Below are 139,394 nucleotides of genomic sequence, written 5' to 3' on the forward strand. Positions count from 1 at the left end.
CTTTCCTGGGGATTGTGCTGGATGCAGAAATGTTCACCAGACATGATCTCCCTGCCCTGGTGATTCTCAGGATCCCCAGACCTTTGGTCATGCCATTTCCCTCTGCCAAGAGCATCATTTTCACCCCTTTCTGCTTATTTAAGCTGCTAACCATTCTTCCAGACGCAACTTAAACCCCACCTCCTTCTGCTAACCTGCCCATCACCCCACTTACTCTGCAGCACTCTGCCCCTCCCCTCAACTCCTACACCAGTCACGTTCTCACAAATTACTTGGCAATTAGTTATATCCTGCTTGACTGGCCTCTCTCCTGTCGTGTTCCAAAGGGCTATTTAAAACTCATTATTAAAAGATTTATGCTTTTTGTGTTACATCCTTAAACAGGCACATAGAAACAGCACATTGCATGATGCAGCCTCAAAGTCAAGCCTCAGTTATCTTACAAGACTTAAGTTCAACCAACTTTAGACCTAGAAAAATGGCAATTTCCTATGTTTTGATCAGATAGTTCTACTATGAAAAGTGATCTGTTGGCTCTGGAGGTCTCCGGGGGAGAACACTCACCACCTGTCCTCACAAGGTCCCGCCCGCTGACCGTTCTGCTCTGGCCTGAAACTCCCAGCACGCAGTGACATAGACCTCCCTCAAACAGTGCTGGTAGATATTAGGGGAGAGGATTGTTTCTGGAACATCAGCTTCTTTCAACCTCCTGACCAAGTCCTTCCCTCTTATCCTGCACTAGGAATATTTCTAAAGATCCAGCAGAAAGACAAGAGAAAACCAAAAAGGAGAGAAAGTAGTATTTGCTGAGCATCTGCTGTGTGCCAGCGTTGCGTGTACACATGGGCATTTACTCCTCCACGAGGACCTTAAAAGGTGAGTGTCCTCGGTTTTCCGGAGAGGGAAACAGGCTCAGAGACCGGAAGAGCCAAGCTCAAGGTCACTCATCAGCAAGCGCTAGTGTCCCCTTGTCCGTGACATCCACGCCGCCCGTGTAACGGGCGTTCTCCGGGAGTATTTTCTGGGTTGCATCTCGCCGACCCCTCACTACCATCCTGCTAGGTGGATAGGGTTTCCGTGTCGCCGATGCAGAGCCAGGCCCCCCAAGACCTTGAGCCTCGCCTCTCCCATCACGCAGGGAAGGGCGGGCAGGGCAGAGAGCTTCTTCCACGGGGCACACCAGTCGTCCTGCTCAGCCTGGCGGACTTGGCACGGCTGAGCTGGCAACATGATGCTCCTGCCGGGCGGCTGAGTAATCAGAAGCAGCGCGGCCTGAGCTTTAACCACCATCATTTTAAAGATTATTATTCCCAGTTATTTCAGCTAATTAAGCCTTGAGCGCCAGCCAGCTCGGCTTTCAGCTCAGAGAGGGAATGCAGGAGCTTCATGTCGGCTTCCGCTCCAGCTTTTGTCTTGGCGGGGGGCGGCGGGGAGGTGGGGGGGGACGCAGAAGCAGAGCTCATAGCTGGTGGCTTGTAAGGACCAGGGGATCCAGGGATCAGGGAGGGGCGCTCAACCTCCACCGGCATCTCTCATCAGGGAAATGAGGTCTGGTCCCTGCCGCCAAAAATCCCCTGACCTTTGTCATCTCTCAGGAGTGGACAGTCTGTCCTCTGCAGGTCCAGCAGGGAAGAGTCAGGACTGGCTTGAAGTCTGGGGTGAAAGCCAGGAGCAGTGAGCTGGAGTCCCAGAAACCTGACTTAGTAGCTTTGAGAATTTGGAGAATCCCCTTTTTCTCATTTGCATGCTGTCTGAAATTTAGCTTCAGTGCATAAATCAGGAGACAGTATAGCCTAGTGCTGTGCCCATGCAGTACAGTAGCCATGAACCACATGTAGCTATTCTAATTTTAATTAGCTAAAATTAAATTAGATTTAAATTTTAGTCCCTCCGTCACACTAGCTACATTTAAGGGCTCAGCGGGGATACTGTGGTGGACAGGGCAGCTCTAGGACATCTCCATCATCACAGAAAGTTCTACTGGACAGCACTGCCCTCCGATTAAAGGTATAAGCACCCACGTTTGACTCACGGATGCAGACCCCAGCACCACCACTTACTGGTAATCTCGGGCAAGTTACTTAATCTTCTTTATGCTCAAGTTTTCTCGCCTATAAAACGGGGAATTATAGGGCCCAGCTCATAGAGTCGTTCTAAAGACTAAATGAGAAATATATGTGAGACACTTAGAAGAATGCCAAATAATGGTAAGCACTTGAATATTAGCTCTTATTATGTCTGTGGGAGCGTATGTTCCCACTGATGTGAGGCTTTCATTTTACAAAGCTATTTTACAATTGTCTCCTGATTTGCATTTCACAATAGCTCTATGAGGCCAGCAGGGGCGTGAGAAGCCAGCTGAGCCATTTTACAGACAGGTAAACCGAGACCCCCGAGATTACCCAACCTCTAGAATGGCTGGCAAAACTAGGACTTGCACTAAGTTAATAATTCAACAACTAACCTCTGTGGATTCTTTCATGTCCGATGTCCTGAAAGATCATGAAATGTCCTATTTCAGCCTTAGCCTAACCTCATAATGAGGTTAAGAACATTCCTCCCAATTTAAGAGGAAGGATCTAAGAGGGGAGCAGTCCTAATGTTCTCTGGCACACACACAGCATTTACTGAGTCTTAATGTTCTCTGGCACACACACAGCATTTACTCTGTGCCAGGCACTGTCCTAAACACAAATCTAATCTCCACGACAACCCAGTGGAGTAGGGACACTGAGTATTCTCATTTTAATAATGAGGAAGGTGAAGTACAGAGAGGGTAATTAACTTTCACAAAGTCACACAGCCAGGAAGTGGTGGAGTCAGGACATGAACACTCAAGCAGTCTGATTCCAGCCTGGTTAGAGATCTTACACTTCACTCACCAGCATCCCAGCACAGGTGAAGGCAGCAGGAGAAGGACAAAGCCCCTTTGTTCCCAGGGCCTCTTTTTCTCTCCTGCTCTTTCTCTATCGTCTGCGTCCAAGGAGAGGAGAGTGAAGGCGCCTCTTCTGGCCTCAAGGGGCTGCCTGTGGGACGTGGGAGGTGAAGCAGCCAGGAGTCCTCTCTCAGGCGTGTGGCAATGACCCGTGGCCCAGGTGCCTTTCTAAGCCTGTCACTGTCACCCTGTATTAGTCTGCTCAGGTTGCCATAACCAGTTCCACAGACTGGGTGGCTTAAACTACAGAAATGTATTTTCTCAGTTTGGGAAGTTCAAAGTCCAAGATCAAGGCGTCCACAAGGTTAGTTCCTTCTTAGCGCTGTGAGAGAAGGATCTATTTCAGGCCTCTCTCCCTGGCATGTAGCTGCCCATCTTCTTCCTGTGTCTTCACATGGCCTTCCCTCTGCGCATATAACACCCTAATTTCCTCTTCTTATTATGACATCAGCCGTATTGCATTAGGGTCCACCCTAATGACCTCATTTTAACTTGATTACTTCCTTAAAGACTCTATCTCCAAATACCATCACATTCTGAGGTCCTGAGGGTTAGGACTTTAACATAGGAATTCAGGAGTGAGGGGACACAGTTCAGCCCAGAACATGCCCTATCTCTGTCCACACTGCCTGACCCAGGTCTTGGCCACCTGGAGGAGCCAATGAGAGCAGGGTTCTCGGGACAGAGCTGTGGGGAGCAGGTGAATAAGGAGGAGGGTTCCCAGAAGGAAAGCCAACATTCTGGGAACCAAATGACAGCCCAAATCACACTTCAGCTGGGATGATCGGGATGGGACCTGAGGGGAAGGAAAACGTTATTTACTGACTACCTTCTTTCTGCCGGGCCCTTTAACACATCATGTCCTTCAATCTCCTCAACAAGCCTGCAAAGTGGGTATTGTTATCCCATTTTATAGATGAGGAAAACAATACTCAAGGTGATTAAAAAAACATAGTGGGTGAGAAAGCCATGGAGTTAAGCATCATGGGTCCTAACTTCTCAGTAAAACAGCCAAATAATTTGTTCTGTTTGTTTGGTTGCCTTGCTCCTTCCCACTCTGGAACGTGCGCAGATGTGTTCCCTTCAGCCAAGGATGCTTCCCCATGTTCTCAGTTCCTTTGTCCTCGTTAATTCCTGCTCCTCCTTCAACTACTAGCTCAAGCATTTCCTCTTCGGAGAGGCCTCCCCTAAATCCCAAAGTCCTTTGAAGGTTATTCGTTCTCATAGCACCATGATCCTTCTGCCCTATGGGTTATTCTGAGAAGTCTGATCCCCCTGTTTCCACTAGACTATCAGCTCCTTGAGGTCAGGGACCATACCTGTTTGTAAATATCTGTTTGTATATTCCCAGCACCTAGCACAGTATATGACACATAGCAGATGCTCAATCAATACCTACTGACATGAATGAATATTACCTCCTCTAAACAGCCTTAATTGACATTCCTGTCCCTCTGAGATCCAGGCTTCCTTTCTCTAATTAGTTCCTATGACAGTTAGTTTTTACTTTATCTCAGCACATCTTACACTGAGGTATTCTAGTTATGTTTGTCACTCTCTCTAGACCATGACTCTTTGAAGATAAGGTCCAGGTCCTTTTTGATGCCAGGAGCCCAGCTCATAAGCTGCTGCAGAGTAAGTAATCCATTGTGAATTGAGAGGAAAGGGGGAGAGTGGAAATGCATCCTGGTGGTGAGATTTCCCCCATCTAATAGTGTTCAGAGAGACAGATACGGTTTTCAGAGAACCACTGTATCAATCCGGACTCTCAAATCACTGAAAAATTCAGCCGTCCTTCAGATATGGTTGGATCCAGGGGTTCACACACAATGGCATCAGGATGGGGCCTCTGTCTTCTCAACACTATATTTTGCTGGGTTAGCCTTAGGGAGACTTTCTCCCTGTACTTACTAGCTTCTAAAAGTTCCAGGCCCGTATCCTCCCAGCTGTGAGTCCAGTGAAAAGAGAGATTCTATTCCCCAGAAGTTCAAACAAAAGTGCAGAAATCAAATCCCACTTGACCAATTGGGTCACTTATCTACCCCTGAACCAACCACAGTGGCCTGGAAGAACTGATGCTGTGATTGGTCAGGCCCAGGTCACTTGCCCAGCTCTGGAGCCGGAGTTGGAATCAGCGTTGCTGAACCTATGGGTTTAGAGCTGACTAAGTAACCAGGAGACAGGGCGATAGATGCCGGGCAAAAAAGACCCACCATGTTCACTCTGACCAGTGTTTACAGCTCAGTTCACCGGTGCTCCTAACACTCCTATGAGGCTGCCGGTAATGCTGCTGCAAACGGTGGTCCTTCCCGCCCTCCTTGGTTCCGAGATGTAACTTCAGGGAAGCACCACCCGGCTTCCCACCATCCTGCTCTCCTCACACCAGCCCAGAAACCTGGTGGACTGCAAGCCAGAGACCCCTGGACCGTAGTGCCCTGGGATGCAGAGTCCCCCCCACCCCTCCCCACCAAGCTCTTCACACGGGGGAGGACTCGCCCCAACGAGAGGCACTTAACCTTGATGCCGGCTTCCTGTTGCCGCCCTTCCTACCGAGACGTCATTGGCCTTGGCTCCCTTCCTGACATTTCTATTTTTTTCTGTCTCCTGTTAAGGAGGCAGCAGAACTGTAAAAAGTTTTTTCCAGTAACCCCAGTATTTCCGCCTTTATCTCTCTATTGGTTAGAGACATCCTCGCAAGATCCAGAGAATGATTTTTTTTGGTTTTGTTTAGATTGTTGCAAGGATGGATGGATGGATGGATGGATGGAATGCAGGCTGGATGAATCAGTTTTAGGTGCCTTCAGAACACTCTATCTCCATGTCTTGTCCTATTTACCGTCTTAGGCTCCAGATTCCTGGAAGCATAGAAAACACTTTTCTTTGTCCTGATATCAGTTCACATTCCTCCCTTGTCATAACAATGATTGAGATTTACCATGGCTGATTTTTATCAGGCACTGAGTTAAGCACTCATTCAATCTTCACCATATCTCCATGGGCTGGTCTAGGTGCTGTTATTGTCTGAAATTTATGGTTAAGGAAACCAAGACGTAGTAGTAATTTGTCCAAGGCACACAGCCAGTCAATGGCAGAGCCAAGACTCAACACATGTGACTTTAGCTATGCTGTAGGGCCCTATGTGCAAGGAAACTCAGCTCCATCCACACCAGTTTTTTCATTCTCCCTTTAACATGGTATATCTTATTCATGATGCTCTGCCTGGAGTAGGGCCTTCCCTCCTCCCCTCTATGTACACTGATAGCAGAAAATATATTTGTTGGGGCCATGCTAGGCTACATCGCTGAACAAACAACAGTCTCAGTAATTTATCACGACAAAGATTTATTTCTTATAGATGGCTTCCAACAGGGGAAAAAGAGATGGAAGGGGAACATGGGCTCTTAACTGCCTCAGCCTGGAAAGAATACGTGTCATTTCTGCTTGCATTTCATTGGCCCCAACCAAGGAATATGTGGACATTTGTTGAACACATCCTGTCTCTGCCACAAAGAACCACACAGCTCCTCCCAAGGGGCAAGCAAAAAAAAAAGGTAAAGACTCAGCCAGCTCAGCCAACCAGTGCGGATGGGAGTAGGGGGATGAAGGCAAAAAGACCAAGATTCTGGCTGGTGGTTGGGAAGTGGGGAGCGATGGGTAGGATTCAGGGATTAACCGAGTACCACAAGCTCCACACTCCAATGCTTGGGCGGGGCCCCGTTTCTATTGTCACAAATATTGCTCCAAAGAAGTGAGCCAATGCTGAACTTCTTGGCTAAGACTTGGAACTCTTGTTATCTAGGTTTGGGGCTGCTAATTACAGGATCTGACCTGAGTTAAGGGAACAATGTAATAAGAATAACAATTCCTGACTTTTCAAACTTTAGAGTTTACAAATCATTCTCACAGCCATAATCTCATTTGACCCTCCCAATAACCCCATGACGTAGGCATGTTATCTCCATTGTATGGTAAGGAAGTTTAGAGAAAGGGGATATAAGGGACCAAAATCACACAAAACCTGAGTGTACTAGAGTAGTTCTCGGTGCCAGTTTTCTGAACCCATGCTCAGAGAATCTTCTACAGCTCGGATGCCTCCCGTGCAAATTTCTATGGAAATTGACAACGTGAAAATGAACGTCAGCAGGATTTGCATTCAAGAAACTGGGCACTCTGGGTATTAGAGAAGGAGGAATTTAAACGTGCAGGTATTGAAGGCAGGCAGACTGGGTTTGAATTCCCGTTCTGCCACCTGTGATCTGGGTGAGGGTTGGTAAGTTCATCTATCTGGGCTCACTTCCCTCATTTGGAAAACAAGAATGAACTGTGCCTAGCCCATAAGGTTATGATGGAGACTTAATGAGACAACGAATATAAAATGCTTAGCACAAGGCCTGGCTCAACGTGAGAGCTTAATAAATACTCGATGATGCTGCTGAGATCCTTCTTAGAAACAAAATGATGCCCTTATCCCTTCCTCCCTCCCTAGAGCATGAAGGTGCCTCACTACATTACCCTCTTGGCTTCAGCCACAGAACAATCTGACACCTAACCAGCCTTATAGGCAGCAGTCTGCAAGAATGGAATGTTCTTTTTTATTATTTTGTTTTTGTTTACACCACTTTTTTGAGGTATAATTGGTGCACAAAATATTGTACATATTTAGTGTGTAAATATGAGTTTGAAGGTAAGTATATACCCATGAGACCATCACCATAATCAATGCTATGCCATCAATATATATCCATCGAAAGTTTTCCTCCTGTCCTCATTATTGTGTGTGTGTCTGAGATAAGCACATTTAATACAAGATCTACCCTCTTAGCAAATGTTTAAGTATACAATACAGTATTATAAGCTATAGGCACAATGCCATACAGTAGTCCTTAGTATTTATTAATCTTGTATAAGCTAAACTTTCTACCTCTTGATTAATACCTCCTCATTTCTCCCTCCCCAAAAGCTCCTGTCAACCACCATTCTACTCTCTGCTACTATGAGTTTGACTATTTTAGATTCTTTATATAAATGATACCATGTAGTATTGCCATTTTGTGACTGGCTTGTTTCACTGAGCAGTCTGTCCTCCAGGTTCATCCATGTTGTTGCAAATGGCAGGAATTCCTTCTTTTTCACAGCTGAATAATATTCCATTGTATGTGTATACCACATTTTCTTTATCCATTCACCCATCGATGGACATTTAAGTTGCTTCCGTGTCTTGGCCGTTGTGAACAAAGCTGCAGTGAACGAGGGAATGCAGATATCTCTTCAAGACCCTGACTTCAATTCCTTTGGCTATATATCCAGAAGTGGGATTGCTGAATCATAGAGTAGTTCTATTTTTAATTTTTGGAGGAATCTCCATGCTGTTTGTCTCAGGATCAGCAGTGGCCATTGCCACCAATCCCTGGGTCTTTATCTCAGTTTTGCTGCCACCCAGGGGCCATTTCATGCCATGCCAGGGTTACTCTCAAAGCGTTCCTTTTAGGACAGTGGTTCTCAAAAAGAAGGTGAGGAATGGAGGAAAGACAAAAGCACATCTGACTCTCTTGGGGGAAGGTGAGGCTTGTGAGTGTTGAAAGATTCCCACAGGTACTTCTGACATGTACCTCTACTCTACTCCACTAGAGACCCACTGATTTAGGTGGAGCTCAAGAAAAGAGAAATGAGGGAAAAGGAGAACCAGGAGGACCCTGTCTGTTTTTGCCAGCACCAGGAAAGTATGTTGCTTCCAAGAAGTGTCAGCTCTGCCTCCAGAATGAGGCAATGTTTTGTTTCTGACGCAGTTCTCCAGCCAGTAAACACTCGATCGGGGAAGTTATGAAATGGCCTTTCCTAAAGAGTCTTAAAAATCAGCCAGGAGTGGGGCTTCCCTGGTGGCACAGTGGTTAAGAGTCTGCCTGCCAATGCAGGGGACACGGGTTCGAGCCCTGGTCTGGGAAGATCCCACATGCCGCGGAGCAGCTAAGCCCGTGAGCCACAACTACTGAGCCTGCGCATCTGGAGCTTGTGCTCTGCAACAAGAGAGGCCGCGACAGTGAGAGGCCCGCACACCGCGATGAAGAGTGGCCCCCGCTAGCCGCAACTGGAGAAAGCCCTCACACAGAAACGAAGACCCAACACAGCCAAAAATTAATTAATTAATTAATTAATTAATTAATTTAAAAAAAAAATCAGCCTGGAGGGGCTTCCCTGGTGGCGCAGTGGTTAAGAATCTGCCTGCCAATGCAGGGGACATGGGTTCAAGCCCTGGTCCAGGAAGATCCCACATGCCGCAGAGCAACTAAGCCCGTGTGCCACAACTACTGAGCCTGAGCTCTAGAGCCCATGAGCCACAACTACTGAGCCCACGTGCCACAACTACTGAAGCCCACACGCCTAGAGCCCAGGCTCCGCAACAAGAGAAGCCACCACAATGAGAAGCCCGCACACCACAATGAAGAGTAGCCCCCGCTTGCCACAACTACAGAAAGCCCGCGCACAGCAACAAAGACCCAACGCAGCCAAGAATAAATAAATTAAATAAATAAATAAATTTAAAAAAAATAAAAGATTAAAAAAAAAAAAAATCAACCAGGGTAAGGGACTTGTATGGAGAGTGTATAGAGAACTCCTACAACTCAATAAGAAAAGACAAATCGGAAAAGGGTCCAAATAGATATTTCTCCAAAGAAAATATACAAAAGACCAATATGCACATGAAAAGGTGATCAGCATCATTAGCCATCACGGAAAAGCAAAGCAAAACCACAAAGATACACCACTTCACACCCATGAGGATGGCTAGAATCAAAAAGTCAGATGTTGGGCTTCCCTGGAGGCGCAGTGGTTAAGAATCCTCCTGCCAGTGCAGGGGACACGGGTTCGATCCCTGGTCCGGGAAGCTCTCACATGCCTCAGAGCAACTAAGCCCATGCGCCACAACTACTGAGCCTGCGCTCTAGAGCCCGCGAGCCACAACTACTGAGCCCAAGTGCTGCAGCTACTGAAGCCTGCGTGTCTACAGCCCGTGCTTCGCAACAAGAGAAGCCACCGCCATGAGAAGCCTGCGCACCACAACAAAGACCCAACACAGCCATAAATAAATAAATAAATAAAAATTAAAAAAAAAAAAAGACAGATGTTGGTGGAGAAATCAGGTCCTTCCTACACTGCTGGTCGAATGTAAAATGGTGCAACTGCTTGGAAAACAGTCTGGCAGTTTCCCAAAAGGTTAACCCTAGAGTTACCACATAGCCAGCTATTCCACTCCTCGGTATGTACCTAACAGAAATGAAAACATATGTCCACACAGAAACATGTACACAAATGTTTACAAAATCATTATTCAGAACAACAATTAAAAAGGGAAAATAACCCAAGCCTATCAAATAAAATGGAGTATAGCCATACAAGGAATATTATTTGGCAATAAAAAGGAAAGGTACCCGCTATAGCATGGACGAACCTTGAAAACATGCTAAGGAAAAGAAGCCAGACACAAAAGACCACATGTCGTATGATTCTGTTTATATGCAATGTCTAGAATAGGCACATCTATAGAGGCAGAAAGTAGATTAGTGGTCGCCTAGGGCTGGGGGCCAGGGGAGGGTAGAAGGTTATGGCTAAGGGGTGCAATGTGTCTTTATGGGGTGACAAAAATGTTCTAAAATTGCTTAATGGTTGCACAACTCTGTGAATATCGTAAATGCCACTGAATTGTACACTTTAAATGGGTGATCTGTATGATACGTGAATTATATCTCAATAAAGTTGTTAAAAAAATATATAAATCAGACTCTTCCTTGTACACCTGCTTGAGTTAAGGGCAGTTTCCAAGCACCTGCATTCAGTCTAGATCACAGGAAAAACAGAAAAAAACAGGGCCTTCTGGGAGGCAGGGCAGTTGTACTGCAGTGCAACCTTCTGGACCCTTCAGTGAACCCTTCAGTGGCTGCAGCCTGGCATGGCCAGCCTCACTGGGGCTGGAGGGGACGCTGCAGTGGGCTGCCACCATGCCTCAGGAGAGCAGACCAGTTCTACCAGCCTTGGATGCAGCCGTGAGCCTGGGCGGGGCATGAAGCTCTGCAAGGTCATGCATGGGCTCCAGACCTACAGGCACTTGCTCTGAAGACAAAGACACAGAGTGAAAGGAGCATGAGCTTTGGCCGCAGCCAGACCTGACCTGGCACCACGTCTCTTCCACCTATTAGCTCCATGACCTCAGGCCTTTTCTTCACTTGAAAAAATTCTATAATAATGCCTATCACATCAGCTCCCCTCCCCCCATTCCATTTTGTTTTGTTTCGTGTGTCTAACACTTATGGAAGGCTTACTATGTACCAAGCAAAAACTGTCCGTGCACTATTATTTCTTTCAGTCTTCACTGCAGCCCTGGACAAAGCAAGGACTATTTATTATTATGCCCTTTTTACAAAATTGGGGGCTGCATCTCAGAGAGGTCAATTTCTCCATTGTCACACAGCTAGTAAGTAGCAGAGCAACTGTGCCAAATCTATCACTTTAAGTGCCATAGTCTACTCCATCCCCACAGCCAGGATGACATTTCGTAATGTAGGTAAAAAGCTTGACCCAGAGCTGCACCCTCAGAAAAGAGTTCCAAGAGCCAGGGTGCCAAAGTCCTGCTCCCTGAGCAGTGGCTCCATCCAGAGGCCACAGAGAGGACCCCTGGCCGTAGAAGAGGAATGATGATGCTTTCGATACACACATCTCTTGAGCACTATGGGCCTGGGACTTGTCATGTGATTTCCTTGCAGTGGCCGGAGATTGTCTATAGCCCCAAATATTCCATGCACTCCCCTCTCTGGGAGAGTCTGATAGGAAGGTAAAGATGTGTGGGAGGAATCACACCCTTACCAGGAGAAGCCTTTGGCTTCTGGGGTCGGGGAGGCAGAGAATTAATTGACAACTGGCCTAAAACCGAGATGAGCAGGTCTGAAGAACGGACCAGACGATGAGGCCAAGGCAGGGCTGTGAAGCAGCTGGTGGGCTCAGGAAAGCAGATTTTCTTGCCATTTCCCACCCAACGAGAAAGCTAAACTCAGCCTTCCTGAATCTACTTCTCACTGTGTGTTCCAGTTATTATTGCGGTAATAAATTATCAAAACTTGGCTGCTTTTAAAACAGCCAATTTATTATGTGCCTGTATTCCGTGGGTCAGGGATTTGGTAAATGGGTCAGTCGGGGGGGGAAGCTAAGGCAGGGAATGATTGACACCTGGGGGCTGGAACCCTCTGGGGCCTATTCACTCACATGCCGGGTGCCTGGGCTGGGTAGACTCAGAAATAGAGCACCTGCCATGGCCTCCCCATGAGGCTAGGCTTCCTCACAACATGGCGGCCTCAGGTAGTGAGACTTCTTACGTGGCTACCCAGCACTCCAACCACCAGTGTTCCAGCAAATAAGGCAGAAGCTGAACCACCTTTTACGCCTCGGCCTAGGAAGTCCAGCATCATTCTTCACACTCTATTGGTCAAAGCAGTCACAACCCCACCCAGATTCAAAGGCAGGGACATCTTGCCACGAGAAATGTCAAGGAATTTGGGGGCCAAGCTCAGGGGCGTATGTGGAAGAGACTGTCTGAGGAGGGTCTGCCCTGTTTCCTGCAGAACTCAGAGGGAGAATATCTCAGGTATAATAATGAGTGTCGAAAGAAGCCGGACGCGAAAGAGTGCATCCTGTGTGATTGCATTTATGTGACATTCAAGGACAAAACTAATCTGTGGTCAGAATAGTGGTTCCTGGGGGGTGGGGTGCAAGGGATACAAAGGAGGGAGTTTTCTGGGCTCTGTACGTTCTATATCTTGATCTGAGTGGTGGTTACACACACGTATTCATATGTAAAAATCCATCAAAGCTCTATGCTTAAAATTCATAAACTGGACACACCAGGTCAATAAATGATTTTTTTTTTTTTAATTATCCAGCAGAAATACCCATCCTCCATCCCTGCCCCAGCCAGCTTTCCATGCCTCCTCATCCTGGTTGGTGGATGGAGCAGAAAGGCTCTCCCCAAAGGCAGGGGCCTGTTCCATGCCCTCAGCTGGCCCTTCTGCCCCCATTTCCTTCTCAGTTTCAGGATCCTAAAGTCAGTGGCAGAAGGGCCAGGCCCTCTGTTTTACGGAAGAGGAAGCAGGAAGCAGCGAGATGGAGGGATTTGAATGTGACAACGTGGGACCTCATACCTCCTCCATCGACCACGCCCCCGCCCCCGGGATGGTGAAAGCCCTAAAGGCAGAACTCCACCCCTCTTCCTCTCTGTTGAGAGCATGACCTGAACTCTCGGTTGCCCATCAGACTCTGCTTAGTGAGGTCTTTGTACAACCATGCCCACCCAGATGGGATTTTCTGGAAAGCGGGAAGGTTTCCTACTTGACGAGTTTCTGCGACCCACCCAGCTGGGCGGGGCCCCCACAGAGCCCGGGCAGAGGGACAATGCTGGCCCCTCCTTGAGGAGTGGCCCCAATGACCAGCCCTGAGGGCTGTAGGCCTGAGAGCTCTCACCTCTCCCAGAATCTCCAGAGCGCTTTCACTTTCCAACTACAGAACAGGCGTCTGCACCTTTAAGTCCTATAACGTGAAGCTTAACTCTGTCAAGGCCTCTCCTGATTCTGCTCTGTCCACCCTCACCCCCATCAGCCTCATTTCTCCCCTGTTCCACGGGCAACTCCTGTTCTCGCAACCTGAATTGTGCCCCCTCCAGCCCCCAGAGTCACATGTTCAAGACCTTCAACACCTCAGACTGTGACTGCATTTGGAGATAAGGGTCTTTAAAGAGGTCACTAAGTGAAAATGAGGTCATGTGGATGGGCCCTAATCCAATACGACTGGTGTCTTTATAAAGAAGAGGAGATTAGGACACAGACACACACAGAGGGAAGCCCATGTGAAGACACAGGGAGATGGTTGCTGCCTACAAGCCAAGGAGGGAGACCTCCGTGGAAACCACCCTTGCCAGCGCCTTGGACTTCCAGCTTCCAGAACAGTGAAAAAATAAATTCCTGTTGTTTAAGCTGCCCAGCCTGTGGTATTTTGTTACAGCAGCCAGAGCAGACTAAGACAACTCCCATCCAAATTGCTCTGCACTGGCTCACACTGTACGTATGTCACCATTATTATCTCTATGACACCATATTTTGGTTTATCTCCTGTAGTTGTCTTCCTTGCCAGAATTTGACCCTGATACGATGGCTGTACCTGACTCATCTCCACTTCCCCAGCATGAGGAACAGGTGGCTCGATAAAATGTCTGTTGGATTGCATTGCACGGAGGAGCTTGCTGAGTGTCTCAGCATAGCCCCAGCAGCGTCCCGGGCCCTCAGACCCCATGGCTTCCCCTTCCTTGCCTTTGCCCTGCTCCCTGCACAAACACTAACAAAGACTTTAAGGTCAGAAGACTTAGCTTTGCCTTAGAGATTGTATATTCTAAACCAAAGCCCCAGGGAGGGCAATGCTTAACCCAAAGATATGGGTTGCTAGTGATGAAAAGGCTGGCTTCCAGGGGCTGGAAACTAGCAGACTTGGGGGGCAGGAAGGGCCTTTCCCATCTTCCCAGCACCCCAAAGCTTGAGTCAATGGCTCCTTCTCATGCTGGGTGAAACCAACCCCGATTTGTCTGTGAATCTGAGAAAGTGTGTGTGTGTGTGTGTGTGTGTGTGTGTGTGTGTGTGGTGGGAAGGGGGGTGGTTATGTGTGTATCTTGGGATGGAAAAGACCCCAAACTCACCTGTGTGGTGAAGCAGGGATAGAAGCTTCTGGAGCCCCGGAGAGAGCACAGCGCTTGAAGTTCAGACACACCTGGGGTTTGAAGTCTAGCTCCTGTGCTGCCACCAGATTAAATGAGCCAAACACTTAGATGAGAGGGCCCAGCATAGCTCCTGGCCTTTGGTGGGTGCCCTTCATCCCAGATGTTAACCTTCTCCTGATGTCTGTCTTGCCCTGGTGCCGAGCCCGGAGCACAGAAAGCATCCTGTTTGGGGCCAGGCCGGCAGGGGTTAACAGGAGAAAGGCAGGTTGCTTCTCGAAAACAAAGGGCCGGGTCAATAGATGTGCAGCAGCAGCCATTCATGAGGGCAAAGTCTCCATGGGGAGCTGCCAGCCGGTTTCTCTGAAGCATCTAGAACAGAGCAATCCCGGAAAGCCAGGTTGAGGCTTGAAAGGCCCCAAGGTATGTCTGTCCTGTGGTCGATATCCTCGGAACACAGGGCTCCTGTCTCTCCACCCCCGGAACCCCTCGGGATCAGACTCGAATCACACAGTGTAAGAGCTGGAAGGGACCCCGGGCACCCACCGGCTCCCTCCTTAACCTGGGGTCCTTGTTAAGAATTCAGCCATCTTGGGCTTCCCTGGTGGCGCAGTGGTGGAGAATCTGCCTGCCAGTGCAGGGGACACGGGTTCGAGCCCTGGTCTGGGAAGATCCCACATGACACGGAGCAGCTGGGCCCGTGAGCCACAATTTACTGAGCCTGCGCGTCTGGAGCCTGTGCTCCGCAACAAGAGAGGCCGCGATAGTGAGAGGCCCACGCGCCGCGATGAAGAGTGGCCCCCGCCTGCCGCAACTAGAGAAAGCCCTCGCACAGAAACGAAGACCCAACACAGCCATAAATAAATAAATAAAACCCAAAAGTTAAAAAAAAAAAAAAAAAAACTCAATTTAAAAGAAAAAAAAAAAAAAGAATTCAGCCATCTGTGAACTTGGAGTGAGGGAATAAATGTTCGCTAAGTGTTCAGCAGTGCTAACGGAAATTGAGTGTTTCTTTCTCTTATGAACACAGGCATCCAGCCCCAGCAGAGTTAGGAGGACCTAAGACTTTGTCACTAAGAATAATGACAAGTATCTTCATAGCTCATTACAGTCATGGCAGAATTCTCAAAACATTATTCATACAACTACCTCAAAATTGTAGTAGTGACTGGACCTACCACTAGATCTTGTTTAATGCATTAATAAATAAATGTATGTATTACTATGGCACAAATTCGTTTTTCAATATTTTGATAACTGTATATTGATATAATTAGTTTCCTTTGTCATCCTATGTCTTTAACTGTACCGGACCACCTAAAGTGTCCAGTGGCACAAAAAAGGTTAAAAACTCCCACTCTTGTTTAACGCGCACTGTGGATGGGGAAACCAAGGCCCGGAGCAAGCAATGCTTTTCATGGATGGATGGAAGAATGGATGGATGGATGAATGAAGGATGGATAGTTGGATGGATGGATGGATGTGAAAATGAGAACACAGCATAGTAATAACAATAACAACCCTTGTTGATTTCCTACCCTGAGCCAAGCACTGTTTAAGTAATTTAATCCTCATTGTTTAAGTAATTTAATCCTCTGAGGAAGATAATGTTACTCTCCCAATGAACAGTTAAGAAAACTGAGGCTTAGAGACAGGAAGTGACTTACCCAAGGCCGCACAGCTAGTAAATGGAAGAACTACGATCCAAACCCCTGAGCCTGTACTCTTCCCTACGATTGCTCTTCACCAGTCCAGTTAAGCATGGTTTAGGGCTGAGCTCTGGGGTCACAGACCAAGGTTTGAATTCCAACTCTGTCACTTGCCCACTGTGTGACTCTGGGCAACTTACTTCACTTCCACGAATCGCAGTTTTTTCACCCACAACATGAAGAGAGCAAAAGTATCTCTACCACCAGGTGGTACGTGGACTAACAAGGCACGGAAGACACTTAGCACAGCGCCTGGCACATCGTAAATGCTCGAAAACTACATTTTAATTGATGAAACCAAAGCACAGACTCATTTTAAATGGCAATATGTGCTTACATGCTAAGATCTCCAGAAAATAAGAAAATAAAAACTGTCTAGGCTAGAACCCAGATCCCAGCTCCTGGTTAAGACCAACAGGTCAGGAATTAACAAGTGCCCACTGGAATTTTGCTTTCATTTTAGGAAATGAGGGGGAAAAGTTTGAGATTGGAAACAAATATATAAAAACGCCAGAGTTAGTACTTCCTGCCAAAGAGTACAGTATGGAAAGTGGGGAAAGAGTAACTTCACAGTGGAGAAATCTGACAAACACTACCTTGGCCAGCTGATCAAGGTTAAAATTAAGAGCGATAAGTCATTTGGATATCATGTACCTTTGATATGGTATCATGAGAATGATGCTTTACTTCCACCTCCCAAAAACCTATAACCACTGTCTAATCAGGAGAAAAACATCAGACAAACTCAAATTAAAGGACATTCTACAAGTACTCCTGAAAACTGTCAGGGTCATCAAAATAAGGAAAGTCTCAGAAACTGTCACAGCCAAACGGAGCCTAAAGAAACATGACAACTAAAGGTAATGTGGGATCCTGGAACAGAAAAGGGGTATTAGGTAAAAACTAAGGAATGTGAATAAAGTCTGGACTTTAATAAAAATGTATCAATACCATTTAGTTTGTTGTAACCAAAGTACCATACCAATGTAAGATATTAACATTAAGGAAAACTGGATGTGGGTTGAGGGGAACTCTCTGTACTATTTTTGCAATTTTTCTGTTAATCTAAATCTATTCTAAAATAGAAAGTAAACTTTTAAAAAATGGTATATCTGGGTGGTGAAGTTACAGGCAATTTCTTTTCTTAATTGTACTTCTCTGTATTTTCTAAGTGGTCTACAATGAATATGTTTTGCTTTTGTCATCAGAAAAAAATTCAACAAGTTTTGTCTTTAAAAAAATGAATGAATGAAAAAAAAAAAATGAATGAATGGGTGTTCGGCCCTTTGGAGACAGAGTGCTATATAAATGAAAGAATAATTAGAGTTGTTCCTTGGGCAGCAATTAAAACCTACTTGAGGGCTTCCCTGGTGGCGCCGTGGTTGAGAATCCGCCTGCCAATGCAGGGGACATGGGTTCGAGCCCTGGTCCGGGAAGATCCCACATGCCACGGAGCAACTAAGTCCGTGCGCTACAACTACTGAGCCTGTGCTCTAGACCCTGCGAGCCACAACTCCTGAGCCCACGTGCCACAACTACTGAAGCCCGCACGCCTACAGCCCGAGTTCTGCAACAAGAGAAACCACTGCAATGAGAAGCCCGAGCACCACAATGAAGAGTAGCCCCCGCTCGCCGCAACTACAGAAAGCCGCACGCAGCAACAAAGACCCAAGGCAGCCAAAAATAAATAATAAATAAATAAATTTATTAAAAAAAAAAAAAACCTACTTGCTCATTCTGCACCCAGGAGGCTCCAGCCACGAGGCCTGGCACTCTCCCCAGGGTAGAGCGGTGTGCCTCTGAAACCTGCCAGCATGTTTCCTGTCTGTGATGGGCTCTCTCTGGCAGGGGAGGGGCGGGGAGTCAGGGCAGCTGCTCAGTGGCCAAAGACTTATCCCAGGTGAACCTACACTTCAGGCTCAGAGAGACCCCAGAGGCAAGTCATCCCCAGGAAAATCCCGTCCACCAGCTTCCAGGCCAAGTGTCAGCCTGCTCTGAGCCTAGGAGTCGAGAGATCCAAAAAAGGTCCTCTGTTCCCACCATATAAATAAACAAAAGAAAGAAGACAAAACTAGCCAGGACCACTTGCTCTGTCCCAGGTATGTTCATTTGCCACCATTTAGACCTCAAACGGTTCTGTAGAGGAGATCCCCTATTTTACACCTCTTCTAAAGCTGAGGGTCAGAGAGTGTCCCTGAGGGTCAGAAGCCGCAGATAAACTCTGACCTGCTCACCCCTCCACCGGAACCGCCTGTCTCTAGCCCTCTCGGGGATGGGCTGTGCCCATGGCAGATGGCTGGACCACATTTGGGGGACAGGATGCTGGAGGAAGGACAATGGGCAGCAACAGTGGGTAGAAGACTTCCCACAACACCCACCACTACCACCCAAATAGCAAAAGGCTTCCGTGGGCAACCGCCAGCTTGTTCTCAGTCTGTCACAGCCTCAGAAGTCTCAGAAACTGTCACAGCCAGCTTATGCCAGGATCCCATAGGATCCTGCCCTCTCTCCATTGGATACTGCAGAGACTCCAGGGCCCCTGCAGATGGCTGAGCCACAACAGGGAAGGAGCCTGGGTTCTGAATGACTATGAGGTGCAGAGTGTCCCTACCACTAATCCACCCCAGACAGGGCCATGAATGGAAAATAAACCTTTGTGTGTTAAGCTACGGAGATTTGGGGGTTGTGTGAATCGGCAGTCAGCCTACTGTAACCAATACACCCTCCTCAGTGGGTGCTAGGTGCCCAGCGAGTGCCAGGGTTCTCAGGCTTAACCCCAACCCAAACACCAATTCCAGCCTTGGATCGTAGGGAATGTGGGACTGCCTCCTGGACTCCATTCCTGTTCAGTTCCCAAAGGCTTCCTCCGTTACCTGGTAGTGCCGAATTCACACGTGGACAGGCTCTGGGTGAGGGCCTCGGAAGCAAGGCATCGGGAAGAGACCGTGTTGAGACGTTTCTAATTATAACAGGATTGGGACCAGATCCTCTGAGAGTCATCAACAAAAATCCCGGGAAGGGACAGTTCAGCTTTCTGACATGTAGGAAAGGATTTGATTCCTTTATAAACACATGGACTTGTTGCCTTTAAAGTGGTGCCCTCAAGGGCTGTACACTTATTCTAGAGCTCATTCAACTCTTCAGAAATCGCCTTCAGAGCCACCTTTGACCAAAATTGATCAGCCCGCTTGACTGCCCAAAGAATTCCCCAATACAGACATCCAAGTGACTTTCAGCCATTTCCAAAATCCAAAGCCACGTTCCAAAGACCAAGACCTGCCCCTCTGAGGCCACTCCCAAGAACCCCAGGCACAGTCTAAGAAATGGCTACATGCTAAGAAGATCACACTTTCCCAGGTGTTGTCAAACACTTTACAGGCAGTTCAAAGCTCACGTATGTTGCCCTCTTCTCTCCCTGACTCCCAGCAAGGTCCCCGAACCAGTCCTCAGACAGAGGGAGAGTGTGCTGTCCCCACCCACCAGACCTGGCTCTGGCCTTCTCTGGAAGCAGGGCCCCATCTCTTCCCCCTCCCAGCAGAGCCCGGGCACTGGGACCGGCCCAGGCTCCATTTTCCCCACTAATGAGTCTTAAGTGTTTGGCTTGGGCTCCTGCCAGCCCTACTCCTATGGGTAGGAGGGAGGTGCGGTGGGAGAGAAGGAACCGGACGAAGCTTATGCCAGCTCGGCCCCGCTGGCTCCCGGGAGGGCCGGCGCAGGGGCTGTGTGGCACAGACCCACCCAGGGGCACAGCCAGGCACACACTTGAGGGCCCCTGTCTTCCCCCTCCACTTCGGGGTGCCTCCCAAAATGCAGGTTCCTAGGCACACCTTCTAGATTGGAGTCCGGGGATGGGCCCGGGAATGTGCATTTTTAGTAAGCACCCCAGGAGATCGTGATGCAGGGTGAAAGGCTAACAACCGCTGCTCTAGTCAATGATGGGAATTCCAGCCTCATTTGCCCATTTTTCTGAAGAGTCCACAGCTTTGGTCAAATTCTCAAATTAGGTCACTAGCCCCCATACTCCCTAAAAAAAAAAAAACAAAACCCAAAAGGCTAAGAAGCTCTGGTGAGGGGCTTCCCTGGTGGCGCAGTGGTTGAGAATCTGCCTGCCAATGCAGGGGACACGGGTTCGAGCCCTGGTCTGGGAAGATCCCACATGCCGCGGAGCAACTAGGCCCGTGAGCCACAACTACTGAGCCTGCGCGTCTGGAGCCTGTGCTCCGCAACAAGAGAGGCCGCGATAGTGAGAGGCCCGCGCACCGCGATGAAGAGTGGCCCCCACTTGCCGCAACTGGAGAAAGCCCTCGCACAGAAACGAAGACCCACCACAGCCATAAATAAATAAATAAATAAAATAATGTTCTTTAAAATAAAAAAAAAGAAGCTCTGGTGAATGGATGATTTCTAAATTCAGCTATAGCTACAATTTAAGTGACTCTGTTTGGCCCCCATTAAGGTGAGCCCACAGGAGACTCTCCATTTCCCAAACCTCAGGGAAAGATGATGCCAGCCCTGAAGGAGGCTGGCAAGTCTGGGGAACCCAGGATGACAGAGGACTAGGCTGAGGGACAGTAGGATGCCAACGGTCAGGGGTTTAGGGGAGAAAGGCCAGAGCTTGGGGGACATTCTAGACCGCATGGGTTCAAAGGACCCTTAGGGATCACAGAAACCAACACAACGCTCCCCACCCCCGCTGTAAGAAGGGTGAATTTTTACCAATATCTGGTCCTCTCTCTCTCTCTCTCTGGCCACACATCTAAACTACATTTCTCAGTTTCCCTTGCAGTTAGCAGGGGGCATGAGTTGAATTTCGGCCGGTGGACTGCGGGTCTCCCATAGGCTCCTGCCCTCTCCCCACTGGCTGATGCAGAGACTCCAGGGCCCCTGCAGATGGCTGAGCCACAACAGGGAAGGAGCCTGGGATCTGAATGACCGTGAGGTGCAGAGTGTCCCTACCACTAATCCACCCCAGACGGGGCCATGAATGGAAAATAAACCTTTGTGTGTTAAGCTACGGAGATTTGGGGGTTGTGTGAATCGGCAGTCAGCCTACTGTAACCAATACGCCCTCCTCAGTGGGTGCTAGGTGCCCAGCGAGTGCCAGGGAAGTGACGGGTTCAATGTCAGAGCAAGCTGCTGGTCGGCCAGGGCTAGAACCAGCATTTTCCCAGGTACAGCCTCAGACAGGGGACGCGGCACCATGACCACACACCACAACCTGGGCAGCACAAATTCCCAAAAAAACTTTATTGTTTCAAGTGGCAAAATGGTATCAGTTTCTGTGGGGCGCCTGGCAGGGCGGAGGGAGACCGGGGGTGGGGCTGGGCTCCGCCCGTTACAAAAATCAAAGGCTTTTATAAAAAATGCTATAAACTGGTATCAAAAGAAAACCCAGGGGAGGCTGGAGGAGGAAGCAGAGAGGGAGGCGGGAAGACAGCGAAGGAGGGAGGGACCTAAACCTTTGACCGCTAACAACTGGTTGGGAGGGAGGTGTGAGGGGAGTTGGGACGGTGATACAAAGTGCATAACTGTGCCTCCCCAGACGGCCCCCGGAGGTGGAGGGGGCAGAGGCTGCAGCCTGGGGCATTGGGGGCTCAGCAGTCTCCTTGCCGGGGACCCCACAGGGACAGGCACTGCCTGAGACTGCCAGATGGGAAGGACCTGCAACAGGAGGAAAGAGAAGAGGTCAGGCAGAGACGTGGGAGTAGAGGAGGCGCTTCGGCATCTCTCCCCCACCTCTCCACACCCCCTCCACCGCGCACCCGCCTCCCCACACCGCAGCCTGGCTCCCCCAGCGGAGCCTGGCGCGATGGAGACCCTGCTGGGCACCTGGAGCCTAGTGAATGCACCCCAGGGTCCCAGATTGGAAGGGCGGGCAGACCACGCTCAGGCCACCTAAAGGGCACGGGGGACCCTCCTTGAGCCCAAGAAGGAAGGTGGGGATGGACGTCCCCAAGCCAAGGGACCCGCCAGGTCTCTGGAACTTGGCCTCAGCTGCCTGCTTCCAGCCTCACAGAGAAAGAGGGATGGAGAGCTCAGGTCTAGAAGAGGGTCTGGGGCCTCCTGAGTCCTCCAGGGCAGGCCCTCTTCAGCCCTGAACCCACTCCCAACCCCAGACAGGCCCAAGCCCAGCTCCTGCCCTCACCTCAGTGACTTCTCAGACCTTCTTCTTCTTCAACTTCAGGGCTTGCAGCCAGTTGGGCGATGATCCTTCTGACCTTGAAGGCAGAGGGCGAAGGTCAGAAGGGAGTGGTAGGGACAGAAACGCCCCTCCCACCGGGAGAGGTGGTCTCGGGCTTGGTTAGAGACCAGCACTCTGGCACCAACTGAACAGAGCAGACTTGGGTCATGCCAACCATCTCAAAGCCTCAGTTTTCCTCTCTTGTAAAGCAGGGTCTTCCTTTTAAGGCCAACGCAGTGAGGCCAGTGAATGCCCGGCGCTTAGGTCACCTACCCTGAGGATTTCTCTGGCTTGGGAGGTAACGCGAGGGGCTTCCCCAGCCCCGGGACCTTGCAGGACTTGGAGCGATGGATCACGGGCTCCTTCTGACTCGACTTGCTCTCTGTCGTTTCCCCCTCATCAGCCGAGCGGTTCCGGGAGCGCAGCTTGGCCTGAGAGACAAGCCAGGTGCAGACAGATGTCAGAGGGGCAGGGAAGAGCAGCCACAGAAGGCTAGGCCTCCTCCCCAGAGTACGCCGTCCCCAGAATCAGGCTCAGACCCCCTCCACCTCTCACCCCAGTGGATGCGAAGTCGCTTAGAGATGAGCTTGCCCCGAGAGCTGAGCCATGCCTGGCACACAGCAGGCCCTCAAAGAGACACTGCTGAAATGAATGCAGACTAACTGGGCTGGACAAAGCCAGCAGTGGCTTCCCGTCCCCGCGCCTCTGTTCCCTCTGTCTCCAATGTCTCCCCGCCTCACACCCTGCACAGCCCACTCCTCCACGCACCTCGAAGCTACAATCACGTGTTCACAGGAGGCCTTCCCCAATCTACCCTCCCATCCTGCACCCACTGTCTCTCCCTCCCTCTGAGCAGGCCCACCTCTTACCTCTACCCCCCCCGCCCAGTGACACCTAAACTTCTCCCTTCACCAGGGCTAATGATGGCACGGCTCATGTCCCGCACTACCCTGGGAAGTTGTGGGACACAAACACGCCTTGTTCTTCCTTCCATCCCACTTAGCGCGCAGCACAGGGAGAGCAGAGTGAGAGGAAGAACAGGAGGAAGGGGATCGGGAATGAGAAGATGGATGGAGGGAAGGCAGGCTGGATGCAAGGTGGTCAGATGGCCCCGTTATCAGACGGTACCTTCAGGGCTGATGGGCTCAGGCCAGGAAAGAGGTTGACTTTCAGCCCCTTGGTCACCCGTGTCCGGCGGTTCTGAGGCTCCTCCACCACTTCCTCGTCTGAAGATGGTACACGCGAAGCCCGCGGCTCTGCAAAGGCCCAGAGAAGAGCTCAGCACAGGCGGCAACCCCAGACCTCCCCGCCCCTGCACCGCCCTCAGACACGGACACGGATGTCATCACACGATACCCCGGCCCTACCTGTAGAGTCCTGGAACAGCCTTGCGTCCGACTCTGCCACCTCCGACAGGCCCAGCGTGCCCCCAGGCCGGATGGCCGGGGCCCGGTGCCCACGCTTGCGCCCCAGGTTGGCACGGCTCCGATACATGGCACTGTCAAGGATCTCGGTGTCCTGCTCGGGACAAGGGTAACACCACTGCCACCGTCTTCGTGGTCCTGATCCATCCCAGGGGAGCCCCTAACAGCCTCGGGCTGGAGTTTCCTGCTTTCTGCCTCCGGGACTGAGACTGCTCAGGGCCCACACAGATGAGAGAGGCCTAAGGGACGAGTACCCCCCCCATACCCCCGACAACATCCCACCCACTGCCCTGGGCTCCCCTCCACTGACCTCGATGAAGGAGAAATCCTGACTGGTGGAGCTGGCGGGAGGGCCCTGGGGGGGCCACTGGGGGGTCGGCGTCCGGTCCTGCTCGCTCCGCCCAGTCCCTGCAGGGCCCCAGGTGCCGTCCACCTCTTCTGTCTGGCTGGCTTCACCATCGGGCTGGGGCCTCCAGGAGGGAAGAGGGTCCCGGCCAGGGTCCAGGGGCTCCCCCTGGTCAGCGCCTGCTGTGGCCCCTTCCTCCTCTGACAGCTCCCTGAGGCCCGAGGTTGCCGACTCCCTCCGGGCCCCGGCCCTGGAGCTGCTGGCAGCCAGCATCTCCTCCAGCAGGCCCTGGGAGCCGGAGGGCGGGAAGCGGGCCAGGCATCCGCCAGGGCTGCAAAGGACCAGAGGCCAAGGTCACGTGGGACCACATCTCCCTCCCCGAAGGGCGCTTTCCCCAACCTCTCCCTCTCCCTCGTCCATGCTTCTCCCTCCCGACAGGCGCCTCATACAACACAGCACAGAGGGCAGCACCTGGGCCAGCCTGGCGGGTTCAAATCCCAGGTCCACCACTTACTGAGACTTTGGATGAGTGCCTTCACCTATAAAAGCCTCGGGGTCTCCTAACTACAGAATCACTGGGGGACTGGAGTGAGACTCTAAAGCCCCCAGCACAGTGCAGAGCCCTCGGTATGTGCCCTATCAATAACGGTTACTATTACCACGACCGTCGCTGTTGTTGATGTTGTCAGTGTGTCCCTCCCAAGGGCACCAGCTTGGGTGGTCACTCTCCTTGGGATAAGCCAGGCAGCGGTCCATCTGCCCAGCCTGCCTCTTCGGCCCCCACCCTCCGGGTCGTCCCTCCCCGTGCCCCAGTCTCACTGAGCACCCGACCCTCACAGATGGCTATGTGTCCGACTGTGTATCTGGACAAGCTGTTCCCGCCTGGAAGGCTCCCCCACTGCCTCTCTGCTCACTCTCCCTGCAGTTCAATTCCTCTTCTGAAGCCGGCCGGCTCCCCTCCCCCAGCCAGCGCTCTCCCCAGCCCTGCAAGCCCTGGCTTCTACCTGCCCCAGCCCTGCAAGCCCTGGCTTCTACCTGCCCCAGCCTCTGCCTCAGAGCCCGTGGTTCCTTGTCCCCACTGCCCATCTGTGAGCAACTCAAGGGCAAAGACGGGCCCCCTGCCACCTTTGTGCTCCCAGCCCTCGGCCCAGGGCCTGGCCAGGAGCGGGACGGAGCAAATATTTGCCGAGGGAATGAGAGGCTGGGTCACCTTGCACCTCGACACAGCGTCTGCGTCTCCTGCCCGCAGCTCCCTGAAAGCATGACAAGAACACACCAGGCACAGCACACCACTCTCACTAGCTCACGTTCCTCACACGAGGAGCCTGTGTTGCCCAGCTGCCCCCCTGAAACACACAGATACACCTGAACACTCTCACGGCACATCTCCTGCAGGGAAGTGTGCACTATTCATTGGTCACTCCTTCCACACACACCTCGAACCCACCACACCACAAGCACAGCAGAGCCACACCCGACACACACACACACCGTGCACACAGGCATGGGAAAGGCGGGCAGGACAGCACCCCGGAGCCAGGCCACGAGTCCCAGATTGGAGGGGAAGAGCGTGAAGCAGGTGAGTCAGTACCAGGCCAGAAGGGGACAGGGCAGGAGAGAGCGCGTGTCCGTCTGTCCTTCCACAAGCTGCTGACAGATGGAAATTAAAGCAGTCTTGGGAGGGAGGGAGGGAGGGAGGAGGCGGAGGTAGCAGCAGAAGTGCAGCAAGGCAGCGGAATCAGGAGCAGCCCTGGAGGGGGGGGCCAAAGCCAGCTTACCCCGCTGCTTAAAATCAGGGAGGCCAGGGAGGGAGGGGGCAGCGGCAGCACCCCACCCAGCCTGAGGAGGCCCTGCCCACAGCCTCTCCCGGGGTGAGGCAGTGAGGAGGCTGAGGGCAGGCCCCGAGAGCTAAGGGGACGTGAGACAGCGGACGGGTGGATGGGAAGATCCACCTCCAGAGCGAGACCTGGCCCGGAGCCACGTGGGCAGAGGGCAGAGGGCAGAGGAGGAGCTCGGTGGGCTCTGGGGGGGACCACGGGGTGGGGGAGGGGAGCATTCATCCCTGCCCGCTCACCCTCCTCCCATCCCGGGAGAAGCTTTCCTTCTCCTTGTTCTGGGAGCACCCAGAACACCTATAACCTGAGCCGCTCGCTGGCAGGGAGCAGGGCAGGAACCCATCCCGAGCACTGGCCCCTCCGGCACACATATGGGCTGCACCCCTTGCCTGTGGCCTTGGCAAAGTTACTGATCCACTCTGAGCCTCAGTTTCTTCATCTGTAAAATGGGGATAATATAAGTACCTATACTTTGCCGGGTCTGTTGGCAGAAATATACGCCCAGCACGTAGTTGGCCCTTGACGAATTTTTAGGGTAATCATCCTCGTGCTCAACACAGGTTCCCGGCCTGAGCACTTGTCTCATACCATCTCTATCCCTCGCCCACCTGGACTTAGAGGCTCCTGAGGGCCGGGACTCTGTCCAACCCCACGCCCACAGCCACTCCAGGTGTAAACACGGGGATCGGCATGTAGTAGATGCACAAAAAATCAGTTTCCTTGTGTTCAAGGCTCCAAGACCGAAAATGGGAGAGGTGAGGACTGAAGCTGGAATGATGTGTCTAAAGGGGCGGCAGCTGACCTTGACCCCAGAGAGACAGGAGGAGCACCCAGAGAGACGGTTACAGGGCTGGGGCCCAAGGGAACATGAAGGAGCCCACATTCACAAGCTGTGGGGCCTTGAGAAAGTCACACTGCCTCTCTGGGCCTGCTTCCCCCCCCACGGAATGAAGGAGCTGGCCTCAGTATCCCTGCGGGTCCTCTCACATTCTGTGAAGACCCCCCCCCGCCGCCAAATGGCTGGGAGGCTTCTGCCTCGCTGCGGCCTGGGGGAAGGGGCAGGAGATGACCAGGAGGCCAGAGAGAGGAGAGGGCAGTGCAACAGCTCTCAGGAGACCCAGGAGCGCCACTCCCACCAGGACGAGGTGACCTAGACACAGAGGGGAGGGGCCTGATCTCTCCCCGACGCCGCTCTTGTCCCAGTTATATGGACAGTGGTACAGCCAATGACCACCAGCAGGGGAACCTTCGCCCCACACGGGATGATAACCAAAGTGTCTTCCAAGGCCTCAGTTTCGGGACAGCCCCTCACGTCCATCCACACTTGCAAAACAGATACAGATACTGGCGGTGAGCATTCGGTCAGTGACGACCGCGTGCCAGGCAGGTTTCTATCACTTCCTGTGTATGAACTCCTAGCCCAACTCCAGAAAGAGACATTGCTGACTCAGTGACCTTAAGCGGGTCACACCACTCCCCGACCTGCTAACCGGAGATGATAAAATCCCTTTCCCGCTTCACAGGGTAGGTGTGAAGATCAATGCTGTGGGTGTCGGGGGTCGATTACTCCCAATTACAGACAAGACACAGGAGGCCTGAGCAGAGACGGGACTTGCCCAAGGTCACAGGGGTGGTGGCAGAATCAGGACCCAAACCTGGCACACAGGCCCAAAGCCAGCTGGCTCTGAGCTGTCCTCAAGGACTTCTCGTTACCAGGAGAACCTTCAAAATTTCCTCTAAAGAGCAACTTTCCAGAGGGTAGAATTTCCCTAAGTCAGATGCTCAGAACACCAGCCCCTTGGATATTAGTCAAATAAGCTTGAGAAACATCACATTAGAGAAAGATATACAGGTTTCCTTACTCCTGTGCTTCAGTGCTAATATCCATACTCCTTAAGTCTCCTGTACGCCCACTGAGTACACAGTGGCGTTTTCCAACCACACAACATGGCCGGAAAAACCCAAGCATTTTCAAGGTGTGATGGGGACCGGAGCTCAGAGAGCTGAGCGCTGAGGACTCCCAGCTTCTCTGCCGATACCCTTCCCCTTCCCCAACCCAGTCCCCCAGCCGGCCTCTCCCTCCATCCTAAACAAGGGGAGATATTCTCGCTTTCCCCCTCCCAAGGCCCACCCCAATCTTCGGGGAAAGGTGGAGGGCTGTGGGTCCCCCTGCGTGGTAGTCTAAGAGCCTTGAACGCAGTAAAGACGCAGAAGTGAGAAAGAGACATTGCTGGCTCGGTGACCTTAAGCGGGTCACACCACTCCCCGACCTGCTAACAGGAGATGATAAGATCCCTTTCCCGCTTCACAGGGTAGGTGTGAAGATCAGTGAGGTGCAGTGTGCAGCTGAGCATGGGGCACTGTGGAGTTCTGAGAAGTTCTGAGAGTCCCGGGAAGCGGAATCCGGGGCAACCATGGGGAGCCTACACTCTCCTCCCACCAGGAATGTTACAGCTCAGAGAGGTCCAGCAACTTGTGCAGGATCCCCGGAGCCTGTGGACTCCTGGTCCCGGGCACTCAAGCCCTTCCTGCAGGCTTCACCTCTGCCCACACTCCTCCATCTCCCCCTCAGCAGCCTGAGCCCCCAGGATACTCCCCGGGGCATCGTCCTGGCCCCAGGCTCTGTCCACCTTCCCCTCTCCCTCCTCCTCAACCCCAAATGCCTCTCCTGACCCCCCCCCAACACCCCACCGATTCCCTCTAGACACTTCCTGGGCCCTCCTGCCCCCCTCCCACTACCATCAGCCCCTTCCACTTCTAACACAGATCCCATCCAACACCCCCCTCCCTTCTTCCCTTCACGCCAGATGAGAAGCTCCAGGGTTGGAAAAGGTCAAACCTGCTACTCAGTCAAGAGAATTAAACCCAACCTCAGTGGATGGAAATGTTAGGGAAATAGAAACAATGCCTTTTTAGCACCCTTACCAGGTGCAACATCACCTCAGTTGGTTTTAGAACAGAAAAATCTCAGGGACAGACTGTGGTTGGCTCGGAAAACTATCGATTTGTTTTTTTTTTTTGGAAAGTTATTTTTCAGAAACTCTGTGCATGGAGGCCAAAGTCATGGGGCCAGGAGCCAGGTCCCAATGCCCTTCAGGTTCTTTTTCTTTTTTTTTTAAACCAGGGTTTATTCTCTGTTGTTGTTGTTTTATTTTTTATTTTATTTATTTATTTATTCATTGGCCATGCCACGAGGCCTGTAGGATCTTAGTTCCCTGACCAGGGATTGAACCCCGGGCCCGCAGCAGTGAAAGTGCAGAGTCCTAACCACTGGACCGCCAGGGAATTCCCGCCTTTCAGGTTCTTAAACTGATGCCCTCCTGGGCCTTAAGACAAGGCAGGCAAGAAGCACAGAGATCCTACCCGCTGCAAGAAGCAACGAGTGCCACTGACGTGGAGCGCTCAGGCCAGGACGATGCAGAGTCCTCCGCCCCAAGCCTGTGAAAGCATCCGTGTTCCCTGGTCCTGGAGCACCTGCGGCTTCAGGACCGAGAGGCCTTGGGAACAGCCACCAGAAACCAACCAAAGACAGGACATATCCTCCAGCATACTCACAATCACCAAGGAAGCCTAAAGCACGGGTTGCAAAAGTCACACCTCAACCATCACATTCATCGTTCAAAAAAGGAACTCACCTGTATGTATGTCAGAGTTCAGTTTAAAAAATAAAGCAAAAATTCACAGTCCAAACCACCTCAATTTTCCAAACACTACAAGTTCTTGGGGGAAGGCAGTTTCTATCCCCCTTACAAAGGATGCACTTTTCGGACAGCCATCACTCCTTCCCTCCCCACCCTGGGATGGCGCTCCCTTACCTGACTCCAAAGCCGGGGGATTCCCCTGCCTCTGATCCGGGTTCCTCGGGGCAGACGGCCACGGAAGGCAGGGGAGCGTCTCCGCCCTGGGTCTCTGGCCCACTTGTCTTGCCAACTCCCAGCTCCCTGGCCTCCGAGGGGTCTCTGGCCTCCAGGCCAGGGGACAAGACGCCGTCGTTCCTCAGGCCTGGTTCGGGGGGCTGGCTGACCTCCCCTACCCCATGTTCCCTGGCCTCACTCCGGGCCCCCAAGAGCTCCACGTTCCGGAGCCCCGAGTCCTGGGTCCAGTCCGTCTGCCCCACTCCACACCCCCGTGGCCCCCGGGAACTCTCAGACTCCAGGTCGCAGGGCATCTCCAAATTCCTCAGGCCCAGATTGTCGCCCCAGTCCACTTGGCCCGCCCCGAGCTCCCTGTTTCTCAGCCCTGGGTCAGGTGTCCAGTCTGCCTGACCCACGCCGCGCTCCCTTGATTTAAGGAACTCTCCTGCCTCCACACCTGACCAGTCGGTCTGCCCCACACCACTCTCTCTGGCCTGGCTGTGGTCTCCTGCCTCCCCCACTGCCGCCAAATCTCTGCCCCTCAACCCGACCTCAGAAGTCCAGTCCTTCTCCCCGACTCCGATGCCCCTGGGCTCCACAGACCCTCCAGTCTCCAGACGGCCGGCCAGCTCCACGTCTCTCAAGCCCAGGTTGTCTGCCCAGCGCACCTGCCCCATGGCATCCTCCCTGGCTTCACTCAAGCCCCCGGAACGCACACAGCTGGACACTTCCAAGTTCCTAAGGCCCAGCTGGTCCCTCCAGTAAATGGTCCCGGCCAAGGTCTCCCCGGGAGGCACAAAGTGGCCGCCTCCTATCTTGCCAGAAGGGCTCAGGCCAGCACCGCTCGCTCTGTCGTTGCCAATGATGCCAAACTGATGGCTCCTCTCGGCTGCCTCCACGCGGAAGTCGCCGCTCCAGTCCCGCTGCCCTGGGCTGAAGGCCACCGCCTCTGGCTGGGGGACAACGCCGAGGCTGAAGTCACCGGCCCAGCCTCGCTGCCCCCCCTCCCTGTCTTCCTGGTCGGCATCACCGGGGCTCTGGCCCCCTGCCTGCTGTCTTCCCTGCAGCCCTCCAACCTCCTGGCTGGCACCACCTCCTTGCCAGCTGCTCTGGTCTCTCTGTCCCAGTGCCCCATCCTGTGACTGGGGGCTGCTGGGGCTGAACAAGCCCCCGGACTCAGTCTCTTCAGGCCAGCTTACATCCCTGCTGGCCTCGCCCAGGCTCTCTCTGCCACTCAGAATCTTCTTCTCAAACTCCTCGTCCTGTTGTTGGGCTTCCTCGGGGCTGAAGCCGGCACTCAGGGCTCTCACTCCGAAGCCTCTGTCCCGGGAGCCGAGGGCCGTGGAGCTGCCACCGCGGCTGTAGTCTCTCATCCAGGCGCTCTTCCCGAAATCCTGGCCCGGCTGCTCTGCACCCCGGCTGCTGCAGGTGCTCAGGGAAGCATCGCTCTTCCCGAACTCCTGGTCCTGCTCACCTGCGTCCCGGCTGCTGCACCTGCCGAGCTGGTCCTTCCTCTCCAATTCCTGGCTCTGCTCATCTTCACGCCGGCCGGCGTAAGCACCCAGAGACTCCCTCTTCCCAAATTCCCAGTCCTGAAGGCTTGCATCCTGACTGCTGTAAGTACCCAGAGAATCTCCCTTCCCGAATTCCTGGTCCTGGATTTCTACATCCTGGCTGGAGGAAGAGCCCTGGGAATCCCTCTTTCTGAACTCCCAGTCCCGAACATCCCCCTCTTGGCTCTGCGGAGTGCCAAGCTGGGCTGGCTTTCCAATCACCCGGTCCTGGGCCGCGAGGCCCCCTGGGGCCGACACTCCACTCCCATCTTGGCTGCCGACCTCCATCCCCTCCTGGCCGATGCCACACCTGCCGGCCCACTCCCTGGAGCTCCCCTCCCCCACTCCGTGCCCGCACTTGTTGGTCCAGTCCCTCTCTCCAAGGCCTGGGTCCCCTCTAGGGCTCGCACCCCCAAGGCCATAGTCCTGAGAAGTGTCTTGGGACCAACTGGAAGGACTAAAACTGCTGGGATGTGTGTCTGCTACAATCCCAAATTCACTCTGCAGATCTTTCTGGGCCCAGCCAAGGAGTCCCTGGGAATCAGGAAAAAAGAGAGAAACAATCAGGGTGAGAATCAGTCCAGAATGAGAGAGTCAGCACTGCCTAGTGCCCAAGAGCCCCACTTTGGCTACAGAAAGCCTGGGTCTGGATCCCAGCTGTGTGACCTTGGGCAAATCACTTAACCACTCTGGGCCTCAGGGTCCTCATCCTTAAATGGGGTAATTCCTACTACGTGGGGTGGTACAAGAGGATTAAACAAAATCATTTAAGCCAAGTACTCAGCATAGCGCCTGGCGCACCATGGACACTCAATCGATGATCCCATGGTCATGTTTACAGCCCTTGGGCAACACTTGGCAAACCGCCAGGAGAGAGGCTGCCTGGCAGAATGGTCTTCACATGGGTATGGGGCTATACTTTCAGCAAGGAGAGATCAAGAACTCTAAGCCCCTCCACGATCTCCTTTCCAAGGCAAAATCCCAACGCCACCCAACACCCTTCTAGCCCCCGGGAGTTCCCAGCCCCTTCCTCCCTAAGGAAAGCACCCTCCTGTCTAGGCCTCCCCGGGAAGACCTCTCAGTCCTCGCCCACCTGCCCGCCTGCCCGCCTGCCCGCCTGCCCGCCTGGGAGGCAGAAGGGACAGCCTCCTCCTGCACAGGGGAAAAGACCCAGCCGGGGCTCCCGGCACCCCACCCCACACTCCCTGACTCACTCCTGCGGGTGGGGGAGCCCTGGGCTCAGGGCTGCGGAGCCAGCCAGCCTCATCCCGCAGCGCTGCGTTGGCCAGCAGCCTCTCCAAGATAGACATGCTGGGCTCCCCGTCCCCAGGTCGGGCCATGGCCCCTGCCTCCTGCCCCCTGCCCGCCCCAGGCTACTGGGTGCGGAGGGTGCCAGGACAGGGCTGGGCCGCTCCCCTCGCCCGGACCTGTCCGAGTGCTCCGGCTCTGGCTCTCGCTGGCCCTGGCCCCGCTCCCTCCAGAGCAGCTGCAGCTCCGGCAGCCCCGCCCAGAAGCCAGTTGAGTCACCCACATCCTGGGACAGACACACCTACTTCAGGAGCCAGCCTGGTCTTAACTCCTTCCTGCTCCTCCTCCTCCCCCCACCTCTGCCCCCAGAGGCCCCCAGGCTCCGCCCTCCTTCCAGCCCCACCCCTACCAGCCCAGGCTGGGCTTGAAAAATACATTTCAAAAGCCACCTGGACCCCAGCCCTGAGATTCTGGGGCAGCCTGGTAGGAGAAAGGGCACTGGCCCTGGAACTGGCGCTCTGGCCCTGGCCCAGCCACCAACTTGCTGGGTAACCTTTGCACAAGGCTCTGCCTCCTCGGGGCCTCAGCTGCCTGTCTACAGAGGCAAGTCTGAGCTTAATAGTAATAACGTTCATAAAAGGCAACACTCACCAAGCACTCGTGATGAGCCAGGCACTATTCTTAGTACTTTACAGGTACTAAGGTAACCGGCACACTACAAGGTAGAGCTCATCACTGTTCTCCCCATTTTACAGATGCAGAAACCAAGGCACAGGCAGAAAAGTCACTTGCTCAAGGTCACACGTGGGCAAAGAGCAGGGCCAAGACACGAACCCAGGCAGTCGGGGTCCAGAGCCCATAGCTCTAACTGGCTATGCTGGTGCCCTTCATAATGCCACCCATAATAATGTACTGAACACTGTTTGCCAAGCATTGCACCCAGCGCTTTCCATGTCTATCTTACCCACAGTACAAGCCTAAGAGGCAAACGTTATCATTGTGAAAGGACTCTGAAGCTTAGAGGTTAGGGTATGTTCCCAAGACCAGTCAGCTGGTGGATGCTGGAGCCAGATAAGAACTCACACTAAACCCTAAGCACCGTCCCATACCCTCTGCTCTGCCAGCTCTGCCAGACGGTACAGCTCTGAGGGGCACGTCCTAGGTGCCCTTGATCATGGCTGGATCCCAAGCTCTGATCACATAAAATCCATGTTGACAGAACAAAGCCCTCCGGAAGTCCTGGCCTCCATCCCAAGCCCCGCCCCGTGCCCTGTCCTCACCTCAGAGCAGGCACTTGGGGTCTGTGTGTCCTTCAGCTCAGATCCAGCTCCCCGCCTTGCACCTCCAGCACTGGGGGGTGGTGAAGCCAGGAGGTCATCCAGCCAGTGGGAGCTGCTCTCAGGGCCTGCAGGCTCGGGGGACGCCCTACATGGGTCTTGAACCTCTGTCCTGGGTTGGGTGGTCTCAGCCTGGGCCAGGGTCACGGCCTCCTGCTCGGCAGGCAGTGCCTGCCCAGGGTCCGGGATGGCGGCAAAGAAGACACAGGGCTGGTCACGGGGTGCTGGCTGCTGCTGCCCCAGGACCGGCTCCAGGATGGGCAGGGTGGCCTCCCTGGTGGGCAGAGGAAGCAGGGATCCCTGTCCGGGCAGGGGCTCCCGTTCCTCGTACCTCTCCTCTGCCTGCAGCAAGACTGGTCCAGGCGGGTCCCCTGCTGTTGGCAGGGGCTCGAGGGGGACAGCTGGGGACTGAGGATGGCTCTCCCCATCGCCCTTTTGGGTTGGGGAGGTGCCCGGACCATCCGCCTGCACCCAGGAACCAGGCCTTCCTGGGCCCTCTGGAGCTGGCGGGGCCCCTCGCGCCTGCTGGGACACTCCTTCCTCCCTGCCAGCTGCAGCCCAGTCTCCAGCCTCTGCGGCCTCCGCGGCCTCCGCGGCTTCAGTGATGGGGGAGGGGGGCGGGGAGTCCAGCCGCCACACCCCTAGACCCGAAGGCCGCGTGGGGAAGGTCCATTCAAAGGACTGTGACAGGCTCCAGTTGGACTGTGTCTCACTCCCAAAGGGATGATCCAGGGCCGAATGGCTCCCCTGGGTTTGGGGCAGGGCAGCCAGCGAGCCCCCCAGCTTCTCCTGGTCTTCGCCGGGCGGCCGGAGCCCACCTTCAGAAAATCGGCGCTGAGCCAGGCTGACGGGACGCAGGTCCTCACCCTCTGTGGCCGCCACCTCCCCAGATGGCAACGTCCAAGGGAGGTCTAGCAACTCACCCCCCTCCGTCAGGGGTTGGGGCAAGGCGGCTGGGGGCTGCTCCGGGCTGCGGCGCCCCGAGAGCTCCTGGAGTGGAGGGCTGCTGGGTCTGGGGGCCTCCGGGGCTCCCAGAGAGGGGAGCCCCGGAGTAGGGGGGTGGCAGGAGCCCTCATCAGGAGGGGCCGCAGCTGGGGATGCCGGAGTCTTGGGGAGGCAGGGAGAAGCGCCGGAAGCTGCAGGGCTCTGGGCTTCTGGAAGCTGTGAGTGGCGGGGAGAGCTCTCATCGGGTGAGGAAAGACGGGGAGACTCGGGGGCCGAGCTCGAGGCTTCAACGGGGAGGCCTGGGCTGGCGGAGCCTCCATTCTCCAAGGTGGAGCCTGGACTGGAGGGGACCCGGGGCTTGGAAACCTGCAAGAGAAAGGTCAAGAGCCATCACTCACCACTCAGCTGGGTGGGGGGCCCGCTGCCACCCCCACAGGGACCTCAGGTCAGCGGCCGCCTCGCATTCTCACACTCCACGGAGGAAGCCCGGGAGCAGAGGGAAAGCCACCCAGGATGGCCGCAAGAGGCTCCCACAGGACTTCGAGTGTCTTAAACGTCTCGGGGTCCACAGACCCCTCCTTTTGGCCCTCTCCCCACAAAATGCACGTCGCCTTATTCACACGGTATCACTCACACCACTTCAGGTGGTTCAAACCCTCCCGCCCACACCCACCCACCCCAAAGCGCACCTAAGGCTCTTCTAAAGGGTCCACGGTTCATGGGTCAAGAACACTGGCTTTACAAAGGGAAAAGGAAAACTGGGACTCTGGCTGTCTGTGTGTGCGGAGGTTCGGCCTCAGAGCAGGACTCCAGGCCCCACGCAGCTCCAGACCAGCTCCCAAGAGCAGCTCCTACCTCCCAGGGGTGGCGTGGAGCTCTGCACCCTGCTCTGTGTGTCACAGTCTCGCCTCAAGGAGGCAGGCAGGCCGGCCTCAGCGTTCAGGTGAAAGGCCCAGGGCACGGGAAAGCACCTGGCCCAGAGCTACCCCTGGCCCGGCCCTTGTAAGCTGTGTGCCCTCCTGCACAGAAGTCACTCCGAGCCTCAGCTTCCCCATCTGTACCCTGGGGCTGGTGGCAACCATGTCCGTCTCACGGTTAGGTGAGGATTAACTAAGATTTGTGCACATGGCCTTTCAGGATAGGACTTAGAGGAAGAATGGATGCTGTGGGACACTGGGGCCACCAAACACCTGGCACTCCTTTACCCCTCCACTCAGCCTGTCCCCAGACGGCAAAGTGAGTCTCGCTCTACCTGACCTCTGCCCACCCCCAGAGATCACGATTCCCCTGCCGCCCTCTCGCCAATGGGGCTATTTCTGCCACATCATCACCCACTGGGTCTGGGCAGGGGGAGGCATCCTGCTTCCTTCTCAAGGCCAACTTCCATTCCCTCCACCCTCCGTCCCCTCTACAAATCTCTGGTTAATTTAAAGCTCATGCCCTTGAACTACACCAGCCAGAACCCCTCCTGTTAGAGCCCCCTACAGACCCCTCCTTCCCTCAAAAGCAGAGCTCCTGGACCACTGCCACCCTCCCCAGCGCTACCCCTGTTATAACGCATAGTGATTCCAACAGTCACACCGTCAACCCACCCAGCATCCTGGCTCCGGTCCTTGCCCTCCTCTTCCCCGATTACTTTGTGACCCACCTGTCCCCAGGATCCTACCCTAGACCTTGTCCTTACCTGTAACGACTGCTCCTCCACAACCTCATTTTCACGTGTCCCACTCACCCATTCCCACCCACATCTGTCCACCTCCCTCTTTCCATCCCCCACCCCGCTTAATCCCTCAGCCCCTCTGAGAAGCACAGCCACTAACCCTCCTTCCTTCTCACCGTCCGACTCCCTCCCTTCCTCTCTTTATCACCACTGATGTCACTTTTTTACACAGCTCCCTCCCTCACCCTACTGCTTAACCTGTTTAAATACACGGCTCTCCCCACCTCAAGGCTGCACCCGGGCAGCTGTGCTGGACGTGGCTGGAGAAAAGCACACAACCAGGACGGCTGGGCCCCCTGCGGCTCATCCCCCCTGCCCTCAGAGGGCACCCCTGCGGCCCAGCAATCCCACTGCACACACCCCCCACCCCCCAGGCAACGCTTTCCCATCTGGTCTCCTCAAAACTCCATAGTTCCTCCCGGGCTCTCTCAGCTGACGGCCTCGCCCCCCTTCCCTGAGAACGCAGGGGCCGTGGACGTAGGACACCCACACCAGCACCCACAGCCCCGCCGCCTGCACAGGAGCCCAAGCACCCTGCTCCCTGCCGTGGTCGTGAACTGTCCTTGCTCAGAGCTAAGGCCAACTCCTCCTCTCTCTGTCCTGCATCACTGATTTTTCCTACTCTACTGGATCACTTCCATCAGCACACAAACTGCTCTCGTTTCTTCTGGCTTAAAAAAAACAAAACACACAGTGCTGTTGACTCCTCCTCTCTCCCTGGCTACCACCCCTTTTCCTTAAACACAGGGCTCTGCATTCAGTATCTATCACCACAGCTTCTCTCACCCATCCTCTGCTGAAGCCCCTCCAAATGGGCTTCTCCCCTCGCCCGCCATCCCACCGCTCTGGTCAAGGTCACCCATGACGCCCTGCAGCTAGCTCCCACTTCTCAGCGCTCATCTTCCTTGCCCCATGGGGAGCGTCTGACCACTAATCCGCCCTCCTCCCGTCTCCCGCTCCCCCTACCCCCCCAGTCCTGGAAGCTACTAACTTCATTTGGCTTCCAGAGCACTCCACGCTGGCTGGATTTTCTACCTCACCGCTGCTCCTTCCCGCTTCTTCCGAGCTCCTCTGCTAGGCCTCCTCCTCTTCCCTCCTCCGCCTCACCCACTCCCTCGGTGATCTCAGTTGTCTTTACTACCATCTCTACACTGACAAGGCCCTGCAGCTCCAGACTCAAATATCCCACTGTCCCCTCGACGTTTCCACTTGCATGTCTACAAGGCATCTCCAACTCAACAAATCCAGAAGCAAGCTCCTTTGATCTCCCCCGATCCTGCTTCACCCTAAGAAGTCCCCTTTTCCGTAAAGGGTAACCTTCTGATCACTCACCTCAGAAGCCCTGGAGTCACCCTTGATTCTGTTCTCTCCTCACATCAATCTATCTGCAAATCCCGTCCACGCCACCTTCAGATCCTAGACAGAGGTCACCACTGCTCGCCGTCTCCACCACGGGCTATACCTCCAGAGTCCATGACCCCATCATTTCTCACCTGGGTTATCCCAACAGCCCCCTAACTAGTCCCTGCTGCTGCCCTGGGCTCCCTGCAACCAAGAGGGCAGGGTGACTCTTTACAACTAAAACAGCAGAGGTCACGCCTCTCCTCCAGCCCCTCAACGGCATAATCCCCTCACGCAAGCAAAGGTCCTCCTAGGGGCCTGCAAGGCTATCACCTCTGGGTCCTCCCTATCGCCCAACTCCTCCTCTCTCACTGCGATCCAGACATCCAGGCTTCCTTGCCGGGAAGGTACCAAGTTCTTCATACTTACAGTTCCCTCTGCCAAAAATGCTATTCCCCAACATCCACATAGCTCACTCCATCCCCCTCTTCGTAGCGAGGCCTTCCCCTGTTACCCTCACCCCAGAACCCTTCCAGGTGTCCCCAGCACCTGTCTGACACACTACACATCTGCTGGCTCGCAGGGATGTCTGTGTTGGCATCTGCCTCCCCGCATTGGAAGGTGAGCTCCCTGAGAGCAGGGGCGGTCTTTGTTTCGTTCTCTGCTGTTTCCCCAGTACCCAGGTCACAGTAGTTGCTCAATAAATACTTTTGGACAGACAAATGAATGGAGTCAGGTCTCCCTCATGGGGCAGATAGGACAGCCTCTGGCTAGCAAGGGCTCTGTGAATAAGAAGGACCACCCTTCACATCACTTACTCAGAAATTCAGGCCGTCTGCCCTCTGAGCACACTGTCAGGAGAGGGGATGTAGCAGGAAACCCCCAAGAAAGGACTCTTCCTCTCTTCTGAACCCTGAGAAGGCAATCCAGCCAGGGAGAGCCGACGACTCAGACCCTTCAGATCCTGCCTCAGCTCCTGGGTACGTTACTTAACCTTTCAAGCCCAGGTGTCCTCACCTCTCATATGGGACCAAAGGGGCCTGCCAGCTAGAGTTATCAGTCAACATTCCTGGGATGTGCCCAGCACACAGTAGGTAATCAAGGACTGTTGTTCTGGACACTGTAAGAGCCTCAGGGCCTGAGCCACACTTAGCCAGGGTGGCCTGGAAGTGGAGAAATCTGAGTCCCAGGGCCAGCCCTTGGGCCAGTCACCTCCTCCACGGCCTCCGCTCCCCCACCTAAACTACAAGGAGGTGGAAGAGATGATCTCAGATGACCCTTCCAGCTCTAAAATAGCACGGTTCTGATTCGCAACCGGAGGGTAACTCACGTCGGTAGGTGGCTCAGAGCTGGCCAGCTGAGCCAGGTCCCCGTTGAAGGCCAGGTCCGAAAGGGGGTTCCTGTGAGGGAGAAAGAGGGGAAATGGAGGCCTAGAATGGAAAGGCCTGTCACAGGGTAGATAAGGGAGAGCTGATCACGGGTCTGCCTAAGCGACTGCAACTGCATCCAGTGTTAACTGCCTCCCACCTCCCACGGGCATTTCCTACTGGGGGACAGAGACGCTATGCAGTTTCCACAAAGTGCCCCAGAGACAGTGCCTGTTCCCCACCTGCACACCGAGGGTTAAGTTCCCCCAACTCCTTTGGGAAGAGGATGCAGCTTGCCCAGACCCCTCCATGGCCCCCAAAAAGATACCCGCCCCCCTTCCCTTAAGGGGTTAATGTTCTCCTGCCACCAGGGAGAATGCAGCTGGTCCTGCTGCCCTGCCAATACTTCTTGAGGAATTGCAGGGGGAGGGAAAGGGGGAAGAGGGAAGAGTGATTTTCCAAGGTTGAAGTTGTTCATTTTAAGCCTGGCTTGGAGCAAAGGAGGGGAAGGTGAAGGGCGGAACCCAGCCTGGACAGGGGGTGACCTCCTGGGAGCCCAGGCCTGGGACAAAAGAGTTGATAGGAGGCCCCGCCTTCCAGGCACTTTAAGGTGAGAGAGGGGAAAGGCTGGAGGGCAGGGCAGCGCAGGGTAGGGCAAGGGTCTTACCTTCCAGCTCAGCTCAGACCACAGCGGCCCTGCCCTCCACAGCAGCAGGAGTGGGAAGGGGCCTGTGGGCCCAGCAGAGCTGCCAGGGGTCCAGCTGCCAAGTGCCTCAAGCAGCTCTCCCTGCCCTGAGGATGGCCTCCATGCAGCTGACAGCCCTCAGCCTCTTCCAGTGCCCAGGGGCACCTCCTGGTCAGCCTTCTTTTATATACTGGCACCAACTCTAGGCAAGTATACCATACGCAACAGTCTCCAACCTAGCTGTACTTCCTGTGCGTTGACACTAGCTGGCCTGGCATCAAGGTGTGTTCGTGTCTTTCCTCTCCCATCAGACTCCTCCTTACAGCCAGACCGTGCCCTCCTCAAACTGACACACTCACACACACACACACACAAGCACCTGGCACACGGCTGCACCCACAGCACGAGCTAGCAGTTAAAGTTAAAAGCACACACTGGAATCAAACAGACCCGAATTCAAACCCCAGCTCTGTCTCTCTCACTTGCTAAGGGACCAGGGGAAGTCACTTTTGAGCCTCAGTTTCCTCATCTCTAAAATGGGTTTAATATTCCCTTCACAAAACAGCATGGCTGTGGATTAAGTGAGGCAGAGATTGGCTCTCAGTATAAAAAAAACCCTGAAAATAAACTTCCATACCGTACATTTGAACTCTACTATAAACATACATCAACTCTGTATAGAGAACTATCATTGTAAAAAGAACACAGTAGCACTGTCTGCTGGGGGAATGTTTTGTGACTCAGACCTAACCTAAAAGCGAAGATCACAATCCCAGATGCAACTACCCACTTTGTCCTCCAGGCTGCAACCAAACATACAGCCTCCCACCCCCTCACCTCTCCTCGGGGGTCTTGCTGGGCTCTTCAGGGAACTCTGTGGGAGACTTTGCCGGCCCCTCCTGGGCCCATTCCCTGGAGAGGGTCCCACCATCCTCATCCCTGGGACCTGTGGCCACACCATAGGTCCTGGGGCCATATCTTGAGCTGCCATCATGGTTAAAGGTGAGGCGGGAGCCCCAGAGGCGGTCAGGGCTGGCCGGGACCTCCTTCCTCGGCTGTTCCATCTTGGCCAGGATCTCTTCCACTGTGGTGGCTGCAAAGCGCTCCGAGGCTGGACGGAAGGGCGCGGGCGCCTTCCGCACACCCGTCGGGGCGGCACATCGAGCTGGAGGTGTCAAGGGGGCTACCTCTTCTTTCCCAGGCTCCTCTTTCACAGTCTCTCGGGTGGCTTCTCCTCCAGTAGGGGTCTCAGCCATAGGCCTTGGTGCAAACGGAAGGGGACGCTTGCTGCCACCATAGGGCTGCGGTCCCGCCAGCATGTTCATCTTGCGGGCAGAAGGCAGCTCGGCCAGAGGACCCCGGGGAGGCCGAGGCCCAACAGGCACCAGCAGGCTGGGCTTGGCAGGCAGGGCTGGCTTGGCGGGCAGGGCTCGGGGTTTGGGCTTGACAGGGGGTTTGGCCCGAGCGTCACCTACCAAAAGGAAAGGGTTGGTTGGGGGGATGTCAGAAGAACAGCAAGCAGAACTTCATCTCCCACCGTACAAACTCAGAATGTTCACATCCTTCTAGGTACAAGTCAAATGTCACCTCTTCCACGAAGCCTTCCTTGATTTTCCATACACATGCCAGAAACATCTTCCATCTCCAAATTCCCAAAATGTCTAGTCAATCCCCCTTATAAGCTAAAGCTATTTAAGGGTCCAGCTGGCAGCTATTTCTCCCTGTACCCACTTTGCACCTAGTGCACGTTCTTAACAAATGAATGAATAAATGAGCAAATGAGCTAATAAATGAGTACCTGCCTACCCATATCAAGTAGTCAGCCCATCATCTCCCCAATGTAGTCCTCTCCTCTTACATGATACTCTGCTATACTACCATTCACAGTAAACTTGTTATCCCAGCTCAGCTTCCCTACTCTGCCACCCTGCTGCCCCCTCCCCCAGGGCACACCCAGGCCACCTCCCCACTGTCATCCGGTGTGTGATCAGGAATGCAAACTTACTATTGACCTAAGCCAAAAAGAAGTAAATCTGGTATAGGAGGAGGAAAAAAAAAAAAAAAGACCAGAAACCCATCTTCTATGTAAGGCGTTTCAATACCAAATAAAAGACCTTGAATTACTCATGGCCACGGCCCTTTTAATAGAATCCTTCATCGCCCACTCATTTGGCTCAGGGCAAGAAAGGCGTCTAGACAGGGAGCCAGGAGGCCTGGGTTCAAATCCATAGGTGCATGCCATTTCCCCCCTAGGCCTCAGTTTCCTCCTCTGTCAAACATGTGGTTTGATCCACGCCATCTCAAGGTTAGTCTGCTCTCCTCTGCTGGAGAGCTATGATCTCAAACAGTTCTGAAGGGTCTCAGTGGGAGCTAAGAACCTTTCAGACTCATCCTGCCCGTCCTCAGTACTCCTCCCTCCCTCCCTCCCACTGCACAGAGTCATCGTTCGCCCAACGGCTCCAAGACAGAATGGGGGTTCAAGCCTCCGCCCCTCCCACCCTCCTCCCAGCCACCCCGCTGCCCCACCCTGCACCCATAGGTACCTGGCTCAGAGCCAGCAGATACCAACTCCTCCTCCGGCTCCCGGGGCGGTAGGGAAGCCATGGCTGTGCCTTCCCTGAGAGCAGATACTTTCATCACATGCGGCGGACCTGCGTGAGAAGTGGGAAGCAGAGGGGTGAGCTGGGGTGGCTGAAGACCCAGGAAAAGAGAGAAAGCAAAAGGGTTGGGCGCTGGCAGTAGGCTCGGTGGCGAGGGACGTCTCCTACTTTTGGCAGAAGCAGAGTTCGGGACAGGAAGAGGGAACTTGGGGGGGGGGGCTGGGGGAGGTCAAGGGAGGTCCCCAGCCGCCACACCCTCCACACTTCCCAAATCACTCTCCAACTCTTGTCTCCTAACCCTAAAGTCCTGGAGCTTCAGGGAGCCACGCACTGCTCCCTCCCGTGGCCATTTCTCCGTGGCACCCCACTTACCTCTCCCAAGGCACCCCCCGGGGTCCGGTGGCCCCACTCGAGGTATCTACTCAGGGGCAGAGTAAGAGGTCCGCAAAGTCTGAAGTCTCTCTGTGAATCACCTCATGGGAGACGGGAAAAACCCGCTCCCTCCTCCCCAACCTGGGGCTCCGCCCCACCGCCTGCCTGCCTGCCTGTCTGCCTGCCTGCCTGCCTCCCCCTTCCTGCTCACCCTCCTTCTCTCCCTCCCTCCTGCAGCTGGGAGTGGTTCCCTCTCCCCCCGCTTCCCCCCTCCTCCTTCCACATCCCTGCCCCACTCCCGCCTCCTTCAGAGCTGTCTCATCCAAACACGGAAAAATAAGGAATAAAAAGTAAACATCTGGAATACATTTTTTTCTTTAATTTCTCAATCGCTTTGGCTTCAGCTTGGAATTTGATGAGGTAAAGTCAGGGCCTAGTCCTGTTGCCATAGCAATGGCCTCCCACTGGATTTCCAGAGCCTCGCCAAGAGGAAGGAGGAGCCGGCCCAGGCCTGGGCTGGGAGAATGGGACAGGGCTTGAGAACATCCGGGGGGCGGGGTGGCTTGGGGGAAAACTCCCTAGGGTTCCCTTTCTTGGACAGTCACAGTGGGACAGCCTCAGCCTATGAATGTATGTGGGCATCACTCACCAGCCTAGACTTGACCTGAGGGGTTTTGAGGGGAGCTGAAGTAGAAATGTTAAACCTAATGACACAGCCCTATGGTAGAAGCCAAACGGGTGCCCCTCCTCTAAGCTTGTAACAGAAGCTTCAAGTCTGCTACACCAGATTCAAATGCTGGATGGATCTACCACTTTCTAGCTCTGTGACCTTAAGCACATTGCTGATTTCTCTAAGCCTCAGCTTCCCTATGTGAAAAACACAGTTACTGAGACTGTTAAGAGGCTTACATGAGGGACTTCCCTGGAAGTCCAGTGGTTAAGACTCCACGCTTTCACTGCACACTGCAGGGGGCACAGGTTCTATCCCTGGTCAGGGAACTAAGATCCCACATGCCATGCAGCGCAGCAAAAAAAAAAAAAAGAGAGAGGCTTACATGAGAGGATGCACACAGCTGCTGACCACAATGCCTAGCACCTAATAAGTGTCCAATGAATGTTGGCCATTATTAGTATGATTCCATTTAGTGTCACCAATAAGCTAACACATTGGTGACCACCTCCTCCTTTCCCCAAACCACAGGCTTCCGTTGTTCCAGACCACTCCGTCTCTCCTGCAGGCCCCAGTCATGTCACCTGCTCTTCAGACACTTCACCACCTCCTCAGTTCCCACCCTGGCTCCTGAAGCACCATCCCACCCTCAAGACCCCCCCAGGTTGACGGAGCCCTGCCCCTCTTGTTCCAAAGGAAGAGGGGTATTTCCTATCACCTAGTGTGTCCACAGTCAGTGAGGATGACCCAAACTTCTCCAACCTGCAAGGGGCACTGCCTTCCTCAAAGTCACCCACTCCAGCTGTTCTGGCAAGACAGCACCAAATCCGAAGGGACCTCAGGTGTCCAACCATTGCAAAACCCACCCACCTCTCACTTTTACCCTGCCCCAGCTTGTTTGAAAGATGGGAGGGAATATGAAGGAGGTAGAGAGATACCCATGATTGTCAATCCCTTGGTCAGCCAACTACCACACAGGATGCTCACTGTGGGTGGGTGGGTGAGTAACTGTGCACAGCCGGTCCAAGTGTGCATGGAGGAGGGGCACATGACGGGAAAAAATAAAATTAAAAAAACACAAGATTGTTTCCTTGTCCCTGAACATTATTACCAGGGACATGGTGTGGGTGGTTAGAAATGGAGAGGAACTGGTCCAGAACCGAAAAACCCTTCACCTGGGGGCCTGGTGGACACCTCAGCAGTGTGAGGAGCTGCAGCAAAGAAGCTGCAGCTCGCCTTCCCCAAGAGGAGGGGGTCGCAGCAGTTCAGAGGCCCCAGCCAGGAAACCCAGGGGAACAAGGCCAGAGCCCAAAGCTGTAAAATCTCAGTGGCTCTGAGCATTCCCAATCCGTAAGAGTCAGGAGGAGACTAGCTGACCCCTGGGAGCACAGGCCGCCAGAAGGGCAGGGGAGAGGCCAGGCAGCTCCAGCCCCGGGGCAGAGGCCCAGAGAAGCATCGCCGCAGGCGGGGTCAGCCCTATAGACCTGGGATCTCCGGCCGGATCTGGGGCCAGAGAGGTCGGAAGGGACAGCCTGTAAACTGCTGGAGGAGGGAGGGCCAACGGGAAGACGGAACAGCCCGGGGCGAGGGGCCGTCTGGTGGGGCCCAGTGGGGAGCTCTGGACACAGAGGGACGGCAGCAGCCTGAGAGGAGGAGAACAGGGTAGAAGAGGAGGAGGAGGGGGCGGCGGCGGCAGAAGCAGAGAACCTGTGCGCGGGATGTGGAGCAGCCGGCGAACAGACGAGGGACTGGGGACAAGGACCGGGTGGGGGCGGACTGGGGTGCTTGGGGGCGTGCCGAGGGAGCCGGGGGAGGGGGCTAGCGCAGGCCCGGGGGTAGGGAAAGGCGGGGGGTCCCTCCAGCAGCTCCGCCCGCCCCCGGCTCCTCCTCAAGCCCTCTCCCCCTCCCCCCTTTCTTCTGGCTCGGTCAGCACGAGCTCCAGACCGTGCACCCACCGCCCCCGCGCACACGCGGCAGGTCCCCTGTGTCCCCCGCCTACCCCGCGCCCCCGGCCCCTGCAAACTTTCCTGGTGACCCCCCCCTCCCTCCAATCTCAACCGAGGTCCCGACTGAAAAGCGCCCACTCCTTCCATGCCTCTCCCCCGCCCCCAATGCCGGACCCCGCCCCCTCCTTCGCCCTCCCGCCCGCCCCCGCACACTCACGCGCTCCCCCAGGATCCGGCTCCGCTCTGCTCGGGCTCGGCACCCCGATGCCAGTCTCAGCCGCCGCTACCGCCGCCGCTACCGCCGTCACCGCGGGACCAAGCCAGTAAGAGCTGTGGCGGGGCCCCGCCCCTAGCTCCGCCCAGGTCCACGCCCCCAAAGCGCCTCATGAATATCCATGAACCGGTAAAAACCGGGAGTGGATAGACCGTGCAGAATCCGCCGGGTCGTACGCAAATAGGCGCAGCCCAGGTACTCAATTATTAATGAGTCTTGCAAATGAGGGGCCTGCCACAGGCTGAGACCCCGGCGAAACTGACGCAACTTAGCGGCTGAGGAGCGCTTGGGCAAAATGGCCACCGAGACGACTGCCTAGAGAGGAGACTGCCTTAGGACGGCCCAATTCTCAGGCCCAGCCGCCTGTACTGATTGCAGCACCATAGAGTCACGGCTAGAGAAAAGGTAACCATTGGCGGACTAGAGAGGCTTCCTGTGCAAACACCTAAGAGCCTACGCAACGTGGCCACTCCACGTGTATAAATTCAGGTTTAGAGCCACCGCAGGGATGACTGGAAGCTCTGTTTTCCTCGCTAATCCTCATTTATCTCCTGTTATGCTCCCTTCCCATATATAAATTCCTCCCAACCTAAAAATGCGGCATACCCCTTTCCTCCCATAAGAAAAGCTTCACACATACTCCACACCTTTCCTGCATCTCCATCTCCATCAGACTTACACCACTCCCCCCCCCCCCACACACACACACACCACTCATCCTCCCCAATTCTCCGGGCTCAGGTTTCCATTACCCCTGCTGCAGGGAAGCTGGTCAATCCTGATTCCATTATCTAAAGACTCGGAAGACCCTTGACTCATAGGTGATTAAGGATGGAGCTGGAGCTGCCCCCTCAGCTTGGCTAATGGAGTGCAACTGTGAGAGAGACTCCCTAATCAGATCAGCTCTCATTTCTAGACTCTCAGGTGGCCCATCCCAGCAGAAGAGAGTGAAAAACGATGCTTGTCCAGCCGGGAACAGAACAGGATGTACCTGGAGACTTGCTTCCCAGCTGAAGGGTCAGAAGAGTGCAGTAAACACAAAAGTGGCAGCAATACAACAGGGCTAGAGAGAAGGCATAACGACATGGTTTCCAAAGTCGGTTCCCTTTATTAAATGTTGATTTTTCACAGACCAGAAATACAAAATAAAAGTAGAAATAGGCCCCGGTTAGGAGCTACAGACCTGACCTCACATGACCCCTGCTTGCAGCAACTTGACCAGGACAAGCAGCAGCTATATCCCAAAGGCAGGGAAAGCAGGACAAGGATTTGGATCCTGCACTGCCCTGCCTCCCACCCAACCTCTCCCCTAATTATAAAGAGCCATCCTTGTGAAGCAGCAGAGTAAGACGCCTCCCCTGCTGCCCCACCAGGGAAGTGCATACTAGCAGGAGAGCTTGTTCAGATGGCACGGAATCCAAGGACTACATTTCATACGAGGAGAAACTGGTACCAAAACACGGGGCGGGGAGACTGGGGGTGTGACAGGGTAAGCCCAAGAAGAGAGAATTTTCCTCCTCTCTACTCATCAGATCCTGACGCCGAGTCTTCGGAGCTGGGGGGAGTACTGGCTAGTTCCTCTTCTTCAGAGTCCTGAAAACCAAAGGTCTCTTAAAGGGAAAGGTGTAGAGTCCAGGTGCGCCCCCCAGCCACTTTTCAGCGAAGAGTCCCCAACTCCCAACCCCCTCCCTAGACTCCAGCACTAGCCTTCAGAACCACAGAATTCCACCTCTCATTTCTCTTAAGGGCCAACCACAACCCTTGGTCCAGAAACACCTGCCCCACCAACTCAGATGCCCCTCGCCCTCCCAGGCTCCAGAGCCCCCAGACTCCTGCCGCACCTCACTCCGCCTTCTCTTCTTTTTGCTCTTATTCTCTCCCGAAGAGCTCTCATCGCTGGACACAAACTCTTTGCTCTTGAAGCTCTCACTCAGCTGCCTGGACGAAGACTTGGATGATGAGCCCCTAGAGGGTGTTGATTTCTTCTCCATCTTGACCTTTACTTTCTTCTTCTTCTTTGACTTATCCCTAGATTAGCAAGAGGGGAAAGGGGCTGGGCCCTCAAGTTCCCACCCATGGTCAAGGCCAAATCTCTCCAGGCTTTAACAGGGCCTTTCCCAATCCCAGCTCACTCTAAATGTGCCCAGCCAGCCACCTCCGCCCCAAGTGCCCCAAGGGAGCACATCATACATGAATAACCGGAAGAATCAGGGGCTACAGCCTGAAGCAGCCCTATATGCAAAATTTACTTAAAACCTCTTACTTTATCTTTAAAACTCCATGTGAATTATGCTCCATAATAGTAAGTATTTTTAATTTCCCCATACCTTCAAATAAAATTGACCCTCTTAGGAAAATGAGCCGTATTTATCCAAGTGACTTTGGAAATTCTCTAGCACATTACCCGTACTCGGGCAGCTGCCTACCCAGATCTGAGACGCACTGCCCACCACAGTCAGAAGCATATCTATTATCTTTAACACCCCAATCCTCAACCTGGAATTGCAAAAATATCTGCCAAGAAAGCAGTAACTGGGCCATTTTGCTCCCAATACTCACCTTTTAGAAGACTCACCCCGGCCCCCTTCATACTCTTTCATGGCTTTTTCATATTCCCTCCTGGCATCCTCAGCCTTGCGATCCCACTCCTGTCTCTCACACACACACACACACACACACACACACAGAGTAAAACCAGAGGGAAAAATGAGGGCTCTTCCCTGACATAGGCAAAACCAATACAGCAAAGTCCCACCACCCCCTCATGTCTGCTGCTACTTACCTCTTTCTTCTCTTTGGACATTCCCTTCCAGATCTCGCCTGCCTTTTTGGAAAGATCCGTGATACTGATGCCAGGATGGTCTGACTTGATCTTCTCTCGGCTGGCGTTGAGCCACAGCATGTAGGCAGACATGGGCCTTTTGGGGGCGTTAGGGTCTTTGCCTTTCTTTACCTACGTAAGAACCCAAATGCCTTCGGCCATCTATTTCCACAAACCCCCCCATTCTCCCAAAGAACTTATCTGGACAATTTCTTAGGGGGATAAAATGGAGAGAAAACTAAGTAGCGTCAGGCCAGACTGAGAGCTCCCCAAGGGCAAAGACCATGTCTTCCTCCCCTCTGCACCCCAGGGTCAAGCTCACTAGGGGCCCCTTTCCTTGGGCTCCTGGCACAGAAGAAGCCTGCCCCCAATTCACATCTCCCAGAAGCTGATTATCTCAAGGGCCAGAGTGAAAAATTTCCAAGATATTCATTCCTCAAGGCCATCATCGCTGACTGTAAAACCCAGCCCCGGAGGACCGGTCAGCAGGCCCTACTGGTGGAGGACAGGAGAAGGTAAAGAGAACGGCTTCCCCAGCGCCCTCCCACCGAGCAGAGTCTCCACCTCCACGGGCTTCTTGCGACTCTTGCGATCCTTGGCCATCTTGGCCTTTTTCAGCTGCTTCCGTTTCTTCTCTTCCCGGTCACTGTCACCCTCGTTACTGGAGGAGCTGGCAGAGGCGTTGCTGTCAAACCTGTCAAGGAGAGTGGGGCTTAGACTCGGGGAGAGAGGACAGCACCCCGCAACCTCAGGACAGGAGGAAAATGAGCCCCAAGATGCCTGCCCGGGAAGGAGAGAGGGAGGAGGACCATGGCCTCCCCCCACCAGGCCCCAACCCTGCTTCCTCCCCTTTGCTGAGGTGGCTTCAACCACACCCTCTCCAGACCCAGCCATGGCGATGGGTTACTTGCTGAATCAGTCAGTGAGAAACAAATGAACCAATGCGCTTCAGTGGCTCTCCTTGGTCATGGCCTACGTAACCCAGGTCCTACACCGTCCCCACATTCCTGGGGACAAAACCACTGTCTTGTCTTGCCCAGAACATGCCCCAAGTCCATTTCACCACTTCCTTGGATCTAATTGTTTTAATCTGCCCTATAGTCTTTTCCGATGAAGAGATAATTAGTTACTATATAAAAAGTGGGGAAAACCAACTTCAGTCCAACCCAGTACCTACCCAAACAACAAACACTCCTACCTGTTACACTTGGAACTCCTCAGAAGGTGGAGCTGCTTTACACCTGAATGGTGCTGAGCCGTTTTCAAAGCATTTTCACACGCATTTGCTCACTGACCTCGTAAGTATGCGGCAAACAGAACTAGTGAACTCTAGCAGATTTTTTTTTTTTTTTTTTTGCTGCCCAACGTTCATTCCCAATTCTTCTGGATTAAGAGAGTTCCAATTTCCTGCTGGGAACCACCTTGCCCCATTCAGGAGGGGCTCACCCCAACCACAGGCTCTAAGGGCGGGTAAATGGCTTAGTTCTGGCCCATCAGAGCACATCCTGGTAACTCAGACTCAGGAAGGGGCAGTAACCACACTGTTTACCACTGCTCTGAGAAAACTGGCACTTCTGGGTGTTAAACCAGTAGGATTAAGCCTGTCCAAAGCTTCTCAGGGTCATTTAACACCGCATGGGGCAAACCTATCTAAAAATAAGGAAATCAGAAGAAATAAAAAGATTCCCCACAGCTTATAAGCACCTGGGTCCAAGTGCCTGAAGCCGATTCTATCACCAGACTCTCCAGTTACATGAGCTTATAAAATTCCCTCTTACGCTAAAGTCAGTCTGAGTCGTATCTCTGACATCAGCGATCAAGAGTCCTGATGGGGCTTCCCTGGTGGCGCAGTGGTTGAGAATCCGCCTGCCAATGCAGGGGACACGGGTTCAAGCCCTGGTCTGGGAAGATCCCACATGCCGCGGAGCGACTAGGCCCGTGTGCCACAGTTACTGAGCCTGCGCGTCTGGAGCCTGTGCTCCGCAACAAGAGAGGCCGCGATAGTGAGAGGCCCGCGCACCGCGATGAAGAGTGGCCCCCACTTGCTACAACTAGAGAAAGCCCTCGCACAGAAACTAAGACCCAACACAGCCATAAATAAATAAATAAATAAATAAAAATTAAAAAAAAAAAAAAAAAAAAAAAAAAAAAGGTTACTGCCTAGTTTAAAAAAAAAAAAAAAAAAAAAAAAAAAGAGTCCTGATGGATACGGCACGGGGAGAATAGTGCCATCTCACAGGTGAGCACGCCACGATGCAACGCCTGACCCAGTGACCCCCAGCTGGGAAGCTGGCAAGCACTGATCCTTACTCCCATTCTCCCTCCACTGTCATTTGCTGGCTTCACAATGTGCCTTGCACTTACAAAGCATCTTGACAACTTCCAAAACATTTCCATGTTATCACTTCGCGGGAGGTCACTTCTCCACCCTCGGTCAGTAGGTAACGCTGGCACATGGGAACGTCCAGAAATATTCTGGTCCCCTAAGTTTACAGGCCGCCACCTCACCCCCACGAGGTGGACCCAAAAACTCACTCCTCTGCCACATCTTCCTCCTCTTCACCTGGGTTGAATGACTCATCTGAAAAAGAGCACAGGATGCATCAACTCTGCCCCCCCCCCCCGTGGAAATCCCAGACGCCCAGCGCCCGCCCCACGGAAGAGCCGCCCCGCCCCCAGGCACGGCACTGCCGAGGTGAGCCCACCGGTTTCCTCTCCTGAGTCGCCACTGCTGTCGTTGGCATTCTCCTCCCGGATCTTGCCCTCCTCCTTCATCCGTTCCAAGTAGGCATCGTGCTGGTCTTCGTCGGAGTCGGCGTATTCATCATAGCTGGGGTTCATGCCCTAGTCGGGGCAGAGGTGAGAGTGAGGGCCAAGCCACCCTGGCGCCTGCAGACTCAAAAGCGCTCCCCATGCCTGTGAGTAGATCAGAGCAGCGCCCAGAAGACCCTGGGGCTGGATGGTCCACACGCAGCCCACGTGCAGGGCCTTTGCCCCGGACTTCCTGCTGACGGGGTTAGTCCAAGCCCCTCCCTCTCCCAGCCCCACTGGGGGCTCCTGAGGGGCTGCAGAGACTGCTCTAAGGTCATGCTGAGGAAACCTGCACCAGGAGGGGGAAGGGGTCACACGCACCTCTTTTTTCTATAAGAGTAAGAAGAGAAAAGAGAGTGAAAAAGAAGCCAGACAAACCCCTGCCCCTTCGCCCCACAGAAAGAACAGGAGAGAGGCTCGTCCTTTCCACACACGCAGGTACCTCTTTCAGTCCTCGGTTTTTGATGTTGAGTTTTTTTGCGTTGACAAAATCAAACAGCTTTCCATACTCCTCCCTGTGAGGAGAGACGCACCACATTACTAGACAGGCAGGGCCAACACAGGGGTGGACCCCATGTTGTCCTGACACCCACGGGCCAGGACAGACTGTGGGGCTTGGAGCTCTTGACCGCACTATCCAACCCAACAGCTCAGAGGCTCCCGGAAGATGGCAGGAAGAAAGAGTCAGGCACTAGCCTTAAAGGAAACCTACGTGGTCTCAAGAGTTCTGGGAAATAAAAGGTGGGGAGGGAGGTGCACCTATTTACCAATACGCACAGAGCAAGGGGAGGATGCAGGGAGAGGGGATGTGTTCATCTTTTTACTGGTCCGTATCTCATACTTCTCAGGGTTGTTATGAGGATTAAGTGTGAAGATGTCTGTAAAGCGTTTAGCCCGCGGCAAGCACTCAATAAACATTAGCTGCCGTGTTCTCGGGCACAAAGCTCATTCCAGGAAAGAGGGAGATAGCATTTCCATCATGGGGGGAGTGGAGGAGAGGAAGGGCTAGTACCAAACACATAGAGCTTTCGTAATACGGAGAACGACTTTTTTTTCAAGTACAGAAAGAAAGCAATGGAGAGGCTGCCAAAGCCTGAGCACTCCGAAGAGGAGGACCAAATTCCAGGAAGCAAAAGAAAAATTCTGCTCAAGGCCTGAAGAGTCAGGGAAGAGTCCCAACCCTGGAGAGTACCCCAGGCCATGCCAGCCTTCCCGGTCGAGGCTGGGTCAGGACCAGGATGCCCAGGAAGTGGCGGGCAGAGACTCTCACCTCTCAATGCTACTGAAGGTATACTGAGTGCCCTGCTTGGTCTCAATTTCAAAGTCAAAGGAACGCGTGGTGGTGGTACCGCGGGCAAAGTTGACGAAGGAGATCTCATCGAAGCGGATGTGCACGGGTGGCTTGTGGACGTAGATGAAGCCCCGCTCCAGTGGGTACAGCAGTCCCGAGCTGGCCTTGTAGGAGCAGGTGATGCACTGGGCCCCCGAGTGCCTGGTGGAAGGTGCAGGGAGCTCAGTCAGTGCCGCCTCAGCAGCAGGCGGCACAGTGTGTGCTCAAGCCCTCAAGTGAGTAAACCTCACTAAGCTGCTATGATGGGGGCAACTGACACCATCAAGCTACAACCCAACCAGGCCTCCAAAGAGCCGCATTCCCATCCCAGGACAGGTTTACCACGGAGACACGGCATAGCCCATCCCCAGCAGGCCACGGGCCCAGGCCTGCACTCTCACCCTTGGAAGTTGCCTGGCACGGTGATCTTGCGGTTCACCAGTGCTTTCATGACCCGGCTGACCATCTCATAGAGGGATCCCGACATGTTCTTGGTGAGCCGCCCCTCAAAGCGCTTCTCCACCTCTTCCCTGCAAACAGGAAGACGTGGTCACGAGCACTGCTGCCTGCTGCTGGCACACCTGCCTCCTGCCTGGGCCAGGGACACACTCACTCGTTCATGTTGAGAGTCAAGGAGATGTCCTCGTCCTTCGAGAAGAGGAGGATCAGGAAGTGGTAGCGGGTCTGGCCCTGCTTGATGGGGGGATCCAGGCTGATCTGGGAAGGAAGAGCCGACCGAGTTCAGCACCAGTCAGTGCTCCACAAGAACGTGCTGACGAACTCAACACTGGTGAGATACGTCTACTAAAGACTCGGGCAAAACCCAGGGCAATGCACCCCCAGCGGTTTCTGCTTACCACAAAAAACATCTGGCGCTGGTCCTTGTGGGGCAGCAGAAAGAGACGCAGCACTGTGGTGTAGGGGATCTTGTAGTCAAAGGTCTTGCCGTGCAGGTGCAGAAAGGTGGGGTAGATACGAATGTCGTAACGGCCTCGGGGGGTCAGACACTGCAGCTCCCGGAAGATGCAGATGGCGTCTCCGGTGGCCTGGATCACATCCGCCTTCGACAGCACATTCTGGGCAAAGGCCTGCAAAAGCACACACTGGTAATCAAGCAGCAGAGACCCCGCCCCTGGGCTATCTGGGGCCTGCTCCACACCACCTGCTCCCAAGGCAACTGGGGAAGGCCTCACCTCAACGGGGTCCACGCCATCCTCCTGGGTGGGAGGCACATAGAAGCGCACCTCCATGAGAGAGACCTCTGCATCATCATTCTGGTGGAATTCCAGTGTCACCTCATTCTTGCCTGTGGTGCACTGGGACACGTTGCTGAGAGGTATCTCGAAGACCGGCTGGTCGCCAATGTCGAAGGAAAGTAGCTGCCCTGTGGGGAAAAGGCGTATCGAGCCACAAGCTCTTCCCTTGGCTCTGCGTAAACTACGTTCCCACCAGACTATACGTTCCCTAAGGACAGGGCACTGAGGCTATTTTGTTAATACTGTACCCCAGGGACCAGGCACAGTGCCTGATACACCGTTGGTCCTCGATTTAAGTACATGATAAATTACAAACTGACAGGAAATCAGAAACAGTGGCAGTAAGAGAGTAAAACAAGCTAAAGACTGAAACCCTTCATCCTTCCTTCTCCCCCCAGACCTCAATCTTCCGCAGGACTCACCACCAAACTTCACTGTTCCCCAGTTCCAACCCTTCACACAGAGGTCCTTCTCCATGAGCTCCAGGCGATAGTGAGTTTTGAAGAAATCAGAGAGTTTCTCAAACTCCTGTGGGTAGAGGGGAGAGAACAAGCCCAGTAAACCCCAGTGGCCTTAACACAAACTTGAACGTTCTGGGATTATCTATTTCTGAGAAACTGACCCAATATACCTTTTATCAGAAATCCATACTGACTTAAAGTCTCAGCTATAAAGTTGTTTAAAAAGCTTTTGAAAAAGGTTGTTTCTGGGGACCGGCTCTCAGGCTGGGGGAGGAGTAAAGGACTGACATTCCTGGCTATGCACCTCACAATGGTTTTCTGACTTTGTACAGGTATTGCTTTACTGAAAGTGGAAATGAAGATGAAGTGAAGTCTTTAACTCAAGCAGTTCAAAATGAAAAAGCAAAACCCAAACTAAAGCATCAGGTAAGACCCTGAACCTGGATAGAGGCAATAGGCAGAAACCACCAAAAAAATCAAAACAGTAGAAGAACTTCCGGAGTCAAGGCACAAAGAAACTCCCAAGACTGACACCCAAAGCTGAACACTGAATGCTTAATAGCTTCAATGGTCCTGCACTAAGGAGCCCAAACTAGCATTTACATGGTTATCAGAAAAAGGAGCCCCACTTCTCTCTAGAAGGTTAAAAATCAACAAGACGGCACAGTATAAAGGGGCTATGACAACAGGACACCTCACCGACTCCCGGAAGCCGTCGTACTTGTAGACGTGTCCGTTCTTCGTGAGCAGTTTAAGTCCGTGGCCCAGAGCTACTCGGCGCCAGATACCTTCCGTCACCTCCCCAGCCTGGATGTTGTCCACTTTGCCCGTCTTACTATTCTTGAAGATGATGCCCTGGCGGCTCAACCTCAGCCGACCATCATTCTGTTGGAAAAACAGGTCCAAATGCACGGGAACAGCACACAGTGCAGACCAGGGTCAGTCCCACCCAGCACCCCTTCTGGGCTGGCCAGATAGCAACGCAGGAGCAACAGCTAAAGGGGTGAGAGCCAGTAAGAGACAAGTAGCCAGAAAATGTGGATTCTAATCCTGGCCCTGGCATCCAGAACCCTTGCAGGCCCTCAGTTTAGGGATGCAGGGCTGAGCAGCAGGTGTGGTCCCTTCCAATTGTAACATTGTATAATTTTTGTACTCTCTCAGTATTGCTTCTTGTTGAGGTAACACTGACTCCTTTTCCAAAGTCGCTACGTTGATGATATTGCTACATCATCAAGACAAGCTCTTGTTAGTAAACAAAACGTCTACTCCGCCTCCCTCCCTCCACCTGTATTAAAAACCCAAACCCTTCTTACCATGGAGCCTTTCACCTCCTGATACACGTCGTTGAACTCCAGTGTTTCTGCCATGCTGACCTGCCGCTGTTGGCCTCAACTGGGAGCTGGGCCCCAACTCCTGGGTAGGTGTGCAGATACACGACAGATTGGGAATCTGAATTCGAGAGGGACATAAATAAGTACAAAGGACAACACCTCATTCTGCCTACGGATGGAGCCAAGGGGCAACCCTTGCTGTGCCTGGGATGTCTCAAGATCGCCTCTGCCTGGGAACCTACAGGCCGACTCTGCCGAACTCCAGGGGCCAGGCCCAGCCCGGGCTGAAGAACCAGGCCTGCCTGAAGTAGCGCTTACATCCCAACCAGACACCCGCTCTGGGCACTCCACCGGGCGCCATGGCAACAAGCAGCGGAGCCCCAGGGCCTGCCCGGGAGGCCGCACCTCGCCCGCGCCCCAACCCAGCTCAGAGTGCAGGGTTTTCCCTCCCGGAGCCCCCACCGCGACGCGGTCCCGGACCCACAGTTCTCCCCTCCCCCTAAAATGGATTCGCCCGCTGCCCGTGGATTCCAACGCGGAATGGTCCATCACGCGCATCCCGCGGGGGAGCAGAGCCCGCGCCCTCCTGGGGAACGGGGACGGCGACCACCCACCTTCTCAAGCTGTCGCCTCGCGACGGCCCGGGTGCGGGCAGTGGGCGCGCTGGGGGACGCGGAGCGGGGGTGGGGACGCGGGGGATGGGGGGGACGCTGGGGAGGCTTTTCCCGCGTGCGCGGCCCAGCGTCCCGCCACCGGAAGCCCAGCACAGACCATAGAGCAGACGAGCTGGCTAGAGAGATGCGAGCCCGGCCCGCCTTAGCGGCGGTCACATAGAGCGTCGTCGGCGCTGGAGGACCTGAGGGAAGAGGGGTGCGCTGAAGTCCCACCCGCTTGGCATCCGACCAGAAAGTGGGAGCGCGTCGGGCTCTTTAAAAATTACAGACACTTCAGGGGATGACTAGGTTTTAAAGAGAAATTGTGTAGTTGTATTTTATCAGACTTTCCACAAATGCGTGTGTACGTGTTGGAATGATGTGTGTCCTCTCCTACACAATCGTGGTTTCGTGGAGTAGAAAGGAGTCTGTGGGACCAGAAGGAAAATATTTCATGAGTTGTGGAGAGAAATGACCCCTCCCACTGCCTTCTGTGAGAATGCGGCTGTTGGTGTCTCTGTGACTGTACTGCCCTCCCCTGTCACATGGGATTGGATCCATTTTGAAATGAGTTCACTGCACCCAAAAACTTAACATCAGTAACTGCAAGTTGTGAGTCGCCTGGAAGGGGCTGGCCAGCGGAAGTATCAAGTTCAAGTGCTGGTGTCAGATTCACCATTGATCTGAAATCACATCAGCCTGGGATTGCAGAAGCCAGGCCCCCCCTTATATAGTCCTAGGGTGCATCTTGCAAAATCAGAGGAGGCCAGACCTGGAAGACATGTTTGGGTTCGTCTGCTCCAACCTCCTTTTGCAGATGGGAAAGCTGAGGCCCTAAGAGGAGTGGCCCAGGGTCTCAGTGGGCAACAAAGCTGAAGACTAAGAATCCAAATCTACTTACCCCAGTCTAGCTCTCCTCTGTCTTCCTCACCGTGACCCTACATTCAGAATGAGTGATAATATGTGTCGTGTATGAAGACATCAGGACAGAATATTTAAACTCAAGATTTCTCTGACAATCTGACCTACTGTTACACCAGCTTGCTAACTCGATCCTGGGACAAGAGACGTGAATGCTCTGTTGCTCCCTGAACTCATAACTTTAACCTCTGGGTAATGGCTGTTACCGCACTATCTAGCAACATAAATTCAACTAGATTCAATAAATATGTATTGAGCTCTGACGCAGTGATAAGATTTGAGGAAACTAGTAAACAAGATGGAAACAGCGCCAGCCTTCCAGGACCATGTAATCTAACAAATGATTCAGATAAGTAAACTGACAGTAAAACAAAACCCAAAAAAAACCCCAGTATGATAATGCAGTGTTAGAGGTAGAGCTTCAGCCACTGCCAACATGAGCAGGAAATGGGAACCATAGGACTCTTTAATCACACCTTCCCAGGAGACCAAGAGACCCCCTCCCCGTGACCCATGCTATTAGTGGCAACTCGAGAAAGGAAGGGATGGCTGTAGAATCGAGCAGCTTTAGGAAGACGCTCGGGAATGAAGGGGATACTCAGCTCAAGCAGGCTGTTAGGTGGCTGGGGGGTGGGATATTGCAAGGGGCTTTCAGGAGAGCATGAAGCAGCTGGTGAGCCGGGCTGAAGATGCAGCATAAGAGAACGGAACAGAAACGGTAGACAGAGTGCAGATAAAACATGAGTCCCAGAGGGCCCTAGCCAGATGCATCCCGGGCAATCAGGAGCCTGGGATTGGAGACCCCACCCCTGCCATGACATCACGGGGGAGTGGGGTGGAGACGAACAAAAAGGGGGTCCCCCACCCTGGCCCTGGACTCTTGGCAGCCCAGAGTGTCAAGAGCAGAGAAAGGCTGAGAGCACTGGGCTAGGGTTGCCCGACTTAAAGGGACAGGCTCCCCATTCCTCCCAAGACCCTCTAAGCTGCCCCCTCCAGGCCTCCATCTCTTGTCTCCCCATCCCTATGACCTCTCCTTCTTGAGGCCACCATCGGCTCTCTTCTGAGGGGTCCTTCTCTCAGCATGAACTGCATCTCAGATTTCTTCACCTACGAGACCACCAAGTCGGTGGTTGTGAAGAGCTGGACCATTGGGATCATCAACCGCGCCGTTCAGCTTCTGATCATCTCCTACTTCGTGGGGTGAGTCTGTGGCCCTCAGGTCCAAGAAGGAGGCCTTCCCGGCGTCCTGTCCTCCCCGTCCTCTGCTCGGTGTTGCTGCCCAGCTGCCTGAGCTTCTCCCCTCTCGGGGCCCACAGTCTCTTCCGTGGGGCCACGTCCCAGAAACTGGCTTCTGCTGCCGCCATCGGGCATCTGATCCCCAGATGCGTTCTTTTTCCCAGTAAATCCTCCGGAGTTGGGCAGTGGCCTCTAGGCACACACCCCAAGGAGGGGAGCCCTTGCCCCTGCACCACCCTCCACCAGGAGAGGTCCCAAGTGACCAGCTCCCCTCCCCTCTCTCATCTCCCCCCGCCCCAAGCCAGAAAACAGACAGACCCCCCCCCACACACACACATCTTCCCATTCCCCTCAGTCAACTCTTCGGGGGTCTCAGAAAGACAGGGGAGCCAGGGAAGGGGAAGGGAAGGCGCTGAGACAAGGGAGATGGTGACGGGTTGACCAGGTGGATGTCAGAGGGGGAAGGAGAGAACGGACCCGCTGTGGAATGAGGAACACCTGTCTGGCAGGGGGAGATGCTGAGAGAACGTGGAAGGGGAGAAGCCCTCTCTCTCGGAGGGCAGGACAAAGCGGGGCATTGGGTGAAGGCCTCTGTCCCTGGGGAGGGGTGGGGAGAAACACAGGTGCAAATGCCACTCAAGGGGAGAGTTACTGCGGAGAGAAGTGGCTTTTCTGAACATGATGTAAGGAGTCCCCTCAAGAATCCAGAAACGCTCCCCTTTGTCAGGAAGCATAAATTCCCTACCTCTACCTGACCTTGTACCCTAGAACCCATCCTGGGAGTTGCTTAAGAGCCATCAAGGTCCAAACACCCCCTCTCGGCCCCCACCTCTTGGAAGCAACACACCACACACACACACACACACACACACAGAGAGAGAGAGAGAGAGATGCACAGAGGTTCATGGAGCAGACAATGGCCGGGGGAAAACACAGGTTCTGTCCTTCTTGTGGTCATTTGCATTAGGAAAGCTGGGCAGAAACCTCGGGGATTTTCTTTGCTGGCATGCGGGTCTCTAGGCTCATGCTGTTCCCTGAGACAACAACAGTTCTGTGTGTGTGAGACAGGAAGCCACTGATGACCGTCAGGAGTTAACGCAAGGAAATCAAAGGAGACCTGTGTGCATGTGGGCGGGCGCTGGGAGAGTGAACCCGCTGGCCTGCGAGGCCGGGTAGCACGTGAGGGTGTGCCTGGAAAGGTGGACAGACGTGGATTAAGGGATTTTTTTTGCTCCACATGCTGGGGGAGAGGCAGTGGGCTCCGTTCACGTGGATGTCGTAGGCAAGGCTAGACAACCGGTGCTCCTCTCGGAGACATTAGAGGAGGGATTCAAGCTTTGGGGTAGGATTAAACGGCGTTAAATGAAGTTCCCTTCCAACTTTGTGGTTTCACAAGATGTGATGTTTGCAGATGTTCCCCAGCTGCATGTCCAGCGCCTGGGGCAAAGCTGCTTCTTCAAGGCTCCCTGTTCCCATGTATATGTGAGGCTGTGTTGTTTATAGCCGCAAAATGGTACGTTGGTCCAGGTGAGCGCAAAAGCTGCCTCAGCACATTCCGGCCTGGCCTGGCTCTGTGGGCTCCAGGCAGGAGACTGATGGAGGGTAGACACAGCAGGCTCCGCCCCCCCCCCCCCCCCCCGCCCCCGCCACTGCCCTTGTCTCTCCCTCATCCTGATCCAGTCTGATGCTCCATCCTCAGTGCTGGAGCCCAGCCTGCTGGGGCGGGCGTGAGAGGCTCTTTGGCGTCTGGATATCCCACCCCATCGATCTCCCGGCCTGACAGCTCCCCGCAGAGCAGTGCCTGGCAGTTACGTCAGTGCGCTCTTTGGCCCGGCCCCTGGCCTGAGCCCCATCTTTGTGCACATGAGCCCATGCACTCTTAGGGCTGCACGAACCCATTGTCATGAATGTAGCAAAAAACGTATCAGACGTCTCTTCATGACAGGCATTAGGCACCGAGGGGAGAGCAGTGGGCGAAAGCAGGAAGGGTCATCACCCTTCCTGTACGCGCTGGAGGTCACAGTGCTAGAGACGGATATTAATCAAATCATCTCCACAAGCAAATGTAAAATTCCAGCTGTGGCTTAGGGTTGAAGAAGGGCCGCACAGAGCTAGGAGGGCCACTAGTGCAGAGGTGTTGGAATTTGACCCGGTCGGGGAAGTAAGGGAAGGCTTTCTGGAGACGTAACATTGAAGCCGAGAGCTGAAGGATGAGTAGAAGCAACCCAGGTGAAGGAAGGGAAGGAAGGGGGTTCAAGGCAGGGAAACCCAGCTCTGCAAAGAGAAAGAGCCTGGCAAATGCGGGGAAGACAAGGTCTTTGTGGCTGGAGCAGAGAGAGCAAAGGCGAGGATGGTGTAAGATGGGAGTGCCGTCACAGGCAGAGGCCAGACCTCAGACACCCTCAGATCTTTCGTTTTTACAGAAGAGTAATGGACGTGGATGGGAAGCTCCTGATGCGTTTTAACCTGTGTGTGTGTGTGTGTGTGTGTGTGTGTGTGTGTGTGTGTGTGTGTGTGTGAGAGAGAGAGAGAGAGAGAGAGAGATGGGAAGATTGCTCTGGCTGATACACCAAGGATTGGAGTGGGTAGAAGTGGATACAGGAAAACCTGTTAAGGGTCCATGCAGTCCTGAGAAGAGAGATGATCATGGCTTAGACTCAAGAGAATCTGAAAGGATTTTTAGTGCTTTGATGTTAATGCTTAACTTGAATCTCTTCTGTATGAGCCCAGCCAGGTAGACCAGATGCACAGCTTTACCTAGGACGTATGTGACATGAGCCAACCATTTCACACAGCAACACACCACCTACTCGACTACACACACACACACGAGAGGCCAGGACTTACAGGTGTTTCTCACGTTCTCTTTTCAGGCCCAGGTCGTAATGCCCAGTCTCCTCTGGGGGTGGGACTTCCTAAGAGGCCACCCCCTTCCTGTATCCTGTGGGCCCCTGAGGTGGAGGAAGAAGACCCCTGGGGCCTGAGTCCCCAGAAGCAGCGGGGCAGCGCTTGGCCTGAGGTTGGTTTCCAGGGAAGCCAGCTTCCTGGAAACCAGCAGGGAGGGCATTCCCGGCCCTTTGATGCTCCATCCGAGGGAAGGGCCTGTGGAGGTTGAGGGCGCCCCTGACCGTCCCAACCCTGCTCTTCCCGCCCTGTTCCTCCCCCTACGAGGCCCATCTGCACAGCCACGCACTTTGATTCATGATATTCAGCCTCGTGTAAAATCTTACGTAGCTCAACGTGCAAAGCAGTTAAAAGGGGGAGCCCCTCTAGTTTAAAGAGGGGGGCGTGGAATCCCGCCTTCTCGGCCCCCACCCCTCCTCTCAGCCCAAGGTAGCCCCTGAGCCACCTGGATGGCACACCAGGTGCCTTATGGTGGGAAGAAGTGTTGAAACCCCTCCTGCAGGTCAGGAGAGAGGAGTGGTTTTCATTCTTGTGTCCCCTGCCCCCTCACCGCAGCCCCGTGAAGGGGAGACCTGGTTAGAAGCCTGGCTCTGACACCGACAGGAGCAGAGCTTGGACACGTCACTTTACCTCTCTACGTCTCAGTCCCCATATCTGGAAAATGGGTGTGGGAATGCCCCCTCCGAGAGTCCTGGGAAGGGGAGGTGACATAAGCCAGTGCCTGCCTGGGACGGGTGACTCAGGAAGATGGTGACAGTTGTTATTTCTCAGATTTCCACGCATGTCCCCCTTTCGCTCGGCCCAGCTCACACCTTCCTGAGAGACCCCTCTGCTCCCCGCACACACACGCGCACACACACCCTCCCCGGCCTCCTCCCTGACTCCCGGGGCGGGCTGGACAGCAGGGTGCTGGGACGCTGCTCTGGCCTCCTTCCTGCACATCCCACCTGCCAAGGAGTTGCCACCCGCCTTCCGCTCTATAAATAATGAACCAGGAACACGAGAGAAAAACAAGTCAGAGCAGCAGAGTAAATGCCAAGAACTGAAGGCTCAGTCCTGCCCCATCTCCTCAGCCCTGGCCTCTGGAGACAGACTCAGTCCCTCTCTTCTGGAAATGAAGTATCCCCTTATCCTGAGCTGCCCTGATGATGTCCTCGGGCCCCCGGGGCCACTGAAACTCTTCCGCTTGTTATTTAACTCGGAGAGAGAATTCTGACGTGGCCTCACCTCCCGACTGGGCCCAAGAAGGAGCCATGAGGGTGGAGGAGGAGGAGGAAAGAGGCTGGTTAATTGTCCCTCGAGCCCTGGGCTCTTCCTCCTGAGACTCTCCTGAGCTAGGAGGTGCTGTCCCTGGTGATGGGGCAGGGCCAGCAGGACGAGAACCAGGGGCCAGTTCAGGGGGCCAGCTGTGGCCAGGCCCTGCGTGGAACACAGCTGGGGACCCCCCGGGGTGGCCGTGAGCCGCTCTGCAGCCGTCTGCCGGGGTTGGAACCCGCACGCCAGCTTGGCGAGTTAGCACACTGCTATGTGCCTTGGTTCCTTCGTTTGTAGCATGAGGATAATAACACAGGTGACTCGTTGGGTTGTGAGTAAGGATTCAAAGAATCCTCAACACGTACAGCACTCCGCGTGCTGTGTTGATTATACGGTGATAAACTACCATCTGAACTCTGCTTCTCAGAGTTCTGAATGTGACCAGACTTTAAGGACAGGGGAGGGGCCCCAGGAGACCATTTCACTGATCAACGCTCGGAGGAGTGTCCGTTCCGTGGCCAGGCACACGGAGGTTCCAGAAGGGTGTGTGGCACCTGTGGCTCCCACCCCGGTGAGGGCGCAGCAGCGGCAAAGGTGCTCCCGCTGCAACCTCCCTCCCTTCACTCCAAGGGCCCCAGCCCGGGAGCTGGTGGCGCTCTTTTGGATGACTTCACCATTTTCCGTAATAGCGATGCTCCCTTCCCCTCTGCCAGGACGTTAGACGGCAGGTGGGATGTTTATGGGAGCCACACTCCCTTCGGAGACCTTGATGAAACCCCTCCCAGTTAAAAAACAGAAGAAAAGTGCTAGGGAAGTAAAGCACGGCAGACTTCCACGGAGGCGTGGCGTTCCCGGGAGCGTTTTACAAGCAGGCGAATAACTCTTAACGGTGCATTACTCAGAATGCTGCCTGGGATAAGGCAGCAACCGTAAAACAGGTGACAGGTTAGGAGCCCTCTGCCAGGCTGGCTGTGACCAGCCTTTCTCTCCCACTCGAGACAGCATTCAGAATTCAGGGGCCTGAGGGAAGCCCCATTGGGGTGATGACTCCGAACCCTCTCTCTGAAAACGGAACGAGGAGCCGCTTGCAAACGTCAGCCTGTGTTCCCATCAACAGGACCCCACAAGTGACCGTGACCCCGGCACGACCCGGGAGCTGCTCCCCTCTGCATCTGCCAACATCAGGGGGCCCCAGAGGTCAGAAAACTCCTGGGCTTGATGTCCTAACCCCTCCTCATAAACTCCTTGGGTCAGCCTGCGAGCTGCCCTCACCGCTTCCCAGCCTGGGAGCCCCCCCCAGCTTTGTCTCCTCTGTGCCACGGTCTCCGTTTCTGCCACTCAACTTCGTCCGCTGGAGTTCTGCAGCCAGATACCACCCTGGTTAGCATCAGAAAATGACCCTAACCCCCCATTTCCAGAAGTGCGCTCCTAGATTCCCTGAGATGTCACCAGTGTTTCCCCAAAGCTGAGCATACGCAGCACTTTCCAAACACATTTGAAGAGGTTTTCTCGTCTGCACAGCGGGGACAGTGAATGTGCCTCCCCACGTGCTGTCAGGAGCAAGTATTGAGGCCCCGCGTGGTTCTGAGGCCGAGAGTGGCTTGAGCCTCTAGGGCTGTGATGGGTGATTTCACGTGGAAAGGTGGGCACCTCGCGGAAACGCAGAGGGAAACAAGTGATGTGTCGGCAGGCCCTTCTTGCTGCTGGGGGAGGCTTGGAGGGAAGAAGGGAAGGGGCCCCTCCCTGATCCACGTGGTCCCGCGCTGGCTTGAAGCTGCAGGGAGAAGCCAGTACAGGTAAATGCCCACTGGGAGGCAGCAGAATCCAACGAATAAGATTAGAGGCCCCTCCTCCCTTCCCACCCGACTCCCTTTACCTGCCAGGTGAAGGCTTGGCAAGGCCCCTCCTTTCCTCCTCTGCCCCTTCTCAACAGACCCTTGCACAGACGGAGCCTCTGCGAAGCGCCCAGCTCCCAGGGCCTTCACTGACTTGTTTGCTGAACACCTACTATGTGCCAGCACCTAGGATACAGCCATGAACAAAGCCTGGGATGCACAGAGTCAGAGGCCTATGATCCTCTCCCTTCTCTGTCCAGATGCCAGCCAAAGAGGGAAAGACAGTGTGTTCTCAACAGGGGTGAAAATTGGTTCTTGGAGAATAAAAAAAAAAAAAATCTCACTCTTTTAATGTATAAAGCACAAAAACACAAACAGTACATAAATGATATCTACGGTATTAAAATTTCCAGGGGGGTACAATTAGGGAAAAAGTCTAAAAGGGCTCTTTAAGGAGGAAGTGAGGGGAAAGGTAGAGAAACATGAGTTTAAGCCAACCCAGGGCTCACTCGCAGGGCCCATGCCCCCTGCCAGGCACCCCATGTCCTCTTGATGTTGACAGGAAGGGGACCTCTCCCAGCCTCTGTGTGAAGGGTCTAGCCCCTCCTCTGTTGCTCTCCGCCCCTGCTCTCCTGCCCAGGTGGGTTTTCTTGCACGAGAAGGCGTACCAGGTGCGGGACACAGCCATTGAGTCCTCGGTGGTGACCAAGGTGAAGGGCTTTGGACACTATGCCAACCGGGTCATGGACGTGTCTGATTATGTGACCCCACCCCAGGTAGGGTCCCCCTACCTGCCCCGGGGCGCTGTGGGTGCCCAGACACTGGGCAGGTTGAAGGGGAGAGGGCAAGACAAGGAGAGTGCCAGTGGGTTTCCCAGACCAGGTTCTGTGGCATCGGTGATCCAGAGAACCCCTTCCCCAGCGTCTGGGAGGTGTTGGGGGCTTGGGCCTGCCTTCCCACTAGGCAGCACTAGGTATTGGGGAAGCTGGCTTTCTCTGTAGGCCTGGCTCAACTTGTCCTGAAATCAAGGACAACCCACAGAGGGAGCAAGAAGGGCCGGGTGGGTGGGTGGGTGGGTGGAAAGAGCCTGGCTTGGACCCCGCCTCTGCCTTTTATTAGCCCCGTGACCTTGGCCAGATCTCTTAGTCCAAGCCTCGGTTTCCTCGTCTGTACAGTGGGGATAACAGAATTAGCACTGTTGCATTTTTCCTCTCCCTTCTCCTCCTCCCAAGGGCACCTCCGTCTTTGTCATAATCACAAAGATGATTGTAACTGAAAACCAGATGCAAGGATTCTGCCCAGAGGTGAGGGGAGGACAGCATGGTCTTGGGGTGGGAGTGAGGGTGTGAGCAGAGGCCCAGGGCCCAGCCTTGGAGCTGTGTCCGGGGACCTCCACCCTCCAGAGGCTGCCGATGGGCGGGCCCCGCCCCCCCAGGAGCCAGTGCGGGTCCTGCACGCACCTGTCTCCCCGCAGAGCGAGGAGAAGTTCCGCTGTGTGTCAGACAGCCAGTGCGGGCCCGAGCGCTTCCCAGGGGTGGGTGAGTGCAGCCCCTTCCCCACCCCTCACTGCCCTGCACTGTCAGCGGGGCCCTGGAGGCAGCACGTCCCCCCCAGGGGAGAGGCCACCCTAAGGGAGGGGGTGGGAGTTGGCCTGTTCCATGTCACGCTGCCAGCACTGATGGATGCCCGCTGTGGGCCGGCCCAGCGGGGCTGCCCCCAGAGTTCCCAGGCCAGGGATGGTGCTGCAGACAGGTGTGCCATGAGGTGGCAAGTGCTGTCACGGAGGTACTGTGGGACCCCGGGGCGGGGGGTGGGGGGGGTGGCGGGGAGGGAGAGAGATTGGTTCCTGGCGGGTGACCCCAAATGGCTTCCTAGAGATGGGCCCTAAAGGATGGGTAGGATTTGGCAGGATTGAGAAGCTTTGAAAAGGGCATTCTAGGCAGAAGCAACAGAAGCAGCAAAGGCTCAGAGGCAAGAAAGAGCAAGTGGTGAAGGGGTCTTCAGGGAGACCGGGACTTGGAACGTGTGAGGGGAGGGCTGTCACCTCCCTCTGGCTTGTCTAGGGCTCAGGAGGTGAGGAGGGGAGAGCCCTGCAGGGCTAACGGACGGACGCCCAGTCCCTGGCCCTGCCTGTCCTCTCCCTCCACCTGCGGGGTCCCTGTGTGCGTTGGCAGGGGCGCGTCCCTGGTGGAGGGGTGGGGGGAGGAAGGGGTGAAGGGCCAGGCGTGCACCTAGCAGTTCTGGCTCCACCCCCGCAGGGATCCTCACGGGCCGCTGCGTGAACTACAGCTCTGAGCTCCGGACCTGTGAGATCCAGGGCTGGTGCCCCACCGAGGTGGACACGGTGGAGATGTAAGGACCCGAGGAGGGCAGGCGGGAAGGGGACCCACCCCAGCTCTGCTCTGCCAGCAGGGGGCGCTCTGCATCTCTGGGCACCCCCAGTACTGTCCACTCCCAGGGCGGGCAGTGCCCACTGGGAGATGCTCCCAGGAAGGTGGTCCCTGGGGTGAAAGCTCCTCCTGTTTCCCCTCTTCTTCCCAAGGCGCTAAAATCTCCTGCTCTCGCCCACAGGCCTGTCATGATGGAAGCTGAGAACTTCACTATTTTCATCAAGAACAGCATCCGTTTCCCCCTCTTCAACTTTGAGAAGTGAGTTCAAGCTCCCTCCCTCAAACCTAGAAGCAATGCTGCCACCCCACCCTCCCCCTCCCTTTCCCAGGAGGGGAGACACCCCTTCCTCCCCATCCCCCAGCTTCCCGGGGCTCCTATTCCCAACCTCCCCAAGGTGGACTCTGGGGCCAGTTTCTCTGCCAGCCTCCTGCCCTGGGGCTCGGGACCCACGGGGGCTTTTGCTCAGAGCAGGGGAGGGACAAGCTGAACCTGGGCCTGGAACTCGGACGCCTCCAAAGGCGGGGCCCGTGGCGCCCCTACCATCTCTCTTCTCCCCACCTCAAGCCCAGTGTGGGTGTCCCTTTTCTCTTCGTTCAGCCCCTCTTCAGTGACTTCCCCATTTGGCGACTCCTGGGTGGGTGTCGGCCACATGCAAAGCACAAGGCGGGCACAACAGAGGAGCCACGGGCAAAGACTCCTGCCCTCTGGGTGCCCCGGCACACAGAACCTTCTACGGGAGGGAGGGGTAATCACCAGAAAGATGTAGGGGCAGAGGGAAGGGAGAAGGCGAGTGTCCAAGAGAGCGGCGGCCCCGAGGCTCCGGACGGCTAGAGGAAAATCCGAGCGTGACTGTCCTCGCGTTAACCCTGGACCTTGCCCTCTCCTCCCCAGGGGAAACCTCCTTCCCAGCCTGACTGCCGCCGACCTGAAGACATGCCGCTTCCACCCCGACAAGGCCCCCTTCTGCCCCATCTTGCGGGTGGGAGATGTGGTCAAGTTCGCGGGGCAGGATTTTGCCAAATTGGCCAGCACGGTGAGGAACGAGCCACTCTTCCCTTCCCCGGCCTGGGGGCCCTCGGGCAGGGGGAGCGGCGACTGGGGAAGAGGAGCTGCCTGTGGCAGCGCCACCTGGTGGGGGCATCCCAGGCCTGCGACCGGCTTTGTGCCTGTCCTACCCACACCTGCCCTGAGTGGTCTTGCCTCCCGCCCAGCCTCAGTTTCCCATTCCTGTCTTCATGCTTCACCTGCAGGCAGAGGTCTCAGATCTCCGAGGAGGTCTACACTGTGGGAAAGTGGATCTGTGGCCACTTTCCTGGGTTGTAGCTAAGGGACTAAAGGCACCAAAAACAGGATTTAGAGGCTCAAGGGCTGTCACCCTGAACTACAGAACTTCTTTACTAAGCAACGTGTGACAGACCGCTCTTCTTTCTCCCGACCTCTGTCCTCCACCTGGAGAATGAAAAGAAATCACTTGTCCATTTGTCATGACATGCACCCCCCCGCACCGGGACCCACTCCACTCCGACCGAGGACCGGGAGTCGGGGGCTGTGGGAGGACTCACATCTGCCCCCTTTCTCCATCCAGGGAGGAGTTCTGGGCATTAAGATCGGCTGGGTGTGCGACCTGGACAAGGCTTGGGACCAGTGCATCCCCAAATATTCCTTCACCCGGCTCGACAGCGTTTCTGAGAAGAGCAGCGTCTCCCCAGGCTACAACTTCAGGTAACCCCCGTCCCCTGGGACTTCGGGAGAAGGAGGCAGGGCCGTCCTAGAGAACGACACTTCAGGCAGCAACGCATCCTGGGCAGAGACGGTCCCACTTCCCCCGCCCCCCTCAGGTTTCAGCTCAAAATTAGGAAGGACTTTCCAGCAGTCGGCCACTCGGAGACGGACAGGCCATCCTGTGAGTTCCCCGTCACAGGGAGGGACCTGCAGAGGAGTCATGCTCCCAGTCGGCAGTTAGACTACAAGACCAGGGTCTCCTGAAATGCTGGGTTCTGTGATTCTGAGCCCATTCTTAGCTCCGGCTCTGAAGCTGTAGGTAGTCCCATTCGTCTCCTGTCCCTGAATTTTCTGAGGTTTCTCACTTCACAAAGCAAGAGCGATAGTTGGTATCATTTTACAAGGCGGAAATTTTGCATTTCTCTCCATAACCAGGAGATTTCATCTGAGTCACAAATAACAATTACAGTGGCCGTTAGTTTGTCAGTGCCTTTCCAAACAAGAACTCATGCCAGTCTTTAAATATCATCTCATGGCCTTGAGACATAAGGGATCCCTCTCCCCATTTTGAAGAAAGGGAAAGAGAAGAACTTGGGGTAAACTACTGGGAAACAGCTGAAAGCCCTTGAAAAGCCCTTGACCTTCTCCCATCCTCATTTCCTTATCTATGAAATGGTGATGGTATCCTTATCTTGAGGAGCCTATCAGCCAGTGTGCGAAAAGCTTCAGCTCTCGGGAGTTTTTTTCCCTTAATTTTTTAAGATCCTGAAGTTTCTGGCAGGGCCCTGATTAAGTACACAGTGTTATATACACTAAACAGGCTAAATTAGGTAAATAGGCAGGTATCAGGAAAAAATATGTATAAGAATATATTTCAGTTATATATTCAAATTTCCTTTGTTATAGTGGTATTATCCAATATAATGGTATCCATAAGCCAAAAAAGAAAATCATTTCACCTTTTTTCCCACCTTTATTTGTAGTTTAAAAAAATAATTATCTGCCCCATTAAGCTTTATATTTAATAGTTTAAAATATATGTGTATTCTCTGGAAAGAAGAATTTTTTAAAATTGAAAGTGCCTTCATAATCAACTCTAAACTTAAAAAAAAAATCCATAGGAAACAACACATATTTTAAAGTAGGTTAAAAATACTGTTCGGCTCCCTGGCAGAAACTGGCATATTTATTCAGTCAGTACATCACACTGAAATCAATACAAAGGATATTTGTATGGTGGCTTAAAATAGTAACAAATTAATAAAATCCTCGTGATCTAAAATGCAAGTTTTCATCTTCATAACTTCTCTCTGGCCACTGGGAATTCTTCAGTCTTCCAAATAACTCATTTGGCAGGAGAGCTTATGAAGAATATAGCTAGTTTGAAGACCCCGACTCTTGGTCTCATACAGCTTTAGAACAAAGTCTTTCATTTAAAGAAGAATTGGTTTGGAGTTCCTTATTTCCAATGTGTAGGGGCTTGGCTGACACGCGCACACACACACACACACACACACACACACTGCCCCCACCCTCTACCCTCTATCACCCCTAGGCACAGCAGGAGAGCAGGAGATGGATTTGGTCCTAAATAAGCTTGGGTTAAATTTGGAGAGACAGGGACTTTCCTGGCGGTCCAGTGGTTAAGACTCCGCGCTTCCACTGCAGGGGGCACAGGTTCGATCCCTGGTCGGGGAACTAAGATCCCACATGCCGCGCAGCGCGGCCAAAAAAAAAAAAAAGACAGAGAAAATTTGGGGAGACAGGTCAGAGGGTCCCTAAGGACCCTGCAAGCTCAATTCCCGGGGGCCTAAAGGAAACCATCTGAGAGGTGTGGGCCCTGGATGACTAACCCCCTCACCAAAAACCTGCAGGCCGGAGTGTGAAGAGGCAAAGCTGTTGCATTTGACCCTATGGTTGAAGAGTGTCCAGAGGGCCCGAGGAGTAGCCTGGGCATGGGGGAATCTCTGTGGCCATGGCAAGCAGGGGGCTCTACCCAAGCTTCCTCAAATCCCTCCCCTGGGTGCCCACCCACTACCTCATGTTGCCTTCAAGCTGCTGGCACCACACGGACACCCAAGACTAAGTTAAGATCCCCCGCTGGGGAGGCTCCAGGCCACCCATCCGAATCCTCGGTTAAGAGGAAAAGGGTCACGGCCAGGTTCAGCGCAGCCGCGGTGCGGTTCCTGTGACGCGGTAGAATGTGTCTGCTCTGTAGAATCCCACAAGGCTCCTTGCTAGAGGCCCGAGACTGGCCGCCCCACGTACTAAGTGTCCCGTGTGCTTTGGCTCAAGGTTCCTCACCCCCTGCCAGGGAGGAGCTTCCGTCCCCCCACTTCACAGATGAGAAGATGGAGGCTTGCGAGCTAAGTAATTCTCTCAAGGTCACAGAGCCAGCAAGCATGGGTGCCTGAACGCAAACCTATTTTCTTGGCTGTTTTCCACCCCATAGGAAGGCTACGGTCATTCGCCTTTGTTAATCCTCAGAAAAACACGGGCAGTGGGGTTGATACTTTCATCCCCAGTTAAAGAGGAAGAATCTGAGGTCCCGGGAGGCTAAAAGACTAGCAGCTGCCGGAGGCACCATTCCTTGCCCGGCCTTTTGTCTCCCAAACAAATTCATCTGCCTTTCCCTCTCCAACCGAGGCCAGATTTTTTTTTTGCAACGTTCTGCGGTTGCCATTTGCTCTGGAGGGAATGGAATCATTCAGCCAAGATTCAGCCTTGTTTTAATCTGAAAACTCCGACATCCAGAGGCAGCTAGAGACTCGCATTTCCATCACTAATTACGTCTGCAGCTCCTTTCCAAATGCCGCCCCCACCCCTGAGGATCTTGAGGATCTTTGCCTGCAGAATCAGAGACTCTCAGAATTTATAGCTGTTAAAGACCCCTTGAAGATACGTAGACTAAGGCGGTCATTTAGCAGATAAGGAAGCAGACCCTCCGAAGGGGGAAATGATGAGCCCAAGGTCACGGGTGCATCTTAGAGTCGCCTTAGAGGTCATTTGCTCCCAAGTCCTACATCATTCTCGGCGATGCAGCCCCAGAAAAGGTCTGTCCATCATTGACGGCTCTGATTATTGGAGAGGTGACCTCGTATTGAACTAAAACATGTCTCCTTTCAACTCCCACCCAAAGCACCTGGTGCCGTCCATCTAAATTAACCTTTATTTGTACGATCTCCTGAAGGTTTCCATCTGTCCCTACCTGAAATTTGGTGGAAAGATTTTATTTTTACTCCTAGGTCTATTCTGCATGGCTCAAGATTCCAGGGGCCACTTTAACTTGATATTTTTATGAAGCCTCTTTCCAAGTACCTTGAGGGTGTGCAGTCGGTGGATTCGTCCACATTAGTCCCAGACAAAGTGCAGCATTTCTAAAAATAAGAACTGGCAAGAATCGCGAATTCCGTGGTGCACAGGGTGACGGGCCCCAGAGGCAGGGTTCCTGCATAGCTGGTGCACCCTCAGCTCACCAGAGCAGGACTTTAACCAGAGCACTGCATTCCCCAAAGTGCTGGGAGCAGGCAGTGTTGCTGAAGGAGTACTGAGTGTGCATTTGCCCGTGAGTGGGGTGTGTGTGTGTTTGTGAATGAGTATATGTGAGTGAGTGTGGACATGTGGGTGTGAGTGTGTGCCTCAGTTGTGTGAGTTGGTGTGTGTGAGTGTGTCAGTGAATACATGTGCATCTGTGTGAGCGTCTATTAAAATACTGTATCAGGGGACTTCCCTGGCAGTCCAGTGGTTAAGGCTCTGCACTTCCAATGCAGGGGACGCGGGTTCGATTCCTCTTTGGGGAACTAAGGTTCCCACGTGCCTCGCGGCCAAAAAAAAAAAAAAAAATACTGTATCAGTCAGGGTCCCAGCAGGGAACAGATGGCACATGCAAACTGGGTAATTTGAAGAGAGTTGAATAAAGAGACTGTTTCAAAGGATATAGGGAAACCACAAAGGATAGCGCAGTGTCTGGGGGCAGTAACAGGACGTTGGTGACTGTCCAAGTGTGGGGTAGGGAGGAGCATGGTCAGAGGAGGTACCCAGCACAAGTCTTGACAACTCTCCTTTGTGATATCACAGCCCTGCCGTAACTATTGGAGGTCTCTGAGCCTTTCATGCCCCCTGGTGAAAGCACTGATTGCCCAGGAAAAATGCACATATTCATACACGTGAGCAATTTTGCAGGCAACTTTGTTTTTATAAAGGATACTTTATTTCTACAAATAAGATTAAATCCATTCTCTGAATAATACATCCAAGCCAAACAGAGTAATGACATGAAAACTCTCTTCCCTCCCCCAGTCCTACTCCTTTTGCAGGAAGTTAACCACTTGGGCAGTTTGTCCATCTTTTTTCTCTGCATTTATATTCATGCAGCGTAAAATTCCAGAACTCTGAAGGCCTTTAAAAGCTTATCCCTGGACCTCAGATTAAGAGCCCCTAGAGTTAAGTTTGCAAAGCCCTTTCACACCGATTTTCGACAGGATTTATAGCTCATTGTCTACCCCTCACCCCCAAGGTAGGCTCAGAAAGATTTTGAGACTTGCCCAAGGTTACACAGCCTAATGAAGAGGAACACTGGTCCTCAAAGCCAGGGACCTGATCTATCGCCATTGCTTCTAGCACACCTTCCACCAACACATTGCTTGCAAAAGAGAAAAAAAGAAAAGAAAAGCAGCTATAAGGGATATACCACCCCCCTACCCTCCCCCCGGCCCATCCTGATTGCTGGAATGATAGGAGAGAAGCAAAATGGTGCATTTAGCAATGTCTGATTTCTTGTTCCTCCCCTGAGAGTTCCTAAGACAGCTTTGCTACTAAAAGGCAACGCAGTTTTGGATTTCCTCTCTCGGTGTCTGGGACAAAAAACACCCGTTCAGCTGCTAGATGTTCCTCGTGCTGTAGGTGTTTCTAGTGATCGTTTCGTGTTGGAAATGTACCCACAGCAGCTTTCATGAAGCTCTGAAATTTGGCGTGTGTTCCGCTTCCATGTTGCAACATGCAGATCAGCAAGATCTTAGGCCAATTGACAGAGACAGAATCGAACTGCACCCTTGGCTTTGATCATTCTCTCTCCAATCTGGATTGTTCTCCTTTCAAAAGCCATAAAGTATGTGTTAAATGCAGCCATTCCCATCATTTCCACAGAAACATGTGAAGGCCCTCTTGGATGGGGCGTACTTGCTTGAATTCTCCCTGATCCATTTTCCCCTTCACTTTCTTTAGCTTAGGGCGAGAGGCGAGGCAATTAGAGCAATCCTGAATTTATTCAGCCCTTGGTAATTTCCATGTCTACCCTATCTTCACAACAACCAGCCTTATGGGTGGAAGATATTAGCTAACACTCACTGAGCACTTACCTGTGAGCCTGGGACTTAGCAAGTGCTCTTTGTGGATTATCCCATTGACTCTAAAGAGGGAGAATTTTATAGCTGGAAATCTGAGGCTCAGAGGTTGCATTTATCTGCCCAAAACGACACAGCAAATGGTGCTAGAGCTGGAATCCAAACCCTGGCAGGCTAGCTCCAGAGCATGTGCTCACAGCCACAGGTATCCTGGCAGGACCGGTATGTTTCCTCCATTTTACAGATGAAGAAACTGAGGCCAAAAAAAAAGATTACTCCCAGGATAAGACAGCTAGTAACCAGGCTCTCAGGTATATCTTCTAGCTCTGTGTCCATTGAGCCTTCCCTGCCTCATTAAAGACAGATTAATAGTAATATGTTAAATTTTTAAAAAAAAGATCAAACACACCATATTTTAAATGTCTGCCTTTGAGGTGGATTAGATTCCTAGAACATGAGTAAATCCATATAGCTTGGGACCCTTCTCTAAGGGGAAGAGTCCCGCCTGCTGGAAGGATGTTGCCTCAACCCCATGCAATGAGTCTGCCAGGAGATATTTTCCCATCAGTATAAAATCAACTGTAAAAGTATATTTCAGCTGGCAAAATTACTTCCCACCAGGCAAAAGCTTTGCTGAGAACACCACCTCCCTCACTTAGACGCCCAGATTCCAGGCCCAAGTTTTCCCTCGCAGGCCCAACCCAGATCCCGCAAGTTTGTTGCTGTTTTTCCTGCTGTTGTAACAGTTACGGTGTCCCTGCTTTGGGAAGGAATTTCCACCACTTCTTGGGAGATGGATCGTTCCTAAACAGATGTCTGAGAGCTTCCAAGGGATTTGAATGTGGTGATAAAAACCCTTCTCCATTCAGCTTATTGACTGCCGACTACAAATGTCAGCTCAGCATGGGGAAGCACTGCTAAGGGTTGGAGCTGTCCAAAGCTGAATTGGGCTGCTCCCACAGGTAATGGCTCCCTCTCACTGGAGGTACGCAGGCAGCGGCAGGGAACCTCTCGTGGCTAAAGTGGGGGAGGGCTTTGAGGATTTCTTTTAACATCTAATTATATCATGTGCTGGGCTTTGTGGCTGACCCAGAGATGAACAGGACCAGTTCCTATGATCAAGGAATTTTTAATCTAGTGGAGATGGTAAGCCTGAACCCAAATAACAAAAATGTTTATACAAAAAACGTTTGATGCTGGGGCGAGCCAAGAATAATTAAGATGAGGCAGAGGTGAAACACCAGTGTCCAGGCTGTGGGTCAGGAGACACAGGCTACAGTTCAGGCCTCGCCACAAAAACTCAGTGTGATTTTTTTGACAAGTCTCATTCCCTCCATGGGCCTTAGTTTCCTCCTCTGTAAAATGGGTGGGTTGGTTAAAGGTGATCATCTCCAAGCTCTAAAAGTCTGAATCAGTGCCTGTGGGCATCTGGGGAAGGGCTTTGGAAACTTGGGCTGCTGAAGCATGCACTCTTATTTATAGACCTGTGATATATATCACAGTGGAATGTAGCTTCCACACTGCCCTGCAGCAATACCTCTGACAAGTGACTTATTATGGTAATTGACATTTGTAACTTACTCATTCTTTATCTGTTGCTGCTTGAGGCAAGAGGTAGCGCGCGCGCGCGCGCACACACACACACACACACACACACACACACACACACACACACACACACACACACACAAGCTTCTCAGTACTGTCAGGCCTCAGAAGTGGGGAGCTTCCTGTCTGGTCACAGGACAGGTATCTCAGTGAGGGGCCTGGTGGGAAAGCAGGCTCAGCTGGGGTTTGTGAAGAAACTCACACACAGGGCCTAACAACGTGGGAGCTGTTTCCACCCCTAGTCCCCCAGCCAGTGGAAAGGATGGGAGTCTGGCGGAGAGCTGGGGTCCCTGGCAGGAGCAGCCCCGGAGCGACACAGCCTCAGGCAGAACCACAGCGAAGCAGGGAAGCAGCAGGTGGAATAAATACCCCGCCTCTCTCCTTCCTACCCTCTGATCCCCGGCCGGTGCTGGCCAGCGCTTCCCATTAACCAACTCACCACCCCCCCCCCCCAGAAACCCGAGGCAAAGAGGGGCAGGAATGTGGCCTGCAGAGGTCAGCCTTCAGGGGCCCACGATCAGAGACTGGGTGTTGGGATCGTGGAGAGTAGTCAGCACAGCAGGTGATCGTCCCCACTTCATTCAAACACCCGGGCTCAGGGGGCCTCCCAACCCCCATGGCCATCCCTGCCAGTGCACCCCACCCCCCGCCCCCAGGCTTCCTTCCCTTTCCCAGCTCAGCACTTCTTCCGTCAGCCATATAGCACTTGTTATTGCAGCTATTCTTATCCAGACTCCTTGAAGTTACATAGGAGCCACCGCTTTAATAACTGCCCAGGTGTCTGGGCGGCGTCTGGGCTCTGATCTCTCCCCAGATAGTTCTGGCATCATCACAGTCAGAGCCACACTCTTCTTTCCTCCACAGCTGCGGTGTTTTCTCAGGCACCAGCTGAACAAGCTCCCTGCCTGCCGCTGAGGCTGCAGTGAACTCTCTTTTCTGGATCTTCTCTCAGGGAAGCAGCAGTGGGTGAGCAGGCAGCTTTGGATTCAAGAGGCCTGAGTTCAGATCCCAGCTGTGCCCCTGCAGGCCCAGTAGCCTGAGGAGAGCTGCGATGCTTCCCTCCAGCCTGGAGAGTCTGGACAGCGTTGCCTCATGGTGATAGATAATATTCACAGAAAGCTGCGAGCCGGGGGCTGTGCTCAGCCTTCACCTCCAGCAGCTCATGGAATCCTCTCTAGTAAGCCTGCAGCTGTTGCTATATTTCCATCTCACACCTGGGGAAACTGAGATTCAGAGAAATAAAGCACTGTGCCCCAGCTTATGTAGCTCATTCAAGTGGCAAAGCCAGGATTCCAGCCCAGGACTGTCTTCGTTTCAGAGCCCCTAAGCCAGCAACTATGCCGTGGAGCTGTTGTTATGAGGCCTCAGTGAAATAATGGGTGTGGAAGTCTCCAGCCTAGCGCTTAGCTGGAGTAAGCGCTGCACGTATATTATCTCCCTACTCTTTTCCCCATTTCCCCTCCACAGGGGCTATTCCCACCAAGAGCGCCTACTTTCCCACCCAGCCAGCTGCCAGATCTAAATGTTTCTGCTGGGGAGAGAAAGAGCCTTTGTTACCACCTCGTACTAGCTCTACATGAAGAAGGGGGAGGAATGCAGAAGCCCGAGTCACTAGGAGGAAACCTGGAGGCTGACATCACTAAACTCCATCTGTGAGATGTCGAGAATCTCCGAAATCCATTTATCCCTCCAGCAAGCGTTTACCCCACTCCTTGCTGCACTGGGTAGGCCCTTGGGCAAAGAGAGACAGTGAGATCTAGCTTGTAGTCAATAGTCCCAATTATTAACTACAGTCTGGTGTGGCAGGTACTGGAGTAGAGGCCTGGATCCCAGCAGAGACAGGAAAGGTAGCCTAGGGGGATTTTACAGCCTCAGTGCTACACTGGTAAGCCGGCTCTCCGGAGGAAAAGAAAACAGCACTGATCTGTAGTGCTTGCCGATTCCGTAGTGGAAATACTCCACCATGGTCAATTTCAAGCTAAAGCATGAAGTCCCTGAACGTGGAAGTGGGAAGAGAGACACACACTGGCTGTGGCAGCCAGGGCCAGGTGTACCAGCCACGGCCACTGCCATCTGGCTCTGTCCTCCACCCACCACGGCTCTCTCTGAGCTTCTTCAGAACACCACGTCCTTTCCCTTGACAGGGCTTGCAGATCCCTCAGCCAGGAAAGCTGCCCCCGCTCTGTCCTTCTTACCTTTCCGCTCTCCATCCTTCAAGTCTCAGCTTTCACGTCACTTCCACCAAAGCCTTCCTTGACCCGCCAGCCTCCATCCAGTGTCTTGACTACCTGTGCTCTAGAATGGCGCTCTTCTCCTTCCTAGCCCTTATGTCCGATTTTACCTATTTATGGGTTACTTCCAGTTTTACCTATTTATGGGATTGCACGGTTCATTCGTATTTCTCTTCCTCGCATGAGAGCAGAGCTTGCCAACGGGTCAGCAGTGCCTAGCACCACGCCTGGCGTAGGGTGGGGTGCTCTAAAGATCTGCTGAATGTAGAAAAACATGAGAGGCCACGGAGCTGGGCCCTAATGGATGAATAGGAGTTTGCACGGTGGAAGAGGGGAGGAGAGGGGAACAGAATGGGCAAAGGCACAGAAGTCTGTCTGAGTGTGTTCGGGGACTACGGGAAGCAGGTAGGGTGGTGTGTGTGCAGTGAGAAGGGTTCCGCCGATGAGGCTGGGAAGGTGGGCCCAGCCAGGCTGGGGGGAGGGTGGTGTTCCAGGCCAAGGTGTTGGATGGAGGTATCATTCTCACCAACTCTACTTCCCAGACAAGAAGACCAAAGCCAGAGAGGTAGAAATCGGAGGATTTGGGAGAAATCAGGGCCCAGGCCTGGGGTAGCTCAGCCCTTTTATGTATTTATTTATTTGGCCACGCTGTGTGGCTTATGGGATCTTAGTTCCCCAACCAGGGATCGAACCCAGGCCCACGGCAGTGAAAGCACCGAGTCTTAACCACTGGACCACCAGGGAATTCCAAGCCCTTCCCCCCCACCCCTTTTTTTCCGCCTGTTGCAAGAGAGTTTATTGACGATAAGGAGAGAACAGAGGGAACACCTCAAGAGAGAGGTGAGCCAGGCCAAGGAAGGCCCCTTCCCCTTTTTAGATGAGGAGGCTGGGGTCCTTCTTCGTACACTTCATGACTCTCCTATGCTTTCTGTTCTACTCCCACCGGATGACTCTGGGTCATTTTGCAAATGCAAAAGGGGCTCCCAGCTGGGGAGAACTTGAAAGAAATTAGCCAGGACCTAACAGAAACCAGGCAACAACAACAAAAAACAGTCTAGGATACTGGCTAAGAGTGTGGGCTCTAGAACTGGACTGCCCTGCTTTGAATCCCATCTCCACTCACTGACTATTGGTGGTGTGACCTTAGACAAGTGGCATAACGTCTCTGATCCTGATTCTTCATCTGTAAAATGGGAATTGCAGCAGTACTGGATTTCATGGGGTGGTTGTGTGTATGAAATGAGTTAGTAGGTGTAGAGCACTTAGCACAGTGCCTCGCACACAGTAAGCACTCAATGTACGTTGGCCATTATTGTTACTAATGTTATTATCTCCAGGAGGCCAGAGAATGTAATGGTTCAGACAAGTCTAGATACTATTATTTCACTTTACCTTGATCTCAGGATAAGAAAGGAAAGGGGCATGCCTTGAGCACATACTATATCTGGGCACGTACTATATCTCATCTCATCCTTCCTGTAGCTCTTTTTACTCTCATTTATCAGTCGAGATAAAAAGCTCAGAGAGGTTGAGTGACTTGCCAGGGGTCAAAAGGCTAGTTAAAGACAGCCATAGAACCACACGTAGATCTCCTGGACTTTCTTAGAAGGTTTATTCCTAGGGATGTGGTATCCTTACCCTCTCTCTGTCTAATCTTGAATTACTCCCAATTTTAACTCATTCTTTGTCCTTTAGCAAATACTTCTTCTCCCTGAGCCTCAGTCTTCTCAGCGATAACATTATAAGTTTGTAATGGTCAGCGTAAATATTGCTAACTGCTGTAACAAACAGCCCCTCCCATCTCAGTGGCTCAGCACAAAGGTTTGTGTCTTGCTCATGGCACAGTGCCCTGTGAGTCAGGGTGGGTGGGGAGCTCCGTGCAGTCATTCAGGGATCTGAGCTCCTGCCACCTATGGATCAATCTCCTCTAGGGCCTGAGTTCTCCCCTGGCTCTTGAGCACCTGGCCATGAGGAAAGGGAGGATGAGGAAGGCACACAACTCTAACACACGTCAGCCCAGAGGTAACAGACCTCACTTCCATTCCCAGTCCATTGACAAGAACTAGTCACAGGGCCCAGGCTAGATGCGAGGCGGCTGGGAAATATGGTCCAGCCGGGCGCCAGGACAGAAGATAACCCAGACCCTGGAGAATGCCAAGCCCATCTCTGCCACAGGGTTGGGCCAGATTCTGTGATCTCCACTGGCCACACTGAGTGCAGAAGTCAGGATGTCTGGGTCGTTCCCCTGTCTGCAGCGGGGGCCTCCCCCCACCCACCAAGAGCTGTCCCTCCTCCTGCCCTCCCGGGTAGAGAACCAGTCCCTGCCAAACCTCCTCCAAGGGTGTGTGGGTGGTGAGATATGATCTTATCATGCTTATTGCCTCTTGGAAGGCAGGTGCTGGAGGAAAACCAAGTCTGCTTTGGTTTTTCTCCCTGTTCCCTTCACATTCCTTCCCAAGATAAATTTAGCCAGCCCTGCTTTGAACGGCAGTGCCCAGGATGCTGACTTTTTATTCGAGTCCGTGTCAGAGCATTTTCCACGGCTGCAGCCTCAGGCCGGGGATGTAGCCCTCAGGATCACAGTCCCAGGCTCTGCCCGGCCCTTAACATCTGTGACCCACCTCTCATCCTTGCCTGGTCCCCATCTCTTAGTTGCCACATGTCTCAGACAAGGGCCCTGAATTCTCCCATGATGTGAGACAGAACACAGACTACAGAAGGGCTTTGAGATCCAGCACGAGGGCTGCCTGTGTCCTTAACGACCACTTAGAGCTCAGAGGCAGGACGGTTCTGGGTTAAGAGCACAGATTTTGGAGTTGTAAGGGTGGATCAAAATTCCAATTCAGGCAAGTGACCTTCTTATCTGTCTCCCCATCTACAAAATGGGCCAATGGTGCCTTCTTCATGAGATTACCTGAGCGGCTTAGCTCAAGAGACGTGCATATTTTTCTGGTGCTGTGTAAAAGTGGGTGTGGAGATGGCAATGGTTCATACTTAGCCTCAGGCCAACCTGAAAAAGCCACAGTGAGGACTTCCTGAAGCCTTCTGCCCATCCCAGATACCTCTTTTGCAAACTTCTTTGGGAGAATTATCTTCTGGGGCCTCTTCATCTTTACAGAAACGATTTTCTTTCTGGTGTCTGTCCTATTCTTCTCCTTCTGGTGCAACTTGAGTTCACTGCATTTTGCCTTGGTCTGTGAAGCTCTCTGCCGCAGCCACACAGGCCATACTTACCATATTTTTAAGGATGGTGTAGCCGCTGCCCGCTTTCCTTGTCCTCTTTTGTTCTTTTCTTTTTTCTTTTTTTTGCCGTGCCGCACACCTTGCGGGATCTTAGTTCCCTGACCAGGGATTGAACCCGGGCCACGGCAGTGAAAGCACCAAGTCCTAACCACTGGACCGCCAGGGAAGTCCCCCACCAAGACTTTGTTCTTAGGGTTAAGCAGTTGCCCTTCCTCCGGCATCCTTCCCAGGGCCGCTCTCGGTTTTCCTCTGGTCTCACTTTCAGGAAGATCACCCTGCCTCCCCGGCCTCTCCCTCCAGCCGCTGAGCCCACAGGACATACATTCCCAGCCCAGGCTCCCCAGAAACTACTTTCTCACTGAATAGTTTACAGCCTTTTTAAGGCCTTAGTCAGGTAACAGGTGCTTTACTTGGGCACACGGCTACAGCCCTGCCCAGGCACAGGCAAGACAGAAGATGGGCCGCCCTCCTCCTGCACTCCTTCCTGACCCACATAAACCTCCCCAGGCCTGAGCTTCCCGCTCTGTAAAATGGATATGGTAAAGGTCAGTGTCCTGGCGGGAAACAGTCAGTGGTCTCAAAAGGGACGACTGTGTGCAAAGGTGCAGGCAGTTTGAAGGAAGCTAGGAGCCTGGGGAAGGACCAGAGCGGCCACCACAGGAAAGCTGCTACCAGCTAAGCTGGCAAGGCAAGGGGAGGGAGCAGTCACAGAACTGGAAAGGGGTGCGCCCTGCAGGCTCTGGGCCTCAGGAGGGAAGTCAGCTTTGTTAGAGGCCCAGCAGAGGAACTGGGAGACGAAACACCCTCCCCCTTCTTCCCTCCCACCGTCTGGTTTCCTGTGGGTGCCTCCCACTGGCTGAACCCAGCTGGAACCAGAGGGCAGGGAGGAAGCAGTCTTTGCAGACCAGGCTGCCAGGCCCCGCAGAGAAGGGCAGAGACTGGGTGTGGAGGGGCAGGCAAAATGTCCAACGTGGGAATCAGGAGAGCACCTGCCTCGAAGGGCTGGTCTCAGGGGTCACCCTTCTCGCTAACAGACCTGCAAAGGGGGCCTGAGCACCCCCATTTTATAGACGTGGGAAGTCAAACCCTGAGGGCTAAGTCCCATAAAAGGCCCCACACCGCCAGCAAGTGGTGCAGCCAGGATTTAAACTCATTTCTGCCTGACCCCAAAGTTCCCTGGCAGCCAGAGCAGACAGTGGCCGGTACTTACAATTTAAGGAGGCTCTTCCCCAGCACAAATGACCTTCCTCCCCTGCCTGTGAGCTCTCCATTATTTATCCCCTTGGGCTCAGCACTTCATTCTCCCTGCTGGACAGTTTCAAAGGCAAACATCCCTGGGAGGGGCGTCACGTCAATCACGGAACACTTCCAGGGAAGGAGTTTCTCAGGCGCCCTCTTTGTGCTAGGAGAGGCCTGGGACTGGCCTGGGAATCTCTGGGGAGTGGAAACACTGAAAGGGAGGCACCGAATAAGACCAATGTCGACGCCACACAGTTACAGAGGTTTCTGAGTTCGTTCTCGACCATCCTCTCCCTTAATCCTCACCATTTTCCCGGGATGCTGGCATCAGGAGCCTGTGTTACAGCTTTGGGACAGTAGCCCAAAGAGATTGCACTTTGCTAATGTTAGAGTTTCGCCCGTGGTGGGCAGAGCCACGTAAGGGGAAACACACTGGCTTTAGAAGCCAAAAGCCAAATGCAATTTGAATCCTTACTGACTGTAAGGCGGGTCCCTTCACCCCACAGGCATCTTCCAAATGGGGGTATGAACACCCACTTCACTGTGTTTGGTGAGAATTAAATGCAATCATTCTTATCAGTCTCCAGCACGGTTCCTGGCAGCCAGCAGCCCAGGCAGAGAAGGTACAGAGGACAAATTCTTGAACTGGGGCAAATCCAGCACCAGGTCTCAGCCAGTTGGGTAACCCTGGACCAGTCACTTAACCCCTGGAGCCTCATTTGAAAAACAGAGCATTCACATCCCTATCCCACAGGTTTGTGAGATGAGGTGTCTAAAGGCACTTTTTAAAACTGCTCTGTAAAGTGCTCTAGAAATCAACGTATCTTTTCAGCAGTATCAACACCAGTGAGCATTTCCTGGGTGCTTACTTTGTTCCAGACACTATTCTAAACCCCTGACACATGCGGTTTCATTCAGTTTTCATGGCAACCCTTTGAAGCAGGACTTCTGTATTATTCCCACTCACAAATGAGGAAATCGAGTGTCAGAGAGGTTAAGTAACTGGCCCGAGTTGCACAGCTGATAAGTGGCAGAACCAGGCTTTGAACCCAAGTAGGCTGAGAAGCCTGTGGAGAGGGGAGCCCCTGCCGGGCCCTGGGATACCCAAATAAAGAGAACTGAAGAAGCTTGGAGTCCAGCTGGGCTCCAACTTTCATACACATCAGAATCATTTAGGGAAATTATTTAAAAGACAGAGTCCTGGGCTCCACCCACAGAGATGCTGATTCCATGGGTTCAGGGTGGGGCCTGGAAATCTGCCTTATGAACAAACCCCCAAGGTGATGCCTGTGCAGGGGTTCAGCTCACCACACAGGGAGGGCCACGGCAGGTGTCCCACCAAACCATCAGTAAGGGTTGCTCGGTAGGTGAGGGTCATAGGGCTCTAGAGGACGCTGAATTTTCAGGCAAGAGAGACAGGAGCCCACAGTGGGACCCACCTTCCCCTCTGGCCTCCAGGTTTGCCAAGTACTACAAGACGGAGAACGGCAGTGAGTACCGCACGCTTCTGAAGGCTTTCGGCATCCGCTTCGATGTGCTGGTGTATGGGAATGTGAGTCCTTGGGCCAGGCAGACACGGGGGATAGGGGAGGAAACCCGGACCCATCCTGGGCCCTAAAGAGGCTCCTCTGGGGGCAGGGTCCTGCCACTGACCAGCTCTGAGACCCTCGCTGGTCACATGTCCACAGCAGGTGAGGCCTGCTGGCTCCACGGTCTCCCCGGCTGGGAGTCCAAGCTCCACGTCAGGCCTCGCCCCGGCCCTGCTGGAGCTGTGCCCACTCACCTGGGTCTTTGCGCACACAGGCTGGCAAGTTTGACATCATTCCCACCATCATCAGCTCCGTGGCAGCCTTCACCTCTGTGGGAGTGGTGAGTGCAGCCCCTCTGCGTTCAATCCGGAGGCCACTCAGGGTGTGGCCCCAGCTGGCAGGGTTTGGGCAAGCAGTGACCCTCTCCTTCCCAGACCATGAGCCCAACGTCTTGCCCTCACCTCCCTGCTGGGCTAGCCCTTGCGTGAACATCTCCAGTCCTGGAGAGCTCACTCCCTCCACGGCAGCCCCCCACCTGCTACAAAGTCCCCGTGCGCCACTGTGAAGGGGGGGGAAGGAGACTCCAGGGTTCCCAGACCTGAGAGCCCGGTCGAGGAACAGAGCCCAGCTGGCAAGGTGGGGACAGAGCCCCATCCCCAGGGACTTGTACCCCCGCGGTCCCTCTGCTTCTCCCACCAAGTCCTCCCTCTGCACTCTGGTCTGGGCTCACCCCAGGAGCTGGGGAGGTGGGTTCTGGAGATATTCTGCAAAGCCCCTCGATGTTTTCCTAAGAGGAAACATCAGCCAGGTGTCTCTGGAGGACTCACCCTGACCCCGAGGGCAGTCCTGCCCACGGCCCGTGCTTCCCACCACCCTGCTCCCACCCTGCAGCCCCTCTGAGCCGCCCTGCTCTCCTCCTCCAGGGGACTGTCCTCTGCGACATCATCCTGCTCAACTTCCTCAAGGGGGCCGACCAGTACAAAGCCAAGAAGTTTGAGGAGGTGCGTCGGGGAGGGTGGGGTGCGCCCACGAGAGGCAGAGGAACAGGGCAGGGAGGGGAGCTGGACCCCGGACTCTCAGGGGCCCACCTTCTGGGGGCTTCTGAAGGGGAGTTCACTGGGCCTCAATGCGTACTGGGGACCCGACAAGAGGGGGTCTGGCCAAGAGCGGGCTCTGTGCTCATCGCTGTCAACGTCTCCATCCACTCATTGTCCCCTCTTTGCTTCGGGGAGGGACAAATCCTGCTACTGGTTGGCTCAGGTCTGTTTGCCCTTGAGGTGCATGGGAAGAGTCGGGGTCACAGACTCGCTCTGGCTCCCCTATGACCGGGCTGTGAGCCCCAGAGGCTGAGTCTGTCCCACGGGGGCCACAGGAGGACCCTGCCCACAGGCAGAGCACGGTCATGCCAGCCCTTCTGCCTGCAGGTGAACGAGACCACGCTGAAGGTCACGGCCTCGGCCAACCCCGTGTACCCCAGCGACCAGACCACAGAGGAAAAGCAGTCCACGGACTCAGGCGCCTACTCCATTGGCCACTAGGGCCTCTTCTGTGGGCCCCCCTCTCACCCTTGGGCTCCAGGCCTCCCAACAGAGGGTCCCACCTGGGCAAGGGGAGATGGGAGAGGGGAGAGGCTCTCATTTTTGCTGCTCACCCCTTGAGACCACAGCCGGGACAGGGTGTCTGGCCCTCCCACTGCTCTACAGACAGGTCCTGTTCCCACTAAGACCTCAGTCTCACCTTCACCCCTCGCCTCACCCCTCTGTGCTTCCCAGAACCCCCAGGGCAGTGGTACCTGAGTCATCCCCTTCCAAAGAGTAGAGCTAATAATAGGAATAACTAGTGGCCACAAGGGCCTACCAAATGCCAGGCACTTTCACACACATTATCTCATTTAATCCTTAGAATAATCCTACGAGGTAGATATTAGCTTCCCTATTTTGAAGATACACTGAGGCTCAGAGAGACTGAGTCGTTTGCCCCAGGCCACACAGCCAGGAAGCGAGAGAGCTGGGATTTGAACCCACGTCTGACTAACTCCATCGCCCACACCCCACAAGGAGAGAATGAACCCCCGGGGGGCGTCTGCCCTGCTGCTTCAGCCTCCTCCACCTTGACCATGATTAGTTTCAGCTTAGTCAAGAGTAAGCCCCATGCTGTCCCCAGGAATGCAGGCAGGCCCCATTTTAGGGGAGATCGGTAGGACTGGGGTGCGGGGTCTCTCTCTGACTTGGGTGGGTCCCAAATTCAGAAGGAAATAGGAGGCGTAACTGTCAGTAAATTTTTCCTTCCCTCACCCCAAGCGAGAGAAGAGGCCATTCTCATTTTCTCTGGGACCTCCACGTGCTCATACATATTCCAGGCCCCTCACTCCAGGAGCCCATTTAGGCTCCCCCAGAGCGGGACGGGATTCCCCAACCTGGTGCCCTGTTCCAGGAGATCAGCAAGTCTCCTCCAACACATTGACGGAAAGGTCCGGTGAGACCCAACGCCCGGCAAGCAGCCGGTCAACAGGCCAGTCCCCGTGGGGCCCTAAGGAGGTGGTCCGTCCTCTAATGTCAGAAACTAAAGGGGCTTTAGGAACCATCTTGTCTGATTCTCTTGCGTACAGATGAGCAAACTGAGGCCAGAGAGGGAAAATGACTCGTCCAGTGTCACGCAGTTAGTGGCACAAAGAGAACCAGGTGCCCCGCCACTCAGGGAAGGAGGAAGGAACAGGCAGCTGGGAAGGCCGCTGCGAGCACGCCAAGCCCACCCCGTCTTCCTTTGCCCCGACGCCCCCTCCCCTTCTGGGCTCTTCCACAGTGGAGGCCCAGAAATCTCACCAGGGCAGAGATCAGGAGCAGATCCAGGTTTTATGAAGGCTGAAGCATACGCAATGTGGGTCATCTTTTAGGATTAGAAGAGGCTCAGGCAGATGAGTGGCCCTGGAGTGTAAGTTTCACTAGCTTCATGGTAAATCCCTGGGAAAGGTTGGCTCGCAGGCCTGATCATGAGGTCTTAGCAGAGATGAGCTTAACTGTACATGGCGGGCTGGCCCCTCTACAGAAGGTGCAGGCACCTTGGGGGGTAGTTCGGGAAGGCCCAAGCCCTCTGATCCCCCACCCCAGGGAGAGAAGGGGTGAGATTCTGCCACATGAGGCCCATCACCCCTTTCCCCACTCTGCCTTCACCCCCAGCCCCATCCTCAAGAGGATGGGGTAACACCTCCCCATGGGTGGCCTAGGGAATCAGGCAGCATCTGGAGATCTGACCAGCAGAGACATCAGTGAAGACAGTGCTGAGCTCTCCCACCAGGAGCCCCGGTGAATCCAGCTCTCAGGACGATGGGCTGAGGCTGGGGTCACAGGGATGCTCTCTGAGGAGGAGACAGAGGCAGCTCTGTCCTGGAGGGACCCTCTCCTCCAGCCCCTCCCTTTCCTCCAGGCTGGGGTGGTCCTCCTACAGGTGCATCAGCCCGTCCTGAGATTGCCAGCCCCTCCTGAGCCTGAACTCCTGTGTGTGTGGGCCTGATGTTGTCTTCCCCACGGCTGAACTAGGTTATGGCTCCCTGTGCAAGACTTAGGGCTGATCTCAGTAGTAATACCAGTAACTAACTCACCTCCGCTGCATCACGTGTACTCAGCACAATCACCAACATAATCACGTGACCCCTCACACCAACCCTGGTTAGCTTGCTATGGTTTGTCGTTAATCCTAGAAATAGAAAAAGAAATTTGCAATACGTGGATATTTGACCTGAAACCCACGCTCATTCCTAACAGCTCAGCATCAAAGCTAACATCTAGTGATAACTCACCATCGCCAAGCAATGAGTTAAATGTGTGACAGGCATTGTCTCATTCAACCAGCATTTTATAGAAGAAACTGAGGCTGAATAAGGTTTTAAAACTGAAGTGGTAGAGCTGGGACTTGAACCCAGACCGTTATGACTCCAGAGTCTGGGATCTTGACTTCTGTGCCATATCTGCCTGAGAAAAACTACGAGATTTGTTGGCAACTTCTTTTCTATATGTGTTAGGCTAAAGCAGATTTTGGTGCAGTAACAAGTTAATTGTGAAATCTCAGGATTTAATACAACAAAGTAGGTCAGTCAGCCACTTCCACCTGTCAGCTATGCCATCTGAGATACATGGACCCCCAGATCACTGTGGCAAGGAAAGTGAGAACTGGAGGGTCATGGATGATCATAGGGGATCATATAAAGGCCAGGTGTGGCCTTTATATCACATCCAACCACATTGCACTGGCCAGACTCGGTATCATGTTGCAGAGCCCAGGTTTACTGCAAGGAATACTGGGGAATATAGTCTTCCTAGGTCCCCAGGAAGAGAAAACTGTGAGCACAGCACTCTCTGCTTCATTATCTCCTTTTTAATAGCTTTTCTTCTCCACAACCCCCGACCCATGCACACGAACAGTTACACACATTTTTCCCTTCTGTGTTCCTTCTCACAAAACCTTGTTCTCGGCAAGTTACCAATCAATCTTCCAGAGGTATTAATAGGCAACACACTCAGGAGTTTCTTGTCCTAAGAATATTTGCTTTTTAATCAAGGGCTTCAAGTCTGAAAGGCCTTAAACAGCCAAAGGAATGAATATATAATGGTTGAAGCTGAGGCCCACTAACAGACAGTACTGGATATTTGAAGGACATCTTTTCTTCCCTGGCCTGCCTCAAGCAAGCTTCAGTCTGGAAGGGTCTGAGCACCACCCCACCTCACCCCTTTCTCTTCCCTCCCTCTACCTCTGATCTTGGCTGGCAGTATATTTGGTTACTGGGATTAGCTAGAGCCCATTCCCCACCAGGGAGATAAGTGGAGGCTGATAAGAGGGGGCTTGCCATTCAGCAAGTCCCAGAAATACCAGTCCCAGAGCTACCTGTGCAAAGCTCATCCTTCCCACCCCCCACTGCTTCTGCTTCTTTTAGAAGTACAGCATCACTATTAGCTTGTTGCAGTACACAGTGCAGGGACTTGGGTAGGGGCCTGACCTCAAGGCAGCTCCCCTTCCATGCCCTTGGGGAGACTGACATGCTGTGATTAGGAGCTTCCTGACCCAATCTCTATCCAAGGCAGATGGACAGACCCCTCTACTGAGGACAGGCCTCTTCACCTAGAGGCAGTCCCCGGAGCCCAGCACTGGTGAGGTTCATAGCAATGTCAAGGCCCCGATCCTGTTGCCAGAGGCCTGCTCATGTTCAAGGGACTCAACCCTGCCGCTTCGTCACCAGCCACTTCCCCTGGGGTTCTCCGATCCTGTCCAACTCCAGCATCTTTAGAAACAAAGCACATCTGGCAAAACTGGATTTTCTGTTCCAAAAACTCCACATCTGGTGGGAATGTAAATTGATACAACCACTATGGAAAACAGTATGGAGGTTCCTTAAAAAACTAAACATAGAACTACCATACGACCCAGCAATCCCACTACTGGGCATATACCCTAAGAAAACCATAATCCAAAAAGAGTCATGTACCACAATGTTCACTGCAGCTCTATTTACAATAGCCAGGACGTGGAAGCAACCTAAGTGTCCATCGACAGACGAATGGATAAAGAAGATGTGGCACATATATACCATGGGATATTACTCGGCCATAAAAAGAAACGAAATTGAGTTATTTGTAGTGAGGTGGATGGACCTAGAGTCTGTCATACAGAGTGAAGTCAGAGAAAAACACATACCGTATTCTAACGCATATATATGGAATCTAAAAAAAAAAGATGTAGACATAGAGAATGGACTTGAGGACACGGGGTGGGAGGGAGAAGCTGGGGCTAAGTGAGAGTAGTATCGACATATATACACTACCAAATGTTCAATAGCTAGAGGGAAGCAGCAGCATAGCACAGGGAGATCAGCTCGGTGCTTTGCGATGACCTAGAGGGGTGGGATAGGGAGGGTGGGAGGGAGGCTCAAGAGGGAGGGGATATGGGGACATGTGTATGCATATGGCTGATTCACTTTGTTGTAGAACAGAAACTAACACAGTATTGTGAAGCAATTATACTCCAATAAAGATCTATTAAAAAAAAAACCTCCACATTTCCTCAGATAGCTGTACAGATACACACACACATACATGCACAAAGGTAGACCTGTACACAGGTATGCTCAGACACACTGACATGCACACGTACTCCCAAAGATACTGGCCAAAGACACAGCGGTACACACGTATGCTTGCATATACAGATTCAGGAGTATAAGGTACAAAGCTACACAGATACACGCACTCAAAGATGGACACAGACATACAGGCATGTCCATAAATAGAGATGTATAAAACGTACGCACAACACATAAATACATGCTGCCTCACACACAGATTTATGCATATTTACAAATATAGATTCACATATACACAGGTATCCAAAGACTGACTCTTGTACACACCAAGATACATATACACACGTGTATGTGTGCGCCCCCAGAACTACTTGTACATTCTCCCTGTGCCCCATGTAGAACTACACCCCCAAGAAGTCTCTCTTTCTATCCCTCTCTCTCTCTCTCTCACAACCTGGGGCTCTCTGTCCTCTGAATACCCAGTTTCCAGTGTGAGTTTCTCGCTTCATCAAGCCCAGATCCTTCCTGGAGCCCAGCCTGGAACAAAGTTAAGAGCAGCAACAATGTTCTCAATGTCCCCAGGATCTGAGCAAATGGGAGAAGCAGAGGAGACCTGGGGCTGTAGAACCAGCATTGGAGCCACACAGCTACAGATGCCCTGACTTTGGCCCCAAGGCCCTGGGATGAGGGACTTCCCTGGTGGTGCAGTGGTTAAGAACCCGCCGGCCAATGCAGGTGACACGGGTTCGAGCCCTGGCCCGGGAAGATCCCACGTGCCGCAGAGCAACTAAGCCCGTGCGCCACAACTACTGAGCCTGCGCTCTAGAGCTCGTGTGCCACAACTACTGAAGCCCGCGTGCCTAGAGCCTGTGCTCCGCAACAAAAGAAGCCACTGCAATAAGAGTCCCGTGCACCGCGGCGAAGAGTAGTCCCTGCTCGCTGCAACCAGAGAAAGCCCTCGCGCAGCAATGAAGGCCCAACTCAGCCAGAAATAGAAAATTTTTTTAAATAGTTTTTTTTAAAAAAGGCCCTGGGATGAGAGGCAGCTCCCTCCTGAGAATGTGGCCCCTCTAGGGAGGGGGACGTAGGCTGGGGACCGGGGAGGGGACGAAGGACTCGGGGCGCAGTGAGGACAGCCGCCCTCCTGGGAACGGGGTGGGGAACCATCTCAGAAGGTGGGGCCTCTGAACTCACACACAGGCGGCTGGGAGAGTGGAAAATAGGGGCCATTATCCTAAGTGAAAAAGACACAGGTCTAGAGGAGCCGGCTGCCCCGAGAGACTACTTTCTCTTCCCCGCTATGTGGTTACCCGAGGTGGGACCTCAGTGGTCCATCCAATTCTTGAATCGGCGACAGAGCCTCCATTTTGGAAAGCCGCCACTCCCACCCCGCTCCGCACACTTTACTGAATCCAAACAGAGCAACAGGGTCAGTTCCCCACCCCCTCACCAAAGGAGTTCTTCCTCCCAGAACCTGAGGGAGCTGGGGCGCGCGGGCTGGAATCCTCGGAGCCGGAACGAGAAGGACCGCCGCCTGGTACACGCTCCGCCCCCAGGTGGCGCTGCAGACACACCCCGGCGCCCCGCCCCCCGCCCCCCCCCCCCCACATCTGGCGCGCTACTCCAACACCTTTTACTTTCCCACCCCACTCCCCACGAAACCGGAGTGAATGCTTCCAGGATCTTCCAACCCAGAGTCCAACTCCTCTAAAGTGCTCAATGAAGAAACAAGAGTCACGAGATGCTGTGGGAAGTCTGGCTTTATGATCCGGAGAGGCTGGGGACAAGTGCCAAGGGTAGGACAGAGGCCACCAGGAGGGCGTGAAGGGAGGATCTCCGTGCCTCTGGCTTAGAAGGAGCAGACGAAGGGCAGACGGCTTCCGCATCGAGCTCGTTGCCAGTGACCCCCTAGCGGTAGAGAGCACAGTGATGTCAGCTGCCCACCTGAGTGTGGCCTGTGCTCCCTCCTCCCCTCCTCAGGCACCTCATATGTCATCTTTGCCTGCCGTCGTCATGATCCGATGGCCACAGGTTTCCCACACATCCGGACTAGCCATTGATCTCTTCCCTTGCAGAGGCAATGTGCTAAGTGCTTTATATGGACTATCGTTTAATCCTCACAATGACTCTCCAAGAGGTCGGTGCTATCATCACTCCCGTTTCACAGATGAGGAAACTGAGGCTTAGTGGGAGTGATAACTTGCCTGTGTCTCAGCTGGCAAGTGGCACAGCTGGGATGTGAATCTCGGCCATCTTACTCCAACCCGTATGGTCCAGCCACTGTAATAGGTTCCCTCACATCTGGCAGCCATGCTGTTCAAAGCTGGCAAATTATGTCAGCCATCCTTAATTCCCACATCTTCACCTCATCCCTCATCCACACCTTGCATTCACATCTGTTCCCCCCATCTGTCCCATACTCACTCCTTGTGGCCATCATACCAGAGGAAGGAAAGGAGTCCCCAGGCCCTGAGCCTAGCTTTGCCTGGGAGGATGGAGAGCCCCCATCTCTCCCCTGTACCGGGAGCCTCATCACCTAGGCTTGCTCTGAGGAATCCCTACATCTCAGCCCTCCTCACAGACGGGGACATTGGTTTTCCGGTTGGAGGGAGGGTGTGGGTTTGGGGAGGTGTGTTCAGGCAGCTCAAAGGGATCTGTGTGGGAGTCCACCTTGCCACCCCTTCCCCTTGTCCTGGTGCCCGGCCCCCCTCACCTCTGATGCCCAGAGCCACACAGCGGCCTCTCCCATTCCTAGGTTGCCCTGGGGCCCAGTATCCAAAATTCCATCTACTGCCATCCGTCCAGGAAAATCTGTTGCCCTGGAATTAGAGAAGAGAGAGGCCGGGTCAGAGGGCGGAGGTCCGCAGAGACAGACAGATTCTGGGTCTCCAGAAAGCCCACTGAGTATCCCTTCCCGAACACTGTATATATAATCTCCTCTCACTGCCCACCTGGCTAGTATACCATTGAGACCCATCCCTGAGGGTTCGCAGGCAATGACAATGGAAGAGCAAACATCACTTCCAGCTATCACACAGAGGCTTCTCAAACTTCACTGGGCACACAGATCTCCTAGGGATCTAGTGAAAAATGCAGATTCTGATTCAGGAGGTCTGGGGCGGGGCCCAAGATCGTGCATGTCTAATGAGCTAATGATGTTGATACTGCCGGTCCGTGGACCACACTTGAGTAGCAAATATAATGGCACTTATTTGTCCACAGTCCCAAAGCCACTCTGAGAGAAGGACCCCACTTTAGAGATGAGGAAACTGAAATTTGGAGGCAGTCATTCAGCTAGTAAGGGACCAAACTAGATATAGAATCTATCTCCTGACGCCAGGAGTGTGCTGGTAAACGTTTAACAACCAGCTTTGGGGGAAGGTGAGAGGCTAGAGGGAAGAAAGAAACTTGATTTGTAATAATTGTCAATTTCCTTGGTGTAAATACAGCCACCATGGCAGATTTCAAGCTACAAGCATGAAGCCACTGAACACGGAGTTAGGATGAGAAGCACTCAATCATCAGTTCTCCTAAGCCGGTATGAGCCAGCTTCAGCTGCCGGGACGAGGCTTGATGCCAGCAGGTGGTCCCTTGAGGCAATCAGAAAGACCTCCGTGTAACTGGGAGTTGGCCCCTTGCTTACCCTGCCCCTGACGAAGCCTCCAATCCAGACCTGTGCTTGGTTGATCCTACTGACCCAGCACTGGATGCGATAGTTGAAATTGTAGTTGTGGATGGAGACGAGATTGCCTCGGTAGCACTTCCTGCACGTATTCTGCAGAGAGAAGAGGTGGGGTAGAAAATTCACTGTTTTCTCTCAAGTCCCTGAGTCTCCAGGAGAGACCCCCTCATCCCTTTCCAAGTCAGAAATCAGGGATCTATTGCCCCCCTGAATCCCGTCTCTTGTTCCTTTATTTGGTGTCAGGAACTTCTTGCAGAAAAGAATAATAATACTCAGAATAACTACAGCCACCATTTATGGAGAGTTTACAATGACCCGGGGACTATTCTAAATACTTTCCATGTATTATTTAAATCCTCACCACAACTCTAAGAGGTGGTACCATACACCTCCATTTTACAAATGAAGATACAGGAGCCCTGAAAGGTGAAGTGACTTGCCCAAATAAAATGGCTGGTGACAAGCAAAGCCAGGATTGAGCACAGGCATATCTTATACCAAAGCGTTTTATCTAAACCAGTGGTTCTCAAAGTGCGGTCTCCCGGCCAACAATATCACCACCTGTGAATTTGTTATAAATGCAAACTCTTAAGCCCCAAACTTGCTAAATCAGAAACTGAGGAGATGGGGCCCAGAAATCTGTGTTTTAACAAGACTTCTAGGAGACTCTGATGCATACTAGGCTTGGAGAACCATTAGTCCAAATGATAGGGAACAGAAGGTTTTTCTCCACTCTTGTCTCCTCCACCTGGTCCCCCATAGTAGCCTCCCTGCCATTTACCTGAGCTTGCCTAAAGTTCTTCGGGGTCCGCACCAACAGGGTTCTGCAGGTCTTGCACCCAGGACTGCCTGGAAGTTGAATTGTGTCCTCTTCCTTAGGGCACTGCAAATCCTTGCCTAGGGCAGCTGGGTCTGACTCCATGGCCTCCTCATCCTCAAACGCATCTTGATAGCTGGAAGCCACAGCCTCCTCTTCCTCTGACTCAAGCACTCCATAATTCAGGGCCAGCTCTCCCTCCTGTTCCCCCGAACCTTCCAGATCCTGGCTCAGGTCAGCCTCTCTGCTGCCCAGATGGGAGGCATCGTTCTCTGGAAAGAAGAGGTAACCTGCCATCAGGCCGGGCTCTCTCTTCTTCCAGGACCACGGACAGCTCTGATGGCCCCACTCAAGCCTTCCTAGGGACGCCATCTGGAACCAAGACTGGACGGATCCCTTGGGGGTTGGGCAAGCCAGAATTCCTGCATCACACACCCAAATGCATGAGCACCTGGCGGACACCACATGTGGGGTATTTTGGGAGTGGGAGGAAGCACCTGTGAGAAGCCCTCATCTTCACAGGTGGGTGTTTTTCCTTGCAAAGGAGCCCTGACGGAAAGTTCAGGTCACAGCTCTGAGTCCAGGAGAAATCTAACTAGAGGTGGGCTGGGTCAGCTGAAGAGGGGAGGCTGTGGCCCTGGCCCACAAGAGCAAAAACAGATGCAGGGAAGAAGAGAAAAGAGAAAAATGGACGAGGAGGGAAAGGGGAGGACTTACCCAGATAAAGAGAAGAAACTGTCCCCAGCAGGAGAAGGGGCAGGAGCAGGGGGTATTTCATATCTTCTCAGTCTTGTGACAGGGACACAGCTTCACCTTCCCTCCTTGGGGACTTCTCACGTGTCTGCACGGCCCCTGACACACAGTGGAGATGCAGTGTTTGCTTAACTGGTGGATTAAAGGGCAAACTAGAGAGCTTCCTTCTCCCCCCGTGAACAGACCCTGAGCTGGAGAATCAAGAAAAGAACAGGGGGTTGTCAGCTCAAGTATGAAAGACCCTTTTTCCTGAGAGCTCCATCATTGCTCCCTGGGACAGCACTTAGCTCAGATGCTAGCTGCCATGGGAACAGGTCTGCTCACATTCAGGACCAATTTCACTCACACTGGGGGTGAAAGGGGAAGGATAGTGGCCATTATGGTCCTAAGGACAGGCCTCCAGGGTGTTTGCCATATAGGGTCTTGCTTCCCCCAGCCCTGGACCTCTCCTTCCCGGGCAGCCGAGGGAGCACTTACCTCCCCAGAGTCTGGAGCCTCCACTCTCAGTGCCTCTGGCTGCTGGGTCCCAGAGGCAACCCTTATACTGGGCTTCTGAGGAAGTGGGAAAAAGCCAGGACGATTGCCCCAGGCTTGGGCTGGGGGGCGGGACAGTGGAGCTGATAAGAGGTTAGCTCAGTCCTCCCACCCTTGGGCCCTGCTCTCTGCTGGGACTTCAGGGACCTGCCTCCTGCCATATGTAGGTGCCCAAACACCCTAGTATGCTCGAGAAAGCCCCAGATGACTACTGTCCAGGCATGATCATCAGCACCCCTAAAGGGTCCCAGTCTGAACAATACTCTTTAGCCCCAGGAGTGGCCTTCCTCCGGTCAATATTCCAGCAAATGAAGTGGAGAATCCCAGGGAGAGGGAGACCACAGGAGAGGAGGTGGAGATGAAGGGCAGCCTCAGCCCTCCCGAGCTCTTATCTAGACCAAGTACTTTATGCGCATTGCATCCTTGAATCCTTGAATCCTCACCTTCCTAACCTCAGTCCCATGAGACTGCATGACTGGCCCTGCGGCACAGATGTGAAAAATGAGATACAGAGAGGGAAAGTGACTTGCCAAGGTTATGCAGGAAGTGGGGGAACTGGTATTTCTAAGTCTTTGGGGCTCCCAACATTCTCTACCCACCCCATCTCTCTCTCTCTCTCTCTCTCTCTCTCTCTCTCTCTCTCTCCCACCCTCCCTCCTTCACTCTCTTCCTCTCTCTCACTCTCCTTCTCCCTCTCCATCTCTTTCTTATCTTTAATATGTGAAAAACTTATGCTCTTTCCTTTGTGCTGTGGCTCTAGATCAAGTTTCTCAACCCTTGCACTATTACTATTTGGAGTCAAATCATTCTTTGTTGAAGGTTGGGGGAGGGGCTGTCCTGTGTCTTGTAGAAAGTTTAGCAGCATCTCTGGGTCTCTACCCACTAGATGTCAATCGTGCCTCCCCAAATCATATCACTCAGAAATGTCTCCACACTTTTTCAAATGTCCTCTGGAAAGAAAAAGTACCCCTGTTGAGGAGCACTGATCTAGAACATGCTATTTTGTCCAACCTTGAGGCATATCTTTCTGGCGGGGAGGCAGCAGCTGGAATGGAAACCTTCACGCAGAGTCATTCAGATGCTCTGTGGGCCAGCCTCCCCGCACCACCCCGACTCCCCATCTCCCACCAGACCCTCTGTCACGACCAAGGTCAGGACTAAGGGCAAGAAGGCACTTGCCTCAGTTGCAAAACTTAAGGGGACACTAAAGGACTCAGTAGTCAAGGTAAACAAATATTTAATGTAATCTTTCTTAAAAATCAGAATCGATGTCAAGCTACCATGATGAACAAAACGTCAAAATATTAATCAATCAAGTTCCAGCCACATTCACTGCAATCCAAGGAGAGGCCAGCAAGTGCTGAGCCTTGATTTTGCCAGACATCACTGCCAAGAGCTCGTGGCCCTGTCAGGGTGGGTGACTCTGCTCTGTGATATCCTAGCTGGGCAGTGCATGTTTGTTCCTCGGATTCCAGCCCAGTCCTCCAGTGCTCAGGGCATCAGGGACACGTCACCCAGAGGGTGAAAAGGCCTGGATTCCTTCCACTCCTCTGCTCTCTCAGGGGACCTACAAGTGGAGAAGCATCTGAGAGGTCACTTCTGGGCCTGAATGCAGAATAACAGTATCAGCCATTATCTCCCTGGCCCAACGGGCAGAATAACGGTATCGGCCGTTATCTCCCTGGCCCAACAGACGCAACCCTCAGCTCATCTACCTGACTTGGGGGTTGATTGGCTAATTCCAGGGCCCAAAAACCTGGTCTCCAGAGTTCAAGCAGGAGACTTCCCTAGCTGGGGAGGGGTGAAAAGCTAGCTGCCCTCCCCATTATTCTCCCCAGTCCTGGGGCCCAGGCCAGGGGTCTCATTTCACTCAGCGGTTGGGATGACCAATAAGGTCAGCTCCTCCCGTTAGCCAGCACCACGATAAGCTTTACAAGCATTGTTTCATTGAAACGTCCCTGTATTGCACATTAGGAAACGGCATCTCAGAGAGCTTAAATAAGTTACCCAAGATTACACAACAAGTCAGAGACAGGCCTAAACCAAGACCTTTCGGCTCCTTAGCTACCCCACGCCTGCCTTCCCTCTACTTCCTCTGACTGGCCTCCCATCTCTCTGGCCTGCCCCTGCCCGGAGTTGACCTTGGGCAAAGACACCCCAGGGACTTCAGGGCCCTCCTCAGTCACCACGGTGATGTCTGATGTAAAACTGGAAATAACTTTTTTTTTTTTTGGCTGCGCCGTGCAGCATGCAGGATTTTAGTTCCCCGATCAGGGATTGAACCCACGCCCCTCGCAGTGGAAGCACGGAGTCTTAACCACTGGGCCGCCAGGGGAGTCCGGAAATGACATTTTTGAAGGTCCACCACAGTCCAAACACTATGCTTCATTAAGGCTTTCACATCCATTATCCTACTTACTTAATCTTTACAATCATCCTGCCAATTAGACACTGCCATCCCAGTCCGCAGACCTACCACAAAAGCTCAGAGAGGTGAAATAACTTGCCCAAGCCCACACAACTAGTTAGAAGTGGCATGTCTGACCCTAGTCTGTTTGACTCCTACATCCTTGCTTTCTTTGATTCACCCAAATGTGTTAGTCCCAGACTAGCCAACGGTGCCCACCTTTTCAGCATCCATGAAACGCCAACTCTCTGGCTTACTGTTTGCATCTATATTCATAGGGGTTTCAAACTCTGCCTCTCGTCTCAAATTTCCACCCAGCCCCACATTATGCAGAGGGCAGCATAGTGCGACGTATTGATAGAATGGAATCACCATTCCAGAGTCAGCCCCTCTGGGTCTCAGTTTTCCCATCCATAAACTGAGGCTAATGACAGGACCTACCTCGAATGAGATCAGCTCCAGTAAAGCCCTCAGAAGAGTACCTAGCACGTGGAGTTGCGGGTAGCCCTTGTCAGGAAACTGAGACTGAACTATGACCCTAATCAACAAGTAAGCACTGAGAGCTGGTTGAGCTCCCGCTCTGGGTACCGCATGATGCTGTAAGGAACGCTAGGGATACCATTGTAAAGACACGAGCTGAGTTTCCCAGAGCTTAGTTAGCACGATTTTGGACAGGAAAAATACCACACAAGCCCTTATTTGGGGACATAAGGCCAGTCCTCTTATTTCATTTAAAGCTTTTCTTGAGGATGCATCTTTAACATGCATCCTGTAATGTGCACTGTAGCGTGGACTGCTTGAGGCGTGGTCACGGAGGGAATGTACCCACGTAACCCAGGCCAGGTCAAGATACAGAATGTTACCAGGAGCCCAAATGCCTCCTTCATGCCCCCTTCTTGACATTAATCCCCCAAAGGAGACCTTTGTGGACCGGAAGTCACACTTCGGTCACAAACCACCGCCAACAGGAGAGATTTGTGAGGCATAAAACAAGGTCCCACCTGAGCACAAAGTCTCTTGGTACAGACCCTGGCACCTATTTAGTGCTTAATACATGAGGGGTTTTAAAAAAGAGGGGATGTGTGTATACGTATGACCGATTCACTTCGCTGTACAGCAGAAACTCACACACCGTTGTAAAGCAGCTATACTCCAATAAAGATCAATAAACAATGAAATGAGGGATTTTGTTACTCTTTATTAGTAGTACTGGAATAAAGAGAAGCAACGCCTCGCCACACCAGAATACAGAGTCCATGAGGGCAAGGAGGGAAAGTTCTGCTCCCACTGCATCCTCCACGGCACCCAGCACAGGGCTGAACTCGTAAGAGTGTGTCAGATTTCCACCGTCTCTGAAATCAAGAGAACAGCAGTTACAAAGGACCTCAGTGTGATTTCTGTCTTTTTCAACTTCCTGTGCAACCTTGAATAAGTAGCCTCTTCTGTCTGGGCCACCAGATAGAATGGAATCCCTGGGGCCATCTGTACTTCTGAGAATTTGTGGAGTCCTGGAGGAAAAGGGTTTCGGAGCACTGATGCCTTACTTTCTGCTCACCTTCCCATCAGGGGGAGGGTTCAGAATGCCTTCCTTCCTCACCTCTGATTGGGACTCCCTCATCTCCAGCTGGGTTGGAATCCAATGCCCCAAGATGAACCCAAGTGTAGATGAGTCTCTTGTGCCTCCCCTCTGTGCTCTGTCCCTATATGATCATGTCCTGGAAGCAGCCAACACTTCCAGACATGAAATCCTAATGGTTGAAAGAACATGCTCTGGAGATACTTGAATCACAGCACAGGTCACATTTAGATGTTCAGCCTTGGGTAAAAAAACAGGTCATAGCTTCTCTGAGCCTGGTTCTGTACAATGGGATAATAATTACTGATCAAACAAGGTCATCTTTGTAAGATGCCTGCCACAGCAGGGGGTACTTTGTGGGTGCACAGTAAGCGGTAACAATTAGTAGATGCTGTTGAGCTTGTATTACAAACATCTGTACCTTCCCAAATGGCAGGGGGCTGTGTCTTGTCATATTCCCAAACCTTACATAGAGTTGGACATATAGCAGTTTGTCCTATGTTGAGACTCCCCGGAAACAGACCCTGAGGCAAGGATTTGAGTGCAAGTAGTTTATATGGGAGGTACTGGGGCAGTAGTAGGGAAGAGGAGAGTTCATATGGGGGAGAGAAGACAGCCAATAAGACGTGCGTTATAAAGCCAGCTACCTCAGTGGATAACTGGAAGTTAATCCCACTGTGAAACCCTGGGAAGCAGTGCCCGATACCTGCCCCAGAATTATTCCACTTGAGGGGGCAAAGGACTGGGGTACTCATACACCCACTCCTGAGAGTTGTGGGCTGTTCCCAGGGACATGTTAATATCCTGGCACATTAAGGCAACCACAGTTTTTTGTGGGAGAGGGAGAAAAGGCCCTCAGACGTGGAGATGCAAACACAGTACACTGAGCGTTCACCTTGAAAATTTGGAGAGAGATGCGTGGGGTCCTGGCAGCACCTGCAATGCATGAGCCCAGTAATTGGGTGTCCTATGAAAAGAGCCACCTGAGCCCATTCCTCTGTCTCCAAGAGGGCCACACAGACCCCACCCCATGCTCCATCCTCCTTGGGAGTGATAACTTCTGTCCCTTTTTATGAAAGACAGTAGGGTGGGGAGGTGTGGTCCACATATGGCAGAAAGCTCATGGGTGGGGCTAAGCAGAGTAGATCAATGATTGGAAGAAAAAGAAATCAGTTTCAGGAAAACAGTTTTCTTGCTGGGGGCTGGAGGGGAGGGGATGGGAGGAGGCTAACCAGGAAGATTCAGCTCAGTAGGAACAGATGAACGGGAGACCCACGCCACAGTGAGCTTGACGCCACTGGCCTCCTGTGAAGACGCAACAGGAAGGGGTCTCAGTCTCTTGTTCTCCCCGACTCAGCCCCAGTAGGGCCTTCCCCACTCCCTACCCCACGCCTCAGTGGAGATGAGTCTGAAGAGCCAGGAGGCCTCTCCTTTGGAGGGTCTGGCCCTTCCTGGAGCCTCCTCCCTGCCAGGCCTTGCCATTATTCATCCCCACTCCCACCACCTCACCTCTGGTGCACGGGGTCACACATCTAGCAGCACTGCCCCAGGGCTGGCCAGTAGCCCAGTATGCAAAATTCCAGGGAGTGCCGTCAAGCCAGCGAAAGCGTGTGCAGCGACCCTAGGGGAGGCAAGAGGGAAAGAGGTGGGCTGGGACACGGGCAAAGGGAAAGCAGGTAGGCAGAGCTGGGACTATCTCTGCCTGACCCTCCCGCTGCCCGCCAGGCATTGGCCCTTAAAGGACTGCTGGACCACAATGGACACAGTCCTGGTCAACCGAAATGTAGATTCACAGTGATTGTCACCATCACATTCTATGCATTCCAGTGACACCCCCATCCTTCTGGCTCTAACAAGAGGTAGGGCAGGAGTTCCAACCCCATCCTACAGATGAGGAACAAGGCTCACGGTCTTGCCCAGGTCCTATAGACAGTCAGAGACCGAGCAGAACTCGCATCTAAACATCCTGATTCTAAATGCTTCACTGTTCCCGATGCCTAGGCAGCCCCCTTGTTGTCTCGCCCAGGTGTCCATCTATCCCCCGTTCTTCAGGGGATTGTAGAGGAGAAGCACAGACAAATCTGCAGCAAGTTGAACATGGGCTGGGGTCAGGAGGTGCTCCCCACTGAGAGCTGGGACCCCTCTTACCCAGCCGGTGACCTGGCCTCCGATCCAGACTTGGCCCTGGTTGATCTGTTTGACTAAGCACTGGATCTGGTAATTAAGGCTGCAGTTGTGGATGGAGATGAGTCTTCCCCGGTAGCACCTCTGGCAAGTTAACTGCAGGGCAGAATGAAAGAAGAAGAATGGAGTGCCCGTCCCACAGGAATTCACATCACCTTAGTCCTGTGTGTCTAAGTCTCCAAAACTCACCCTCCACCCCCCAGCCCCACAGACACTTGAAGGCTGGAGATTAAGATGCAACTTCTGTTTCCACATGACCCTCACCTCTTACCCCCAACACCTCTGCAGGTCTCAGCCTCTGCTAACACCCCCAGGGTCCTCAGGGCGGAAAATGACCAGCGACACAGAGGCTGGAGACACCTGCTCCCCATCCCCACCCTGGGCCTCAGCCTCAGCCACTGGCCACTCACCTGAGCATGAATAAAATTCAGGGGCTCCTCACCAGGAGGAAACGGCAGGTCTTGCATCCAGGGATGCCCTCCAGTTTTACTGCGTGCTCATCCTTAGGACACTGAAGGTCCCTGTCTACATCATCCAAGGCTGAGATGGACTCAACAGCCCCCTCTTCCCTGCGGGCATCTTCACTTCCAGAGCCCCATCTTCCTCTTCCTCTAGCAGCATCTACTCCTCCACAGGGACCTCCTTTGCCTCACTTTCTGGCACCTCCCCAACCTGAGGCAGGGTGTCATCCCACAAGGGGCTCTCGATGTTGGACATTTCAGTTCCTGGCAAGAAGAAAGGCCAAGTGTCCCTCCTTCACATCTTCCCCTGTTCCTCCCCAGAACCACGGACAGCTCCCTCCTGGCCCCAGGCATTTGCAAGCTGAGCCTTGGATAGAGAGGAACCAGGAACGGAGCCCACCCCACCCCAGGAGAAGCCAACCTCCCACATGAGGTCCTGGCGGTTAAGGGCATGAACTTAGAGTCAGGCAGTTTTGGGTTTTGTTCTGGTTCCATCATCTACTAGCTTTAGGTCTTCGTTTGTGATATGGGTATACCACACCACATACCTCATGGGGATGGTATGAGGATTAAAGGAGATAATACATAGAAAACGCTTAGCACAGTACACTCGGTGAACTCAAAGTAAAAGAAGTGATCATTTGATCATCGTTTGCATCTTGCAGAAAGGACAACACTGAGAACGTCACAGTAGAACCAAGACTGCAGACATGCAGACGCCCTGAGGAATCCCTTCAACTCCAGCTCTAGAGTCCCCACTCCTTTCTGTGCAGAGATCCTGAAATTGGGGATGGCCAGAGAGGAAGGTGGCTATGTGACTCTGACCCTATAAACTATAGAAAGGAGTCAAGTAGAGAAAGAAAGGCTGAAGGCCAAGGAGACTTACTCAGATGAAAAGCTGAAACTGTCCCAAGTAGAAGAGCCAGAAGTAGGGGGAGTTTCATTTTGGCTTTGTCCTGTAATGGAGAACACAGTTGGACACACACACACACACATACACAAGAGCCACACCATTAGGGGACCTTGAGAGGGAGGTGGAGAAAGAGAAAGCATGAATAGAAGTCAAGATGGGATGGAAAAGCTAGTGCTATGCCCAGCCCCTGATGCTCTAGGGCACTGAGACCTCTTTCTGAATAGAGTGAAGCAGACCATGAGCGGCAGCCAAGGCTGACTTTCCTGTGGGCTTGGATGGGAAGAAGGGAGTATTACCTTTCTTTGTTTGTACTTAATGGTCTCCTCAGAGTCTATGAAAAAAGAGAGGATCAAGACAAGATGATCGGGGCTTCCCTGGTGGCGCAGTGGTTGAGAGTCTGCCTGCCAATGCAGGGCACACGGGTTTGAGCCCTGGTCTGGGAAGATCCCACATGCCGCGGAGCGACTGGGCCCGTGAGCCACAACTGCTGAGCCTGCGCGTCTGGAGCCTGTGCTCCGCAACAAGAGAGGCCACGATAGTGAGGGGCCCGCGCACCGCGATGAAGAGTGGCCCCCCACTTGCCACAACTAGAGAAAGCCCTCGCACAGAAACGAAGACCCAACACTGCCATAAATAAATAAATAAATAAAATTTAAAAAAAAAAAAAAAAGACAAGATGATCGTTGGCCTTCTTAGGAACTCGCAGCTCTTGGAAAGCTTGTCTCCTCTTCAAAGCTCAGAAAGCCTCACACATGCTCACATCCTCCATGCTCTGCCTTCCCCAGCCAAGGAGACCTTTCACAGACCTCAAAAGAAACGTGATAGGCTGAGGCTGAGAAGTCCTGACCCTGCTGACACCTGAGAGCCACACACAGTCCCAGCCAGCCCTCTGGAACCTCTCAGCCTGAGTCAGGCGTCTCCCAAGAGATTGAACATTTACTTAGGACCAGCTCCACTGCAACAGGCAAGGCACTCACTAGCCCAGAGGTCTTCCTGGGTCCTGAGGCACATCCCAAACTCCATCCTTCTTCACTCCAGCTCACAATGATGTTTTATATAGGAGCTTTGTAGGAAGTTCTCCAGAGGCAGGAGGGTTTGCCCCACAGCCTGAGGGAGATGGGAGGGCTGATAAGAACCATTTCTTCACATCTCTGGGGAGCCCATTCATTCTCTCCTGACACCCCTTTCAGGAACCTGGGGGCCATTCTGGGCTTGCTCTGGGCCAGTGGTTCTTATCCTGGGCTGCACTTCAGAATCTCCTAGGCAGTTTTCCAAAATACACAGCTCTCCTGCTTTACTGAGGGGGATGTGACTGCCACAGATATTTTGGAAACACATCTGTCAATATCTATTAAAGTTAAAAGTGTACAGATCAGGACTTCCCTGGCGGTCCAGTAGTTAATACTCTGGGCTTCCACTGCAGGGGGTGGTTCCCCGATCCCTGGTCAGGGAACTAAGAGCCCACATGCCTCAGGGGGCAGCCAAAAAAAAAAAGTGCATAGATCATTTGATCCATTTGAGTTTTTGGACATTATCCTTTGGAAATAAAAGTACCCACAAATAAAAACACTTTTACAAAGTTGGGTATTGCTTTACCATTTACAGAAATCAAAACAACCCATATCCATCAGTGGAGCATTGAATAAAATGTGGCTCATCTATTCTACAGAATATAATGTGACTCATTTGTTTGCTTGTTTTTTGTTTGTTTGTTTTTTGGCCATGCTGCTCAGCTTGCGGGATCTTAGTTCCCCGACCAGGGATCGAACCCAGGCCCCAGCAGTGGAAGCACTGGACCTCCAGGGAATTCCCCAGAATATAATGTGACTCTTTAAAGAAGATATGGACCTATATCTGTAAACCTGAAGAGATGTGTATGCTGTACTGTGAAGTGAAAAAAGCAAAGCAAAATACAGAGAAAAACATTTAGTATGAGAATACTTTTGTAAAGAAAAAAACCATATGTGAGTATCTATCTGTGAGTTTCCTTTACATAACCACAGACCGTAGAGCTCGTGTGCTAAACAGGATTCACACCAGCCTCCTTACCTTGGTGGCCTCCAAGAGTAGAAGGAGGAGAGGGAAGAAAGTGGAGGGAGATTGCTGTTCTCCTTCTTTATATAGCTGTGCATGTTTCAATGGTTATGATGTGTGTATTCACTCTGAAATTTTGCAAGAGACCTTATTAAAGATTTTAAAAGTACACAAACCCCTAGGGACTTTCCTGGTGGTGCAGTGGTTAAGATTCCGAGCTCCCAATGCAGGAGGCCCAGGTTCGATCCCTGGTCAGGGAATTAGATCACACATGCATGCTGCAACTAAGAGTTCACATGCCACAACTAAGGAGCCCACCTGCTGCAACTAACTAACTAACTAAACAAATAAATAAAAATTTTAAAAATACACAAACCCCACCTTGGGAAATTTTGATTGGCTAGTAGATCTAGAGTGTAGGGCAGACGTATGCCTTTTTACAAAGCTTCCCAGCCGACTCTGATGGAAAGTGTATCTGAGAATCACTGTCCTGGGGATGTCTGAGCACAGGAAATGCTCACATCTGCCTAACCCCACTTTCCTTCAAAACTTAGCCACTCAATTGGCCAGTGTACCAGCCTTCATTATGGTAACATTTACTGCACATCTTAAACCTCTGTGCACTGCATCTATTACCTCACTTACAACAGCCTAGTGTGCTAGGTGGGTGATATCTCCATGGTCCAGGTGAGAAAACCAAGGCTCCACGCGGCTCCTAACCCACTCCCCACACCCCGTCCCCATGTTGGATCAAACTCCATGTGTTTGCCCTTCAGAGTGCTTTCTGGAGTTAGTCATTCTCTCTTTTTTGTGAGATTATCTGGTTAATGGGTCAACATCTATCTCCCTCCCTAGACTACAAGTTCCTGGATAGCAGAGACCATGTCCGTTTACTCACCTTTGTAGCCTTGGTGCCTAGTACAGTGCCTGCACATAGTAGGTCCTCAATAAACATTGTTGAATGAATAAACGAATGAATAGTTAAGCAAATTGCTCAGGTAAATAAGTTGGGCTTCAAATCCAGTTCTCTCTGGCACCAAATTTCTCTTCCCTTCCATGTGCCTGTTGTATGTCAAAAACTAGGCCGTCTAGGTGGAGACAAAACACAGTCAATTACAATCCTTGCCCTCAATTTGCTTGCAACCTAACTGGTAAGAGGAGACACATCCCGATAAAACAAGAGGAGATGGGTTAAGACCCAAGCTAAGAGGCACTCTCTGCTGATTCAGAAGAAATTCCAGAGTGGAAGAGTGTGGGTAAGGCTCTAGGAAAACAAGGAGCTGAGTCTCATCTGGATGGATTTGTGGTGAATAGAAGGGAAGGAAACAGGTGGTCCGGGTAGAAAGAAGGGCATGAACAAGGTGTGCAAGTGGCGTGACATTGGCATGTGCACAGGACAGGGTCCTTTCATAACTAAAGTCAATAGTGTGCACCTTGGAAGAGGGTGGGAAAAACAGGGAACCTGTATGTCACACTTTGAGCCAAGGATGGAGACATCCTTCTCCTGTATCCACTGACTTAATGAGACAGACACAGGAGTAAGGGGATGACTCAACGAGAGCCAAGACAGGAGCTCTGAGCTGCGTTCTGTTCACCCCCATCCCGGGCCGTCCCGGCAGGGCCACTTTACATGTACATGGAGAGAGCTATTACAGGCAGACAAGGACGGGATGGAGCCGACTCTTAGAGCCCAGTTGGTGGCTTGGCACTGGCTTTGTTTTGGCCGCACCATGCGGCTTGCGGGATCTTAGTTCCCCCGACTAGGTAGGCCAGGGGAAGCGCGGATTCTTAACCACTGCACCGCCAGGGAAGTCCTGGGAAGTTCTTCTTTAGGTCACACAATCCACAGTCTGAAATCCACAGCTTAGTGAACACAGAAATTCCATTTCCTCGACATCCAGTGGAGGTATAGAGCGGTGGCTGAGAGCGTCGGTTCTGGAATCAGACAATCCAAGTTTGAATTGAGACTCTACCACTTAATAGCTGTGTGACACTGGACAAGCTTCTTAATCTCTCTGTACCTCATTGTCGTTGTTCGTAAAGTGGGGGTAACAACATCTGCCTCGCTGGGAACGCATGAGCGCATTTGTAGCAGACACGCCGTGAGCTGCACAGCCTCTTCATTGCCTTCTGGCTTCTGGGATTCCATTTCCTATGGATCTTGGTGGGGGCCAGGTCTCTTATTATTGAAGACTAATGTGACAAATAGATTCCCAGCTTCCTTCATAACTAAGGCATACGACTAGGCTCCATCAAATAGAAGCATCCATTCAAGACTTCAAATAGAGCTAGGGACCAAAAAGTGGGGGCCATGAAGACCTCTCTCTGGTGGTAGTAATGATGAGACTGAGTTCCTGGGGACCTCCCTGGTGGTCCAGTGGTTAAGAATGCACCTTCCAGGGCTTCCCTGGTGGCGCAGTGGTTAAGAATCTGCCTGCCATTTCAAGGGACACAGGTTCGAGCCCTGGTACGGGAAGATCCCACATGCCGTGGAGCAACTAAGCCCGTGCACCACAACTACTAAGCCTGAGCTCTAGAGCCTGTGAGCCACAACTACTGAGCCCGCGAGCCACAACTACTGAGCCCACGTGCCACAACTACTGAAGCCTATGCGCCTAGAGCCCATGCTCCACAACAAGAGAAGCCACGATAATGAGAAGCCCGCGCACCGCAACAAAGAATAGCCCCCGCTCACCCCAACTAGAGAAAGCCCGCACACAGCAACGAAGACACAACGCAGCCAAAAAATAAATAAATAAATAAATTTTATTAAAATAATAATAATAATAATCCACCTTCCAATGTAGGGGACGTGGGTTAAATCCCTGGTCGGGAAACTAAGATCCTACATGCCACGGGGCAACAAAGCCCACGCACTGCAACTACTGAGCCCGCACACCAAAACTAGAGAGCCTAAGTGCTGCAACTAAGACCCAACGCCGCCAAAAATAAATAAATAAATAAATAAAATATTTTTAAAAAAAGAGAGATTGAGCTTCTGGGGTTGCAGTGGCCATAGGGCTAGAGGATGGACCCAGAGTGCAAGCCCTACAGCACCCTGGGTGCCAGCCACAGGGTCTGAATCTCAGCAGCAGCAGTGGGGTCTTCCCCAGACCTGATCTGGGGCCTGGCTTTGACACCACGTCTGGTCCTCTAAGCCCTTCCTGCAAATTTATGATCTACCCCCTTTCCTTTTTTTTTTTTTTAATATTTATTTATTTATTTGGCTGCATCAGGTCTTAGTTGCAGCACACAGGATCTTCGTTGTGGCATGCGGGATCTTTCATTGCAGTGCATGGGCTCTTCGTTGCGGCACACGGGCTTCTCTCTAGTTGTGGCGCACAGGCTCTAGAGCACGCAGGCTTAGTTGCCCCGGGCCGTGTGGAATCTTAGTATCAAACCCACATCCCCTGCATTAGAAAGCAGATTCTTAACCACTGGACCACCAGGGAAGTCCCAATCCCATTTCCTTATTTTTATTTTTATTTTTATTTTTTGGCTGCGTTGGGTCTTCGTTGCTACCCGCAGGCTTTCTCTAGTTGCCGCGAGCGGGGGCTACTCTTCGTTTCAGTGCGCGGGCTTCTCATTGTGGTGGCTTCTCTTGCTGCGGAGCACGGGCTCTAGAGCGCAGGCTCAGTAGTTGCAGCGCATGGGCTTAATTGCTCCGCAGCATGTGGGATCTTCCCAGACCAGGGCTCGAACCTGTGTCCCCTGAATTGACAGGTAGATTGTTAACCACTGTGCGACCAGGGACGTCCCCCATTTCCTTTTAATAAATTCTTTTTTCTCTCAGATCAGCCAGGGAGAGTTTCTTTTGGCTGCCACTAAAAGCCCTAACAGATACAGCATTTAGCACAGAAACTGGCATTCAGTTATTGCTCAACAAATGACAGCTGCTTGTGTAAGTGACTGAGGTCTTTGGGCTGACCCACATTAATCAAGTTCTCAAGAGACCGATGTCTACATCTGGTACCAATGATATAATTTTGGTTGACCTATATCCGCAAGGGACCCACTTGGGCCCTCTGATCAGCATGTTCTCTCCCTGCATCCCAAGCTACAGTGTGCTCAGTATACCTGAATTTTGAATGGAAGCAGAGAGCTGGAGGTCTTGGGGCCCAGTGCCTTTGAGTCTCAGGTCTGCCTTCTTCCCCCAAGAAGTGTTGGACAACCACTGCAAGATCCTGAGTCTTAGGAATCGCCCTTTCTACCCCCAAAGTTACTACAGAGCTTGGGTGACCCTAAACAGACTCCGTCATCCATTTCCATATCAGCACTCCCATGGGGGATCCCAGCAGACCACCCCTGCATTTCATCTTTCCTGATCTCATTCTCAGGGACTCATCCCAACTTTAGGCTCATGGGACAGCTTGCTGTAGCCCTGGTACAGTCTGTCCAGGGGCAGACCTGGCCCTGAGACATCTGCCCTGCCACAAATGTGCACACGTGTCTACAGGGCACTGAGCAGAGCTCACCTTGGCGAAGGTGGCCAATACCAAGGAAGTCTGGTTTATGTCCTTCCCATGACCAACACAGAGCAGCTTGAAGGTAGAAAGCTCTGCAGCTCCAAATACCCAACTCACACTGCCCAGCCCTCATCTCCACTTGCACCCTCCCCACACCCTGCCCTAGGGTTTATCAACCTAGAAACAATGAATGGATTCAAGGGGCCATGAACTCTGCAATCATAGACAACATATGGTGTGATGTTTCTAGGGTGAGTGTTCAGACCATCCATGAGATTGCTCTATGTCCTCCCAAAAGGAAAGGGACTTCTCACTTTACTGGATGATTTGTTCTCAAATTGCCAGGAATGACCTCCAACCTTCTCCACCAAAAAAGTCCTCCTTGGCGCTCATAATCAGCAGAATTCTAAGACGTCCCCAAAGATCCTTCTCCCACTCCCATGCACACACGGTGCATAATCCCTGGGACTGTACATAGGATAGATTTTACTCCTATGGTTGTGTTATATTATATGGCACAGTTGACCTTATGAAAGGGAGACTATCCCAGATGAGTCTGATCTAATGAGGCAAGCCTTTTAAAGTGACTGGGCTCTTTCTGAAGTCAGAGATTACAAACATGAGCAGGATTCAACCCAAGGGAGGTTCTCCATTGCTGGCTTTGAGGACGGAGGGCAAGGAATGTGGAGCAGCCCCCATGTGACAGCCAGCCAGGAACAGCAGAAGGAACAGAATATTACCACAACCATGTGAGCTTGGAAGAGGACCCTGAACTCTAGATGAGAACACAGCTCAGCCGACACCTTGATTTTAGCCTTGAGAGACCCTGAGCAGAAAATCCAGCCATGCCATGCCCACACTTCTGACCTACAGAACTGTGAGCTAATAAATGTGTGCTGTTTGAAGTCACTAAATCCGTGCCAATTTGTTATGTGGCATAGAAGACACATACAACCCTCGAGGCCCATTTCCTTCCCAGGATGAAATTTACAGTTGGTGCAATTGATAGTGGGGGATTGATTGGCACAGGGGAGTGTCCCAAAGGAATGGGCTGGAGGACCTTCTAAAGAACCCAGGGACAGAAGGTCAGGAAATATGGACAGGGAGAAAGAGAGGTTTGATTCCAGCCAGAGGTCCCACCACCCTTCCCCTCAGACCATAAGGGGCTGGTTAGCCTCTTCTAGCTCCAAGTTCTGCCCTCAGAGAAGCAACGAACTGCAGGAGCCAGAACTTCAGAGCTGATCAACTGCCTGCTGCCTGCGCTTAGCCAACATCTCCCTGGGGGCAGATAAGAGGTGGTGAAAGGACTAACATCATCCCAGGGGTAAGCAGCCCAGAAGATAGAGACCTGGGCCATTGCTCTGTGAAATCAACCTTGATTTACAGCTCCTTTGACACTTCCCCATTTGGATGCCCCAACAATTGACATAGACCAAGGGCTGGGCTGCTAGGGCCGGAAGGGCCTTTAGAGATGACCCAGTCCAGTCTCCATGCCTAAGATATGGAGGACTCAGATGCCCTGATTCCCAGTTCAGTGCTCTTCCTGCTCCCTTGGTGAGATAACCCCCCTTGGCCTCCAGGCATCTCCTCTCCCAGGGACTGTGTACACACAACAAGGTTAGAAGGAATATGTCTTTGCAGTCAGTGCCCATCCCCCTACCCCAACTTCCACCTTCAATACTTCCCCAGACCATCTACTTCTCTCCATCTCTGCTGCCACCTCCCTAGCCCAAGCTGCCAACGTTTGATAACGTACATCCGAGCCCATCATCCCCATGCTTGCCATTCTGTGTCTTCCCTCTGTGCTAGCGATTCATCCAAACTCATTACTATTGCCTTCAAGGGCCTCCATGGTCTGGCTCTTGTCTACTTGTCCAACCTCACTGGTGTGTGTGACCCTTGTCATACTGGTTTCTGCTCCATTGGCCAAGCTAAAGTTTGGTACTGGCTCCTTCTCCTCTAGTGGGTCTCGGCTTCAAGTTCGTCCCCTCAGAGAATTCTTCTCTGAGAACTCTTTCTAAAGAAACCCACCCCGGGGACTTCCCTGGTGGCGCAGTGGTTAAGAATTCACCTGCCAGTGCAGGGGACACGGGTTCGAGCCCTGGTCAGGGAAGATCTTACATGCCACAGAGCAACTAAGCCCTTGTGCTGCAACTACTGAGCCTGTGCTCTAGAGCCCACAAGCCACAACTACTGAAGCCCGTGCACCTAGACCCCGTGCTCCACAACAAGAGAAGCCACCACGATGAGAAGCCCGTGCAGCTCAACGAAGAGTAGCCCCTGCTCACTGCAACTAGAGAAAGCCCGCGCACAGCAATGAAGACCCAACTCAGCCAAAAGTAAAATTAATTAATTAATTAAATTTTTTTTAAAAAGCCCACCCAACCCATTCGCATATCTAGTTACTCTGGTGCACATCATTCATCTACTTCCATCAGAACATTTGCCAAAGTGATACGATCTTGCTCCTTCACTGGATTCTTGTTTATTGTCTGTCTCTCCCAGTAGGAAGTAAGTTCTAAGAAAACAGGGACCTCGTCTTTCTTGCTCATTGCCTAGAACTCTACCCAGATCATAGAAAGAGTTTTTCAATTAGTTGATTAATCAACTTGAAATGTACTTCCTGGAGAAAGTCCAGCTGAGTTAAAGTCGAAGTCCATTCATTTCAATTCTACAGGTGTCTTTCTGAACCCCACCTGCCATGGACACAATCGTGGGCCAGGCTCTGTGCACTGGGTCATACATTCATTCATGCAGTAAATACTCAGAGGTGGTCTCTAATCTCAGGGAGGCTTCATGTAGCTGATAAAGCAAGAGAAACAAAATGAACCTCTTAGTAAAACAAGGCACTGTACTGAGTGGACACTTAGAAGGATAAAACTTTCACCTGCTAGAAGATACTAATTTTCTGTGCTACCAGAGTCACATTAAGGGCAAGGGCAGGCAGAGAGGGCTTCCTTGTAAAGGTGTTCCTTGGACTGGGCTCTGAAGGATTGACAGACAGGATGGGACAGGCAGGAGAGAAGTAGGGGGCGCTTCTAGGAGCCAAACCATGGCCCTGTACTGCTGGAATTTGAGCCATGATGTGGATGATTGGTGTTTCCTGGAGGTTAAGTCAAAGAATGAGGTGGCTTCGCTTCTTGGCGCCAAAGCCAAGCTCCTCCAATGAGCAGTGTAGACTGGCTGGCCAGATCTTCAACCCCCTCGACTCCTTACACCATAATAATCTGGTTTCTGCCCACCCCGCATTGCTCCATGGAAACTACTCTTGCCAAGGTCCCCACTGACCACCGAATTGCCAAACCCAACAGACATTCTTCAGTTCTTGTCTTATTTGACCTCTGCAGTGCCTGATACCTCTTTACTTCCTCCTTCTTAAAAACAGCCTCTTTTCTTAACAACTTCTCTAGCCATTCCTTCCCAGTTTCTGCTGGTGGGCTCCTCTTCCTCTTCTGGAATTTTAAATATTGGCCATCACCTGGTTTCTTGGTGCCCTTCTTTCCTAGCTCTACACACGCTCCATGGGTTATCTCATCCACCCCCACGTCTCAAGCTATGAAATATATACTGATCACTCCCAAATGTTCATCTCCAGCCCCAGACCTGCTCCTCACCAGGTCTGGTCCACAACTGCAGACTCACATATACAGCCACCAAATAAGCTTCCCAACTTGGATGTCCCATGCGCATTATGAATTCAACACATCAGACTGACTCATCACATACACGCGTGCACACACACCTACACAGAACTGCTCCTCTTCTCGTGGTCCCTTTCTCAGGAGAACTCATCACCTTGCACCCAAACCCCCAAGCCAGGACTCTGGGGCCACGTCCTCTGCAATCTTCTCATCACCCACACATTCTCAGTCACAGTGCTCCTGCTTTCCCATCTCATCTACCCACCCAACCTCCCTTCCTCGCTGCTCTCCTAACCAGCTGCTGACCACGTTTCACCTGGATCACTTCAGTGGCTCTCAAATCACTTTCCCTTCCTCCTCTTACCATAACCTCCCCCATCTCTCTTTTTTTTTTAATTTATCTATTTTTTTTTATTTTTTATTTTTTGGCTGCGTTGGGTCTTCTTTGCTGTGCACGGGCTTTCTCTAGTTGCAGCGAGCGGGGGGACTACTCTTCGTTGCGGTGCGCAGGCTTCTCATTGCGGTGGCTTCTCTTGTTGCAGAGCATGGGCTCTAGGCACGCAGGCTTCAGTACTTGTGGCACATGGGCTCAGTAGTTGTGGCTCACGGGCTCTAGAGCACAGGCTCAGTAGTTGTGGCGCATGGGCTTAGTTGCTCCGCGGCATGAGGGATCTTCCAGGACCAGGGCTCGAACCCATGTCCCCCGTATTGGCAGGCGGGTTCTTAACCACTGCACCACCAGGGAAGTCCACCCCTCACCCTCACATCTCTGATACATTGTCTGTCTGCTGCCAAAATGAGCTCCTAAAACCCCGAGTTCATCACACAAACACTTTTCAGTTACTTCTTCTTGCTCTTGGGCAAATACTTTCTTCCTGATCTGGCCCCTCCTTACCTCAACTTCAGCACTATTGACATTTGGAACTGGATACTTCTTTGTTGCAGAAGGATGTCCTGTGCAGTGCTGGGTGTTTAGCAGTAATGTCCTCACCCTCTAGATGTCAGTAGTACCTGCCCCCCAAGTTGTGACAATCAAAAATGTCTCCAGATATTACCAAATGTCCCCTTGGGGGCAGACTTGCCCCCTAGTTGAGAGCCACTGGTCTACAACCTCAACTCTCCAAACACACACACACACACACACACACACACACACACAAACACACACACACACACACACACTCCACTCTGCTCCAATCATACTGAACACCCTGCTATTTCCCTAATATTCTGTGAGCTCTCAGATACCATTTCATCTGCCCAGAATGCCCTTTCCTCTCTAACCACTGTGCTAACCCTCCTCTTCTACTAAGTCTCAGCCAAAGATCAACTCTTCCAGGAAGCCTGCCCTGATTCTCCCAGACAGAAGTAGAAAGGAACCTCATGGGGCTTAACTCTAGCCCCGCCCCTAGCCCATCTCACGGCAGCTGTCTTCTTGCTGTCTCCCCAGAAGACTAGCAGCGTTGCCTTTCTCATCTGTGTATCTCTGGTACCTGCAGTGTCCTGGAAACATGCCAAAGGCTCAATTCACGTTTGCTGAATAAGCGAATGAATGATGAAAAGAAATTTTTGTTTAAGATGAGTTGAGCAGGTGCTCCCTGAAATGAGATCTTAAGCAGGAATTTTAATAACAATAACAACAGCAGCATCCAACATTTAAGAAGCACTTTCTTTCTTTTCTTTTTTAAATATTTTTGGACACACTGGGTGGCATGTGGGATCTTAGTTCCCTGACAAGGGATGGAACCTGCCCGCCCCTGCAGTGGAAGCACAGAGTCTTAACCACTGGACCGCCAGGGAAGTCCCAGGAAGCACTTTCTATGTGCTAAGTGTTTTGAGTGTTCCATATCATTTAATCTTCTAAACAGCTGTATCAGACAAGTACCACTGTCATCTGTAAATTATAGACAAAAAGACCGAGCCTCAGGATGGTGACATTGCCTACCAGGTAAGCATCAAAGCCAGGATTTGAATGGAGAGCCTGAGCTCTTATCCCCCACACTTCACTTCCCCGTAGTGGTGAGTAATTAGCTCAAAGCAATGTGAGTGGCACTCAAGCAACCCTGTAAGTTAGTAGGTGATGATATAAGAAATATGAAGAATGTGCTCCTTGGGATTCAGAGGATCCTGGGGCCGTTCCTGGCTCTGTCACTCGTGAGCTGGCCCACCACGTGAGCTTGGCAGGTGCCTCATCTCCCATTCTCTGTCTGCCCATCTGCAAGTTGCGTTAAGGATGAGAACCTCACAGGATTTGGGGAGGACTCACTGAGAAGGTGGTTGTACAGTAATCCGATCTGACACATGGTAGGTCCTGAACAAACAATCCTAAATATTCTCCCCATTTTAGAAATAGAGAAAGCAAGGCTCAGAAAGGTTAAGTGATGGTCCAAATTTCATGTACTGGCAAATGACGGAACTTGAAAAAAAGAATTCTAATGAGCAGATATTTTCTGAGCATCTTCGACGTACTCAACACTGCATGGGACCAGTCACAGACACCACCAAGAGGAGCCAGGTCCTGAGCACCTGGAAATATAGCTCTGCTCTCCCAGCTGGAAGCTCAGAGCCATGATGGAGGTTCAGTTGGTGGGAAGAGCCCAGAACTGGGGCCTCACAGACACAGCAGGGGAGTTTGTGCCCGTGCAGTGAGGGCCTATGGATGTAAGCTGACTCGCTGATTTGGTAATGAGTGGAAAAGGCAGTTGGTCATGGTGATTGGCGTAATGGGCTTTCACGTTTGCTGGTCTAGCACCAGGCTGGACACACACACCAACCCTGAAGCAGCTTCTGTCAGGCACCAGAAAGACTCCTGGAGATGACTGAAGGGTCCTGCGGTGGGAGAGGGTTTGCGTACCTCAGGGTCTTCCCCCCAGATAGACCTCCTTTCTTGACCAGCTGTGGAGGGACAGCATTCTGATGCTAAGGAGGGATGCATCCTTCCATCCCCTTGTTGACAAAGAAATTAATCAATAGTCAATCTAAGAAAAAAATAGAAATTTTTATTTTTTTATATTTATTTATTTGACTGCATTGGGTCTTAGTTATGGCACGCAGGATCTTTTTAGTTGCAGCATGTGGGATCTTTTTAGTTGCAGCATGCAGGATCTTTTTTTTAGTTGCAGCATGCGAACTCTTAGTTGTGGCATGTGGGATCTAGTTCCCTGACCAGGGATCGAACTGGGGCCCCCTGCATTGGGAGCGTGGGGTCTTAGCCACCGGGACACCAGGGAAGTCCCAGAAATGGAAAATTTTATTCGAGCCAACCTGAGGGTTATAACCCAGGAGACAGTCTTTCAGAAAGTTCTGAGGACTGTTCCACCTGTTAGGGATCAAAGCAATGACATCAGTTTTTGAGACAAAGGGTTATATGTCAAATGACGTATTATTGACAGTTTACACAATCCAGATCTACAGGTACAGTGAGTAGTGGGTCGTGGGTCATTGTGACCCCTTACAAGATTAAGAAGGAAGGTTATCTCCTAAGGAATTGTGACCCTTTGTGAGATTAAGAAGGAATGTTATCTCCTAAGGAGGTCTGATTAATGCAGATGCACAACACACATCTTCATTCGGAGAGGGAGGAGGCCCAAATGGGCTGAGAAAATTTTTATGTTTAAATATTTCCTGTCATAAAATATAAATTTTATTTCATCACCTCCCCCAACATGATACTCCCAGAAATACCCCAAACTTCTCCAAAGCCTCCTGGCTCAAGTCACCCTGAAGTTTCCACAAGCAAGTCCCTGCGGGTGGGGAACGGAAATCTCAGGGTGGTGGAAGGTTAAAGAGTCTCCTTCCTTCCTTCAAACATTCTTTCATTTCTTCCCTCTTTCCTTCCCTTCTTATCTTCTCTCCCTTTCCTTTCCTCTTCCTCCCTCCCTCCCATCTTTCCTTCCTTCCTTCTATCTCTCTGTATTTGTCTCTATCTCTTTCTGTCTCTCTCTCTTTTCTTTTCATTTTTTAAATTTTTGGCTGTGTTGGGTCTTCGTTGCTGTGTGCGGGCTTTCTCTAGTTGCGGTGAGCAGAGACTACTCTTCGTTGCGGTGCGCGGGCTTCTCATTGCGGTGGCTACTCTTTGTTGCGGAGCACGGGCTCTAGGCTCATGGGCTTCAGTAGTTGCAGCACGGGATCTCAGTAGTTGTGGCCCGCGGGCTGTAGAGCGCAGGCTCAGTAGTTGTGGCGGACGGGCTTAGTTGCTCCACAGCATGTGGGATTTTCCCGGACCAGGGATCGAATCCGTGGCCCCTGCACTGGCAGGTGGATTTTAACCACTGTGCCACCAGGGAAGTCCCTGCCTCTCTCTTACATCCAGTATTTCTTGAACCTCCATTCTGTGCCAGGTAGGGTGCAAAGCCCTGAGGATACAGGGGGTAATAAAAGATACAGTTACTGCCCACACGGAGTTCCTAGCCTAATGGAAGTCTTACATCATCGTTATTATTATTATTATTATTTAATCTGTATGTTAAACTGCAACTGTGACAAGCTCTATGCTAGAGAAGTGCCTGGTGCAATGAAAATCTGTACTCGGTAACAGGCTGGAAAGGAAAGAAGGGCGATCTGAGCTGAGAGCTGAAGGAACTGTAGGAGTTAATGATGGGTTGGATGGAACGCATTCCAAGCAAGGAGAATAAAACCATTTTAAAATGTGCACTTGACCTTTAACATGATATTGTGTATATAATAGAAATTACTACAGGACCTACTGTGTGCCAGGGCCAAGCGCTTTTCATGTGGAGCCTCATTTATCCTCACCTGAAGGGAGAGGCTACTACCGGTTCAAGGACACACAGCCTGAGGACATGAGACAGGGCTGTCTGTCCACGCTCCTCCCTGGGTCCCAGCCACCTCTGGGCCCTGGCTCCAGAAGGAATACACAGCCCTATCCCTGGTGATGGACAGTTCTCTGCTCACAGATTTTCTGCATTGACTACTGAAGAAACAAAGAAAAGTGCAAAAATTGAATATGAAGATTGACAGTTTTCAATGACTTTGGCTTAAGATTTGGGATAATTAGAAAGCCATTTTTTTGTCTTGAAGTTTTCCCGTTCGAAACAATGCAAGAGAATCTGTGCTGCTTTGTTAGACAGAAACAAGTTTGGGCAAATGCTTGCAGGGTGGTTTCTGCCCTGAACAAACGAAGTGACATTCCAGGCTCCATGGAGCACCTCGCTCTGCCCGTCCCCCAGGGAATCACAGATGTTACTGATAACAGCAGGCACGCACCACATGCCTGCCGCATCCCAGGCGGTTGATGTCATGTTTGAAGTGCTTTAAATTCATTAATTCGCTTAATCCTTACAACTCCAAGATGTAGTTCTATTGTTATTCCCATTTTACAGATGAAGAAACTGAGGCACCACGAACCTAAGTCCCAGAGCTTGCATAGTAAAGAGCTGGCAGTTGGTCTTGGACAGTCCAACTGCCGAGCCCAAGGTACCTCTACCTTTTATTCCCCAAAGTCCTCTGTAGTCTTCCCAACCAGCTCCCATACTGCTTATTATCTTCGTTACAGGTGAGGAAACTGAGGCTCCGTGTGATTAAGGGATTCTTCGAGGTCGCACAGCTGGTAAGTGTCTGTGAAGCCCAGAGCCTTTCCCCACACACCTACCGCTTGAGTCCACCTTCAGGCCTGGGAGGTAACACTGGACTCAGCAAACGGAACGCAGAGGGACCTGAGCATCGTCCCGGGTTTAATCACCCTGCCAGTGAGTCAGCCCCGCTGTGGGCAGCAGTGGACCCAGGAGCGGTCAGACATGGCCCATCTGTGAACTCCTCATCGCCAACAAAGGACCGGAGTCTGGACCAGAGCCTGTGCCTTGGAGCCTGGATGCAAGTGTTCTTCCCAAAGAACGTTAAAGGAGGGGCTCACTGCTGTGCCCCAGAGCCACACCCAGTGCATTTGGGAAGCATCTATCCCGCGAGGGGCTGGAAGAAAAAGGAGCTCCGGGGCATAACTGCTAGGACCCCAAGCTTTGAATTAGGGGAAGAGGATCAACAGCCCCTGGGAAGCGGGCAGTCAATACCTTCAGGCTGGAGAACAGTGAGCACCAGATTAAGGGAAGATTAATGGATGTGATGTCATTCCCTAGAAACTCCCAAGGTGGCGCTTCTGGCTCTATTATTATTTACACTCTCGACCTGCCCTAGGCTGCTCTCACGGTTCACTGTCATCTGAGACCCCCTGCTCAGGCAGCAGAGGGGGGACAGAAAGGGAGGGGGGACAGAAAGGGAGGGGGAACCACAACGTCCCAAGACGTGTGTGAGGGGAGACCCAGGATGGAGTGGGGGATCAAGTTGTGACACAGCCATAAGATGGGGTTGTAAGCAGCCGTTCACAGTCACGTTTTTGTTTTTTTTGTTTTTTTAAAATTTATTTATTTATTTATTTTTGGCTGTGTTGGGTCTTGCGCGCAGGCTTTCTCTAGTTGCGGCAAGCAGGGGCTACTCTTCATTGCGGTGCGCGGGCTTCTTATTGCGGTGGCTTCTCTTGTTGCGGTGGCTTCTCTTGTTGCAGAGCACAGGCTCTGGGCGTGCAGGCTTCAGTAGCTGTGGCATGCAGGCTCAGTAGTTGTGGCTCGCGGGCTCTAGAGCGCAGGTTCAGTAGTTGTGGCGCATGGGTTTGTTGCTCCGCGGCATGTGGGATCTTCCCGGACCAGGGCTTGAACCCGTGTCTCCTGCATTGGCAGGCGGGTTCTTAACCACTGTGCCACCAGGGAAGCCCCACAGTCACGTTTTTGACCACTATTTGATGACGTAAAGAAGAGTCTATGAGATGGTTTCCATCACCACACACACAGCTGCACCACTGGGAGGACACATGCCACTGCTGTTAGCCACGATGGTATCTCAGAGCGCTGCAATTAACAGCGGTATTTCTTCTCCACGCAGTTCTTTATTTTCTGATCTGCTTTACAACAACCATTTATTTCTTACATAAGAATGAATGTAAAGAAAAGGTAACGTCAGGAATTCCCTGGCGGTCCAGTGTTTAGGACTCCATGCTTTCACTGCCAAGGGTCCACACGGCGCGGCCAAAAAAAAAAAAAGGGAAAAGGTAATGTCTAAAATGAATGTGAAGGTGACCTTAGGAGTCAGACAGACGTGGGTTTAAATACCAGCTCCATAATGCAATAGTTGGATGATCTTGGATGTAACTTGCCCCGCAGAGCCTAACTTTGCTCATCTGTAAATTGAGGCTGATTAAAGGAGGTGGTCACACAAAGTTTCTGATTCACACTGTCGCTGTCCTTTGAACAGCAGGTGCCCTCCTCCTCCTGGTGGACTGTCCCCTGCCCCAGGGAAGACGCCGCCCGCCACTGCCTGCAGCAGGGGCAGATTTGCCTGAGTTCCTCTCTGCTGAGGCTGGTAGGAGAGAGAAGGGTTGCACTGGGAGCCTGTGGCTGTGTGAAATCAAAACTTGTGAAACCCCTGGGTTGCTTGCTTCCTTGTTTGAAAGAGCGGTTGATTCCATTTGAGGAAGAGAGTACAGGAGGGAGGCTCTTGGGACAGAAATGAGGGCTGTACACATGGGCTGCTTCTCTCACGCACTTATCTTCCCCAGAAATCATCCTTGACTCTCTCTGGATACAGCTGTTCTCTGCACTTCCTGAGGAATCCAGGTACTTTTTTTTTTTTTTAAATAACAGCTTTGTTCAGATATAATCCATATACCACACAATTCAGCCATTTAAAGTGTACAACTCAATGGTTTTTAGTATATTCAGAGTTGTACAACCATCACCATTATCAAGTTTAGAAAATTTTTATCATCCTAGAAAGAAACCCCTTACCGTTAGCAGTCACTAATCTTCCCCGCAGCCCTATGCAATAGCTAATCTACTTTCTGCCTCTATAGATTTGCCTATTTTCTATCTGAAAGGAATCATACTATATTCTGTCTCTTCTGACTGGCTTCTTTCACTTAGCATAATGTTCTCAAAGTTCATGCATATGGTAGCATGTATCAATACCTCATTCCTTTGTATCGCCAAATAATATTCCATTGTATGGACATACCACATTTTATTTATCCATGGTATTAGGCATCCTTTTGAATTTAATATATTAACTGCAATGATAGCTTTGATCTGTTAAGTACCTACCATGTGCTAGGCACTTGACCTAATTTCTAATCTAGTCCAGGGAGGCAGGTCTATTTCTCCAATCACACTGATAAATTAACTGAGATGTAGAGGAGACGTGGTCCATCCAAGGTCACACTAGTGACAGAGCTGGGATGCCAAAAGGGTTGGCCTGGCTCCCAATTCATACTGCCCCACCCCACCCCGTGTGCTATGCTCTCTCCTTCCAGTTCTTGTTCTGAAGCCAGAGCAAGAAAGAATCCACTCATTCAGTGATCATTCTTCCAACAAGCCCTAACTGGCACCACGTGCGTGGCAACCAGGCACTAGTCCCTGAGCCTAGTGAGACCCAGATGCTGCTTCCTGGAGTTCCCTGTTGAAGGGAGGAGAGGAGGTCATGGCAGGGGCCAGTCTCCAGGAAGGGTGTGACCAAGGCCTAGGAACTCAGAGCTGCTGGAGAGCCCAAGGAAAGGTTTTTACAGGAGATGACATTTTGAGCAGGACCCCAGTGGACCAGGCAGATTTCCCTGGCAGAGACAGGGTGAGCCCCCAGTGCAGAGGAACTGGTGTGCTCACAGATCCTAAACCAGAAACCTGGGTCCCCAGGGATGAGTTCTGTGTCCCTGAAGGTGGGAGGTGAAGAGGGCCGGGGAGAGGTTGGTATCACACTGCTGACCGCCTGGATTGCCAGGCTGGACTATAGGCTTTGTCCTATGCCTGATGCAGCAGCTCAATAAACATTTATTGAATGAATGAATGAATCCGCCTGCCAGCCCCTCCCCCTCAGTCCTCTCCTGGCTAAAAGGAATAAAACAAATAAAACACCTGGTGTGTTCCAGATTCTCCCGTCTCGCCCACCCGGTCCCTCACCTTATCCCCCTTTGCTACCTACCTCCTCTCTGGTCATCAGTAAACAAAGGAACAAATGCTCAAGTGCTCTCACTGCGTGCTAGGCAGTAGAAATTACCTTAAATTCGTACAATCGCCCTCAGGGGTGCAGGTGAGGACGCTGTGATTGCGAGTAGCTAAGGGACTTGCCTGGCCGCTGAAAGGCAGAACTGAGACTCACACCAGACTTTCGGATTCCATCTAGCGTTTCTAGTTTGTGGGGGGGTCGGGGAGCGTTGCAGTAGGGGGAGGGGTGGGGTGGACAGAAAGAGGAGGCAAGGGAAGGGACTGCTGGGGGTCCTCAAGCCCAGGACCCAGGACCAGGTGGCCAGATCGCAGTCTGAGGGCTCCTGCCCCACCTCTGGGTCCAGCTGCCGCGCCAGGATTCCTCCACTCCAGCCCTGCACCCACTCCCCAAGGCTGGGGCTGGGACAGGAACACGGAGGCACGCAGGCGTGCAGATCGCAACAGCCCCGAAGCCTGCAGAGGCGGAGCAGCTGTTGCCTTAGGCGGAAAGGCTTTATTTTTTAAATACAACTATTTAATATATAATTCAATATATTATAAAACGATTCCCCAGAGGACATTTTTATATAATACCCAAAGTAAATAATCATCTCCCTTCTTGAAGAGGAAAACATGCCCAAAAAGGCTTCATCAGAAATCCTTTGGTCAAGCAGGCTAGCTGGTTCCCAAGGCCCTTCGGGTGTCCTAACTCTTTGTCACTGTTCTTAAAACCTTCCAGAACGTGAACTCCAGAAAGAACCTCCAACTCCAAGACCCTCTCCTTCTACAGGTGGGAAAACTGATGCTCGGCGGGGAGAAGGTCCGCTCAAGGTCACTCAGCATCAGCGGGAGAGCCAGAACTCAGCCCGGGGCCCCCCACCCCACCCGGTCTGCTTCCTCTTTCTCCCCAGGCTCATTCCCTAACAAGGCTGGGGCTCTGACGGAGAGCTGGGTGCCACTTCTGAATGCCAGGGGGGCAAAGCTGAGGCCACGACAACCTCACTCTTCACCTGGAAACTTACCCGGCAGCACAGGGCCCAGGCACACATGGGCTTCAGAGACAAAGAGGCCCGGAGAAGCAGGGGATACACCCTCCCATCACATCACCCCACCTCGGGCCAAGCATCTGCCAGGGCCACGCGCTTCCTACCCTGAAACTAAGAACTTCCACGTGACTTTGCTTCTTGTCTTGCCGATAAGAAGGCTTGGTAGACAGTTAAATATGTCTTTTCGTTTTAAGAAAAAATAATGGCTACTTTATACAAGTAGCCTGGGTGGGCAAAGTCTTTCTGGACACGGGGTGCTCAAAGGTGAAGAAAGATGGCACATCCTCAGGGCTGAAAAGTGAGGGCTTCTGAACTAGGCGACCCCAGGGGTGCTTTCTTTCTGCCAGCACTCCCGGTACACCAGGAAGGGGTGGACGAACGTCAGCAGAGTGACGAGCGCCAGCATCACATTCACCTGGAGGGAGAGAAAGCAGTGAGGCCAAGTCCACCACCAGTGGAGGGACCAGAATTCTGCCTGGTTTATCCTCTGCTTTCCACTCAGACCCAGTGGTGCCCTCTGGGATGGACTCTTGGTTATTTTCCATTCTGCCCCATGCAGCAGGGTGGGTGGGGGGTAGGGGAATATTATATTATGCCTTTTATTTTGGCCGCACCCCGTGGCATGTGGGATCTTAGTTCTCTGACCAGGGATTGAACCCTCGCCCCCTGCAGGGGAAGCACAGAGTCTTAACCCTTGGACCGCTAGGGAAGTCCCAATGCCCATCACACAGATGAAAAAACAGAGGCCTAGAGAGTATTCAGTGACCTGGGAAGCTGTGCCACGTTAACCCTTTGGCTTCAGGGATCCCACCCCCACCCCCAGCACAAGGCAGGGTACTCCCACTGACCCCAGTTTGAGAAGCAAGACCAAGGATGTACCCATGTGAAGAAATGCTCCTGCAGGGACCACACCCAGGCCACCCCAGCCAGGTTGGGGGCGCCCCCTGCTGGGGACCAACACAGGTGCCCCAATCTGGACATCCTTGCTGGTCTAAGGCCAGGGTCCCCCAACCCGCCACAGTACTCACACAGAACGGGTCATTCTGGAGGGGGCCTTTGATGAGGGTGAAGATGGGGAACTGGAGCAGAGACACGACAGCCGACAAGGCCATCACTAGCCCAAAAAGCTTCCCAAAGTGCTCTGAAGGGAACCTGGGCAGAGAGACAAACGAGGTTCCAGTGAGCTCTGGGGACCCTCTCTCCATGTAGGGGCATGGCTTTGGTGGGCCTTGGTCAGCCCCCTACTCCCCTAGCCTAAGCCTGCCTTCATCCACCCGCACCCACACAGCTCCCCTCCTTCACCTTTGCTTAGGCTTTCAAACGACAGAGCAAAGAGATGGCACCGTGCTTGATCCCGGGGAAACAGCAGGGAGCCAGACACCGGCTGTGACCCGGGAGGTCTCAAGGAAAAGACACATGAATAATTCCGCTATATGCTAGATGATGCATGCACTATCAGAGGAAGCAAGAATAGAGAGGCACAAGGAAAGAAAGACACTTTCTTTCTACTCTTCCCTGGGAGAGCTGGAACAGAAGTGGGCTTTGGAGGGTGAATAGGAGTTCACAGGGTAGACAACAGAGGCAGAGGGGAGCAGACATGAAGAGCTTTCATGTACATGAAGGCTCTAACCCTCCCACCAGCCTCCACCTCCTCTATACCTGCTCCCAGACGCTGTGTGCCTCCTCTGGCCACCTCTGGTCCTCACCTCCTGATTTCTTTGCCCCCAGCACACCTCCCTTTGCCCCAAGGGTGCCCCCGTCACGTGACGCATACCAAGAGCCCACTTACGCGAGGGTGAGGAAGGCAGCATTGCCCCCGTAGAGGAAGGAGCGGTTGATCACTTGCAGGATGAAGGTGGCGTACTGCAGGGGGAGGACAGGGATGGAGGCGCAGAGGGCGAAGCCCAGGCACAGCAGAGACGTCAGGACCAGCGAAGGCACTGTTGAGCACAGGGCCGCCGCCGAGGCCGAGGAACCTGGGCCAAAGGGAAGAGCAGAGGCTGCATGGATGCCCGCAGGGGGGTCATCCTGAACCCTCTCTCCACGCATGCCCCATCTCCAGTCCATCAACAAATGCTGATAATTCACTTCCTAAACATCATTCAAATGTATCCACTCGTTTCCAACCCCAGCGACTCAGCCTAATTACAGGCCAGCATCACTCACTCATAGATTATCACAATGACCTCCTGACAGGGAGGCCCCTCAACCCACAGACAGACACTCTGGGTAGCACCACGGGTAATAGCAAAAGACTGGAAACCAACCAAATCAGCAGCAGTAGGGGAACGCAGCACCACCTATGCTGCAGTCACATAACAGAACTAGGCAGCGGTTAAAGGCAGAAGGAGGGAGCCTGGCTGTGGGACAAACCCAGGACAGAGAGTTACATAAAGAAAGCTGCAGGACAGCGTGTGCGATACGCTGCCTTTTATCTAAGAAAGAAAAACTGTACATACATAGAGTCTGTCTTTAAGGAAAAGCAAAAACAAAAACAATTACCTAACAAGGGAAGGAATGGAGGACAGGGAACAGAGAAGGAAAACTAAACTTCTTTGACTATATCTTGTTTCATAGTTTCGGCTTAGGAATAATGTCAAGGTTTGATATGCAAATGTATTTAAAATAAAATTAAAATAATAGGAAGAAAACAAGCAAAGCAATTCCAAAAAAAATCCAACAAGGTGAAACCAATGAACATAACTTTATATCAAGTTGGTGACTCTTAAAATACTGTAATTTGACTGACAGCTCTTATGGGATGTATCCTCAGGATGAGAATGGAAAGAAGGAAAGAAAGGAGGGAGGAAGGGAGAAACAGCACGCAGCAATCATACTATTATTAATAGTATTGATGATGCTAAACCAGTAATTATGCATAAAATATATTTTTAAAATACTATATATATATAGTATGTGTATATAGTATACAGTGTATGTATATACAGTATATATATTAATATAGTATATATTACAGTATTTTAGGAACCATGATTTTCAGAGGAAAAGAGATACAAATGTAAAAATCAAGGAAGTAAAATTTGAATTAAAATATCAGTACTGAAAAAAAAAATATATCAGTACTGGATACTCATGATGTATTTTTTCATCCAAAAAATTATGTATATCTTACCTCAGAGGCCTAAAAGCAATGACAACCCAGGAGAATTAGAAACCTTAGCATCCAAACTGCAGTCTTTAAATACCGTTTCTCATTTAAAGGGACCCAGGGCTATTTGGAGAAATGGCTGGTTTCAGGTCTGGGCCAGGAAACATACCCAATGAAATGGACCTGAATATCTCCTTGTGCCAGAAGGGAAAGACACTCTCTAAAACTAATGGGACTATTTGTGAAGGACACAGATACTGGATTGGTAAAGTTGCCAATAGTCAAAGATGAGATAATTTGAGCATCAAGAAGAATTGTGACACAAATGGATTGAAACATGTCAAATATATTTAAAATGAGATTTTAAAAGAGAAACTATGAATGGTTACCCCTGGAAGTTTCTAAGGCACCAACTCATTTTTCTAAAACTAGTAAATAGAGGAAAAACCATGCATTTATTTCAGGGTAATGAAATAGTTAATAAAGGAAAGTTTTTCTTTCTAGAGGGATTCTAGCTATTAAAAGCAGAAGGAAAGATAGAAATAGAAAAGCTCCTTTTTGCAACCCTAATAAAATAATGGGTCTAGGCACCGATCATCAATAGCTGTTAAAATCATTAGGCCTGCAGCTGATGGGAAACTTTTATAATGGGCGGATCAGACTGACAATGTCTGAACCCACTGATCAATCTTAACATCATAAGAACACAACTACGGGTACCAAGGGCCTGCTGACGAGAGCGTGTAGGTAGCCCACGGCTCCACCTCTGAATTATTCTTGCCAAAAAATATTAAATAATAATATTAATAAAAATATTAATCTGCCTGTTTACAGGAAAGACCCAATCAAAGAAACGTTTTTAAATGACATGAAAAGGATGCCAAATCCAAAATGTGGGAAATTTGACAGGACAAACAACCTAGTTCCTTCAATAAATGAACAACAAAGGGAAAAAAGGGGGTGGGGGACACAGAGACTTAAAAACATCTAAAAGGCACATCAGTACATTGTGTGGCCCCTGTATGGATCCGAATCTGAACCAACTATAAAAAGGCATAGTTGAGACCATTAAGGAAATTTGAACAGGACTACCTTATTAAATGATACTAAGAAACGACTAGGGGCTGTTTTACGTATGATGATATTATGGTGATATTTAATTTAAATAAAAGAGGTCTTATTTGCTGGAGCTACAAACTGATGTATTTACAGATGAAATGATCTGATGTCTGAGATTTGTTTTAAAATACTCCAGCAGCGGTAGGAGAAGCAGCTCACGGAAGTGAGGAGTGGGAGAGATGAAACTACAAGGGTAAAGGGAATTCCCTGGTGGTCCAGCGGTTAGGATGCTGTGCTTTCACTGCGTACGCCAAAGTTCAATCCCTGGTCGGGGAACTAAGATCCCGCAAGCCGTGAGGTGTAAGGCCAAAAAAAAAAAAAAAAAAAGAGAGAGACCTCAGCATGCCTGCTCCTCCATTCTTGTCCAAGAATCATGTCCAAGCTCCTTGGCATAACACTGCCTGTCCCTTCTTACCTCCATCTTTCCAGCCCCCTCCCTACCACCCCTCTGTGCCCTGGCCAGCCCAAATCACTTTCTGGGATTCCTCAGATTCCTCAATGCTTCACTCTCCCCTTCACCACCTTGACTCCTCTGTACTCCTGGGCCACTCTCCCAAGGCCCTCTTCTTCATCTTCTCACTTCTTTACTCTTCCTTTAGGTCTTGGCTTAGATGCCACTTCCTCCAGGAAGACTTCCTTCCCTGACACCCATACCATCCCCACCCAGGACAGGTTATGTGCCTTTCTTTCTGTTTCATAGCTCCCTGCAGGTTTACTTCATGGACTGTAAAGCTTGATTACTGGCATTTCTCCACTCTCTAGACTGAGAACAGCTTCTTGAGAACAAGGACATATCTGTCCTGTCCGTTATTGAATCTAGAACTGTGATTGGCATATAATTGGCACTCATTGACTGCTGGTTGGATGATGGATGGATGGGTGATGAATGGACAGATGAGGGATGGATGGATGATGGATGGATGGATGGATGGATGAGTGATGGATGGATGAATGGACAGATGCAAGTAGAAAAGGATTTAGAAGAAAAGAGAAGATGGGCATGGAGGAAAATAAAGATCTCTCCCTTCCTGGTTCCCTGGTCCCCTGGAGCCCAGGTCTCACCTGTCTTTCTTGCTTCCTCCTGGTACTTGTATTTAAGCCGATCCATGAGCAGGCCATTCCAGGGGGCACACAGCACTCCAAAGAACTGAGTGATGGCAAAGGCATTTGTGTAGGTGCTGACTGCAGAGGGCAGAGAGGGGTTGGGCAGTAAGAACTTTCCAGGAGTGCCTTACAGGAGAGGACCCTCCCACCCGGCCCTTGCCCTGCCTGACCCTCCTCGCCACACCCCTGCTCAGACCTTTCTCTGGAGCACAGAGCCCTGCTGAGCTTAGCACCCTGCGGCTTGAGGTTCCAAGTCCCCAGCTGTGATGCTCAGATGTGCTGCCTCCCAGCCTCGTCACATACCTAGTACCCTGTCCCCACTGGCTAAGTTGCTCAGCAGAGAGTTGAGGGTGCCGATGAAGAGGTAGTGCCACAACTGTATCACAGACAGCCACACCAGGTGCCAGGCAAAGCGCCGAGAGAAAGCGTAGCTCCGGAAAGAGCGGGGTTCCTGCTGCTGCCCTGGTCTTGGGATCTCTGGTGGGGAGAGGAAGATTTGGGCAAGAGTTACAATTAAAGTTGGGGGGCAGGGATGAGCAAGAGTGTAGAGGTCTTGATGGGACAGCCTGAGGTCTGAGCTCAACTGCTCTTCTTGCCTCCCTGGGCACACCGCCACCTACACGCATCATCCTGTCCCCACCACCTTGAATGAGCCTCCCACGTCCTCTGCTTGCCGAAATCTGATCTATCGCAGCTTGGACTCAGTGACGCTTCTTGCACTAACACTTTCCTGATCTTTCTCAGCCAGGATGATGAAAAGAAAGACGAGAGGAGAAAGTTAGAGATGAGGGTTCGCGGCGGACAGCTAGCATTTCAGCTGATCTATATCCCCTTCTTTTCTTTCAGTACCAGGATCCTGAGTCTCCTCTGGAAATCTCCCCCTGCCCTATTCTTCACGGTCCAGATGGGACTGTGAATTAAGCGTTCCATGCCTCACCCAAGGCTGACCCATTTGATCATTCTCCTCGAGAGGCAGACTGGCTGTGATTTTAGACTGGGGCCCCCAGAGGCATCCTGGTTCTACTCTTCCTGGATGGAGCCTGGCAAGTGCACTTTGCCCTTGCTTTTGTGAACTTCCCAGAATCTTGTTCTCGTTTCTACCTTAACCAGCAGTGGTTTGTGATGTTTATAACCAAAGACCCAAAACAGACAGAGGAGAGAAAGGAGGCAGTGATGGAGATGGGACAATGAGAGAGGGCAGACCCAGGGGACCTGCAGAAATGGGGACAAATAAGGCAGACTTAGGAGTGGGGGGAAGGGAAGGCAAATGATGGAAGACTGGCTGCGAGGGGAAGGGGTATGATGAGATGAGAAAGAAGAGGGGGACAAAAAGGAGAGATGAGACAAAAATTTTGCCCCTCTCTAGACCGCCTATAAACTGAGGGGGTTGAGAAGATCCTGCAGGCCTTTTCCCTACCTGACCTTTCCTGATTCTGAGTCCCTGGGGAAAGCTCTGGAGGTGAGCAACCAAGTTGGCTGCGGGGAAAGGCCACGTTCTGGAGCGGAAATGGGTTAACCAGTAGGGCTCACCTTTCTTTGGTGAAATGAACTCCTCTGAAAGCTCCAGCTTTTGGGACTCAACCGTTTTCTTCTCTTCCTCTCCGGGGCCATCCCCAGAGCACAGGCTGTGGAAACAGAAGCCCCATCAGCCTGACCCAAAAATTGTGAGCTGAGCCTCAGATTCAGGCTGGTGGGTTGGGGATAGTACATTTCGCTATACATTGGAATCACCTTTTCACAATCCCAATGCCCAAGTCACAGCCCAGACCGATTAAATCAGAATGTCTGGGCATGGGAGACAGGCTCCCATATTTTTTAAAGATCTCCAAGTAATCCCAGCAATTCTAATATGCAGCAATGTTTGGGAACCACTGAAGTGCAGGAAGAATAGGACAGGCCTGGGTTCAAACCCCAGCTCTGCCTCTTCCTGGGGCTGTGCAACATGGCTCAGACCTAACTCTTCTGAGCCTCCTTGTTCCCATTTGGAAACTGGAGATAAGTATGTGTATCTCAGGACTACTGTGAGATGAAATCAGAGCACATGGGGCTGCCAAACAGCAAACAAATGCCCTCTCTCTACTGCTTTGATGAGTGGCGGCAAAAACGGTCCCATTTCTTCCCCTCCTCTGTTCTCCACCCTTTGCAATACAGCTCTGACTATTTCCCTGTCCCCTCCATCTGGGCTGGCTTTGTGAGCTGCTCAGCCAAGACAACCCAGCAGAAGTGATGTTGTGACAATTCTAAGCTTAAAACTGAAAAAACCTTGTGCATTTTGGCATTTATCTTGGAACCCTGAGACCACCATGTGAAGAAGCCCAAGCTAGCCTGCGGGAGGATAAGAGCCATGTGACCCAGAAATCCCTGCCACTCCAAATGGCCAGACAAACCCCATGTGAGTAAGGCCATCCTAGACCAGCCAGCCCCCAGCTAGCCCACCAGATGATCAGAGGCATGAGAAGCCTTGTCAAGATCATCCAAGTAGCTCCCTGATCAGTAGAACTAGCCAGCTACCCATAGACTTGTGGAAATAATAAATGCTTAATGTTTTAGGCCATTAAGTTTTGGGGTAGTTTGTTATGCAGCAGTAGCTAACTAATACATCCCTGGTCTAGTCCTCCTCTCCTGGGACAGGTTTCCGCTGCCTTACCATGTCTGTCCCATCCCTGCTTCCTACTCCAGGTGAGATGAGGGGTTCTGGGCACACCATCACCAGCTCATAGTCCTTACCCGTAGCTGTAGTTGGGGGGCAGCGGGTAGGGGATGTGCCCCCGGGGCATCAGAAGGAAAGTACGCCCAACATGCCAGGCACTGCAGACAGAGATGAAGATGAAGGAGGCCCTGAGACTGATGCCCTGTTCATAAAGGAGCTGCAGAAAAAGGAGAGGAAAGGTCAGTGTAACAGCCACGTTCACAGCAGCTTTATTCACAACATCCGAAAGGTGGAAGCAAATCAAGTATCCATCCGCGGATGAATGGATAAAGGAAATGTGGCACATACATACAATGGAACATTATTCAGCCTTAAAAACGAAGGAAATTCTGACACCTGCTACGACATTGATAAACCTTGAAGACATTACGCTAAATGGAATAACCCAGTCACGGAAGGACAAATACTATATGATTCCACTTATGAGGTACCTACAGTAGTCAAATTCACAGAAATAGACAATAAGACAGTGGTTGCCAGGGGCAAGGGAGAGATGGGGGGGTACCCACAATGGGGATTATTGTTTAATGGGCACAGAGTTTCAGTTTTACAGGGTGGAGAAGAGTTCTAGAGATGGATGGCGGTGATGGTCGTAAAACAACATGAATGAACTTAATGCCATTGAACTGTACACTTAAAAATGGTTAACATGGAAAACTTTATGTTAGGTGGGGTTTTTTTGCCGCGCAGCTAGCAGGATCCTAGTTCCCTGACCAGGGATCGAAACTCCGTCCCCTGCAGTAGAAGTGCAGAGTCTTTTTTTTTTTTGGAAGTGTGGAGTCTTAACCACTGGACCACCAGGGAAGTCCCTGGGTGTATTTCATCATACAAAAAGTCAGTGTAAGAATTAGGGGGCTGGGGCTTCCCTGGTGGCGCAGTGGTTGAGAATCTGCCTGCTAATGCAAGGGACACGGGTTCGAGCCCTGGTCTGGGAAGATCCCACATGCCGCGGAGCAACTAGGTCCGTGAGCCAAAACTACTGAGCCTGCGCGTCTGGAGCCTGTGCTCCGCAACAAGAGAGGCCACGATAGTGAGAGGCCCGCGCACCGCGATGAAGAGTGGCCCCCGCTTGCCGCAACTAGAGAAAGCCCTCGCACAGAAACGAAGACCCAACACAGCCAAAAATAAATAAATTAATTAATAAATTAATTTAAAAAAAAAAAAAAGAATTAGGGGCTGAAACCTGTTTCTGAGAATGAGTCTTGGCCCAGGCTCTTGCCTTCCACCCTGGAGGCTGATTACGGATGCCTGGTGCTCCCCAGCAGCAGGGGAGATAAACATGGGCTATTGCTATCTTTTACCTTAATGATGAGGAAGACTGACGAGGAAGAGTCAAATGCTCCATTGTACATGGTGATGATGGTTGAGCGCTGTTTGCCAAATAGGTTCCCGATCTGGAGAACACACGATCAGCCTGAATCACTTATTTATCCGTGAAATCTTTCCTGTGCACCCGGCAAGTGTCAGGCCCTCATACCCAGACCTACCCTCCACCCCAGGAGCTACCACCCTGGCTTGGGCCAACCCCATCAGGGGCAGCCAATGTAGCAAAGTGCTTCTCCCTCCCTCCACCCGCCCCAACCTCCGGCCAGGTGCCTGTGATGAGGGCAGGCTCACACCTGCAGGTTGGTGATCAGAAACAGGATTCCTCCCACGGTGAGCATGGGCATGGCCAGGAAGAGCAGCACAGCTGAGTCTGGAACAATCCAAGACAGAGATGGGGAGGTGTCACAGTGCAACCCAAACATGCAGCCCCGAACTCTGGCCTCCACCTGCTCCCTACAATCCTGGGCTCAGGACCCCAATTCTAGGCAGCCTCCCAGCATCCTCCAAGGATCTTAGGGTCCTGGTCAAGGCTCCTTCACGTGCCCCTGCGGAGGGACCCTGCAGAGGTCTCCTGAGACACCCTCTTCCTCATCAAAGATGACCCTTGGTCTCTGGCAGGGTGGATGTCTACAGAGAGAGGCACGACTCAACCCACCGCCCCCTTCCCTCATTAAACCACAAGCAGCCCCTCTATTCATCCTTGACACTGTGGGGGAGAGAAGCCTGGATTCAGTCCCTGAGCCCAGCCTCTAATTCACTGCTTTGAGCTAGATTTTGAATCTGGGACTCAGTCATTTCATCTGATAAATGGGAATAACAGTCCCTGCTCTTCCCACCTCACCAGGCGCTGTGAGATCTGAGTGTCTCTCTTTTGTTCATTAAACTTTGAGCATTTCCTTTGTGCCAGGCATTGTGCTTGGCACTGGAAATGCAGGATGAATAAATACTTCTTGCCCTTGGAAAGACTGACATGCAAAAAAATCATTCTAACAGGTCTGGCAAGTGTTGGGTAAGAAAGCAGAACTAAAAACAACTAAAGTGCCCAGGACTAGGGAGCCCTCCGTAAATTAGTCTTTCCCAAGTCACAGCCTTCTTTCTGCCCACCTTCATGATTTGGGCCATAACCCACACCTGTCTTATTTGCTAAAAAAAAATGTTTTTTTAAGTTGACTCACTTTTATCCAAAAGAAATCTATTATTTTTAAAGGCAACTTTATATTGGGAGTTCCCTGGTGGCCTAGTGGTTAGGATTCTGGGCTTTCACTGCCGTGGCCCAGGTTCAATCCTTGGTCGGGGAACTGAGATCCCACAAGCCACTGTGGCACAGCCAAAAAAAGAGAAAACTTTATATCGCTAGTATAAATGAAAAGCAACTTGTGTTGCTTGTTGTGAATAGGAGGTAATTGTAAAAATAAATACAATGAAAACACTGTTATTAAACTTCAGAATGTTCAAAGCCTGATACTTGCTCTTGTCATAGTGTTAAAATCATCCCAGCCCCAAACCAAGACTCTCGTGCATGAAATCAGAGGGCTGAATGAGAAATAAAAAGGGAGTAACTCTCCCACCAGGTGATTCAATGTTAATGCAGCACATGTGTGCTTCCTAAGAATATTCTCCAAAGTAACTATTATCCTAGTAACTTTTGTTCCATACCTTGAGAAGCACTGTAAACCTGCTCATTTTAGAGCATTCACACTCTTTACCATTCAATTTCTGTCTCTATAAAAGGTACGTCTTCAAATGCGCTAAAGGTTGGTTGAGATTCCTTTCACAATAGCATGCTTTTTCCAAAACCAAAAAGCCCTATTTTAGAGGGAAAGGGAATATTGTGACTCCAGTGATTCACAAATGTGAGTCAAACATACCCAGCCATCACCTCCACATTCAGCCACTTGAAAATCATGTTTAGGCTTTTAGGTAAGAAGACAGTTTGATGAGCAGAGTGGTTTTAAAATAACTGGCTTGAGGTGCCAGGCTACCTCATGAGATCTGCTCAGACAGAGACCCTCAGTCAGCCTGCGTTCACTGAACACAAATGAAGTAACAGCTTCAGCACAGGTACTAGACACAGGAGAGTTAGGTACTTTTACTTCCTAACCCCAAAACTGAGCCACGTGATCTGACACTGGGGAGGAATACTGGAAAGCATCTCTTGGCCTCTATAACTGAGATGCTAGCAAAGAGCACAGCCAGGGTCCCAGGACCCCTTCCCACTAACTTGCTCTGTGGCCTTTGGCTAGTCTTTGCGAAGAGTCTCTCTCTGACCTGTTTTCTCCTCTACATAATGGAGGAAGTGGGGAATACACCAGACTGGAATTCCCAGACTTTGGGAATTTTAGACACTTATAGACCAGTAAAATTTGAAAAGAAAACTTCTGACTACACTAGAGTTATCAGTTTGTACCCGGCTAAGTCAGGATATTTTCAAAAACTGCCATTCATATTATCATTTCATTTAAAAAAAAAAAAGAGAGAGAGGACATTTAATACATAACAAAAGGAAGGATGTAATCTTTTGAATAAAGTCTTCTCTCTGAAGCAATCCCTCCACTGTCCTTATTTTTTGCATGTCTCACTAAACTGTTTTTATAGACCAGCAACAACTCTCTCAAGGACTCTTTCCAGCTGAAAAGTTTGTGGATCTCTGAATAACTGTGGGGGTCAGTGCATCCTGCCCATTACCTTCTGCACCTGCCCATCCACCAGCTGCCCCTGAGGTTGTGTCCCTCCCGACGGCACTCACCTGCAGAGGTGAAGGCTATGGTAAGCGTGGCGCTGGTGTAGAGAAATCTGGAACACAGAACGGCAGATGGAGAATGCGGTCAACAAGAGAGAAAGCTGGAGGGGCAGGGAGCGCGAAGCCAAGGTCCTCCCACCTAGAAGTCCCAACCAGCCAAGCCCTTGAAGAAAGGGGTTAGTGCCTCGTTTACAAATCATAATCTTGAGTTCTAATTCCTCTTGCTGTGTGACCTTGGGCAAGGCACTGCCCTTCTCTGGGCCTCAGCAGCCTCTTCTATGAAGAGATGTTTGTGGATGGACCTAGAGACTGTCATACAGAGTGAAGTAAGTCAGAAAGAGAAAAACAAATATCGCTTATGAACGCATATATGTGGAATCTAGAAAAATGGTACAGATGAACCTGCTTGTAAGGCAGAAATAGAGACACAGACGTAGAGAACAAACGTATGGACACCAAGCAGGGGAAGCAGGGGGGTGGTGGGATGAACTGGGAGATTGTAATTGACATATATACACTAATATGTATAAAACAGATACCTAATGAGAAACTACTGTAGAGCACAGGGAACTCCACTTTGCTGTATAGTAGAAACTAACAGAACATTATAAAACAACTATACCCCAATTTAAAAAAATTAAAAAAAAAAAAACAGAATCTAACCGTTTAAAAAAAAAAAAAAAAAAAAAGGAGAGATGATTGGACTGACTGCTCTAGGCCCTAAGCTTAAAGTTCTACGATGTTATTGTTTAAGGACCACGATTCCAAGGTTATGGGACTCTCTTAGAAGCATGGGGTAATAAAAGCAGTGCTTAAGTGTGACATTCTGATTTATAATAAGAAATACATATTTGGTCCAGGTCCGCAGTCCCTGACACGGGGCTCCTAAGACCCTTATAAATTCCTACATAAGAGAACTAGGAGCATCTTTCATTCTAATGAGGTGACCCTGGATGGGTCCTGGATGCGGGCTGCTTACCAGGAAGACCAGCCATAATTAGATGCTTGGAATTTTCAGCCCTGCCCCCGACTTCTCCAGAGAGGGGAGAGGGGCCGGAAATGGAGTTAATAATTGATCATGCCTACATGAGGAAGCCTCCATAAAATCCTAAGAGCATGGAGTTTGGGGAGCTCCCAGGTTGGGGAACACAGACATGGACCAGGAGGGTGCGGCACCCTAACTCCACAGGGACAGAAGAGATGCTGGGCTCGGGACCCTCCCTGACCTCGCCCTATGTGTCTCTTCATCTGGCTGTTCATCTGTATCCTTCATCATATCCTTTAATAAACTGGTATATGTGTTTCCCTGAGTTCTGCGAGCCCTTTAGCAAATAACTGAATCCAAGGGGGAGGAGGTCACAGGAATCCCAGGTTTGCAGCTGAAGTTGTGGGTAAACTGGGGCCTACCACTTGCAATTGGCATCTGAGGTGGAGGGCAGTCTGGTGGGACTGAGCCCTTAACCTGTGGGATCTGATGCTATATCTCCAGGTAGACAGTGTCAGAATTGAGTTAAATGATAGGACACCCAGCTGGTGCCACAGTATTGCCTGGTGTGGGAAAGGCTCCCACACATTTGGTGACCAGAAGTGCAGAGTTCTGTGTAAAAGTAAAGGAGAAACACGGGTGGGAAGACTGGGTTTTTCTTAACACACTAAAGGCTGGAGAAGAGGGAGTGGGCAAAGAAGGACGGGCAAGAGGAGGAGACACGTGACCAAATTCCAAGAGCGACTGACAGAGTCATCATGCACCCAAAGGCTTAGAGAGCCAAGGACTTGCTTTCCTGCCCGGCTGTTTCCTGGTCCAGCCACCCTCCAGTCCCTCTGACAGCTAGCCTCTCACGTGCCTCCCGGGAGGCACCAGCTCTGGGTCCTATCAGCTCCCCCGCAGGCCGCTGCTTATCACCGAACCTGGCCAGCTGCGGTGGCACCCTGTGGAGCCAGCAAGTCCCTTACCCTCCGTGACTCGTCTGCATGGGATGGACCCCCATGGCCTCCCCTCCCGTCAGAGGGAAACTGAAATCCCACCGCTGGAGACACCCAGGACGCCTTACTACCTAAGCTTCTGGGGAGTGATGGTGGCGGTAAGGAGGATGGCAATGAGTCACTTGGGTATGATGAGGACAAAGGTCCCTGGCATGAAGGCGAGGGTGGTAATTCTATTTTTATTTTTATTTCTTTATTGGCCACACCGCACGGCATGTGGGATCTCAGTTCCCCAACAGGGATCAAACTGGCGCCCGTTGCACTGGAAGCGCAGAGTCTTAACCGCTGGACCGCCACCAGGGAAGCCCCGAGAGTGACAATTCTAGGCTTTGCTAATTTCATAACCCTGTCCCGGGCCAGCGCTCACAGGAAGCAGGCCTGGGCTCCTGCTCGATTCAGCATATCATACAGCATGCAGTGTCACGTGCAACAGAGGAAGGAGGTGAAGAAAGGGAAGCAGGGGTGTGGGGAAGAGGGAAGGTCGAGACAGAGTCCACACCCTGGGCAGTTTCTAGCAGGGCTGCTGGGGCAGGGATACCCAGTTGCCTGGCCTGGGTCTCCCTCCAAACAAAGCTGCTGCCAGAATTCCTCTTGCCCACCCCTGTTCAGATCCCCTTGGGACTTACATGGCTATGAGGCGGGCCACGGTGGTCTTGAAACGGTCAAAGATGTAGCCAGTGGGGAACGTCATGAAGTTGTTCATGAAGGATGCCAGGGTGAAGATGAGTGAGAAGCGCTCGTCCTGGGCTTTGCAGTCTGGAGGAGAGAAAGGCAGATCTCAAGAGCCCAGGGTGGACGGGCCAACCTCCCATCCATCCCAGCCTTCCTGCCAGGCCGGCACCCAGCCTGGCTCCCGTCCAGGGCAGCCTCTTCCATCTCGGACAGCTTGCCTGGTAGAATAAGTTCTCCCTTAGGTACATGGAGATGTGACTGCCCCTAATTACCTCTTGGGAGCCGGTACTTCCCTCCCCGGGGACCTCCGAGACCAAGGTTGAGGGCAGGGGCACCTGACACTCCCTTCCTCTCACCATAGACATGCTGGCAGAGGAGGCAGGGGGTGGAGTCCTTCCGACCCCTTCCCGCCACCTGGGAACCAGACTCAGCTTCCTAGAGAAGCCCTCCTCCCTTACCATCCAGCCCCGTGGCATTGCCCATCAGCCTGGCATTCGGTTCACACAGCTCCTCGAAGTAATGTTCTGTTTTGAAGACAAACACCAGGGATGCCCAGCCGAAGAGGACGCCCGCAAAGCCGAGGCATTCCAGCAGCCCCGTCAGCAGGGTGGCCACACGAAGGGGCAGCCTCCGGCCCTGCATGGTCCGAGGTGGAGCCGATCCTCAAATCCCACTGGTGGCCTCCTGGGCTGACCACAGGAGCGGCAAAGCCCGGCTTTCGAGCACTTGGAAAATTCCTTCGGCAGGCGCTTCTGTTCAGGTGGCTCTCTGGTGCTGGCTGTTTCAGGCCTGGGTGAAAACCATCAGTGGGCGATTCCCTGGATCCTGTAAAATAAGGCAGAGGCTGCTTGGTACACAGGGCTGTG

At 52.2% G+C, this 139,394-nt stretch overlaps 5 protein-coding genes and 1 pseudogene across 12 annotated transcripts in view; 1 reads left to right on the top strand and 5 right to left on the bottom strand.

Annotated features, from left to right (window-relative positions):
- Positions 1 to 21,617: 21,617 nt before the first annotated feature.
- Positions 21,618 to 46,184, bottom strand: TNKS1BP1 (tankyrase 1 binding protein 1). 5 transcript variants are annotated; one of them, XM_082478329.1, is made up of 13 exons: positions 46,029 to 46,184; positions 42,767 to 42,874; positions 41,061 to 41,694; positions 39,502 to 39,571; positions 34,109 to 35,476; positions 29,989 to 32,114; positions 24,303 to 24,669; positions 23,936 to 24,086; positions 23,697 to 23,824; positions 23,124 to 23,207; positions 22,842 to 22,999; positions 22,533 to 22,605; positions 21,618 to 22,048 (listed from the first exon to the last, which is right to left on the bottom strand). In XM_082478329.1, exons 2-12 carry the CDS (start codon positions 42,858 to 42,860, stop codon positions 22,545 to 22,547), a joined length of 5,241 nt encoding a protein of 1,746 aa, XP_082334455.1. In that variant the 5' UTR covers positions 42,861 to 42,874; positions 46,029 to 46,184; the 3' UTR covers positions 21,618 to 22,048; positions 22,533 to 22,544. The 5 variants fall into 5 exon arrangements, with proteins under 5 accessions (XP_082334455.1, XP_082334456.1, XP_082334453.1 ...); XM_082478330.1 differs by having other exon boundaries at positions 23,124 to 23,210; positions 46,029 to 46,182; XM_082478327.1 differs by lacking the exon at positions 46,029 to 46,184 and adding an exon at positions 43,196 to 43,352 and having other exon boundaries at positions 23,124 to 23,210.
- Positions 46,185 to 47,170: 986 nt separating this feature from the next.
- SSRP1 (structure specific recognition protein 1) lies at positions 47,171 to 56,852 on the bottom strand. The gene is made up of 17 exons (XM_082478341.1): positions 56,710 to 56,852; positions 56,078 to 56,213; positions 55,464 to 55,649; positions 54,726 to 54,831; positions 54,241 to 54,431; positions 53,905 to 54,135; positions 53,661 to 53,764; positions 53,449 to 53,577; positions 52,988 to 53,209; positions 52,160 to 52,232; positions 51,612 to 51,750; positions 51,442 to 51,487; positions 49,471 to 49,600; positions 48,868 to 49,038; positions 48,645 to 48,733; positions 47,927 to 48,113; positions 47,171 to 47,678 (listed from the first exon to the last, which is right to left on the bottom strand). The coding sequence occupies exons 2-17, from the start codon at positions 56,129 to 56,131 to the stop codon at positions 47,607 to 47,609; spliced, it is 2,130 nt and encodes a 709-aa protein (XP_082334467.1). The 5' UTR covers positions 56,132 to 56,213; positions 56,710 to 56,852; the 3' UTR covers positions 47,171 to 47,606.
- A 139-nt stretch (positions 56,853 to 56,991) lies between these two features.
- P2RX3 (purinergic receptor P2X 3) lies at positions 56,992 to 90,010 on the top strand. Its single transcript, XM_082478368.1, has 12 exons — positions 56,992 to 58,869; positions 65,539 to 65,674; positions 66,131 to 66,202; positions 66,373 to 66,436; positions 67,157 to 67,250; positions 67,470 to 67,547; positions 68,181 to 68,322; positions 68,875 to 69,011; positions 84,133 to 84,226; positions 84,478 to 84,543; positions 85,127 to 85,204; positions 85,628 to 90,010. Exons 1-12 carry the CDS (start codon positions 58,751 to 58,753, stop codon positions 85,739 to 85,741), a joined length of 1,194 nt encoding a protein of 397 aa, XP_082334494.1. The 5' UTR covers positions 56,992 to 58,750; the 3' UTR covers positions 85,742 to 90,010.
- A 1,956-nt stretch (positions 90,011 to 91,966) lies between these two features.
- On the bottom strand, positions 91,967 to 96,688 carry LOC309636495 (proteoglycan 3-like). Of its 3 annotated transcripts, none has more exons than XM_082409630.1 (4): positions 95,490 to 96,688; positions 94,737 to 95,044; positions 93,917 to 94,048; positions 91,967 to 93,092 (listed from the first exon to the last, which is right to left on the bottom strand). In XM_082409630.1, exons 1-4 carry the CDS (start codon positions 95,548 to 95,550, stop codon positions 92,832 to 92,834), a joined length of 762 nt encoding a protein of 253 aa, XP_082265756.1. In that variant the 5' UTR covers positions 95,551 to 96,688; the 3' UTR covers positions 91,967 to 92,831. The 3 variants fall into 3 exon arrangements, with proteins under 3 accessions (XP_082265756.1, XP_082265757.1, XP_082265755.1); XM_082409631.1 differs by lacking the exon at positions 95,490 to 96,688 and having other exon boundaries at positions 91,967 to 92,181; positions 92,987 to 93,092; positions 94,737 to 95,367; XM_082409629.1 differs by lacking the exon at positions 95,490 to 96,688 and having other exon boundaries at positions 94,737 to 95,367.
- A 2-nt stretch (positions 96,689 to 96,690) lies between these two features.
- LOC309667851 (bone marrow proteoglycan pseudogene) lies at positions 96,691 to 103,524 on the bottom strand (annotated as a pseudogene). Its single transcript has 3 exons — positions 102,662 to 103,524; positions 102,083 to 102,381; positions 96,691 to 101,663 (listed from the first exon to the last, which is right to left on the bottom strand). The product of its transcript is annotated as a bone marrow proteoglycan pseudogene (transcript).
- A 20,416-nt stretch (positions 103,525 to 123,940) lies between these two features.
- SLC43A3 (solute carrier family 43 member 3) overlaps positions 123,941 to 139,394 on the bottom strand; it is a 16,188-nt gene continuing 734 nt past the window's right edge. The window contains exons 2-13 of the mRNA XM_082477303.1: positions 138,987 to 139,353; positions 138,483 to 138,612; positions 135,880 to 135,926; positions 133,427 to 133,503; positions 133,109 to 133,201; positions 131,825 to 131,964; positions 130,628 to 130,722; positions 129,401 to 129,574; positions 129,056 to 129,175; positions 125,555 to 125,741; positions 124,794 to 124,917; positions 123,941 to 124,180 (exon numbers count right to left, since the gene is read on the bottom strand). Coding sequence (XP_082333429.1) covers positions 124,079 to 124,180; positions 124,794 to 124,917; positions 125,555 to 125,741; positions 129,056 to 129,175; positions 129,401 to 129,574; positions 130,628 to 130,722; positions 131,825 to 131,964; positions 133,109 to 133,201; positions 133,427 to 133,503; positions 135,880 to 135,926; positions 138,483 to 138,612; positions 138,987 to 139,170 — 1,473 coding nt within the window. The 5' untranslated portion in view covers positions 139,171 to 139,353 and the 3' untranslated portion in view covers positions 123,941 to 124,078. The remainder of the gene's footprint in view (positions 124,181 to 124,793; positions 124,918 to 125,554; positions 125,742 to 129,055; positions 129,176 to 129,400; positions 129,575 to 130,627; positions 130,723 to 131,824; positions 131,965 to 133,108; positions 133,202 to 133,426; positions 133,504 to 135,879; positions 135,927 to 138,482; positions 138,613 to 138,986; positions 139,354 to 139,394) is intronic.

Source organism: Balaenoptera physalus, assembly GCF_965194825.1.
Source record: "Balaenoptera physalus genome assembly, chromosome: 10".
Classification (NCBI taxonomy): Eukaryota; Metazoa; Chordata; class Mammalia; order Artiodactyla; family Balaenopteridae; genus Balaenoptera; species Balaenoptera physalus.

What these genes read in the sequence shown, in the direction of transcription:
- TNKS1BP1 (XM_082478330.1), bottom strand. Translation starts at nt 42,860, where the DNA reads ATGAAAGTATCTGCTCTCAGGGAAGGCACAGCCATGGCTTCCCTACCG. An exon ending in AGCAAGACCCCCGAGGAGAG is followed by an intron (nt 39,572 to 41,060) that starts GTGAGGGGGTGG and finishes TCTCCCTCACAG; the next exon opens with GAACCCCCTTTCGGACCTGG. An exon ending in GCTCTGAGCCACCTACCGAC is followed by an intron (nt 35,477 to 39,501) that starts GTGAGTTACCCT and finishes TTTCTCTTGCAG; the next exon opens with GTTTCCAAGCCCCGGGTCCC.
- SSRP1 (XM_082478341.1), bottom strand. Translation starts at nt 56,131, where the DNA reads ATGGCAGAAACACTGGAGTTCAACGACGTGTATCAGGAGGTGAAAGGC. An exon ending in AGCGCCAGATGTTTTTTGTG is followed by an intron (nt 53,765 to 53,904) that starts GTAAGCAGAAAC and finishes CTTCCTTCCCAG; the next exon opens with ATCAGCCTGGATCCCCCCAT. An exon ending in AGAAGAGAAGGCGGAGTGAG is followed by an intron (nt 47,679 to 47,926) that starts GTGCGGCAGGAG and finishes TTTGGTTTTCAG; the next exon opens with GACTCTGAAGAAGAGGAACT.
- P2RX3 (XM_082478368.1), top strand. Translation starts at nt 58,751, where the DNA reads ATGAACTGCATCTCAGATTTCTTCACCTACGAGACCACCAAGTCGGTG. An exon ending in TGCAAGGATTCTGCCCAGAG is followed by an intron (nt 66,203 to 66,372) that starts GTGAGGGGAGGA and finishes GTCTCCCCGCAG; the next exon opens with AGCGAGGAGAAGTTCCGCTG. An exon ending in CCCCTCTTCAACTTTGAGAA is followed by an intron (nt 67,548 to 68,180) that starts GTGAGTTCAAGC and finishes TCTCCTCCCCAG; the next exon opens with GGGAAACCTCCTTCCCAGCC.
- LOC309636495 (XM_082409629.1), bottom strand. Translation starts at nt 95,144, where the DNA reads ATGGCGTCCCTAGGAAGGCTTGAGTGGGGCCATCAGAGCTGTCCGTGG. An exon ending in AGAACTTTAGGCAAGCTCAG is followed by an intron (nt 94,049 to 94,736) that starts GTAAATGGCAGG and finishes TTCTCTCTGCAG; the next exon opens with AATACGTGCAGGAAGTGCTA. An exon ending in GAGGCTTCGTCAGGGGCAGG is followed by an intron (nt 93,093 to 93,916) that starts GTAAGCAAGGGG and finishes CTCTAATTCCAG; the next exon opens with GGCAACAGATTTTCCTGGAC.